At 43.1% G+C, this 142,481-nt stretch overlaps 8 protein-coding genes across 31 annotated transcripts in view; 3 read left to right on the forward strand and 5 right to left on the reverse strand.

Moving 5' to 3' along the window:
• Window positions 1–13,403: 13,403 nt before the first annotated feature.
• LOC122786053 (retinoic acid receptor RXR-beta-A) lies at window positions 13,404–35,524 on the forward strand. Of its 6 annotated transcripts, XR_006362395.1 has the most exons (14): window positions 13,404–13,677; window positions 14,458–14,606; window positions 15,963–16,198; window positions 16,421–16,574; window positions 16,742–16,921; window positions 19,323–19,343; window positions 21,323–21,483; window positions 21,951–22,080; window positions 23,255–23,387; window positions 26,154–26,189; window positions 28,368–28,459; window positions 28,596–28,701; window positions 29,531–33,977; window positions 34,029–35,524. XR_006362395.1 is itself a non-coding variant. In XM_044052066.1 (13 exons), the coding sequence occupies exons 2-13, from the start codon at window positions 14,591–14,593 to the stop codon at window positions 29,676–29,678; spliced, it is 1,413 nt and encodes a 470-aa protein (XP_043908001.1). In that variant the 5' UTR covers window positions 13,404–13,677; window positions 14,458–14,590; the 3' UTR covers window positions 29,679–35,524. The 6 variants fall into 6 exon arrangements, 5 of the variants coding, with proteins under 5 accessions (XP_043908001.1, XP_043908004.1, XP_043908003.1 ...); XM_044052066.1 differs by having other exon boundaries at window positions 29,531–35,524; XM_044052067.1 differs by lacking the exon at window positions 13,404–13,677 and adding an exon at window positions 13,730–14,345 and having other exon boundaries at window positions 29,531–35,524.
• Window positions 35,525–41,125: 5,601 nt separating this feature from the next.
• Window positions 41,126–52,331, reverse strand: LOC122786794 (signal-induced proliferation-associated 1-like protein 3). Its single transcript, XM_044053292.1, has 11 exons — window positions 52,083–52,331; window positions 51,365–51,547; window positions 50,816–50,940; window positions 50,193–50,308; window positions 49,661–50,100; window positions 47,810–48,034; window positions 47,285–47,447; window positions 47,023–47,200; window positions 46,739–46,888; window positions 45,678–45,762; window positions 41,126–41,288 (listed from the first exon to the last, which is right to left on the reverse strand). Exons 1-11 carry the CDS (start codon window positions 52,310–52,312, stop codon window positions 41,126–41,128), a joined length of 2,058 nt encoding a protein of 685 aa, XP_043909227.1. The 5' UTR covers window positions 52,313–52,331.
• A 12,196-nt stretch (window positions 52,332–64,527) lies between these two features.
• mindy1 (MINDY lysine 48 deubiquitinase 1) lies at window positions 64,528–68,888 on the forward strand. 7 transcript variants are annotated; one of them, XM_044053052.1, is made up of 12 exons: window positions 64,528–64,546; window positions 65,433–65,960; window positions 66,091–66,297; window positions 66,366–66,577; window positions 66,700–66,757; window positions 66,840–66,904; window positions 67,009–67,167; window positions 67,311–67,413; window positions 67,502–67,644; window positions 67,803–67,991; window positions 68,060–68,203; window positions 68,552–68,888. In XM_044053052.1, the coding sequence occupies exons 2-12, from the start codon at window positions 65,612–65,614 to the stop codon at window positions 68,615–68,617; spliced, it is 1,695 nt and encodes a 564-aa protein (XP_043908987.1). In that variant the 5' UTR covers window positions 64,528–64,546; window positions 65,433–65,611; the 3' UTR covers window positions 68,618–68,888. The 7 variants fall into 7 exon arrangements, with proteins under 7 accessions (XP_043908987.1, XP_043908985.1, XP_043908984.1 ...); XM_044053050.1 differs by lacking the exon at window positions 64,528–64,546 and adding an exon at window positions 64,877–65,073; XM_044053049.1 differs by lacking the exon at window positions 64,528–64,546 and adding an exon at window positions 64,877–65,030.
• Window positions 68,889–69,886: 998 nt separating this feature from the next.
• Window positions 69,887–98,149, reverse strand: LOC122786613 (phosphatidylinositol 4-kinase beta-like). 8 transcript variants are annotated; one of them, XM_044053038.1, is made up of 16 exons: window positions 96,526–98,149; window positions 95,538–95,999; window positions 91,034–91,527; window positions 88,628–89,044; window positions 85,900–86,127; window positions 85,565–85,825; window positions 85,367–85,470; window positions 85,188–85,292; window positions 79,720–79,843; window positions 79,423–79,536; window positions 72,781–72,932; window positions 72,559–72,691; window positions 72,463–72,518; window positions 71,112–71,129; window positions 70,932–71,007; window positions 70,834–70,865 (listed from the first exon to the last, which is right to left on the reverse strand). In XM_044053038.1, the coding sequence occupies exons 2-15, from the start codon at window positions 95,983–95,985 to the stop codon at window positions 70,974–70,976; spliced, it is 2,688 nt and encodes an 895-aa protein (XP_043908973.1). In that variant the 5' UTR covers window positions 95,986–95,999; window positions 96,526–98,149; the 3' UTR covers window positions 70,834–70,865; window positions 70,932–70,973. The 8 variants fall into 8 exon arrangements, with proteins under 8 accessions (XP_043908971.1, XP_043908975.1, XP_043908973.1 ...); XM_044053036.1 differs by lacking the exons at window positions 70,932–71,007; window positions 71,112–71,129; window positions 72,463–72,518 and adding an exon at window positions 69,887–70,706 and having other exon boundaries at window positions 70,787–70,907; XM_044053037.1 differs by lacking the exons at window positions 71,112–71,129; window positions 72,463–72,518 and having other exon boundaries at window positions 70,932–71,049.
• A 325-nt stretch (window positions 98,150–98,474) lies between these two features.
• Window positions 98,475–104,430, reverse strand: rfx5 (regulatory factor X, 5). 4 transcript variants are annotated; one of them, XM_044053045.1, is made up of 11 exons: window positions 104,320–104,430; window positions 103,152–103,291; window positions 103,039–103,072; window positions 102,740–102,822; window positions 102,543–102,665; window positions 102,333–102,449; window positions 101,605–101,683; window positions 101,120–101,318; window positions 100,437–100,516; window positions 100,216–100,365; window positions 98,475–99,575 (listed from the first exon to the last, which is right to left on the reverse strand). In XM_044053045.1, exons 2-11 carry the CDS (start codon window positions 103,256–103,258, stop codon window positions 98,562–98,564), a joined length of 1,986 nt encoding a protein of 661 aa, XP_043908980.1. In that variant the 5' UTR covers window positions 103,259–103,291; window positions 104,320–104,430; the 3' UTR covers window positions 98,475–98,561. The 4 variants fall into 4 exon arrangements, with proteins under 4 accessions (XP_043908980.1, XP_043908983.1, XP_043908981.1 ...); XM_044053048.1 differs by lacking the exon at window positions 104,320–104,430 and adding an exon at window positions 104,000–104,303; XM_044053046.1 differs by lacking the exon at window positions 104,320–104,430 and adding an exon at window positions 103,853–104,303.
• Window positions 104,431–106,843: 2,413 nt separating this feature from the next.
• On the reverse strand, window positions 106,844–109,531 carry psmb4 (proteasome 20S subunit beta 4). Its single transcript, XM_044052088.1, has 8 exons — window positions 109,382–109,531; window positions 108,495–108,621; window positions 108,341–108,420; window positions 108,040–108,186; window positions 107,597–107,678; window positions 107,355–107,471; window positions 107,038–107,126; window positions 106,844–106,931 (listed from the first exon to the last, which is right to left on the reverse strand). The coding sequence occupies exons 1-8, from the start codon at window positions 109,507–109,509 to the stop codon at window positions 106,919–106,921; spliced, it is 783 nt and encodes a 260-aa protein (XP_043908023.1). The 5' UTR covers window positions 109,510–109,531; the 3' UTR covers window positions 106,844–106,918.
• A 4,050-nt stretch (window positions 109,532–113,581) lies between these two features.
• LOC122786636 lies at window positions 113,582–116,402 on the reverse strand. Its single transcript, XM_044053085.1, has 6 exons — window positions 116,263–116,402; window positions 115,626–115,771; window positions 115,364–115,428; window positions 114,388–114,555; window positions 114,212–114,319; window positions 113,582–113,735 (listed from the first exon to the last, which is right to left on the reverse strand). Exons 1-6 carry the CDS (start codon window positions 116,380–116,382, stop codon window positions 113,695–113,697), a joined length of 648 nt encoding a protein of 215 aa, XP_043909020.1. The 5' UTR covers window positions 116,383–116,402; the 3' UTR covers window positions 113,582–113,694.
• Window positions 116,403–130,578: 14,176 nt separating this feature from the next.
• LOC122786513 (semaphorin-6D-like) overlaps window positions 130,579–142,481 on the forward strand; it is an 18,017-nt gene continuing 6,114 nt past the window's right edge. For 2 of the 3 annotated variants that reach the window (XM_044052874.1, XM_044052875.1), the window contains exons 1-16: window positions 130,579–130,822; window positions 136,417–136,609; window positions 136,715–136,826; window positions 136,912–136,981; window positions 137,074–137,130; window positions 138,294–138,395; window positions 138,476–138,566; window positions 138,657–138,779; window positions 140,212–140,300; window positions 140,380–140,469; window positions 140,555–140,682; window positions 141,086–141,217; window positions 141,291–141,446; window positions 141,796–141,969; window positions 142,082–142,222; window positions 142,382–142,459. In XM_044052874.1, coding sequence (XP_043908809.1) covers window positions 136,456–136,609; window positions 136,715–136,826; window positions 136,912–136,981; window positions 137,074–137,130; window positions 138,294–138,395; window positions 138,476–138,566; window positions 138,657–138,779; window positions 140,212–140,300; window positions 140,380–140,469; window positions 140,555–140,682; window positions 141,086–141,217; window positions 141,291–141,446; window positions 141,796–141,969; window positions 142,082–142,222; window positions 142,382–142,459 — 1,697 coding nt within the window. In that variant the 5' untranslated portion in view covers window positions 130,579–130,822; window positions 136,417–136,455. The remainder of the gene's footprint in view (window positions 130,823–136,416; window positions 136,610–136,714; window positions 136,827–136,911; window positions 136,982–137,073; window positions 137,131–138,293; window positions 138,396–138,475; window positions 138,567–138,656; window positions 138,780–140,211; window positions 140,301–140,379; window positions 140,470–140,554; window positions 140,683–141,085; window positions 141,218–141,290; window positions 141,447–141,795; window positions 141,970–142,081; window positions 142,223–142,381; window positions 142,460–142,481) is intronic. The other variant, XM_044052876.1, reaches the window with a different exon arrangement.

Here is a 142,481-nt window from a genome sequence, read left to right on the forward strand (position 1 = left end):
GGCTGCCAGCAGGAACACAAGGAGAAACAGATATGAAAAAAAACTTTAACATAAGTCTTATCTAATAAAAATCTATCTCCAGAACATGTTTATGTCTTTATCTCACTGTTAGACAGACTTTTACAACAGGAAAGTTTGTAACCACTCATTCTCCAACACCAAAGTGCAAAGTGCATACAGATAATCAGTGATTTTAGCTCATGGGAACACGGGAGCTGCCTCACGTGGTCAGTTTCTCAGTTTGTGTCACTGAGGTAAATCTGAATGAAGGATTTCAAAACAATGAAGTCACAAAATAGCACATCTGAATAATGTCAAGTAAGTGTAGATTATATTGTGCTTTTCCTCATGTTCCTGCTGGCAGCCATGTTTTCAGTGAGCTATAAAACCTGAACTATCCTTTTAGTTAAACTGAATACAAAAATGAAGTTTCTGAGTTTGATCAGGTCAGAATGTGTTAGCTTTATGAAGCTAATTTTATTTTCTGAGCTCTGTCCTGTGTTTGAGTTGGTGTCAAAGTTTCAAACCGACTGGAGATAGTTATATTGCGTGTGTTTTGTTTGTTTTTTTCTTTCGCTTAAGGACTAACCTTCACTCCAAACACCAAAAACAACAAATGTTTTTCCCTCCATTCCACAGAATGTCTTCATGGGAAAGACAGATGTCAGACACACTCCCAGACAGACAGACACACATTCGAATCAATCAATATCCTTGTCATTGAGTAAAGTCTACTTCAAGTTCACACGTTTTCTGAGGCGTCTGCAGCCGGCTGCTCATTTTGTCCAGGGGAACTGCGCTGACCCCTGAGCCACTGCCAGGGATTGTCCTGATGCAAATCAGGAGGGGGAACCAATTCATCGTTGCACAATTCGATTAGACATCTGCATATTGAGCATCTGCACCCCAAGAAAATCTGCCAATACTTTCCCTCCCTCCCCCTGCTGCCCTCACATTCTCTGGCCCCCCACAGGGGTAGCGCCCCACGACCCTGGGGGTGGCCTCTGTCCCTGTTCCTCACCCGTCTCCCCCAACTCTCTCCCTCTCTTGTCCCCTCCTGACCTTGTCAGGCCCAGCGACAATACCTGACCCCGCCCCAAAGACGGAAAGATTGGAGTTCAAGGTAAATGTCCCTTTTCTGTGCGTCCGTCTGCAGGCGGCCCTTCCTGGCCCCTGTCCGGCCCTTGTCCAATAATCACATGCACCCCTCTTTTTAAAAAAAGAAAAAGAAAATTTCCCACACGCATTCACAGAGAGAGAAAAAGACATGACTCCACAGCTTTTCCTTTGAGATCATTCCTGACCACAGACTCTCAATTTGCCACTTGCACCATGAGCTTGAGCTGTAACACACGCAACATGAAGCTGAGAGGCAATGATGACCACATGTCCACTCCATCTAAACCATCACTTCTTGTATACATATGTATATACAGTATATATATATATATATATATATATGTATATATATATACATATATATATGAACATTTTAAACCAACATTTAGCCACAACAATTAAGCGTTTAAGCAGAATGTTATATCTCCATGTCCTGTTTATTTTGAACATCTGTTGTGTCCTTTTAAACTTCTTCATGGCCTCATTGCTTTATAAGATTACTGAAACCAGGTGCCTATTTATTATGGTTAATACTGTGGCTGATCAGTGGAAGTGTGTCTGACCAGAACATTTCAATCAATAAAAACAACAGGAAGTAAACACAGTGACTGATGATTGGGTGAAAAAAATCCCTTCACAGAACAATACCAAAATATAAAAAATGTACAATTTTATTGATATGAATGTGATGAAATAACAAAATGGATAAAACAGCAAAAAGTTTAAAAGGATCAATGGAGCCTTAAGTCATGGAGGAATGGAGGAAGGAAAAAAAAAACGTTTCCAGAAAAGTAATGTTATAAAGTACAGTTTTTGAACGTTTTTGAAGTTGTTTACCTGTGGTTTTATACTGTGTTATTTATCTTATTTTATTGCTGTATATTTTTAGCTTCTGATATTGATGTTTATGCATGGTGCCATTATTTATTATTTCTGTATGGTGCACCACTTTTCATGGTCCCTGTTGCTCCCCTGTTACAACATGTTGTGCATTGTCAGGATGTCAAGATGGTAGCAAGTTAATCCTATACTATCCATCAAAGAACACATAAGGGTTTGTTATGAGCTTCAGTTCCCTTACATTTCTTATCCAAACAAAGTCAAAAGTGGACACTGTACACAGTGGTGTCTCTAGTAAGTCACCTGGCAAGTGTGAAACCTGTCAAGTTAACTGTTTGAGGGATATGCGATTATCAGACAGACATGTCTTGCATTTCTTATTCAAACTATAAGTCTTCTTCTTCTGATAATAACAAAATTCTTCATAACAGTTCAAAGTCGACACTGCACACGCTGGTTTGTTCTTCAAGTGTGTAGTACCATGGGCGCCGTGACAACCTGCATGCCATGTGAGACGTGGTGGAAGCGGCTCGTTTAGCGATATACAGGTATGTCTCACATTTCACATACAAACGCCCCCCAGCGTCAGCACTGCACACACTGGTGCTCTTAGTTCACCAAGTTTGAACCGTTGGACAGTTGTGCAATTAAAAAGACAGGCAGACACGTTCACCCCTCGGTGTGTCTCGCAGGGTCCGAGAGTTCACAGCAGGTCCGGTCGCTTGAATACCACAGCGACAAATAGGGCCATGATTGAAAGGGACCACCAGAGGCATTTATATTGAGCTGAAATTCTTGGACCGTGCAAGTTTTCATTTATCAAGAAAGAAAGTGGGAAGTTCAAAGACGATCAGATAGTGTCACAGTTCCGACCATAAATGATGCCAACTACCAATCAGCGTCCAGCAAACAAAGGTCACGAAGCTGAATTGGCAAAAGGGCACCACCAGGAGTGGAGTCTGCAGCACGAGAAGCCTCACCTATACAGACTGAAACTCTTTCTGTGTGAAGAAGTTACCACATCCAGATATTATTGTTAAATTAAACTAAAAACATGTTCCCTGTGTTCTGTGTGCTCCATGTGTGCGTGTGACACTGATCACTTTGAACCTTGTTTCTCTCTTTTTTTGGCAGGAAGTGCGCTCTCAGTCATAAAACTGCTTTTGGTCACTTTCCCAGAGTGCACTGGGAGGAGCGGGGAGGACAGAGAATCTCTGTGTCACCTCGCCATGGCACGGGATGTGAGGACATCGCCGGGAATGTCAATAATCGCTGGAACCACCTGAATTTCAAGTCGAGAGCAATTTAAATGTAAATCACAGCTTCTTTTGGATTTCAAAATAAAGCGCTGACACTGACAAAGATGATGCCCCTCTGTATTACTTCCATCTTTTATCTAACGTCACCATTATTAAAGTTAACATCATCATTTATAATGTTTGTAACTACCTGTGGTACAGCCTGTAGTTACTGTCGTTAGGAAACTAATACCTGATATTACTTTAGAAAATCCGTTTTGTATTATTGTGATGTAACCTCCTTATTTCCATACAATTATTATCAAGCAGGAATGAGATGGAGTTACCATATTAATACCTTGCTATTAAGAAATCATTATCATACAATCAACCAATACATTGTCCTTGTGTGAATGGGTGAATGAGCCAAAATGGTGAAAGTCAAACAAATGCATGAAACTACAGATATGCTAACAGGACTTTAATTTCTGCTGAAATTTTATTTAAATTTAATGATTTGATAGTTAATATAAACTTCTTGGGTAAATTAGAAATAAATAAACTATTTGCACTGGGATGGAGGTTTACAGTTAAATCACAGCCATTTTTATTGATTTATAAGGAGGAAAGAGCGAGTTGATTTCTTTCTTAGAGAAAACTGATTAAGTTGTCAAAACCGCTGTCTGTCCATTTCTATCTGCTGTGGAACTCGAGGCTCAGCGTTCTCCCGGTGAGGTATATTTGTAGCTACAACATAATGTTCAAAGGCCTTTGTCCCTCATCCTATAGCAGTGATCTGTGTCTCGGGGCTCGTGGACAAAAGGTGTCAAAAGGAGCGTTGGACTTGGTCTGCCATGTTCTCCTGAGGCTTCTCCTAATCCTATTACTGCGTCCTGAGGAGGAGCACGAATCCTGCACTGCCTTCATCCCAGCAGCAGCTATTAAAGCCCATGCATGGGGGTCCTGCATGTTTACTCTGTGTGTGTGTGTGTGTGTGTGTGTGTGTGTAATTGCATTGTCAGCGACTTCTTATCCATGTTGTCATAATGTGTTATCCAGTGATGCGGCTCGTCTTTCTCAGTTTGCTATGGAGCAGGTGGACATTTCAATTTCCCGCTGCCGTGATGCAGCTTCACCCGACACATCTTTAAATGTGGACGATATTTAAAGGTTTAATGGTCCACAATGATCTTGTGCACAAATGAAACATCTCTTGTGGCTGACGTTATAGCTTTGTTTGTTTAATTTTGATAACATCTTTGGACATATCTGGGAAGTTCAGGTCATATTGTTTGTATTTTAATCATTTTCTTAAAATCAGACATGGTTTAAATTGGCCTACATTAAAAATCAGTTGTCGCAACATCTGAAGAAGAAGAAGTTAGTGTGTAACTTCTAAATATAAACAAATGTTAAATTTAACATTTGTTTATATTTAGAATTCTATTGCGTATGTGTCACATTTCTACCAATATTTCTTGTAGTCCTGTTGTTGTGTTCCATTTACATTGGAACTCGGAAGTTGGGACTGAGCATAAGAGCAGAGTTAAAGAATGTAGCTGACACAATTCAGATTCTTTGTGTAAAAGCTTTTCTCAAACCCAAAACTTCCGAGAATGAACAAAAACATGGGTTTCAAAAAAAAAGAAGCAAAGCTTCAGCAACTTTAACTTGTCACAAAAAGTTCAAAATATTTCAACGGCTCCAACACAATAAATTACTTATAGGATGTTTCAGTCTGTCAGACAAAAAAGAAAAAGGAAAATCTGACCAAAAGTCCAGATGGCGAGATCATGTTTGAGGATACATTCTCTTACTTTGCTTCAAGATTCATCCGTTGCACTTGTGTCATATTTGTTTCACAGTAAATCAGTCGTGCACATTGTTCTGTTTTATTTTTAAACGCATTGTGTTTTGCAAAATACCACGTTGAGCGTTACCGACTGGTATTGCTAACAATGGCTAGCCCGAGATACGTTTACGACTCCTCAACTGGAACGAGGTGACGTTCTGATGTTAATGGAACAAAGCTTTAATACCACTCCACTCTGACTAACATGCATGTATTATAAAATTCCAGCTTTACTCAGCCTAACACTATGTTTATACGTTTTTTCAAATGTCATGTAAACCTCGTACTGAGGTCTAACTGCAAACCACTAAAATAAAAGATGACATGTGCACAAACAGCAGCTGAAGCAAAACGTTTGATTGAGAATTTCAAGTTTATAGAAGAACAGTTTGTTTTAACGATTCATTTATTGATCAAATGAGCAGAATGAAATGTCATCACACAGCCTCTTTGTTTTCTCAGGGTGCCCCTTATGAGACTAAAGTGCTGGCTGTGGCCACACAGACAGACTCGCACGTTCACATCCTCTCAATGGTCGCAATTGCGTGTACTTTGACCAAAGTCAATTGCCTGTCAAATGCGATGTGCGATGAGACACCAGTGGGTATCAGGCGTAAAGCTGGGGAGCCTCCCAAAGCCTCACAGCCTCCTCACTCCCCTTCACCCTGGACAAACTCCCCTCAGTTTTTTTTCATCTCAGTTCAATGTTAATGTCCAGTGTCCACTCTGCCGATGTCCCCCTTTCTCCATCTCTCCCTCCCCAACGCAAACCCGGAGAAGAAAAGGCAAAAAGGAGAAAGAAAAGCAAACCTTCCCTCCTTCTTTTCTCACCCTGGCCTCCTCTTGTGTGCTGTCCAGCTGGCTGTGACCCTTGACCCCCTGACCCTCACTCCTGACCCCTGGACCCGTTCCCACGCCACGCCTTTTTGTGTCCACCTCACCATGGCAACACCTTGGTGGCTGCTGCTGCCACGGTAACAGATGGACAGGGGCCTGGAAATAACTTCATTCAGCCCCGCCTGCAGGGTTGAGCACCATGGACAATCTGCCCGGCCCCCCTTCTCCCCCTCCCCCTCCCCCTTATCCTCCCATCCCCTGTCTCACAGAGAGAGAGAGAGAGAGAGAGAGAGCATCCCCAAACCTAACTCTGACACCTCTTGTGCCACGTTCCATTACAAAAATCCTCTTGGATTCATTCCCACAGCAGGGGCTTCTGGGTATCAGGGCCTGATAGAGTCATTAACACGCAGATCCCAGATTGGCCCTGGCATTTACATGGTGTATACATGGCAATGAGAAATGAGGATGAGAATTTCTGTTGTAGGCAGAGTGCACAGAGAGACACCCCAAAGTGACCCACGCATCCCATTTCACAGTGTCCATATATTAAAGGCTCAGGGTGTAGGAGCACTAACTTCATCACTGTGCTGTAAGTATCTCTCTGTGTCTTTTATTAGCTCTATTGTTTTCTCACATCCTCTGATGAGAAAAGAGTGTGTGTGTGTGTGTGTGTGTGTGTGTTGGGAAGACACAGAGCTGAGCAGCAGGGGATCTGTTTGCTAACTCAGAGACAAATGACCAACTGAATAGCGTCACCGACGAGCTCAATAAGGTGCAGCAGGAAAATGAACTGCAACAGTTTTGCTGCTAATCAGTAGCTAACCTCTAAACAAGGTTGTGTGTGTTTTGTCCCCCTTCTTTTAGGGGGAGACAGTGAATGGATCACAGAGGGAACAGTGTAATTACTGGTGTTGAATGGGGTGCTCACACCGTGAAGAGGAAGAGAAGGAGTTTTTACACACAAGGAGCGCTCTGATCCTTGCCTCGTCTCCTCGCACACTCCCCGATGAGTGCAAACAAACAAGTAAACAAACAAAATGGCGGCCACCGAGGCAGAGGCCTCACATGGACGCCGGCAAAATAAGTGGAATATAGCGGCATTCACACCCACACACATAAAAAAAGGCTTCTGGTTTGAAAAGTGGACTATAGGAAGTAAAAATAGATTTCACTTCTCATTTCATTCCTCTTATATAAAAGCATCCACAGTCAGAAGTGTCTCAAAGACACAAAAGTACCTCATTCCTTGCACAATCATTGCTATCAGTTTGCACTGTTGACTGTATGCACGGTACCTTCCTGCGTTCCAGTATGTTCTACAGTTACCAAGAGTGTTGTTGAGATGAACTGTAGAATTTAGTGGAGACTGTGCACAACCTGACAACTTTATCAATCGCTGTATTATTTTGAGATTTTGTTTGATATTTGATTTCAGATTTTATTTGAAATGCCTAAAATGAGAGTGTGTGTAGTTTCAGCTCAGAAGTTAGAAGAAGGTGGAGTCAGAGGACTGACCACTGAGGCGAAGTCTCTCATTCAGTTTTTGAGATTTCGTATCCCCTCCGTCTAAACTTGCATTCATCACAGTCCCACTATCTTCCCCTCTATTTTTCCTCACCCCCTCACTTCTGCCTCCCCTCATGTGTCCAACACGAACCCCCCATCCTATCCTGTCTCCCCTTTACTCTCCCCCCCCTCTCTGCCTCTCGCCCAGTTCATTGTACCAAAGGAGATTTTCTCCATTGAGGCCCAGTCTCTTAGGTAACCCCAGCACTGCATGAAATGAGGAGAGGGAGAGAGTAAGAGACAAGGAATAGAAAAGAGAGAGAGAGAGAGGGCGGGGAAATTGAGATAGAGAGAGACGGGTGAAGGAAATGTAAAGGAGGAGGGAGGGAGGTCCGGACAGAGAGGGTTGAAGAGGGAGAGGGAGAAGGACGCGGGATCAGAGGAGGCAGAGGCACAGAGAGTGAAAGATGGAGAAGTGGGACAAGTGCGGTCAGACATCAATGGAGCCAGAGCTCGACCCACGGCTGAGGGAGGAAGGACGGGAGGCGAGGACGACTGTGACTGCACATGTGAGGATGAAATTCTCTGTTGCTGACATTAACTTAAGCTTCTTCACTAAATCTGGATGCAGGTTTTAGGCCCTGAATGGTTCAAAAGCTGGGACACACTGAGATTTTGTCTTTTTGATGTACTTTTTAAAGTTTTTTTTCTTTCTTTTCTGATGTTCACTGGTGTGTATTTAGTTTTAACACCTTTTTATCACTTTTCAACAGGAAGTGTCTTTTTTGAAATGTGGCTCATGAACCTGTGTGGTTCTTCATGGCAGTTGCAGGCAGATGAGTTTAGGCCTTCAGGTTTGGACTGTTCATCAGCAACTGTGTTGTGTTTAGTTTAATTAGATGACAAGCGTTTAACATTAATTTGTATTAATTGTATTAATTTAGTAAACTTTATTACAAAAACGTGTTACTAAAGCGAAGTTGTTTTATCAGCTTTCATGTCATTTACTTTCAGGTTTGAAGCTTTTCAGTTCACTGAGTCTCAGGAAATAAACAAGTATTTTCATTTCCATGATCAGAAATCATTTAAAGTGGAACATGTAAAGGCCTTTCTCAAGTTCTGGACTTTTGGGAATGGATTTTGTGGCTCTGTGACTTAACTGCAAACTTTGCTCTGAACAGAGACTTTGACTGTAAGGAAGGAACTCTCTCTCAAAAAAAAAAACAAAAAAAACCCTGCCATCCTTTGTGGCCATGCTGCTCTGCACCTCAATGGTGGGCACACAGCACATGGGGTTCCCATGAATAGGCCAGGCCTCACCAAAGACCACATCATTTGGATACAGACGGGCTCCCACAGAAAGAGAAAAACGCCTCACGGAGCGAATCAGATAAAGAGAAAATGTTGCGTACGGCAAATCAGATTAGAGCGAGTCACAGCTTTACTTTTTTTTGTTGGGGGGGGGGCGTTCAAGGTTTTTTTTTTTGCCCCACCTCCTCCTCCTGCCTCCAACTCAGTTAAATTTACTGCCGTTGCTGCTCATGAGTGTGATAATAATGCGCTCTACTGCTGCGCTGAGTTATCATCTCAGGCTTTTGTCTTCTTTGATCCGTGTGACCGTTGGGGGGGACCCACTTCTTCTATTGTAGGGGGTCACATCACTGGCTCCCTTTGGACTGTGCTGCCCCTGGGTGGTGACCCCTTCGTTCATCATGGTGTCACCCACACAGAGGACAGGCATGAGTTAGAGCTTTCTTTCCCTTTCTCCTCTCTTTTCTTTTTCTCTTTGCCTTCCCGCTCATTCCTCTCCTCTCCTCTCCTCTGACCACACTTTCCCTCTCGTCCGTCCATATGTGCTGACCTGACGAATACGTTGGGGGTCAAACGTCTTCATGACACAGAGATTCAGCAGGTAGAGGCAGTGATATTTGGAGTGTGTGAACGTACCTGTGACAAAAGAGAAGCACGGAGGTACGGAGCTGATTGTCCAAACGCAATTCTTGTGTGTGCCTTTGTGAAAGCAGGAGTTGTGGATGGACATCACGCCCCTGACCTCTGAAAAGCAGCGATGGATAGAACTCTGTGGACGAGAGTGAAACTCACTGGCTTTGTGGGTGAATGAGTGAGACACACTGAAAGACAAACATTGAGGCAGATATTGAAAAGGGGAGAGTGTGTGTTTATGTAAATTTAAAACCCTGCAAGAACCTTTTGACATTTTTGGGACATTCCATTTTATTTTTTAATCCACCAAACAATTCCAGATTCATCTCATCATGTATGGACCTCTCTGTTCAAAAAAACTTGATGAAAAATGAAAAACAGTTTCAGCTCTTTGGGTCAATTTCGAAATTAATCGTTTCTTTACAGTCCAGTCACAGTTTGGACTCAGTCACATGCTGGTGAATAACTAATATCATCACTGGTTTGAAAAAGAGATGGCAAGTGGACAGCAGCCATTGGGAAGAAAAAATAAATCAACATTGTAAACTGGTTGAATGTGACAATATAATCCAAATACCACTCAATCCATTATTTGTTTTCTTTTTTGCTCAGGTGCACAGCCTAATGCAGGCCAGGCTCTGAAGATCAGGGAGCGTCCCATTTTGGAGAGTGTGTCCGTGGAGCAGAAAAGCCTGAAAAGCTCTCACCATGTTAAGTACAGTTGAATGTGTCCGGTTCACACTTCAGCACTGGTGTCTAAAGAGGGCCTTGCTAAATTTGCACTGTGAGAGTGACAGAAAGGGAGAATGAATGAATGAGTGTGTGTGTGTGTGTGTGTATATATACTTGTGCTCTGCATGTTTGCCCCTGTGAATTTGTCTCTGTGTGTGTTTTCCTGTGATTGACAAAGTTCAGGGGGCCAGACCTGGAGACAGAAAAGGAAAAAATGAGAGAAAGCAGAGAATTTGAATGCAGAGGAGAGAGAGAGAGAGAGAGAGAGAGAGAGAGAGATGGTGAGCTCGATGGAAAAGAAGGCAAAGATCTCACAGAGAGACAGGACGGAGAAGTGGCCTAAATTGGTGAGATTTATAGATCGTAGCTGCAGGAAGCGACAGTGTCTGGGAAATATGTATTGAGAAAGAGAAAGAGTGAGGGAGAGAGAGAGAGCTGGAGAGGGCGGGAGGGAGGGAGATCAAGAGCGAGGCTGCATTAATATGCTAATGGCCTGAGTGAATGCACAACAGGCCCACTGACCAGGCTAATCACTGGTGGACACACACACACACACACACTGAGGCTAATCCCTCACGCAGCACTCACTCACACACACCCACACCCACATGCAGGAGCATGTGCACATGCAGTGCAGGTTAAAAAATATTTGGACAGTAACATAGTTTGAGTTCATTTGATTTCACAAGTGTTAAGGACGTTTTATGAAAAAGATAACGATCCCAAACATGCAAGTGGCAATACACCAAAAACAGGCAAAGCATCATCGAGGATGCAGGGAAAAATAAGTATATGTTGACATCTCTGTGTTGGAAAATGACCTTGTTTTAAATCCATGTAACATTTTTGTGTATTTTCTCTCCATTTGAGTGAAAGTTGATGAAAAATTGCAGCTTTTTATGAATGCAACTCATTTAATCTAATACTTTAAATCCATTGTGCAGGAACACACTGAAAACACATGAGGGATAATACGTGTTTTCTGTAATATGTGTAACAGTTGATATTTTGGTCCTATTTTGGTTTTGTAGGGAAACAATGGCAGACACTGCCAAATAAAAAAAAAATAAACTTTGACAATCAGTATTGTTGTTTTTTCCTTGAGCTTCTGGTGCATTTGAACTTCAAAAATAAAAATAATAATAAAAAAAAAACACCTGAACCCTGCTGTAATTTTATGACCCAGTTGAATCTGCAGGTTCACTTTTGAGATAGTGAAAATATTTCCTTGTGTGTAAATTAATTAAATGTAAAAAGTTTAACACTATTTTTTAAAGATGTCAGTGTCTTTTTTACAAAGCACATTACTTAAGTTTTAACTATAAAGTGATAAATTCAACCTGCATCGTTTAAAATGAATCCAATAACTAAACATATAAAACAAAAATTGTATACATGCATCTCACACAAAGATGGAAATATTTAATTTGAAAATTAAATATAGTTGATTTGTTGCAAATCATTTGTTGTAAATTCATCAATGCAAAATATATATTACACAAAACAATTTTAGATTGGGGTCAATTTTGTAATGCCATTTTTGACCACATGAGGGAGACATAGTATCAAATCAAATCATGATAGACACTTCCTCTTGAGAAAAATTAAAGCTGAAAGTCAGTCATCATCTAACCGCTTTATCCTCCACCAGAGGGTCGCGGGGGGTGCTGTGCCAATCTCAGCTACATCGGGCGATAGGCGGGGTACACCCTGGACAGTTCGCCAGTCCATCGCAGGGCCACACACAGCTAGAGACAAACAACCATTCACGCTCACACTCACACGGTCAATTTAGAGTGTCCAATTTACCTAATCCCCACATTGCATGTTTTTGGACTGTGGGAGGAAGCCGGAGAACCCGGAGAGAACCCACGCACACACAGGGAGAACATGCAAACTCCATGCAGAAAGGCCCTTGTTCCAACCGGGGCTCGAACCCGGGTCTTCTCGCTGCAAGGCGAGAGTGCTAACCACTACACCACCGTGTGGCCCCTAAAGCTGAAAGTAGTTTATTCAAATTAATTATGTAAGTTTGGATGAATGTTTTATACTACTAATAATAATAACAATAATACTACTACTACTAATAATAATAATGATACTTATAATAATAATAATAATAATAATAATTATAATAATAATAATAATAATAATAATAATAACAATAATACTAAGGGCCTTCACTGGATGATGTGTGATGCCTTTCACTCAGGGAAGTGAACGTTGAGGAAGATCTAATCTATTGCATGTCTGCATAGCAAAAGACCAGCACTTCATGTGAACACTATGTGGCGCTGCAACTATTAATCGGTATTGAAATGTGGTCAAACAGAGTCAATTTTGTGGCAGATTGTTCAATTTACTGTATAACCGAGGTATCACGACTTCATGTTCCATGGTGAAATGAAATAACAGTTCATGTTCACTACATAGCATCATCAGCGTCTGGAGGCCAAAAGACAAAACCAAATTACATTCTCCAAAAATGTAATAGAAACTTTATCATCGTTAGATGAAGAAACATCATTACCCCTAAAACGAAAGTGGCACACTTTAAATTATTGACTGACATTGACACCTTTAAATATATAAAAGGTGTACACACACTTATATGTATGTATATATATACATATATATATGTATATATATACACATATATACGTGTGTGTGTGTTAAACTGAATGGATAACATTAATTGGCACTTATTGTGTTTTATTTTGTTTTCTTTTGTCATTGTCCGCTATTTTTGTTTCATACTTTGTAAGTATGGACTTTTGACATTAGATTTGAAATGTCTGAATCTGCTTTTCTTGTAAACTTATAACATTTCTGCCCACATTTTACACTTTAAGGTGGCTTTAAGTGGTTTTACTATGGTCATCTATATAGCATTTAACTGTTAATATGTGTTATTATTAGTAGTAGTATTAGTGTAGTGTGGCAGTACAGGTACTAAGATGTGAAACGGCATGACAGAATATTAAATGTACAACTTGTAGGCTGGAATAAATAAAGTATTTGAATGTATACAAATGACCACAGTAATGTGGCAGCTGATGATATATGTTCAGTGATGTTAAGAATTGCACGTTTTCAATGAGTAAGAAAAAGGCTATTATCATCTCAAGCATGAACAACATGTGAATAACATGTGATTCTGAGGTGAAGGGTGAGTTGATAATATCTGCGCTGAGTGTTTTTTTTTTCCAGCGCAGCAGGGTCACCGAAGCTCCAGTGTCCGCCAGTAACCTCTGCACACACACACACACGCACGCACGCGCGCGCGCGCGCTGGGATGAACTGCTCTTGACCTCCTGACCCCCCTCGCACTGGATGTGTCTGTCTTCCTCGATGACATGTTAAGGCACAACATGACCACACACAACCGTCTCCTGCCTCCAGGCCCCGGGCAGCGTCGCTCTGCAGTGACTCGGGGCCAATATTGAAGTGTAAAGAGAGCACTGAGCCAAATCCTCCACCATCATCATGTTTTCATCCTTGCAGGGGGAGGGAGGGTTGACTACGAGGCAAAGTGGGGGGAGACACACACATACACGGGGCCTAGTCGCCACATCTTTTCATGCGAAGAAGCTGTGCCTTCAAACCGTTAGTATCCTTTATTTGTCTGCTCCAGATACGCTGTTTAATCTTCCAGCCTGTTTATGACCAGGATCATGTGCCAGAGAGGGTAACCAAGGACAAACTGGTTTACGGTCGGTTGTCTGGTTCTCCTCCGGTGCAGTCGCGCTAACTAGCTTGCTACCCATGCTAGATGTAGCTCAGTTAGCGTAATCATTAGCTGTAGCTAGGTTCACCAGCTTCAACCAGGCGTTGCTTGGTTTCCGCAAAATTAGACTCCGGGTTGCATAATGCGTTCAGCGATCTGTTGAGATTTATTTAACAGTATAATTTATATTTCGCGAGTGTTACTTCCACACACTACCAGGCCTCACGGTTGGCACATACGCCTGAAGAGCTAGTTGGTTGCTAACGTTAGTTTGCACTAGCGGTGGTTTATTGCCATATGGCTGGGCTCCATCTACGCTCTGGAACGGGAGGTTTTCTTTTACCCAGTTCATCCAGTATATCATAAACAGTGTTTATTATTAACAACATTTTTATGTGTCATTTGGCATGTCTTCGGTCTGTGCTGCTTCACACCAAGACACTCCTGGCATTAGCCGGGCAGTTTTGCAGTCTTATTGTAACATTACATGAAATGCCCAAAACTGCACCCAGTACTTCAATATCACTGTTGACATCGAGACAGACGGGTAACGGGCCTTGATACGGGCTGACGTTTGTTCGCTTTCTTGGACATTATGTTGTCATAAATTGCCATGTTTGTAACATACACGTTTTCTCACACTTGTGCTGGAATTTCAGAGCCGTTTTTGGTTTCCCAAAACGACTCCGGCCCGGGCCTCAGTCCGCGGTCTAGAGTTTGAGAGCGGGCTGCTTGAGGCGGAAGCACGTCGGTCTGTAACTACCAGCCGGTCTCTGTGCCCCAGTCACCACCATGGGAGACAGTAGAGGTGAGGAAAATAACTGCCTTTTTATGCTTCAGCTTTGCAACAATTTGGGTGCTTCACATTGGGATTAACGACAACCTCACACTGTTCTTACATGTTTGTTATGATGTCTGTTGTGGAATCAGACCTGAAAGATAATGCATATTACTAAGTATAGGCCTTGTTCATAACTGCTGGAAAAAAAGTCGTATTTTTTGCATTCCCTGATTTATCCAGCTGTACAAGCATTGCCTGTGAAAGAGAAGTAATACAGTTAAGCAATTATTTCATTAAATTGTGGATTAGTATAGCCTTTTAAAACATCTTGATGGACTGGCTCAATTTGCCCTCCAGTTACAAGTCTAGCACCAGTTTCCCACTCCCCTGTTTCTCAAAGGTTAAAAAAATGTTTTAAAGAAAAACCCTGAATCAAGATCACCACCCAAATGTCTTACTTTCCTCTCTAGCCCATAATCTGCATCTGCAGACATGTCATCTAAGTCCCTCCTTTCGTTTTTGAGTTATGCTGCCCTCAGACAAACACGTCTAAAACAACCTCCTCCATGGTGGAGATAATAATTGAAATCAAGTCCATCAAGTTCCATGTGACTCTGTAAACTGTTCATCTTTTCTGAAATCCACTTAATATCATGATAGCTTATAGCAGTTTATAGCCTTAACAATGAGTTCATGTAAAGATAAAAAAGATAAATGAACCATCTGGCATAATAAAAAGCAGTGTTGGGATGGTAAAGCATTGCATCACAGCTGTTAGTTCTCCTGCACAGAGGGAGAAATAAATTGGCTTTTTCCTGCATTTGTCTTTAATTGTATATTTTTTCAATAATACTGACCCTGGATTCCTTCGAAATTAAATCAAATAATAAAAAGGCTGAGAAATTTACGGATCAGTCATCACATGACATGCTGTTCTTAGTTGTACCCTAGGATGTTAACAGTAAATCAAAAAAATCTACTTTCAACACATTGTGCAATGAGGATGTGTAAACAATGATGATGCACATTGTTTCCCATTGTTACTGTGAATGTGGTGCTTGCCACAGCCCAGTTTGTCTAATTCATCCCACATTAGTTTCATATTGAACTCATAAGTTTGTCTTTTTCACATGTTTTTCATACATCGATGTGGATGTGGAAGCTGTCAACTTTTACCACTGATTAGTTTTTTTTATATATTCTTCTGTCAGAACATCCTTAGCGTGTGCGTGTGTGTGTGTGTGTGTGTGTGTGTGTGTGCGTGCGTGCGTGCGCGCGCTCACTCCAGGTTCACTGGCTTAACATAATAAGGATTTAGTCCTCACTGACGGTATCTGAGTTTTTCTTTAACTAATATTGTTTTTTTCTGCTATTTCTGATCAGATTCCCGCAGCCCAGACAGTTCGTCTGTCTCCTCCCCTCCATCAGGCCAACGCTCACCCCCACTGGTCCCCTCAGCTGCAGCTTCCATGACCTCCCTTCCTCCCACCACCACAACCGGCATCAGCAGTCCAATCAGCAACATCGGCTCCCCCTTCTCTGTCATCAGCTCCTCTATGGGCTCACCTTGCCTCCCTGGCACACCCTCGGTGGGGTATGGCCCAATTAGCAGCCCACAGGTAAGAGACATCTTTTGTTAGTCAGGTTTATTTTCTGAACATACTCTTCTTTTTCATTTCAGTTTCATGATCAAAAGACTGTGCAGGTTTTACCATAGGAACAATATCTTTCACTGCATTCACTAACTTATAGTAGAATTCTAACAAGTAACAATCATGAAATGCACCCATGCATCTCATTTGTTCTCACAGTGTTCACCATCATTTCTGCTCTTCTTTCAGATCAACTCAACAGTGTCCATGTCGGGGCTCCACGCAGTGAGCAGCTCTGATGATGTAAAACCGCCACTGGGTTTGAAGCAGCTGTCATCCCACAGTCCAGGACCGATGCTCTCGCAGAAACGACTTTGCGCCATCTGCGGAGACAGATCCTCTGGTGAATATAGACCTTTTTGTCTGTGCCTTGTCTTTTAATTGAAATTTCAAGCTCAAGCCACTGAGTTTTGAGTTACACATAGTACAAATACAAAGTTGACAAAGAATTTTGTCATCAATCTTGTCACCATAATTTGCCTCTTTCCTTCCCCTCCTTATAACTTGCAGGTAAACACTATGGTGTCTACAGCTGTGAGGGCTGCAAAGGCTTCTTCAAACGAACTGTGCGTAAAGATCTGACTTACACATGTCGGGACAATAAAGACTGTATGGTGGATAAGAGACAGAGGAACCGTTGCCAGTACTGTCGCTACCAGAAGTGCCTGGCAATGGGCATGAAGAGAGAAGGTGAGTCATCAGGGAACAGCACACACTATACACCACTTGTTCTATGCTTTCTGCCCATGACCGTTATAAATAAGGCCACCTGTGAGTCATGACACCTTTTTTACATTCTATTTTAAGTTTTAAATACAATTTTGTTTTAGTTTGATAAACTATTTGAGGGTAAGTTTCTGGCTGTCAGACAGCTCTTCCAAAAAAAGATTGGGGTACACTAGCAGAGAAACTGGTTTGTCAGAACTTTGTGAAACACATCAGTGCTGATGATTGATAGGCTTGTATGTGCTTGTCTGAAAAAAAAAACTTTTCCTCTGGCTTATTTTTATTAGGGAGTGAAATGATAACACTTCTCTTGGGGCCAATGCTGTTTGATCAGCGCACAAATTTGGAAACAAAATTTTGGAATCAAAATTGCTTCCTGATCCATTTGAGAAATCTTAAGCACAAAAGCAGAACACACAACTATATTTTTTTTTTTTACTTTTAACAGCCCATAGTATCTTATAATCTATGCTCACTCACTCATGTTGTCATTAAAAAATCTATTTGCTGTTGTTGTATATCTGAGGTAAATTTGGTTTCAGTGTTGTGAAACAAAAAACATTAAAAAGTACAAGGGATTGAGTTGCTCTATAACACATCCTTTGCAAAGAAACAGGTGCTGAAAAGGTGCTAGACTGTCTCCATTCTGTTATTTTTTTGTTTGTTTTGTTTTGTGTTTTTTGGTGATTCATGTTAATTATCACAAACCAGTTGGAAACGACTAGTGCAGCAGAGGGAAGGTGGAGGTGCAACATTACGGTGTCTTTAGGTGGACAACAGCTGTCAGTCAATATGTTCCATGATTGCGATCAATGGAAAATCCAATCCAACAGTAGAACTGTTGAACTGTTTGAAAAGAAACATCCTAACTCCAGGTGACATTTCTATTATTGTCATATAACTGGGAATTGGAGTTTACTAACTGTGATCGCACCAATGCACTAGTAGGGACTTTGAATACATTGGAAACCTGGAAGATTCTGTGTCAGTGCAGTGTAATACTGCAGTGATTAATCAATTATTACAGCATTTATTGTTTGAGGTTTTTCTTTTTATAATTAAAACAAGTTCTCTGATCTTTCAATCTCTTAAATGTCAATATTGTCGGCTGTCTTTGCTCCATATATCAAAAAAGAATTTGTAGACAAAGTAAGACATTTGTGAACATCCTCATTTTGAAGTTTGAGAAACAAAAATCAACATTTTCCAACATTATTGGACCAAACATATACTCAATTAATCTAGAAAGTGACAGCACATCATCGGTTATAGCCATGTTACACTGCTTGTTGATTTTGGTGGCAGATGGCAGCAATACACCTCGGTATACAGTCTGTCAGAAATTATTAGAAGAAAGAACCTTGTGCATTAACGTAGGATCAAAGATGTAATTCTGCATAGAGTCGTGTTGCTGACGAGATAATTGTAAACCAATCATAAAAATGAAATGGACAAACCTTAAAGGAGTATACTGTGCAGGATTTCCTGTTTATAAACACATTATTTAAGTTGGCTCAGAGAAGGAGAGCGAGAAGTAAAGGTTGAGCATGATAAAGAGTGAATGAAGGGAGAGGGCGAGTGATTTTGGAGAAACGCGTGGATATTTATGTTTGTTTCACCTTCACACCACCTCGCAATCCTTTCAGGAAGTTGCTGCGCTACTGGATTTTATGCAAAGGCAGCCAAATTGCTTATGTGTGTACGTGTACCCTGTGTGTGTGCGCGCATGTGTGTGTACACATGCTGTGTCAGAGCAGAGATAAGAGATGCAGACAGTGATGAAACCCAGCTGCTACATTTTACAGTCCCATGTTCACATTCTAAACTCTGTCATTGGCTGGGAGTGACAAACCTACTTCCCAGAAGTGGGTTGTGGGAAAGATAAATTCACCACCATACATTTCTAGTCCTGATTTAGTGTGTGTTTCATAATAACGCTGAACTATGTTCAGAAAAATAATCCTGCATAGTATTCCTTTAAGAGCAGTCATGAAAATCACATTATCTAAGCTAGTTAGTTTGGGATTACCTGTTGCTAAATCTCTGAGGGTTTAATGGTGTAGGTGAGAGATAAATAGTCTTGGATTAAATTAGGCCTAATTGCCTTAATCAATAGCTGATCATACTCGTTTTCTTCCTGGTTACGCATTATGATTACTGTTGTTTTCATAATTTTGTCACTGATTGTTAACTTAATGCAGATGAAACCTCATTCAGGGATATGGGTCAAGTTAACTTCAGGGAATAGGAGGATAGAGGGGGGAGATGGGGGTGGGTATGCCTCATCAACACTAACCCCCTTTCCCCCTCTCTTCCCCTTTTTGTTTCCTCTCGTTCTCTCTCTCCCCCCTCCCTCCTTCTGTAGTGGCCACGATGAACGACAGATGTAAGGAGAAGAGGGAGGGAGGGGTGTATGTCTGTGTCTGTATGAGTGAGCTAGAAGCAGGGACATATTACATTGAATATCAAGAAGGAGGATCTAGCTAACGTGCTTAGTTTCTCACGTGAATCATTTCCCAATATTTGCTTAATATCTTTGTAGATCGAGGGAAGGTTTGCTGAACACACACCCACGCACACTTCTCACATTAATTCACTGTGCCACAGAGATGGTGCACCTCTTTATTTTCCTTGTTAAAGCCGACTGATGGCTTTACTAGTGAAAGGATGTCCACTCAAGTTTCCACACAGATCATTTTTTAACCCTTTTGTGATGTCCACAGTCGCTTTTCATCACAAGGCCACTTTACGAAATTGTTAGCATCGTCTATACTAATATGAGTGAGTTTATGAGAAATTTTTATCAAATCGGCTTTTTATCCACACGGAACTGGTGTTTCCGGAGCCCTGAAACACTATTTTTGGAAATTAGGTCTGGGGGAAGAAATGCCACTCTTGCGCAACTTTGTAAATAACTGGGGAATCATAGCCCCAATTCTCTTGCTCTTGCATTCCATTCCATTGCCATCGGTATCTTCGTCGTCCTCTTATTTTTCTCGTGTTTGAAGTAACTTAATGATAACGTTTTTCTTTCTTTAGTCGCCCTGGCCTGGTTTAATTTGGTTCTGTGATTGTATACATTGTAGTGTATACGCGTTCAAATAAAGTTTTATTGAAAAAACATGCATGCTCCATCGCTTCTCCATTACATACAGGTCTGGCATGTATACTATGCCATTGAGAGTAATTTTGAGGGGTTTGAAGACATTTCTTGATCGCCTTGATGTGCACAGAAAACTTAAAAAATGAAAAAGAAAATGGTTGTATGGGGAAAGTTCTGTGTGGATAAGACCTTAATCACTGTCAACCCTTTGTTTTCTGTTTTATTAAATACAAATACAGTGTTGAGAGCACATTACTAGTTATATCACATTAATTTAAATCATAGCACTTAAATCATCAAAACTGTGTGGAAAAAATATTAGTGTTTCTCTTGATGATCTTCATTGAAGAGTTTTCAATTTTCAGAGTTTCAATCTTAATTTGAACTAATCAAGGACATCACATATGGGACACATAGACAAAATGTTTATTATGGTTTTAAGAATTCTATTCATATGTGTTTGGACAGAGACATTTTTGTTGTATGCTGCAGCTGTCAGCTTGGATATTTGGTGAAAAATCCAACCCAAGGGCAAGGAAGGAAGGAAGGAAATCAGTGATGCTAAACATGCAGCCAAAGTTTGTCCCAGCAGTGGGATGTTCTTGATTGACCCAAGCCAGTCATATGACCTCAGTCTACTGTTTTGTGGGTGGAGGACTTGACAAGATCTGTGTCCTCAAACTTAAGAAAATGATAACACAGTTAACTTAAATTGTGGAATGGGTTAAAAGAAATCATAAAAAATGTAATGATGGGGTTTCATGTTGGTGACAAATGTATGTGAACGAAATGTCTCCTTTTAGAAAAACATTGTCATGTCTCATCTCCTGTGCCTGACAGTTGTATGAAAGACAGTATGAGAGACTTTGAATTTATCATGAATTGTACATATTTGTCTCTTTGCTTTCCCCACTGTTTTATACAATAATTTGGGCTTGTTCTTTTCTCTTCATTCTTTCTGCAAATCTGTGCACTGTTTCTTCTTGGTCACCCATTCTCTCCATTCTGTGGTCTTTTGGAACATACTCCCTCCTTTCACTGTCTAATTTGTTCTTCCTGCTATTGCCTTTATTTGTGTTTTCTGTTTTCTACCATGTCCCATCTGACCAAATTATCTTGTGCCCCTGTCATTGTCCACCCCTTTTCTGTTGCACCTCTCCTTCCCATCCACAATTCCTCCTGTCTGCTCTCCACACTCTTTCTCTTCTTTCTTGTCCTTTTATTGTTTTCGTCTGTGTTCCCTCTTCTGCCCCATCCTGCAGCTGTCCAAGAGGAGCGCCAGAGGAACAGGGAGCGAGACGGTGAGGTGGAGTCAACCAGTGCAGTGAATGAGGAGATGCCCGTGGAGAAGATTTTGGAAGCAGAAATGGCTGTAGAGCAGAAGACCGAGCTTCATGCAGATGGGAGTTCAGGTGGCAGCTCTGTGAGTAGTCTGGACAGTGAAAGAGACCTGCAAACTCTTTGTTACTGAGATGATAGCCTGCCAGGCCCCTCACTTTTTATTAATAATATATTAATTCAATATTATTTAGAACGTGTGACGGTAAAGTTAACCTTCTTGAAATGTAGTGGCTATTTCGGTAGTATCCCTTAGAATCCAGCAGAGGGCGCACACAAGGTTTCCTACCATATGGTACAACAGTGTCATCCACAGCAGTGCCATCATCTTAGATCCTCTCTCTGCAGATCGCAAGCATGATGTGCACCGAATACCTGCTAATAATCTAACCTAACACTTTTTAATCTGGCCTTCTTTCGAATTAGTCATCATAAATTAATTTGAACTTCATTTTTGTAAAAAAAAAAAAAGGTTTTATAGCCTATTGGTATCATAAATATGCTTCTTTGAGTAGTTATTTGATAACATAATTAATAATAATCTTTACACAGCCCAACGATCCAGTTACCAACATCTGTCAGGCAGCAGACAAACAGCTCTTCACCCTGGTGGAATGGGCCAAGAGGATTCCTCACTTCTCTGAGCTTCCTCTGGATGACCAGGTCATCTTGCTACGTGCAGGTAAGCTCAGTTCAACTCTAGAAGGTTCAGTGAAGCAGCATTGATTCAACTGAGAGGTTGTGGCTTCTTTGTTGCTTGTGACTACAGTGAAACCTCTGCCAACACAAGGCTGTGGTTCCATTTCTCATACTTGAGAAAAATGCAATAGCAAAGTTTAATGCATACTCTAAATATTTATTTTGTTTTTTTTATGACACTGCCTTCACAGTTTCAACAGTTCACAATCAGCCTTAAATAGCTCATAATCCTCCAGTGCAGTGTTGAAGGTGCACAAAACATTAGCTGCTGTGAGACAAAGGCTGTTACTGTAGCACAAACTAGTTTTTAGTTATTCCATCACTCTGATGTGTCAAATAAAATTAAACATTATTTGTTCACATAAACTGGTGAAGTTTCTTCAGCGGTATCTTAGACAGTGTAGTAGTCAGTCATATCTATGTGTTTTGTATAGCAGTTATATATTTGGGTTTACAATCCAAAATGACCTGTAGGGTCTAAAATGTACATTTCATGTCTGCACTCCACTGCAATGACAGACTTATTATTATATTATTAAAATGAATGTGTAAACTTAATACGGCAGCAAAACACTAAACCCTATAATCAAAATTATTATATCAGATACCAACTCTACCTCTAGTTTCAGGCTCAGTTGGTACTTATTATTTACATGTGATTCATACACATTGTTATAAAGTAGTTGTCAGTTTGTGGCCTCTCATAAATCTGTCCTTCTGTTGCTGTGTTGTTTTGAGAATGTTATTTACTTTTCTTCAGATGGGACAGTTGTTTCCTGACGTACCCACCACCACTGGATGATTGCTGGTGATTTGTTTCCACATGTCATTCACCTCTTTAGAGCTCTCCCTGTGTTTATTGTTGTGCTGAAATTGATATGGTAGCGCTTGGCTATCATTTGCACCATGCCCATATATTTCCTTTTAGAACAGCTGTTAAATCTGTGAAGCTCGGCACAGGGATGCAGGGATAAAATTCCACGTCTCCTTCACAGTGTAAACCTCCAGCCTCAGACCAAACCTTTTAAATCAGTATGTGTAAATGGTCCTCAGGTGTTAATGATAACAGAATAATCACAATAGGCCATTAAAAAAGAAAACGCTGCACAGGACATTTTTTCTATTTCATAAATGCTGAGATGTCAACTCTTCAACAGGCTGGAATGAACTCTTGATTGCATCGTTCTCCCATCGCTCCATCTCAGTGAAGGATGGCATTCTCCTGGCCACCGGCCTGCATGTCCACAGGAACAGTGCTCACAGTGCTGGTGTAGGAGCCATCTTTGACAGGTAACACTGCTGATTTTCAGGAGTTTGGATGGGGAATCCAGCTGGAAAAGAAAAGAAAAAAATCTGTGTTCTCGAGAGTTTAAGTATGATGTGATTTGTATAAGGCTTTTTACTTGACTTTTTATATCCTACCTAAAATCAAAAAGATCCGCTTCTGCACAGTGTTAGCTTAAATCATGAAAGGACATCTGAAATCCACAACCTCCTTTTTAAACAACCAGGTACTTCCACATCAAATTTTAAAAGTAGAGGACTAAATAACAAGTGACTGGGGGAAGGATGTAGGGTATTGTGTCTTTATCTTTGGCTGGCTGACGCTGCTGTGCTCTACGTTGGCTGTGATTGGCTGAGAGACTTTGCTGCTTTAGTGCTGCCTCTAGGATGAGGGTGCATGTCAGAGAAGCTGTTTGGCTCATGCTTTGCCCATAGACATGCATGTGCACACACTCACTGGCATAGCACCTCCTGCAGCAGTGAATAATGAGATTATGGCTGGCTGATGTATAACTAACACTATAATATAAAAAAGGAAGGAAAATTATTTATTTCAGTCTTATATTTTCTTAAGCAACTTTTTGTGTTTACATGAAGATACTTGCAGTCTTCACATAAATCGCACTGTTTTATCATGATACATTGTTTAGATTTATTTATTTATTGAAACATTAGATTTACTTACTCTGTAAGTAAGACCAGAAAAGATCTGTAGGTTTACTGTATGAATGTACAGAGTCACATTCCTAAATTCTACATTTTAAAATGAAAACATGAATGAAGTATAAATATCCTACCTTCTGCATCAACCATCTGTTATTTCATAAAAGTCCAGTTTGTAGGATGTGATAGCATCTAGCTATAAAATTGATATCTTGTGTGGGAGAAGCTTTCAGGTTAAACAACACACAGTCCTCCCTGAGGCCAGAGTTAACTTTGTCCTCTCTGGGCTACTGTAGGAAAACATTGTGGTTCAATATGGTGGACTTTGTTGAAGAGGATGCCATCCCGATAGATATTAAGCTGCGTTTTTACTGAAGCGGTACGGTGCAGTTGGTGAATGGTAACCTGGTCTGGTTTGCATTCCCACCACTAGGCTTTTAGGCTGGATGGTGATAACTGCGTCAAATATGTGAATAGTGACATACCAGCACTACACACTGTATCCTGCCAATAACAACTGAGATGAATGTGACACAGTAAACACTGGTGCATTCATTAAAAAAGAAAAAGAAACAGTAACAGCCTTGAATCCTCTTTATTTTAATACACAGTATATTTGCAAATGGCCTGTCTGCCTGGAAGAATCATTTCTCCGCTATGCTTGGTACCTCAAAGAAGTGGGATGGTACTGATGTTATTTTGGTACACCTTTTGACAATATAAACACAAACAATTACATAAAAAAAGAACAGGACAGATCAACACATCAATGAAAAAGAAAAACATTGTTATATATCTAATATCTAATTTCTGCCAATAGAGTCCTACAGACTGGATCTTTTTAGTACATGTTTTTGACGGATCACAACAAAACAGTAATGATAACACTACATACATTCGTACATACATCATTAATAAATGCTGGTTAATGTCCTAACATAATGTTATCAGCACATTACTTGCTTTAGAGAGACATTTTGTTCATCATCACCTGCTTTACTCAAACTAAATTACTTCATATTTCAATCACCTTCACAAATGCATCACAACGTGTCAATTCACTGTTAATTACACAGTAGTTACATTGTTATTAAGGGTTCAAAACATGCTAACTGAGCTTGTGGCAAATGGCTCAATGACTTCCCTCTGAGATTTCTTTCTCTCTGTAAGCAGCAGGCTTCTGTCTGAGCTTGGCATCGGCATCTGTTTTGAAGCTCATATCTTGTTAGGGAAGCAGGAAGCAGATGAGGAAATATCCAAACAGCATCATTTCCTTATAACACTGTAGTTGAATTAGAGAGGGGCAGAAGTGCAAAACAACATAAAGCAGATAACAAGAAAATGCAACTTTCCAACAGACAAACACAGTACTTTGTTTGAAAACACCAATGTTGTACAAACTGGAAAAGGTTGGTTCCCAATATTTTTGTCATTCTAAAGAATGACACTCTGTATTTTCTGGAAGGAGTTGTGGCGTACAGTGTGGTTAACTGTATACACACTACAATTGTAGTTGACACTGGCTTCAGTGTCAAGAATGACAAAAATAATTGGCTCTTTCCTTCATCTTTCTGATGTTTTTTGAAATTTTGTGTTTTCGGTTTCCATGTGTTTGGTTACTTCTGCTTTTTTCTGTTTTAATGTTGTATTTTGCACTTTGAGAATCTGCTTTTCACACAGTGAGTTTCTTTAGTTGCTTCTCATGATGTTTAGCTATGAGCAGCTGTTAAAAGTTCAGGATGGAAACATTTTCACTTATTATTACACTTACTAAAGCTTCATGTGTACCAACGGTGTTCTGTTGTTACGCATTTATCATATCCTCCTTTCTGCTCATTTTAGTAAATTTGAAGTATAGTGATGCCTTATAAATATATCAGTTGTTTATCAGAGATCCACATTCATCATTGTCAGTGTCTGGTAGCAGGAACAATAATAAGCAGCCGTCATTTACACTAAGAGCTTATCCATATATCTGAACGTAGCACCGCTGATTTCCAGTATGTGAAATCATTTGTAAGCACCGTCTCTCAGGATTCAGAAATTAAATGCAATAACAATGTAACTGTGTAATGACATTGTAATAACACATTGTGATTGAATACACAGGGCGCACAATGCTGAGGTTGGGGCCATATTTGACAGGTAATTACGCCTCTACACAAACACTTTTCTTAAACCCCTCCTCCTGAGTCAACATTGAAACTGAACGTCGATGCTATTTCCGCAGCTTTGCACAAGCCAGCCGTTTTTTGCTAAAATACTTAAAAAAAAGATTTCTGGACAACACTTGTTTAGAGTTGTTTGAGTGAATCACCCAGTGAAGTGTAGGGGTTCGATATTGATGTATTGCAGCACCATTCAAAGCCTCTCTCGATGGTCTGCAGGAAACTCTTTATCCCTTCCTCATTAATGATGCCTTCAAACTCAATCTTTTTTTTTTTCTTGTTTTTTTGTTCAGTTTCGCCTGACCATAATGACAAAATCAAAATGTGTGGGCTTACTCTGTGTAGCCAAGCTAGATTTCCTATTTCATCAATGGTGGGATGCGGTTGTTTGACCAGTACAGTATTACTCCAGTTTTTAGGGTTTTTATCATATTATGTTCAGCCTCAATTTTGGCTCTAATGCAGCAGAGAGCCTCTCTCCATCACTTCAACCACTCCACTAAACATGAATTCAGCTGGGTTTGTGTAAAACTTCATTTTGGCAATCCACTATTGAGCAGTGTAATTAAAATCAGTCCATGTCAATAAAAACACATGTCCATTTTAGGGAATTCCAATGAAAGATGATGGAAGTGCAAAATAAGTGCCCTGAATGGCCATAAAAGTTTTTACCCTCCTTGTCCTCTTCGGTCTTTCACATAATTTTCCAAGTTCTGTTTCTACAATATAAATGCAGTGTTGAGTATTTTATCAAATATTTTAAATTATGTTAAGATTTTTTTCTCTTTATGACAGTAAATATGTGGTAAATTGCAGATTATGTATGGTCAGAGTTAAGATTTGCATCCATGAGTCATGAAGAAGGTTTATCCACTCCTCAATAACTAAAGGTTCACATGTTTCATGTCTGTCTGTCGTACACATTTTGGGATCCAGAGCCTCACACAGGTCCTCATGTCTTCAGTGTCTAACAGGACGTTACATATCTGTTCTACGCGAGGATGTGCATCGTCATGGCAGATTGTCCTTATGTGTTGGCTGTTATGGATCTACATCTCTCTTTATTGTAGAAATACTGTAAACAGACTCGTTAGCAATGAATTTGATTACAGTAGCAGGTGTAAGTTTAAGGATTTTGACCACACCCATGGTCAAGTTTGTATGGTTTGCAGTGTTTACTATGCTAAAGAGGAATTAGTTGTTACTTGTTTTTACAGTACTTTATTCACATGAGAATGTATTGGCCCTTTTCCACTATGGTCCCGCCTAGCCACGGCACGGCACGACATGATTTAGGTTGCATCTCCACTACAAAAAAAGTACCTACTCAACGTGGGTGGAGTCATCACTGCACAGGCTTTAGTTGTGACTTCACTAGAATCAGTTAATTAAAAATATTTGTTCACAGTCTGACACAGTCACTAGTCTGAAATACAGCGGCAGCATTCGTGATGCCGGTCACGATCAGCAGTGCTGTCGCTAAATTGTTGGAGATTATCAACATTATTAGGATTGTTAAGAAATCATTTCCTGTGACGGCACCGGCAGTCTGGCAATGTCACACATAGTAGGAATGCTAGTCACCATAGCAGGAACTAAAAAAAGTACCTGGTACCAGGTACTATGCTAGTGGAAATGCATCTTAACCGTGCCGTGGTTAGGCGAGGTGAGCAGAGCCGGTGGTAACACGCCATATGTCTAATATATGTGCTTGGGACCATTTTTTCTTATCTATCATTCTCTAACCTTTTAGTTTTCAGCTTTTTGCATTCACTTGTCTCAACATTTCATATTAACATCCATATATTTGCAGAGACAGTTTTATTTATTTATTTATTATATTTATTATATTTATTATATATATATATATATATATATATATATATATATATATATGTATATATACACATATACATATATGTGTATATATATATATATATAATAAGTTTGCTGTTCTGTCCCTTTCTAACCAGTGTTGATTTCTTTAGGGGTAATTTCTCCTGCTGAACCGGAAGGACATAAAGTCCTTACTTTGACCTTTAACCACTAAATAACTGTGATTATGGAGCTGCATCCGTCTCTGTTGTTCCTACTCTCTCCTCCCACTTCTCACCACTTTCCTGTCCTCCAACTTGGACTCCTGTCTTTTACACAGGGTTTTGACAGAGCTTGTAAGTAAAATGAGAGACATGCAAATGGACAAGACAGAGCTGGGCTGCCTTCGCGCCATCATCCTTTTCAACCCAGGTACAGAGACAGATGGAACATGGAAAATCATGTTGATATTATGGAAGATGCCATTAAGGACTTCAGATTAAACTTTGACTAATTATTGTAAACATGTGAAATGTAAATTATTTCATTTTTTTTTTTTTACGTCAAGATGCCAAGGGCTTGTCCAACCCCAGTGAGGTGGAGCTCCTGAGGGAGAGGGTGTATGCATCTCTGGAGGCTTACTGCAAGCAGAAATACCCCGATCAGCAGGGCAGGTGAGCTATAATGCTGTTGCTTTTAAGAGCTCCTGATCTACACATCTGCCTTTAGCACATTACTCCAGTTTTAAAGTCTTTACACTGGCTTTCAGTAAGTTATAGAATATACTAAAAGGTTCTGCTGCTAGTCTACAAATTACTAAATGGTTCCAGTCCAGAAAGCATTAATGGCGTATTAAAAGAATACACCATAGGGCTTCGAAGTCTGCTGACTCAGGTCAGATAGCCGAGCCCAGAGTTCAAATCAATATTGTGAAGCAGCATTTAATCGTTATGCTGCACACAAATGGAACTGAAATCAGCACCAAATGTGAATATTTTAAAATCCAGGTTAAAAACTAAAGAGCTAAATGGAACTCAGCCATCATTAACTTGATCATTTACTCATGTGATTTTCTTCTGTTACCTGTTAAATATTTAATATTATACATCCCATGTCCTCTCTCTGTTTATAGTAAGGCTAGTAAGATGTGACAGATTATTTGTTGGTACACAGCTTGTGTACCAGCTTGAATTGTTTTTTTTATATATGTTGAACTTTTTCTCAGCATCTAGACTATTAAATTTAAATTACGTTTTGCCTCATGCTTGTTCACAGTATTAGATGCAGGCAACAATGTATTATTATATTTTGGGTTTCTTGCTCCATATCATTAAAACTGAATAATGGTGGTTTGTGGATAAAAAGACATTAGGGAATGTCGTAATCTTGAAGTTTGGGAAACCTGTTCAACTTTTTTCTGGACTAAACAAACTAAATTCCAATTACATTCAGCTATATGAGTTGACAGATCTACAGTCAATTCTCTCCTCTTCTTTCTATCAGGTTTGCAAAGCTCCTCCTCCGTCTCCCAGCACTGCGCTCCATTGGTCTAAAGTGTCTGGAGCACCTGTTCTTCTTCAAACTGATTGGGGACACACCCATTGACACCTTCCTGATGGAGATGCTGGAGGCTCCTCACCAGCTCACCTAGAGGAGCCAGGTTCATTTCAGTTCAAGATCCAGTTGACACCAGGATTTTCCAGCACATTGCACCGTGCTAGGTCGTTGGCTCTTCATGTTGGGCCTCACTTAACTGCGGCACCTGCTGGTTTAAACAACCAGCTGCGCGCACACACACACATTCATCATCACAGGCTAATTCTCTTCACACATGCAGGTATTTACTTGCATGCATGAATAGATTTGCAACATTGCTAAAAGATAGATAAAAAATGAACAATATGCTAAAAGAAACCTCAAAACACACACACAGTTTTTTTCACCATCTTTTCCCATATACTGGTTTTAATCACAGGGGTTATGATTCAATGAATATATGCCCTCTTCATTACACACACAGTAAATGTCTTAATTTGAATTTAGTTTTCAGTTTTCACATCGTCCTCTCACAGCGGGTTTTGCTTCTGCATAATTGGTCCTACATTGCCCGTTTTCACCTGGGTTACTTAGTTACACTGCTAGCTTCACCTCTGTATGTTATATAATTTCTAACCAGCCAGGTTAGTTATTCACGTTTGGTTTAAGCTTGAAAATCAGGTGCATAATTTCAATCAACTGTCCGCCGTCAAACAGAATCTCTCCTTATTGGTCAGGAGGTGTCCTGTACTGGACAGGCAGACATACCCACTCAGTGACTTCATCCAGTCTCATAAACATTGATATATTTTATGCTTTTTATCGAATTTTCATGATGAAACTTGTTTGAGTTTCTATTTTGAAGTACTGTACTCATGAAATGAGAGCTTTTTTTCTAAGGCATTGAAATCCAGGAAAAGGGGGCGGGAGCACTTAGTTGACAGACTTAGTCCCTCCCACCCTGATGCGCACAGTGGGCTTTGTAAGACAAGAAGAATGACTTGAATTTTTTTTTTCTCTTGATTTTATCCTTTATCTCTACTTCAACAGTTGTTAGGCATTTAAACAGCTTGAGCCTCACAGGAAGTAGAGCTTCATGCAAAACAAAAAAAGTATTTTTATTTCTCTCCTTTTATCTCGTCTCCTCCCGTCCTCCCTTTGCTGATGGTCATTGATGCACTTTTGTGAGTTGTAACTGTGTAAATGTTCCCGTTTCCCCCAAAATGACCATCTTTTCTCAGACGCGTAAGACGACCTTGAAGGTACTATGTGTAGGGTTTTCTTATTTTTGCATCATTTTCAAGTCAGACCTGAAGATTTGTTGTTTGTTTAACTTAATACACAATAGCATAAACAGAAACATCCACCAAAATGGTTGGTATGCTGTTCCCAAAAAACGTTATTGTTGAAAATCTCTTGCTGTATTTATCTGTCAACCATGGTAAGATAGTAATATGATGGCTGTAATTGGTCAGCCTGTATTTTAGTCATGCAGCAGTTAAAGTGTCCTTGAACCAGATGTTTGACCTTGTAAATACAGTAAGAAGCTACAGTCTGTCCTCTCTGTAGAATTTTGTAGAAAAGCTAAATAAACGAAACATTTAACCAGGAGCCTGAAGCAAATTGCAAAGACAGACTGAAACGACCCGATTGTGGCGTTAACATTATTTAATTTCCCCTGGTGACCTGTGTTTCAGTGGGTTTTGCAGGGTCGGATCATTTGCTGTGATTGGTAAACAGCATCAAAAACATTTTTATTACAGTAATGAAAGAAATAATGGAAATCCTACACATACTACCTGCAGCTTTGAAAACTTTACTCAGTGTGTATCGGCTCAGTGCTTGCAACATTTGTACAGTAGATGTAAATAATAAAAAAATAAAAATAACACCACGGGAGTTGTGCAGAAACAAAGACCTGTTCACATTAGTGAAGGGGAAGATTTAAAAGCTCTATTTTCTGCTGTTGAATCCTCCACCATTATTTTGTTATTGAGCCCAGGGCCAAACCACACCTCGCTGCAGTGTTTGGGTGGACTTCTGAAGATGTTTCCCCTCATTCATGTCGCCTGATTGGCTGGATTTCATTGACAATGGCACTTGACATTTACTGTGATTGAAATTTTGTGGGCGCCTGAATCTGAGCGTTGCAGTGAGAAGTGAAAATGCAGCTAGCACATGATCAGGAGACATAAAGCAAACAAAGTAATTATTCCCGATAATAAATATTCTTTATAATGAACAAAACCATCTGCAGATGCTCGACATGGAGCAATACTGGAGTACGCAAAGATTGTTTCACCATTGCAGTTAGACAGGTATTTAAAAGAGTATTTCCTCATGAGTCACCATATTAAATAGAAATTAGAAACGCTGATTTTGCAGTATCATTCTACAGGGAAGAGGCACAGCTGTCCTCGTAACAGGTGCTAAAATAACTAATATGGTCTTTTAGTTTAAGACTTTTACATCAATGCAAACATAGTATGCAAGTACACAGACAAATCAGACAGCCATTGTCCACTCTTGGAACAGGTCTGCCTAAAATGTCGAACTCCCTCTTTGATTTTTTCCCCCGTATTTTTTTGTTCTTTTATGACCCCTTAATTGCAGACTCCCTGCTATGAAACTCGGAACACCAGCTGTGTGCTCGTACAGTCTGGCTGTGGCTTCACTACCAGACTCAGCCATGAACCTTTTGTATTTGAGTGGAGACAATGGAAGTAGCTGTTGAAATGTTGGGGTACAGCAGCTGCTTTGACTAGAATGAGCTTCCTGTCCTGCAGATAGTCCAAATAGTTCTTCTCAGAGAGGATCCTTGGTCTCCCCCATGTAATGTGGATTTGGAGGCTGACCTGTAAAACAGGGTTTTTTTTCTTTAACGTGTCAATGAGTTGGTCTAACCTTTCAGTGGTGGTTCTAGCCGACTCAGTGTAGTTGCTCCAGTCTGTTAATTTCCTTCATGCAGAGAACAGTCAGCTTTCCCTGGTACATCATCACTGCCTCAAAGAAAAGCTTATGACGTGCCAGCTCTCCACTTCTGTATACAATGTAGTGTCAGTGCTTTATTTCTTGTAGTCTGAGGTTTGAGACTTGAGTGAAAAGTATTGTATGGCACTCTTTGTGAGCTGGATCAGAGCTCATCTATTGTATGACAATCGGGTCAGATAATGAGCTGTTTTCCCTGCTTCCCTGAGAGTTGACTGACACAAGATCTTGTGTTTGATTGGCTGACACCACAACTTTCTCTGCTGGATTTTATTTTTGGAGTTTCCTCTGTTGAAAGTTAGAGCCTGCTTTGTACCTGAGGGTGATGATGATGATGGGTGGGGTTCTGGAGCGTCCACCTGTGACATAAAAATACACAGCTGACTGAGTTAGTCCGAGTTCATCAAAAAGTTAAAATATGCAACCAGTGTATTTGTCTTGTGGTTGTCATGTAATATGTGCATTGTGTTTCCGACATTCATAAATTCAGTCGGCAGAAGTTGAAATGAACTGGCAGTGAAATTATTTGTCATCCCTTAATTTAACAACATATTGAAGTTATGCGCTTCCTATATTTCTCTATATTTTGCTCAGAGCTTAGGCCATTTGGAGAAAGAACATGAAGCTGAACAGCTTCTGTGTGATGATGAGCCACTGTGAGCTTTGATGTGCTTTAGCAAGAGCTGGTGGTTGGCATTTTTATTGTTTTGACATTTTGTGTGTGGCCACATGTGTATGGAATTTATCTGTAGCTAAGCCCCAGCCTCAGCTGTGATGTGCTGGTAAATTGATTAGTTGAGCAACATAATGAAAGGATGCAGAGAAGAGGAGTCTGGCTGGAGAGGTGACAACAACCCAGCCTCCTCTCCTTCGTGTTGCCCACTGCTTTACTTCAGACATAACAAATGCTTCTGCACTCACACATGTGAGACTGACTTTGTGAAAGAAATTGAATTGTAAAATCAAGCTTTGATTTGACTTTGTTGGACTGTTTGAGAAGGATTTGAAGCTTTAGTGGAATAAGCATTAGAGAGCTGTAAGGAGGGGATCCACTGCAGTGTGTCCCCCCTTGCTTACTTTACTTGACGGCAGAGCAGCGACGATCTGCGGTTGCCGTGGGAGACCGCCAGATTGCACCGCACCGCCCACAAATGTTTGCAACCATGTGCACTCAAGGCAGACGCATGCTGTGACCTTCTGACTGTGTAGCAGTATTGTTGTCGCCATCTTTGTTACATTTTGAAATTACTCACTTTTTTGAAAATAAAGTTGTTGATGCTTTTTTGAGATGGGTTGCAGGCTGTGACTGAAGAACTGATCATCATGTATAGATTAGATATCAGGGTGGCTTTTTTTTTTACCTATCGAAACAGGCCCATCCCACCATTGTCAATGAGGCGCAGCCTCGACCCCACCACCTTCACTGGTTTGTTCATCACTGCCAAGCTGTTTGTGGATGTGGCTGTTTTCAGTGTAGGGCCACTCAGTCCCCACTGCTTGTTTGTCATGTATGTTTGTTATTATTGTGCCGCACACTCAACAGTGTGTGCTAACCTTGGCCTGTGTAGTGAATACTAAAGAGGGGCCCTAATAAGAATGGAATGATGGCTTGTGTGGAGAGGCAACGACTGGTCACAGGAGAGAAAAGTGGACCAGTGTGTCCCTCTCTGGGTGCTCAAGCTGTGCATTTGGTGCTTTTATGGGGTCTTAACATCTGCTCTAGTTTTCATGACATGGGGAAATGCAAATAAGGAATGATTTAAGAGGGACTAGTTTAGCATAGTCCCAAACCTGCTCTTCTTCAGTGGGATTTGTGCTTCTGCAACAGACAGGTGTGTGTGGACAGTCGCTGTATACTATCCTCAGTTTTTGGCCGGGGCCACACTGGATGCAAAAACAGAGCTTCTGCATCGCATAATTTCCTCCTTTTCATTTACTGTACACATATTAAGAGACTAAATAAACCAAACCTTCAGATTATGCATGTTGTGATTTGGCGCTGTACAAATAAAATTGAATTGAATCGAAAACTACCCAGGTGAGATGAGTCTCACTGTTATGAGAATAGAATTACCTCAAGTACTTCACAGCAGAAAAGACCATAATCCTGATATTTCATCAGAGTTTTCACTTTTGCAGCTTTATACTGATCTGTGACTGTTCTAGTCAAAACGTTTAGTTTAATACAAAGTCTTTAGAGTATTTAAAAATATAATTTACGACGGGTTTTTTTTTTAAAGTTGAACTCAGTGTAAATCCTAGTATACAAGCTCCCTGTGTGAAAACCAAAGCTGTGTGTGCCACAGCAGATCAGTGGCTCTGCACATGCGTCCAGTCAATCCCCCGGCCTCAGATCCTGAGATTGAGGCTCCAAATGTAGAGACACAGGTCAAAGGTAAAGAGAGTCCCCACAAGTGTGTTTTGCAGTTGACACTTCTGAACAGGCTCTGGTTACACAGGATGAGTCAGACTGGAGGGATTTCCGTCCTCAGGAGGACGAGGAGGTTGTAGATGTGGTTTTTAACAGTTGCAGTATTTTGGTAGGTAGGTCACAGAGCGAGAGATGGAGGGAATGAAAGAAGGGCAGGGACTGTAAGAACTCTGATCAGGTGTTCATTCATCGACTGAGAAGGAAAACAGAAAAATATTTTCCAGTCGATCTAGAATCTTCCTTAATTGTCGACTCCTCACCTTTAAACTTCACATGGTCCCTCTTCTCCAACTACACTATTTATCTTTTGTTTATTACAAAGTATTAAACAAATACCAGAAATTGTAAAATCAGAATGGAACCTGTCACTCTTATTTTAAATTTTTTTCTCTCTTTCTCTTGTATCTGTTCTTTGTATCCCATTCATTGTGTGCTTTGGGGAATGAAAGAGGAAAAAAAATATGAATAATTTTTTCAGTCATTAATTCTGAATCTTGTTTCTGTTTGTTGTATCATGTCCGAGTAAAGGTTTTAATACATTATGTCAAGTGTGTTTGATTTTATTTAAAAAAAAGAAAGAAAACTTCAATATATGTCATTAAAAAAAAGATGTTATAAATTGAATCAAATGTGAATGTAGTTGATGCTAACCTACAGTGGCTTCGAACACCAGTGTGAGCTACTTGTCGTTCATTTCTTTCTATGCATTGGAATGTTCCAACTGGGCCCCCACTCTGTCCTGGAGAGGTGATGGTACGCTCCTCAGTCCAGCAGGACCTCAGGGCCTCGGGTGACTGCTGGCACCGCACTTCCACCTGTCAACCCACAGAGGGAGCACTGACCTCTTGTCCTCATCCAACTTTCTTCTGCTCCACAGCTTCTGCTCCACCCACCCTCTTTTCCTCCTCATCATCGTCTACCTCCCTGCCTTCATCAGGTGATGAGGAAATTGCTCTCTTTCCCTCTCCTGCCCACTTTTTCCACTTTGACCAATTAGGAAGCAGCAGAGCTGGGATCAGAACATTTGTACTGGTAAATTTAACACTGCACCTGGGGTTCTTTTCTCTCCACCGCATATTTACAGTTGACAAACATGGAAATGTGTATTTGCAGCCATCGACTCATTGGCTGTCCTCTTCCATCTCCTCCATTTGTCTCTTTTTCTTTCATTCCTCATTTCATGACTCATCTTACTGCTTGAGACCTGAAATGATTCCCCAAACTTCCCCACAACAAAGTAGCTTCAGTTACTGCTAGTTAAATTTTGTCTCAGGCCTCTTAATTTAGGGTATTTAAATTATTTATAGCCTGATGACAAATGAAAAATGGTGTGGTCTGTAGCTATTTATGAAGTTACAGTTTCAGGCCATACAACTGATTTATCAGAGTAAGCTGGTGTAATAATTATTTCAGTATTAACATGTTAATATTTCGCTATTTGCTGTGCTTTAAACAATTTATCTAGTTTTGAGAGGGATGTGCATAGATTCATGATGACGTAGCAGCTGTTGGAGTACTAGTGTGTTTTTCCTCTGTGGCTGATGTGTGGTTGCCCTTGTATAAAATCACCCGGAATTGGTCTTTTTATTTTTGTCTTTTATTGGCCTGGTTCATTAAACGGCACAGAGTTTAGGATTGTTCACACACACCAGGGGAGAGTGTTGTGGTGAATGTTCCCCTGGCTCAAATGAGCTTGATGGAGCTCATTTGACAAACTTGATGCAGTCTGTCACTTTCCATGTTGCAGATTTCTCTGAGCCAAGTGTGCCACTGTGGGAGCTGCCACTGTAGTACCGGCAGCAGCCAGCAGAGGGAGCCGACACAAAGAGTTCTCTGTTCAGGACCACAGTACATCTATGTCAGCAGCAGCATCACACTTACAGGAGAAGTAAGTTGTCCGTTTTAAATCAGGAGAATAGGTACTACATTAAAGAAGGATGAGTTCCTCTCTGTTTAAAATTCCTCCCTTTTCCATCCTTTTGCTTTTGCTGCCTCACTTTTACCTCATAATTTCTTCTCACCTCCTCGTCCTTGCACTAATGTTCACCTTTGCTGTCAACCTTTCAAATGAATTTTTTTCTCAGTAGCATTTCATTCCTGCCCCCCTCCATCCCCAGTCTCCGTCAGGCCCTCATTTTTGTCTTCTCCTTCTCCCCCCTCTCTCGTGTTCCTCACCCATCCAGCACTGCAGAAAGACACCTTTATACCTGAGGTCAAATTCCTTTTAACTTCTGCCTCCAAAAATGTTCATTTTCATCAGGGGAATGTTGTTGCTGTGCACTAAATATGCAAGCCATGTTTGAAGTCACTGGCCAGCAGTGCTTTGGCAGATCTTGAGTGGGAGAAATACCCCACACGTCGCACTCCAACACACACACACCTGTGGAGGACAGCGCTTTATTGAATATGAGTGCAAGGCAAGATGTCAGGTGTGTTTGCTACTCACTGTTATTTTCTGTTCTCGCAGTCTCATCCACCCACACACTAAAATAAATATTATAATGTCCCTCTGAACTTCAGAGTTGCATAATTTACCTAGATCTTGCCCTGAAGAACTTTTTAAAAAAACAAGTAATATTTCAGTCTTTTTTTTCTCCCTGCAGACTTTTACTATCATAAATGGATCCACTGTGCCTTTAAATTATATTTGAGTCATGTTACTATGAAATAAAGATCTTATGTCTCTTTATAAACCACTCACTATCCGGCACCAGTACTCATTGACAAAATCAGGGATAATAAAAAGTCCTTTATTTACCTCAGTGACTCTAAAAAGTAAATCCTTCTCTCTTGTCATTAGTTGCTGTTATATTTTGCTGAGCTTGCCAATGCTTCTTGGCACGATTATATTCATGTAATATACCAACAAGCATTTCACACAAACACACTTCAAAATCCAGAACTGTCCCTTTAACTTGAAAGGCTCTTGGTAAAATCGGCTAGGATGAATTGTTATTTTTAGCCTAATCTTTCTCAACTTTTTGCTTCATGTCCATATTTTTTTTTTTTATGGCATAAATAAAACAGCGAACTCCCTGCCACATATTTTCCATGTCTGTGAGGCCCAGACGTTTGAGATGGGGGGGAAAAAAAACTGTGTGACAACATTTAGCAATGTTAAATTACTGGTCAGCCACTGTCCCTGTGTTCTCTCAGCTGTAATAATACACTAGGCTCTGGGTATATACAGACCAAATGTGAGCCAGGCTACACTTAGATGACTGAGAGCACCTCCTATGCACAGCTATATCTGGGTGAACTGAGAACGGGTCTCACTGAGTATATAATTCTGCATATGGGGGCGGTTGCTCTTGCTTTCTAATCAAGAGGTATTGTGGGTAGAAAATATGGCTCAGAAAATTTCCTGACAGAAACGTTTTCAGAAAGAAGATCTCATGGTGCCACTGGAAATATTAAGAAATTATCCCATCATGAAAACACCTAAACTTGAATTTTATGATGGATTTGATTTGTTTTTCAGGTTTTCAAGGAAAACCAGGTTTAAGCCTTTTAACAATAAATGATTTACCAGCTGAAGTCTGGGATGTCTTAAGAATATAGTCAGGGCTTTATCTCACAGCCTTTTGAGACATCTACGCACCAAAGTCCGTACAGAAAACCATTTTTTAAGCTGTTGTAGACACAGGAGATGCTGGTCTACTGATGTCCCGTTTGTGTCACCGAGGTTAATTTGAACAAAGATTTTAAAAGCTGAGGTCCCAAAATAACATCTTTGAACTTACTGTTGGAGGCAGCAGTTGCTCAACAACTCATCTGTGCCATGATGTAAAATCACTGATTTTCTGTGTGGGCTTTGGTGTGGGAGAGTAAATGGTTTACAAAGTGAGACAGTGGATAAAGTGGCAAACATAATTCTCTTAAGATGGCATACACTACATATGGTGTAGGCTTTATTACAGGAACCTTTTATTTAATTGCATAAGTCATTTTTTCCTGATGTCCCCACTCGCAGGAACTGTTTTCACTGAGAGTGTACCTGTCTGTCTCCTGAGGGTTTAGACGCAGGGGGTGCACACAGCATCATCAGCAAAAACTAATCTGTCCTTTTTTGTGTAAAGGCCTAAATCTGTTTCCACAAACTTATGTGGTGCAACACAGGAACTCTCTCTTCTGTACACATAATGTACAGAGGAGCTGACATGTATGTCGTGGTAAGATTGCAAAGTGCCACCTCCTAATCGTCCTGTCCTGAGGAGAAAGACTGGGTGTCTCTCCTTCTGTGTGTGGGAGGACTAACAAGTTCTTGTCTCTGTGCCAGAGGAGAACGTGAGAGGCACGAAATGTGTCAGCGACGGGAAACTGGCAGACTGGGAGGAACAAGGGAGAGTAGATGAGAGGACAGACGAAGGGAAGAGGGAGGGTCGTGTTTTCATTCTGCTGCATCACAATTATTTATCCCACTGCCTTGGAATGCTGCGTGTTTTGTTTGAATGCCGCTACAGTTCTTTGATGCGTCCTCAGACTGGAGTGACCTACTGATCATAAACAATTGTGTTTTTTTTCCTGACCTCATTAACTGACACTTTCAGCTTCTGTTGTCTGGAAATCAACACTGTCTTTGCTTTTTGATCTTTTGAGCCTTCGTCTGTGGGATGGGTGGTTCACACAGCCACACTGGGTCTTCCTCAACAAGACCCCCTTTGAATCATGATATTGAATTATTTAGTAACTTTCACTTTTTTCTTACACTCGCACGTGTGACACCTGCCGACTGATGCTGATCGTCTGCGCTGGTTTGACTCCGGTGTAACCTGGCCCTGCAAGTTCAGAAAACATACATTTTCCACTGCAGACAATTTAGTTCCAACTCGAATCAAATTTGATAATTGGAAATGATAATTGTAGCATGTCCCCCATGGAAATCTGAGGTTTTTTTTTTTCATCTGTTCACTCACAAATTTAAAAGACAGAGTTAAATAAAATTTTCTGGCCATGCAGGTTTTGGACCAAGGAAGAAATGATTACATTTTTGCAGGAAAACGCATGCAGATCACAAATTAACTGTGGAAGACGGGGGTGAATTGATAGGAGAGGAAGTCTCCTTCATCCAGGTATGTACCTGCAGACATGCACTGCATAGTACCTCACTTGTGTTGTGTGAACAAACATATACACTCAAAATGAACAATACAAGTGTAGAAGTTAAGTTGTCTGTTGACCAGCAATGTTTTTTCCACCTCTTCTTTTGTGATCCTGAGGTGTTTCCTGGTCAAATGGGATTTGTTTTTCCTCCATCAAGTTCTTGGTCAACCAGATTGTCATCCCAAGAAAACTTCCAGTGGAATTCATACAGAAGTTTTCCTGATAAGATATCTGATGTGGCTTCTTCTGAACTAGAAGTAGCAGCAACAGCTCAGCTCCATCTGGATGTCCAAAGTCCCCACAGAGGAGGACAAGAGATGAAAGAAAGAATATAACCAGGTTTGCGTAGGTGTTTTCTAACTCCAGAAGATGGCAGTAATACAACATTATGGATGCAAGCTGTCATGTAACACCATAGAAGAAGAAAGTCCTCGCCATGTCTGAAAGAATGAGCCCAACCAACCATTAAAGAATATTCATTTATGGCCAGAACTCATGACCATAAGTGACCACAGTTCTTCTGATTGTGACAGAACAACGTGTGTTCTGTGAAAAAGACCATACAAGCCCAAAATTAGTTTAATTCAGTGGATCTGCCTAAGTAAGACTTTCTTTCACCATTTCATAAATGTATGGAAAAATCTCTGGAACAAAATGACCACAAGTCAAATTGATTACAATTGTTGAATTTATCTGACAGTGTTGTCAACTGATTTTCATGTTGAGTGAAGATTTCGGCTGTACATTTCATTTTCAAGCAGGAAAACCACTTTCTACGCTGCATGTCTTTCATATCCTTCAACTTGTTTCTTATTCCATCACTCAGCCCAGTTCTCCACCAATTCCCAGGTGTCTCCTTCTCCATCATGTCCTCCATTCACTGAGGTCTCGTTCTTCATCTTTTCTCATCGCTCCACGTTTCTCTCTGCTCTGCTACTGTACCCAGTGAGAGGGCCATGGTCTCAGCAGCTTCCTGTCTCACAAAAGACCCCTCTGTTTCCCCCCTCTGTGTTTCCTCCACTGCCACCCCACCTCCTTCCTCAACACCCCTGTGGTACATTCCCTCCCTCTCCCCTGGTGCATTCCTCACTGACCTCGGCCAGCTGAGGAGTCCCTCTGTCCACCAGCTCTGTGAGAGTGGAGCCTTCACTGACCTGTGGAAGCAGATGCCTCGTCTGGTTCGTCAGGGACGTACACGTTGAGCTACAGGACACAGAACAACACAGTATACTATGAACAAAAATATTTCTGGTGATATTTGAGCATGGATGTACAGTACACTGGAGAATTGAGGGCTGAATGTAAAGAATTTGCACGTTAATATTGCTGTTAATAGGCGTCAGTTTAACAACACTAACCTCTGACTTCATGTTGAGCTCACATTCATAAATAAGTCCAATGTACCAGTTTCTAGTCAGAAACCACCTGTAAATAGATGTTTTGGAAAATAAATGTTCAGTGGATGATGTTGAACAATTCGTTCCGATGCTTCAGAGTGCGTAAAGTGAAGAAATTAGGGTTAAATCAGTTTTTTGTCTAGTATTGATCAATCATTCCATAATAAAAATAATTTAATTTAAACTCAAGTTCACAGAGAGGGAACTAGATGCCTTTTCAATGGCAAACAGGGCAGAGAGAGGAGTGCAGAAACAAAAACTCTAAATGTTCTCTCAGCGATGGAGTCAAGTGACAGACTTTAAAAGTTAATTCCTTCACATGTCTTAAACTGAATTTCTCTGTATTCTTCATATTTAATTCACCCCTGTGTTTATTGCCAATCTCATTCTTCTGTTACCTGTCTATGTGTTGCTATTATCTAACTGATTGATGTTGATCAGTAACTGCATCCACAGTCTAAAAAAAGCAGTTGAGCAGATGGTGTGAAAACCGTCTCTTCATCCAGTTCCTCCTCACTTCTTTGTACGGGTCAGCTGGTCGAGGTCGAGCAAGGTGTCACTCTTATGGTAAAATGACCCACCTGACCTTCCCCTCGACCTCAAAGCATCCCTCGGACCAGTCTGGGTTACAGTCAGGCTTTGTTTCCCTCCAGCTGAATACTTTTAATGCTTCACATACTTGCTGCTTCTCCTCTTTCATCACACCACACATGCCGTTTCTCACTCATCTTTCTTGAAATGCTCCCTGATCCTCATGGAGTTGATGAGCTCTTCAGTTGTGTTTCAAAAATACTTGCGTCTCTCTTTTTCTTAAATGAAACAGTTTCTGAAAAGGAGGAGAACGAGATTGTTGTCATAACTGCTTGTCAGCCTGACTTAAAGCGACACTATGCAACCTTTGTTTACCTTTTTTGATGGGTCACTGACTTGTAACAGGGAGAATGGAGCCTCTTCCATTCCCACTCTGCACCTGCCTTAACCTCTGTCCTTAGAACTAGGAGATGTGAAAAGAAATCTGGATGAAAACTAGCACGTAGACACTGATTTTAGCCACTTAACAAAAGGCTCAACATTAAACCACATGTTCTTGTCTTTCTCTCACAGATGAAGGGATTTTCTGACAGGAAAGTGATGACTGTGTGAACTGCTCAGACCAAAGTCCAGAGAGAAAATTAGTGATTTCACATCACAGCACACAGGAGCTGTTGATCCACTGCTGCCTCCTTCAGTAAGTTCAAATGTGTTATTTTCAGACTTTGGTGTGTGAAATCTTTTGTTCAAATTAACCTCAGTGACACAAACGGTCTACACGGGACAGCAGGAGACCAGCAGCTCCTGTGTTTGTACAAGTGTTCCAAGTTTTTCATTTTGTTTCCACTTTGCAAGATGGAAATCCGACTTTCAACTACAACTGGATCACACCATGTTGCTTAGAAAAAACTGTAATATCCCTTAAAGCCTCTATGAAGGAGTCAACTGATGCTGACTGTCCACAGATTTCACCTCTGAAAGGAGAAATGAGGGATTAAGAGAGGGGCAGTATAACATGGGATATTTTGCCAAAACATGGTTTAATTCCTGTGACCTTCATTTTCCATTTTTTAAACCTTTACACATTTGTTGTTGTAAAGAAAAGTGTGACTGAAGGCTACTGTGCTGCGCTGACAGCTGTTCTGTTGAGGTGACTTCATTTGTGGAAAAAGCTGCAACTCTAAAGACACAAATATGTAAGTCACTCAGGTCCCACCCTGTGTTTTAGTCAGTGGGTCAATTAGACATCCCTCCATCCATCCCTCCATGGATCCATCGTTTCCCTCCCTGCCTGTTTTTTTTTTTTCCTCTGGAATCTCCATGTGTAAATACCTTTTGATCCCTTCTCTCTCCCTCCTTCCCTCACCGAAGTCCACTCTCCATCTTTATCAATGGCCCTCATTCATTCCTTCTTTGCTTCTGCATGCCTGTGTACCCCCTCTTTCTATTCATTCCTGTGATTTTTTTAGTTTTTGCCTGTACCTTTCCACAGCCCTCCCCTCCCCTCCCCTCCCCTCCCCTCTCCTTCTCTCCTCTGTCTAGCAGCAGCAACAGCAGCGGTTTCCTCAGCCCTCTATGCCTTTTCTATCGCTCTCCTCCATCTTTGACTGTGTTGCATTTAGATGTAGAAGTTAAGATGTGGTTATTTCAGGTTCAGGCAGTATTCAGCAGAACTTATGAGAAAGTATTCCAATTACTCACCAGAACTTTAATTACCATTACAATTTTATTATTTGTTAAAAATGTACTAAACTGTTACATTTACATTTCCACCAAACGCATACCACATTAACAGTTAATTATTTTAGTGTGATATCATCAGTTTAATAAATTGAATGGGATCATACTAACAGAAGGACAGACTTACAGATAAAGCCATGCTGATGAAAATAGAACCTTCATGATGGAGGTAATAATAATAACAAATAAGGACAGACAGACAGACTGCAGATTATATTTTTTATTTTTACTGTTTTCTTCTGTTTGTATTGTGTATATTTTGTATTTATATTGGTATTCATTCAGTGCATAATTTGACAGAGCTCGTAATACTTCGATCAATAAACTGTTTCTGATTCTGAACAACAATATAAAATACATGAAGCAGGAAAACAAGCTAAAGTTTTCAAAGTGCTGAAGAGACTAAAATATAAATGATAATGATGCTGAAGCCTATTTTAGTGCACATAGATTTTCAATGGCACCATTGCCATTTTATGTAAAGGTTCAGAATTCAGTATTAACATACAAGACACAACACCGCTGTGGTTATACTGTGAATGGTTGTTGAATGGATATTGATATTTTCATCTACATTTTTACTGCATGGTTCAGTGTAGCCTTTCTTTTACCCTCATTCTGGTTCTTGCTATGTCACCAGTCTTTGTAATAGCCTTTTATTATTGCAGCCATTATGTTCCATCTGGGCAAATTACCTTCTAACAGTGAGTAATTGTGCTAAATTGAGCAAATCTTGGAGCTCACCTACAGCCATATTTAACTCGGAGAGGTTAGGAAGCTGCCTCCAAACTCTCAGGAAATAATTGCTAAAGCGTTGAACGCCAGTCAGGAAACATGTGCGCACACAAGAAAATGCTGAGGATGACAGAGAAGAGAACACACACTCTGCATATTCTTTCTTGGTTTAGTTAATCAGATATCAAAAGACAAGTATACGTATGCGTAGCGCGCGCTCAAACACACACACACATGCTGTTACCCATCAGTAGGCACACAAACTTGAGAGTTAGTGAACACTCACCCCACACAGAAAAACACACCCACTTCTGTGTACCCTTGCTGTACCTCCACCCTCCCTCACTCTGCCCCTTTGTCACCCCTCCTCCTCCTCCTCCTCCTCTCCTGCCTATTTCGAGATATGTGGTTAACTGGGTGTGTTCGGTGGCTAGATTGAAAATCACACAACCATTCTCTGTCTGAAGCCCCTGTTGTTTTTTCTACCTGGTTTTGCACACCTCCGGCGGCTCCACTGAGCAGATTCTTCACACATGGATTCACACATTAGCTTTGACCCCATTGTTAGTGCAGAGACAATCAGTCCACTCCCTTTTCCGCTTCCTCCCAGTCCATCCCTCGCTCTGATCTATTTCTGTTGTGTTGTGGCTAGCAGGGTGTGTGTGTGTGTGTGCGCGTTTGCAGCCCAGCCCAGTAAAGTACAGACTTTTCAGGGAAGTCAGCAATATAATATGGCCGCTTTATAGTAATTACAAGGTTCTTCTTTTGGAAATAGCACTCGGAGAGCGCTGCCCACAGGCAACTAACTGAGTCCGTCTCCAAGAGCTAATGCCATCCCTCCTGCTTCCATTGACCCACATGTTTCCACAGTTGACCACTGTATCAGCTGGATACCAGTCACGCTTTGACATTACACCCAGTTGAGATTCCAGAGCCGTCTGACCGGACTGAGATCCAGCTCCCAGTTTGGTGGGTGGCCATGTCTGATGGAGCTGTCCCACAGGGAAACCTTGTGGTCTCTGGCCTCGTAAAGCCCTTAAATTATTGCCCACTAAATTAAAATGTTGTAATATTTAAAATATGGCTGGTATTGAAAGTTGATTGTATAATTGGAGGGTTCACATCAACCTGTAACACACATGTGGGCGAATGGAAGCACCTGTCTGCTGTTTCTGTCAGGTTATCTCACCCTGTCACATGGGCCTCGTGCCGCTCGTCTGATTTTTGTCCACCCTGTGGCTCAGTCAGTGAGAACAGGGAAACTGCCCTTTGTGCTGAAACAGAGAGAGACACACGATCCCACATTCATGAGACTTTTCCTCGTGTCCCCTCGAGATGTGACACAGTTACAGCTGAACAGGTGTTAGACCAGGCAGCAGGTAAGGCTTGGATCAAGTGTTCACTGTAGTCGAGTGTATTTGTGACAGTCTGTGTAGCAGCAGAGGACACGGGGGGACAGTGGAGACACAGATTTGGGTACGAGGTGAATACAAAGACGCCTTTCTTTCTTTCCCAGGAGTGTCGAGTGACACTGTGAAACCAGTTAACCCCAAACTGACGATAAGTTCAGTATTAAAACTTCAAATTTTTATCATAACACAGACGAGTGCAGGTTTGTGTCTAAACTAGTGAACCATCATACATGACTGAATCAATGGTGGTTATTAGAAGTGGTTTTGCATGTGCAGCTGATGTTAATTACGCCCCAAAAATGCACCGTCTTAACTGAGTTCAGATCAGGAATCTGTAGTCCAAACTATGAGAGCAAATACACAACCAAAACAACACTGGTGTACGATGCCTGCATACAACCTAAAAATATCAAAAGAGCAACTTCTTTTTCTCTAATATTTCCTTCTTGGCATTTAGAGGTCTTTTTTTTTACCTAGGAGTCTGCTTTGAGATTTTTCGATGACTCATCTTGTACTCAGGAGTAAACTAAGTTGCATTCAATGAAGTGGTGCATGAGTCAGTGCTCTGCTCCAACATGAAGTACCATTCAGATGCATTGACTCCATCGCAGGGATGAGCTGCATCAGTTCACTCCTCATTCTCTTCCTCAGAAACATCACTCTCACGTCAATCTCCGGCATGTACCAGTGACAGTGTGTTGTAGCTACAGTGGCACTAATGGCTAATTCAAAACCACTCGCAGAAATATGTGAATATACTGAAGCTACTGACGCTCAGAGAGCCACGTCATGAGGACTTTAACAACAAATGGAAACCCTGAAGTGTCTCTAGCCTCACCTTCATAGGCTTTAGCAGCACTGACCAGGCTGGACCACTCCAGTCCACAGGCTGTGTCAGGAAGAGGCATCAGTCCAGGATCGAGCCTCCTCAGTGGGGGAACTTTGTCCCTGACTTCAGTGAGAGACAGCTCGGACGCAGACAGAGGCGCTGGGGACAGTTGAGGACAAGAGTTGCAGTCTGTGAACAAACCTCATGAAAGAGGGAGAGGCTACATGCTTAGAACGTTATGACAGCGACACGTACACTGTGACAATTCAAAATATAGGACCAGTAACACACACCCTTCTTGCTCTGCAAGTGGTTGGAAGAGTTGGAGCCGTGTCTGCGTGTGGGCAGAGTGCAGGTGAACAGTACATCAGTCGCGGTCATTTGGTTCTCGGAGTTGGCGAAGCTGGCGTCTCTGCGTCCACTGCACAGCGACTCGTCTGAAAATGTGCGCTGCAAAGCTCGTCTGGGAGACTTCAGGGGGAACAAGGCGACCGAGGTCAGAGCCGTGTGCGCATGTTCATGACAGCCCAGCTGATCCACAGGTGTCATACTCACTGGATCTCTTTGTGGCATCTCTCCCGGGTTGTCCATGATGATCAGTTTCTTCAGGTCGTCTTCGATGGTGCTCTTATACGTCCGCCGCGGAGAGCGCAGGTCCCTCAGTGAGGCTCGGAGTCGAGGTTGTCCAAACACGTTCTTTGAATTTGTATCCACCTGCCTGGAGACACAGGACAAATACATGAGCATCGAGTACACAAGGGATAACAACAACAACATTCAACAATATCCAGTCCAATCAAGTAAAAAAGTGAAATTACTGGAGCATCATATTATCATCAGTGATGCCAAACTGTAGTTCATGGCTGCAGCAAACAGTTCACATGTGTGCTGCACACTGATCCGTTTATCACTGACTTATCATATATTGTTTCTCCCACTAAAGATGTAACGTTGTCACGTTTTAGCAGCACTTAAGTGAGACAGTTGTGTGCTTGGTTAACCCATTTCATAACCTGGAAACCAACAATTAAGGTAAGGTTTTTTTGTGATAAGTGTTTTCAGCTCTTTGTTTCCACCTACTTCTTGCTGTTGCTGCTTAAAGAGGCAGATGCTGTGGTTGTGTTCGACGGGCTGCCGTCTTCAGTCTGCCAGGCGGTTTGTCTGCCCTTCCCGTATAAGGCCTTGGGGGCGGAGCTTGACAGAGGAATGGAGCTTAACTGAGCCGAAGTGGGCGTCGCTGTCGCAGCTCGGACATGTCTTGCTTTCTCCGCCGTTGGAGTTTTGTAACCCTGCGGTGTGTAGGCCCTGAACAGGACACACAGATATATACATACATACATGTAAATAACGCATCAACATCATCAACGGTATCCTCCGGTAAACTCCCTCTTCTTCAGCCAGGTAACTTCTGCCGAAGTTTCCCTCATTCATTTGAACAGTGCCACCACGAGGAAACATGAAGTAGCATCCCTGCCAGTTTAGAGCACCGGAATTTGCTCATATCATTTATCACATTGGAAGGACGATGATATATCACCAAATCTATACTTTGACATATCTGTGTTGTATCAGTACTTCATATTTCACTTAACTCTTATTTTTGATCGATGAAGCTACAAGTGAGCCTCTTGAAATCGGAGTTACGACCTTTTGCAACGCCAAGACAAAAATTCTGTGAAGGCAATGAGTCACAGTTGTGAAAGATTCTCTGCCAAATACGACTTTGTGCAGCGAGTTTATTTATTTATTCTTGCAGAACCTTTACTCCCTTTCATTGATAAAGTGACAGAGGAAGACGGAATGGGCAATTAAAGTCCAGGAAGAGGTGTCCATTCAGTAGGCTATATACACAACACATACTGTGTTACTGCCGACATTTCCAATCTGTGTGGACAACTAAGACAAACGGCACAAGAGTTATGAACTACTGCTAATACGAGCTACTATTTCAGCTACCATTCAGCAAAAATGACTTTGACTAACTGGACCTAACCTTCACCGCTGCAAAGCTAATTAACAACAGTGAGTGCAACAACCATTTTTTCATTTTCATTGTGATTAGTAGACATGAGACAAGTGCTACTGTCCATCATAACGGCTTGTTGATGAAGCTGAAGGAAGACGCTAAAGTACAGCTGTATTTGCTTACACTTGTCAGTTGGTGCGAGCTTATCACCACAGAAGCCCGTCGGGAAAAAAATATATATAACTGACACCTGAGCAGACAGACACCCAACATGATGAAATCTAAAAAAAAAAACAACTCGGTACAGAAACACATAATTACATCATGTCCTCAAATATAACTAGTGATGAATCATCGCTGTCTTGTCTCATGTCCATCGCATCCCAGACACAGACTGCAGCAGCTTCAGAGTCATACCAGCCACTCTGGGTTTTAACAAAGAGTATTTAAGACCTAGTGTATAAAAATAAAGTCAATTAGGCAGAAATTAACTGTTAACTGTAAATGCTACACTGTGAGGGACATTCAGCTAAAAGAAAAGGCATGCTCAACAATAAATGTTGCCAATTCTTACACACTGTACCTTTAAAGTGGTGGAAGTATATGTGTGTGTGTGTGCGTAGGATTAATGACTTCCCATTTATGATGTGGGTTGGCAGCATCGGGTCGCTGAGACCTCGTGATGACCTGTATTTTTCATTCACATTAGGCTTCTCTAATCCTCCATGTTCATGGATTTCCATCTATCATCTTCTAATTGTAGTTGTCTATGGTCTGATGCTGATACATAGCAGCCACATGGTGGATCAGTCACTAAAGACGGGCCTGGGAAACGCACTAAACTGGAAAATACACAATAAAAGCTGGCACACATCTGGGATAGATCTGCCCTTTACTGAGGTGAATTTTGATCTCATGTGAGCTTCAGAAAAAGTGCTGTAAAAGATAGTGAGGTGGTCTCTTACCTGGGTTTGAAAGCATCCATTTTTTCAGCACTGGACCCAGGAGGTGGGAATGTCCTTGTCCGGTACCCTTTGTTCTGATTTGCTTCGGCCGGTATGATGGGTGAAGACTCTCGTCTCCTTGCTTCTCCCCCGCCGCTGCTCCGTCCCACAGATAACTCCTGCACGCCACTGTAGGTCGCAGAGCAGTGTAAGGGCTTGAGAGCCTGGTTGTTGGACATGTTTGCATGGCGGGAGTTGGTGTAGTGGGTCGAGGCGTCAATGCCGCTGTCGTTGGACCCTCCCTTGTTGAGAAGGTCGGGGTCAGCATCAGATGGGTCACCCCCGCCTCCTCCTCGCTCTCCTCCAGCTCCTCCATCAAACCATCGCTCATCGCTGTGGCTGCTGGAGGCGTTACTGGACAGAGTGTTACTGCTGGAGTGACTAGAGTACTGAGTCTCACCCTGCAGAGGACACAAGGACGACCGTCAGACCAGAGAATAATGAGGCAGAGAAGAGGACACATTAACAACATGAGACAGGTTGAAAGTCAGACCTTTGAGTGTCTGTTTGGAGAGTCTTTCCCTGGGACATCTTGTCTGGGTATTCTCCTCTGTCCCACGCCAACACCTGGTCCCCGTGACGACGATGCTGGGACATGCCAGAGGGGTTCTGGACAGGAAACACACACAGACAGTCACAGGATGAAATCAAATTACACTGAACCACCAAGTTGTGAAGGAAGATTAAAAACTTATGTCACATTTGAATATATAATTAGACAGATTATCCTGATTAAAAGAGAACCAACAGCTTGGCCACATGTTATCTCGTTTATGGGAGCAACTCATTGTTACACTAAATTATTAGCCAAATAATGGGTCCTCTTAGCTTTAAAGAGTATTTAAAGTAAGTCTAGACACCCAACGTAACTGTTGTGACTAATTCTTAAAGCTCTGATTGTGTTTCCATCATGTGTTGGTGACCAAAAATAGAGGTAAAATGTATATATGTACTGTTGCTATAACAGAAGTGAGCTGTGAAACCTAAACCGGGACCTGGGAGCTGTTAAAACACTGAAATGCTGAGAGAAACAAATTAAATATGTAATGTTCATATTAAAAACGTGGGATTGCAGTAGCTCTACGGTAGTTTTAGAGATTGCTGAAGGGAATAAACCTGTTTTGCAGCGCTCCATGGTGCTCTCTTGGCTGGTGAAGCCTGAAGAAGACTCCCCACTGGAGTTGATGTCCACGCTGAGGTGGGGCTCATAAGGCAGCAGGGGGCGCTGTCCTGTTCCAAATCTACAGAGACAGATCACAGACGGTTGAAGTGATTGATGGTTACTTTCATACATTCATGCCCATGTCTGTAGGCAATGGCTTATTCACAGCATAGGATATCCCACCACGACAATTTTAAATACACAAATATTTGGATTTTTCAGTTTCTGTTTTGTATCCTGATGGCAGTTGAATAAAACTGGCTCCTCTTGTCAGGCGAGATCTTATCAGCCTCCACACTGTGAGGAAGAGCCACCCACACAACAGATCCTTCCTCTAGGAGACAGTGTGTTCTTACACATCTAACTGCAAACCTGAACACACAACATTATTCATCCTTCACTCTTCTGAACCCGTGTATACCACCTTGAGCACGCAGAAAAACAGTCAAAGGACCGATGGAGGAGAGTTCAGAGAACAATGAACCGCACACACATGAACACACCTGTCGGGGGAGTGTTTATAGCGTACGAAAGGTCCCGGTGTGATTCCAGGCACGCCCATCGCGGAGAGGCCGACAAGGCCAGAGGAGGGCGAGGAGAAGCTGGCTGAGGGGTTTCTGTAGGGTAGCCCTCTATCGCCCCCTGCAGGAGACAGAGTGTAATGGTTCTCTGGGTAGCTCACTGGCCTGGAGGACACATGGAGAGAGAGTGGTGGTTAACCAAGGATTACAGAATAAAAACAAACACCACAGAAGGGTGTGGGGTATGAGTAACTGCAACTGAAACAACAGAAGCAAATCTTCATTTACCAAAAAACAAAAAATGATCCAGTTAAAACATGTCGGGATCCGAGTCTGGATAGTATTTAACTTTGGGTTGTGTGTGGTGAACAAGTGAGAAAACAAAAGTAAAACATTCTTAACCATGAAGCTATTTCAATATTTCATTTAGACGGACACCAGATTAGAAACTAGAAAACTCTAGTACAAAACTTTTACATATGTTGTAAAAAAAACAGCTCGCCAGACAAAGGCAACAGCAACATTGTGCTTGTTAAAGCATGACAGCTGGTTACAGTGTGCCTGAAAACACAAAGAAGTGTCCTTGCAATGCACTGCTGAATAAACCTGGAAGTTTAGCAGTTTATATCACAATAAGTGGAGGAAAAAAAAGAATAAAGAATAAATAAATAAATACAACTTTGAAGCATCCGAGTCTCACCTCTTAGAGTTGAGGTGCTGTGGCTCTCTGTAAGGAACTGGCATTAAGGTTTTGTGTGAGCGGGGCAGTGGAGGTGGAGGGGGTCCCATGGGGGCCCAGCGCTGAGAGTTCGGTGCACTTTGGAGCCCTGAAGGAATAGGTGGGCTGTCCCATCTCCACGTTGGACGAGGAGAGGGTCGGTAGCCCGCTGCCAGAGGCTCTGGCTCTGACTTCTGCTCGATGGTCTTCATCTCATACTCCTCTGTGCAGCCCCTGGGGAGACAGCAACCAATGCAACAAGTGAGTTGGTGAGGTCACTGTGAACAAGTTGCCGAGCATAAGTTCCTGAAAGCTTTTAAAAATATCGCTCGGTGTACGAGATAGGGGGCGCCAAAGTTGGTGTTCATTCATATTTTTCACAACAAAAGGTGAAACTCTTACAACCCGTAAAACTTGTCCTCCTGAGGAGCCCGTTGAATGTACATGCACGGAACTTGGTACTCACGCGTTCCTTAGGTCCAGACGGTCAAAAAAGTCAGCGTAGCCGAAGCTCTAAAACGAACAGGAAAGCCGCCATCTTGGATTGAAAGTACAATTTTTGCAGATTTTGGCCATTTCACACCAATGGTATGTGAACGCACTTGTCATAGAGCTTTCATGGGATCACCTTCAAACTTGCTGAGGTCACTGTGAACAAGTTGAGGATCCAAAGGTATCAAAATCTTTTCATCAAGTATCATGGCGAACAAGAAGAAGGGCGGCAAAGTTGGCGAAAATCACGATTCCTCGCAACACACAACAATCTCTCATAACTTTGCCATGGAAGGTCAGATATTAACCAAACTAGTGACAATCGATGATGGGCCCTTGCTAAAGATGTCTATGCAAAAACTGTAAATTTTGAAAACATCGCCTCCTGGTGGTGGCAAACGCTATGAAGTCTGGTATTTCGCAACACACAACAAACTCTTATAACTTTGCGATTGAAGGTCAGATCTTAACCAAACTTGTGATGATAGATGATGGGCTTTTGCTAAAGATGCCTAAGCAAAAACTGTAAATTTTGGAAACAGCGCCACCTGGTGGTAACAGAAAGTACAAGTTCACAATTTCCTTTATAACTTTAACAAATTTCCTTGTATCAAACTCAAAATTTGGGAAAACATTCAAAACACATGGTAGATGATGCGTGCCTAATATGATAACAAATTGTTCAACAGTGTTGCAATGACAACACTGCAAAGTCAGATATTTGCGACAAAAACAAACTGCTACCACTTTGCGAATGCTATTCCAATCTGAACCAAACTTGCTAGGATTGATGATAGTCAATCCCTGAAGATGCCTATATGAAAATATTCATTTTCAAAAACAGTGCCCCCTGTTGACGGCAGACAATATGACGTCTGGTATTTCGCTACAACAACAAACTCTTATAACTTTGAGATGGAAGGTCAGATCTTAACCAAACTCGTGACGATCGATGATGGGATCTTGCTGAAGATGCTTGTGCAAAAACTGTACATTTTGAAAACAGCGCCTTCTGGTGGTAACATAAAATACAAGTTCACAATTTCCCTTATAACTTTAACAAATTCCATTGTATCATACTCAAAATGAATGAAAACATGTAAAACACATGGTAGATGATGCTTGCTGAATATGATAACAAATCGTTCAACGGCGTTGACATAAGAACACTGCACAGGATCTACTCTACTGAGTGGTTCGTCAGTGCAGTAACCTTTGTTCGCCACATGATGGAGGCATTTGCATACAAATCTATCAAATCTAACATTTACAGTTTCTCATGCTGCTCTAATTGGGATTGCTGTATTCACTTGAAACTTGATATGTGAGACCTCAAACCCGCCCGGAACATGTCTGTAAAGCAGTAATGCCAAAGTCAAATACACGGGGGCCAAAATAAAAAAAACAAGTGGAGGGTTAAATTTTTATTAAAACTTGCAATTACTGCACATATTGAACCAATACCAATACCAATACCATAGCCTATATTGCACTTAATCATAAAATTAAATTAAATTAAATTAAATTAAATTAAATTAAATTAAATTAAATTAAATTAAATAGGAAAAAGAGGAAGTCTGCCATTTTAAACAGGAAGTGCCCTCTAACTTAACACATGGACGCTGAAAATAGTCCAAGCTGAAAATAACTACTACCGCAAGCAATGAATGAACGGAAGATGAGCTAGAGGACTCGCACGGCGAGGTGGGCGCAGGGAGACCCGCGAGCCGTCAAGCTCGAACCCGTTGATTACCGCTTGCGGTACTAGTTCTTCTTCTTCTTCTTCTTCTTCCTCTTCACCAAAGTAAATCGCGTTTTAGAGGCCCTGAACATGCCCCAAAACTCACCAATTTTTGCAAGCGCATCAGACCTGGTGTAAATTTACGTTTATTAGTGTTTCGGGGAATGTGCGTTAAAAAATGAAAGTGGGCGGGGCAAATAACTGCTCCACCCCCTAAAACTTGTGGGCCTGAGGAGCACGTTTAATGTACATGCATGAAATTTGATACACGCGTTCCTTAGGTCGGGACGGTCAAAAAAGTCAGCGTAGCCTATGCTCTAAAACGAACAGGAAAGCCGCCATCTTGGATTGAAAATTCATTTTTTGCCGATTTTGGCCATTTCGCACCATCGGTATTTGAACGAACTTGTCCTAGAGCTTACATGGGATCACATTCAAACTTGGTGAGGTCACTTTGGACAAGTTGAGGATCTAAAGTTGCTAAAAACTTTTTAATAAGTATCATGGTGTACGAGAAAGGGGCCGGCAAAGTTGGTGAAAATTTTTATTTTTCGCCACAGGCAACAAAACTCTTATAACTTTGCGATAGAAGGTCACTTCCCAACCAAATTACCTAGGGTTGATGATGGACCATTACTGAAGAAGTCTGTGGAAAAACTGTAATTTTTTAGCACAGCGCCTCCTTGTGGTAACAGAAAATACAACAAATACACAATTTCGGTAATAACTTTTACATAGTTGATTGTATCAAACTCAAAATTTGTGACAACATTTAAAACACATGAAAGATGATGCGTGCTTATTATGATAACAAATGGTTCAACGGTGTGCCATAGCAACACTGCAAAGTCAGATATTTGTGACAAAAAAACAAACTGCTACAACTTTGCGAATCTGAGTCCAATCTGAACCAAACTTGCTAGGATTGATGATAGTCCGGCCCTGAAGACACCTATATGAAAATATTCACTTTCAAAAACAGCGCCCCCTTGTGACAGCAGACACTATGACACCTGACATTTGAATGAACTTGTCCTAGAGTTTTTGTGCGATCACCTTGAAAATAGGTGAGATCACTGTGAACAAGTTGCCGAGCATAAGTTACTGAAAGCTTTTTAAAATGTCGCTCGGTGTACGAGATAGGGGGCGCCAAAGTTGGTGTTCATTCATATTTTTCACAACAAAAGGCAAAACTCTTACAACCCGTAAAACTTGTCCTCCTGAGGAGCACGTTGAATGTACATGCACAAAACTTGGTACTCACGCGTTCGTTAGGTCCAGACGGTCAAAAAAGTCAGCGTAGCCGAACCTCTAAAACGAACAGGAAAGCCGCCATTTTGGATTGAAAGTACATTTTTTGCAGATTTTGGCCATTTCGCACCAATGGTATGTGAACGCACTTGTCATAGAGCTTTAAAGGGATCACCTTCAAACTGGGTGAGGTCACTGTGAATAAGTTGAGGATCTAAAGTTATTAAAAGTTTTTTAAAATGTTACATGGTTTTTGAGATAGGGGGCGCCAAAGTTGGCGTTCATTCATATTTTTCACAACAAAAGGTAAAACTCTTATAACCCCTAAAACTTGTCCTCCTGAGGAGCACGTTTAATGTACATGCACTAAACTTGGTACTCACGCGTTCCTTAGGTCAGGACGGTCAAAAAATTCAAAGCAGCCTATGCTCTAAAACGAACGGGAAAGCCGCCATCTTGGATTGAAAGTACATTTTTTGCAGATTTTGGCCATTTCGCACCAATGGTATGTGAACGCACTTGTCATAGAGCTTTCATGGGATCACCTTGAAACTTTGTGAGGTTACTGTGAACAAGTTGAGGATCCAAAGGTATCAAAATCTTTTCATTAAGTATCACGGCGAACAAGAAGAAGGTCAGGAAAGTTGGCGAAAATCACGATTCCTCGCAACACACAACAATCTCTTATAACTTTGCCATGGAAGGTCAGATATTAACTAAACAAGTGACAATCGATGATGGGCCCTGGCTAAAGATGTCTATGCAAAAACTGTACATTTTGAAAACAGCGCCTTCTGGTGGTAACAGAAAATACAATTTCACAATTTCCCTTATAACTTTAACAAATGTCATTGTATCATACTCCAAATGAATGAAAACATGTAAAACACATGGTAGATGATGCTTGCTGAATATGATAACAAATCGTTCAACGGTTTTGCCTGGCAAAAATGCAAAGGATTCCCTCAACTGAGTGTTTTGTTCATGCAGTAACCATTGTTCGCCACATGATGGAGGCATTTGCCTACAAATCTATCAAATCTAACATTTACAGTTTCTCATGCTGCTCTAATTGGGATTGTTGTATCCACTTGAAACTTGATACATGAGACCTCAGACCCGTCCGGAACATGTCTGTAAAGCAGTAATGCCAAAATCAAATACACGGGGGGCCAAAATAAAAAAAATGGTACAGGTGGAGGGTTAAATATTTATTAAAACTTGCAATTACTGCACATATTGAACCAATACCAATACAAAAGCCTATATTGCTCTCAATCATTAAATTAATTTAAATTAAATTAAATTAAATTAAATGAAGCAAAATATAAATAAAATCAGTTGCAATATTTTCTTAAGGCGCTTTCAGTAACAAATTGAAAACATTTTTCCTTCTTCTTTTTAACAGGTAAACAGCAAAATGTTATTTTCCTTCAAAGCTCAATGGCAAGATAAATGCAAAAATGAAACAGCATGTTACAAAACAAATCAGTGTGCTGCTCTGATCCTCACCAATGTTTGTCTTTTATAATAAAATTAGAAGTTAATGCAAACTTGAAAAGTGCAAAACAGTTGCAAGTTTCATAGTGCCTTCTTAAGTTATATTCTTTCATAACGACACACTGTCTCCACACACAAGACACACAGGCTTTCCTTTTACTTCGGTGAACATTCTTCTGCCTCCCACCTGTCTTGAAAACCCTGTTTTCACCGTCTACTTTTCTATTTGTCTATTTGGGGGAGAGGGAGATGAAAAATGACAGCAATGTTTAGTCCTCCACTGTGACTGTGATGCTGTTCATGAATGATGACACGGGAGCGCACTCGCAGTGCATCTTGGGATTTGTAGTATTATGGTGCTGAGGGCACATAATAGTGCAAGCCGGTTTTAATAGTAATTCAAAATCATCCCGCGGGCAGACATAACTCATTCACGGGCCTTGATTCTGACATATGTGCTGTAAAGGATAACCTCCCTACAAGAAGTAAAACTCCCGAAACAGGAAGTCAAGTCTAACATTTTCCAATCTTCACAAAACTTGATATGTGAGTCAAAGGAACGTCCCTGAACACGTTTACGGACACACCTTTCACCAAACAGGAAGTCGGCCATTTAAACAGGAAGTGCCATCTAACTTAGCACATGGACGCTGAAAATAGTCTAAGCTGAAAATTACTACTGCCGCAAGCGGTGAATGAACGGAAGATGAGCTAGACGACTCGCACGACGAGGTGGGCGCAGGGAGACCCGCGAGCCGTCAAGCTCGAACCCGTTGATTACCGCTTGCGGTACTAGTTATTATTATTCTTATTATTCCCCCAAATGAATCGCATTTTTGAGGCCTTTCCCATACCCCAAAACTCACAGATTTTTGTGACCGCATCAATCCTGGTGTAAATTTACGTCTGAAAAAGGTTAGGGGAATGTGCGTCGAAAATTGAATGTGGGAGGGGCCAATAAGTGCGGCGCCACCTGTCCAAATTCACCATGACCAATACAAATATCGCACATGCACGAAATTCGGTACACATGTGTAGTGGGTCAGGATGAAGAAAAAATTACATTATGACCATGATCCAAACCCAACAGGAAGTCCGCCATCTTGGGTTGATTGGCGATTTTTTGGCGATTTTGGCGAATTCGCAGCAATGGTATTTGAACTAACTCCTCCTAGAGTTTTCGTGCGATCACCTTCAAACTTGGTGAGGTCCCTGTGGACCAGTTGAGGAGCTCACGGTATCAAAAGTTTTTTCAAATGTCGCATGGCGCGCAAGATAGGGGGCGGCAAAGTTCGTGATGATTCTGATGTTTCGCATCAGAAAAACAAAACTCTTATAACTTTGCGATGGAAGGTCCGATCCGAACCAAACTTGCTATGATTGATGATGGGCCATGGCTGAAGACGTCTATGAAAAAACGGTGAAGTTTGAAAACAGCGCCTCCTTGTGGTGAAAGAAAATACACAAAAAAACTTTTTTTTACGATTTCGGGAATAACTTTTACACAGATAATCGTACCGCACTCAAAATTGGTGACAACAGTCAAAACACATGGTAGATGATGCGTGATCAATATGACGACAAATCGTTTAACGGTGTTGCCATGGCAACGACGCAAAGTCGGATTTTTGGGACAAAAAATCAAACTGCTACAACTTCGCAAATCCTGGTCCAATCTGAACCAAACTTGCTAGGATTGATGACAGTCCGGCCCTAAAGACGTCTATATGAAAATATTCAATTTCGAAAACAGCGCCCCCTGGTGCCAGCAGACAATATGACAGCTTGTATTTCAATTATCTCCTCCTAGAGCTTTTGTGCGATCACCTTCAAACTTGGTGAGATCAATGTGGACGAGTTGAGCATCAAAAGTTATCAAAAGCTTTTTAAAATATTGTATGGCGTAGGAGATAGGGGGCGCCAAAGTTGGAGATAATAATAATTTTTCACAACAGACAATGAAACTCTTATAACTTTGCGATGGAAGGTCTGATCCCCACCAAACTTGCTATAGTTGATGATGGTTAGTTGCTGAAGACGACTGTGTTGCTGAAACGGTACATTTTGAAAACAGCGCCTCCTGGTGGTGGTAGAAAATTCTAAAAACACAAACTGTTACAACTTTGCCAATCCTGGTCCGATCTGAACCAAACTTGCAAGGATTGATGACAGTCCGGCCCTGAACACGTCTATATGAAAATATTCATTTTCAAATACAGCGCCCCCTGGTGACAGCAGACAGAATTACATTTATAGTTTTTGATGCTGCTCCAACAGGGATTGTTGTATCCACTTGAAACTTAGTAAGTGGGACCCCAGACCCTTCCTCAACATGTCCGTAAAAGGTCACCTCCCTACAGGAAGTGGAACGCCCGAAACAGGAAGTAAAGTCTTACATTGTCCGATTGACACAAAACTAGATATGTGAGTTACGGGACCTTCCCTGAACATGTTTTCAGAGACGAACAGGAAGTTGGCCATTTTAAACAGGAAGTGCCCGCTAACTTTGCCGTACGTTGTCCAATTTGCACGAAACCTTATATGTCACACCAGGGACCTGTCCTGAGCATGTCTGCAAAAGATGACCTCCCAACAGGAAGTGGAATGCCCGAAACAGTAAGTAAACTCTAAGATTGTCCGATCTGCACAAAACTAGATATGTAAGACAAGGGAACTTCCCTGAACACGTTTACGGACGCGCATTTGACCGAACAGGAAGTCGGCCATATTAAACAGGAAGTGCCCTATAACTTTGCCATACGTTGCCGATCCCCCCCGAAATTTGGATCGACATGTGCGGGGACGCTGCTGAAAATAACTAGTACTGAAAATAACTAGTAATGAAAATAACTAGTACCGCGCGCGGTGAATGAACGGGTGAGAGCGCGAGGCGCGCGGGGAGCCGTGGCACACGGCGACTCGCGCGGGTCGGCTTGAACCCATTCAGAACCGCGCGCGGTACTAGTGTATGTTATGATTTGGCGCTATACAAATAACATTGAATTTAATTTAATTTAATTGAACATACAGAAAAGGAGAGATAGAGAAAAAGAGTGAGAGAGAGAAAGGTAAAAAAAACTGTGTGGCTCTACTGTCTCTGCTTGTCCGAATGCCTTAATTACCTCTTGGTAACGTCCCTAAACTCCCTTCGTGTGGGATCGTTAAAAGATCTAAACAAGTTCTAATACAGTCCAATCAATTACAAATGAATATTTACATACTTTAAATCTAAAGAATCGTATGTTTACCCTTTTGATTACTGTAAATATTTTAATTACGTAATAATCAATGAACTGTGTAATTTAACAACTTAAACATCAACAAAATGCTTTTAGGCTCCTACAGTTAAGGTAAAGTGCACTAGTTTGGGAGGTATATATATATAAATATATAAATAAATATCACATATTGCACATGGTGGTCTGGATAAACAGATTTATGAAGTTGCATATGGCTGTTCAGGATGGTTATTGCTTTGGGGAAGAAACTATTTCTCAATCTGTTTGTACGAGACTTAATGCATCTGTAACGCCTTCCTGAGGGCAGCAGATCAAACAGATCAGAGCCAGGGTGGGAGCTGTCCTTACTGATTGCCTTGGCTCTATTGAGTCAGTGGGAGATGTAGATGTCCATCAGGGATAGGAGAGGGCAGCCAGCGATCTTTTGAGCTGCCTTCACAATCTTCTGCAGCCTCACCCTGTCTGCAGTAGGTCAGCAGGCTCTCAATAGATGAACAGGAGAAGGCCAGCAGCAGGTTGGAATTAAGATTATGCTTCCTGAGGACTCTCAGGAAGTGTAGGTGCTGCTGAGCCTTCTTGATGAGATTAGTGACATGGTCCGACCAGGAGGTGTCAGCAGAGATGAAGACGCTAAGGAATCTAAAGGTGTGGACCCTCTCCACCTGTTCGTTGTTGATGTAGAGGGGGGCTGTGTCGGCACTGTGCTTCCTGGAGTCGATGATGATCTCTCAGGTTTTCTTGGTGTTCAGAGAGAGGTTGTTCTCTGAGCTTCAGGACCTCCTCTCTGTAGGCAGCCTTGTCACCTCTGGAGATGAGTCCGACCACCATAGTGTTGTCCGCAAACTTGATGATCGTGTTGCTATTGTGGGCCGGGCTAGAGTCGTGAGTGTAGAGGCAGTACAGGAGGGGGCTCAGCACACAGCCCTGCGGGGAGCCGATGCTCACAGTCTGGGGTCGGTTGGAGTGTGACCAGTTTACCGGTGAGTCTGTCAGGGATTATTGTGTTGAAGGCATGGGCAGATGAGAGCTGCTGAGATGTTTCAAACCGAGCAAAGAAGCTGTTAAGCTCCTCCGCCAGTGTCACACTCCGGTCTGCTGTTGGTGCCTCACAACCTCTGTAGTTGGTGATATCCTGTATTCCCCACCATACCTCCTGTGTGTTGTTGCTGGACAGATGGGACTCTATACACAACCTATAGTCCGCTTTAGCTCTCTTAATTCCTCTCCTCAGGTCAGCTTGAGCAGCACTGTACAGTGCTCTATCCCCTGACCTGAAGGCAGCGTTGTGAGCCCTGAGGAGTGTGTGGACCTGGTTAGTCATCCAGGGTTTCTGGTTAGGAAAAACCTGGATGGTTTTGAAAGTTACTTGAAACAGATATCTGTTGTTTACTCCCGATATCCAGAAGCGACTAGCGAGTGTATTGGGTGTTCGCAGTACAGTTATTGCACATTACACTCACAGTAACTGCAGTACAGTTAGTGCATATAAAGAAGAAGGAAAGAGCACTGAAGTGAAGAGCCGTAAGCCGCTGCAGCCATTCGACTAAAAGTGTGAAGTGAGTTTGTAAAGTGAGTTTGTTAAGTCAGTTTGTTAAGTCAGTTTGTAAAGTGAGTTTGTTAAGTGAGTTTGTAAAGTGAGTTTGTTAAGTTAAAGTGAGTTTGTTAAGTGAGTTTGTAAAGTGAGTTTGTAAGTGAGTTTGTAAAGTGAGTTTGTTTGTTTGTAAGTGAGTTTGTTTGAGTTTGTAAAGTGAGTTTGTTAAGTCAGTTTGTTACGCCAGTTTGTAATGTGAGTTTGTTAAGTCAGTTTGTTAAGTCAGTTTGTAAAGTGAGTTTGTAAAGTGAGTTTGTAAAGTGAGTTTGTAAAGTGAGTTTGTTAAGTCAGTTTGTTCAGTTTGTAAAGTGAGTTTGTTAAGTCAGTTTGTTAAGTCAGTTTGTTAAGTGAGTTTGTAAAGTGAGTTTGTTAAGTGAGTTTGTTAAGTCAGTTTGTAAAGTGAGTTTGTTGTCAGTTTGTAAAGTGAGTTTGTTAAGTCAGTTTGTAGTTTAAGTGAGTTTGTAAAGTGAGTTTGTTAAGTCAGTTTGTTAAGTCAGTTTGTAAAGTGAGTTTGTTAAGTCAGTTTGTAAAGTGAGTTTGTTAAGTGAGTTTGTAAAGTGAGTTTGTAAAGTGAGTTTGTTAAGTGAAGTGAGTTTGTTAAGTGAGTTTAAGTGAGTTTGTAAAGTGAGTTTGTTTTGTAAAGTCGAGTTTGTTAAGTGAGTAAGTCAGTTTGTAAAGTGAGTTTGTTAAGTGAGTTTGTAAAGTGAGTTTCAGTGAGTTTGTTAAGTCAGTTTGTTAAGTGAGTTTGTAAGTTTGAGTGAGTTTGTTAAGTCAGTTTGTAAAGTGAGTTTGTTAAGTCAGTTTGTAAAGTGAGTTTGTTAAGTCAGTTTGTGAAGTGAGTTTGTTAAGTCAGTTTGTGTGAGTTTGTTAAGTCAGTTTGTAAAGTGAGTTTGTAAAGTCAATTTGTAAAGTGAGTTTGTTAAGTCAGTTTGTAAAGTGAGTTTGTAAAGTGAGTTTGTTAAGTCAGTTTGTTCAGTTTGTTAAGTGAGTCTGTAAAGTCCGTTTGTAAAGTGAGTTTGTTAAGTCAGTTTGTAAAGTCAGTTTGTAAAGTCCGTTTGTAAAGTCAGTTTGTTAAGTCAGTTTGTAAAGTCAGTTTGTAAGTCAGTTTGTTAAGTGAGTTTGTAAAGTGAGTTTGTTAAGTGAGTTTGTAAAGTGAGTTTGTTAAGTGAGTTTGTAAAGTGAGTTTGTGAGTTTGTTGTTAAGTCAGTTTGTTAAGTCAGTTTGTAGTGAGTTTGTTAAGTGAGTTTGTTAAGTAAGTAGTTTGTTAAGTCAGTTTGTTAAAGTGAGTTTGTGAGTTTGTGAGTGAGTTTGTAAAGTGAGTTTGTAAAGTGAGTTTGTTAAGTCAGTTTGTACAGTGAGTTTGTTAAAGTTTGTTAAGTGAGTTTGTAAAGTGAGTTTGTTAAGTGAGTTTGTTAAGTCAGTTTGTTGAGTCAGTTTGTAAAGTGAGTTTGTTAAGTCAGTTTGTAAAGTGAGTTTGTTAAGTCAGTTTGTAAAGTGAGTTTGTTAAGTCAGTTTGTTAAGTCAGTTTGTGTGAGTTTGTTAAGTCAGTTTGTAAAGTGAGTTTGTTTTTGTAAAGTGAGTTTGTAAAGTGAGTTTGTTAAGTTTGTTTGTAAAGTCAGTTTGTTAAGTGAGTTTGTAAAGTGAGTTTGTAAAGTGAGTTTGTTAAGTCAGTTTGTTAAGTCAGTTTGTAAAGTCAGTTTGTTAAGTGAGTTTGTAAAGTCAGTTTGTAAAGTCAGTTTGTTAAGTGAGTTTGTAAAGTCAGTTTGTTGTCACATGTCAATGTCACATGAAGAACTTGTTTCTCACATTCACACATACACACACACACAGTCAGACACACACTCACTCACACAGACAGACACACACACACTCACACACAGACACATTCACATACTATGTAGAGAAAATAAAAACTTACAGTGTAAAGAGTTCTCTGTCAGGGAGTCGACGGGAAACTCTGAAACACAGGTGAGTGAGACAGGTGAGACAGTTACAGGACAAACGGCGGATAACTCTGGGAAACCTGATGACATCACACACACAGGCTTTTATGAGTGGACTCTGATATCTCTCTCTTGCTCTCTCTCTCTCTCTCTCTTGTTAGTGGAGGCGTGGTGTGTTGACACGATGAGGGCCCGGCCCTGTTTCCATGGCAACAGTGACTGTTGGTGGTGGTGCTGCAGCATGTTTGTACGTGTTCAGAAGATTGCAAAACTAAATGATTTATTATTTACCTGGAGTTTGTGCTGAGAAGTTAAGACAACGACAGGTGACAAACAAGAATAAATAAACGTTTTAGAAATAAAAATGTTTGTCCTCTTCTTTAGTGACATTAAAGAGTCAAAATATATCTTTTAAATCTATGGGTTTTTTTTCAAGCGATTCTGCTGAGTCACTGTTTGTTTTTCTGTGAAACGATCAGCTAATTCATTCAGGTGGTTAATTTACTGATTGAGTCAAACTTATCAAGTGTCAGTCGACATCAGACACACTTCTTCTTGTCTGACCTTTCAAAATAAAACACCAGCCGTGCAGCTTGAGATGTAATGTGTTCAGCTGGTTTTATGTGCACCGCCCGCCCCAGCAGAGACAAATGTATCGCAACAGGCGGCCACAGGGACAGAGAGGGATGGTAAACTGCGTGTTTACTCTTCATTTGAAGTTTGTTTTGGAGTCAAAGCCACGCGAACTCCTGAAAAACAACCACTTTTCTTTCGAAAAGGGTTTCGATTTCTTCAGAAAACCATTCGTTTTTACTGTTGTTGACGCATAAACTGTTGTTTATTTCATCAACGTCTTTCCTGGCGTCTTCTAACGACGTGGCGGAAAAGGCTGACGCCGATGATGACGTGCTGACGGTGACGTCACTTTGAGTTCACTTTGTTAAACCGCGGCCCAAGTCAAGTAGGTCTAACTGCGGTTGCTAGGTGGCTAACTGCTAACCGGTTGGGCGGATGTGACGGAATGACGTCGTGTTGCGCGCGGTGGGCGGGGCCTTCAACGGTAGCGGATGAAAACATGTTCACCGTCAGCACCGTCGTTGAGAAGCTGCGTATTTAACGACTCGAGTTGAGTCTTTAACCCGGACTTTAGTGTCGAGTTCCCCGCAGGAATCGGTGAGTGTGCGCGGAGCACAGTTAGCTCCAGTGTTAGCTTAGGGTGAGTAGCTGTGGAGCTCAAGGAGGAGACGAAGGTTTTAACTTTGACCCGCCTCGACTCTCACTTACTTCCTGTTTATGTGCGTATGTGTGCGCGCGCGCGGGTGTGTGTTTTAAGTTAATTATGTTGTTATTTTAATAGTTGTTCAAATTTAAGTCAGATTTGTTGTTTTATATGGTGAGTTGTCTGTTCAGAGGACGTGTGTTGTCTCTTCATAGGACGTCTGTTGACTCTAAAGAGGACATCAGTTGTCTCTTTTGAGGATGTCTGTTGTCGTGTTTGTTTCTCAGGTCTTCTGTGATTGGACACTGCAGACGGCATTGTGTTGGACTCATGTGCGTTTGTTTTTCGTACCTCAGCAGGTGGTGAACTCACAGATTCTGGTCACATGGTGGCGATGTTGAGGCTGCAGTGGAGCCCCGCCTCCTCCTCTGTCACGCCCATTTCTCAGATCAACGTTTGAGCCTCTGGACACTGACTCCTCCCCCTCGCTGCACAGTTGATAGTGAAGTTACCACACGTTATTTTTCTAGCATCGATGGCTGATCAGCTGATAATGTCAGACTCGCTGGCAGACACGCCCACTCTCATCACAGATACACCCACTCTCACCACAGACACACCCACTCTCAACACAGAAAAGCCCACTCTTATCACAGACACGCCCACACACACTACAGACACGCCCACTCTCATCACAGAGACGGCCTCTAAAGAATGGACTGGAACTAATGCAGAGGAAGAGCAGGGACACATGCCGGGGTCAGAGGTCAATCCTCGGCCAACAACAGTCCTGAAAGAGGAGGAGGCCACACCCCCACCACCAACGTCAGAGAACGGGACCACAATGGCCGAAGAATCTCTGTCTGACAGCGGACCCCGTGAAGGTGAAATCATCAGCTCATACTGACCTCTGACCTCCTTGATCTAATGTCTATAGTATAGATTATTGGTCAGGCCACACCCCCAGGTCTACAGCAGGATGTGTGTCCTGATATTGTGTCCCTGTGTTTGCAGGTGTGGACGCGGAGGACAGTTTGTCTGGAGAGGGTGGGGCGGGTTCAGATGAGCAGGGGGCGGAGTGTATGGACTCGCCCTCTGTCTTCATCACCAGTCTGGAAGAGGACAGCAGGTCCTTGTCCCTCCCTGCTCTGGCTGAGGATGCCTGTGTGTCCACTGATGTCCACCATGTGAAGGACAGTGAGACATGTCAGTTGCACCCTGGTGGTGAGATTTTATTCTGCAGATTTCTGAATTAAAAAGTGTGTTTGTGACTGTAGTCATCTCCTCAGGTGGCGCTGTCCGTGCAGCGCCTCCTTCAGCAGCTTCAGCCCCTCCTCCAGCTGCTGGAGCTGCTGCTGCAGTGCCTCCTGTTGCCGGGCAGGTGTATTACCTGGTGAAATGGATCAACTGGAAGGAGAAGAAGACGCCCATCATCACGCAGAGTGAGAATGGACCCTGCCCCCTGCTGGCCATCATGAACACACTGTTTCTACGTTGGAAGGTGACACACACACACACGCACGCACGCACGCACGCACATACACAGAACAGAAAGAGATTAAAAACACAACAGAGACTTTGAGATTAAATTAATCCAGTGAATCTGTGTGTGTGTGTGCTCAGGCGAAACTTCCTGCTCAGACTGATGTCGTCACCACTGAAGACCTGATGACTCACCTGGGTGAGTTCACAGCTGTGGTGCATTTAAGTTGCCTCGTAATTCACAATATTTAACAACTGTGTGTGTGTGTCTATGTGTGTAGGAGAGTGTGTTTTAGCTGTCACACCCAGAGAGAAAGCTGATGGGATGGAGCTAAACTTCCAACAGGTAAACACGCACGCACACACACACACAGACTGCAGTGATGAATAGTCGATTACAACTGAAAAGTGTGCATATGTGCGTGTGTGTGTGCGTGTGTGTGTGTGTAGAACATGAGTGATGTCATGGCCGTCCTCCCGAAACTGTCCACAGGTTTGGACGTGAATGTTGGTTTCAGTGGTGTCACAGACTTTGAATACACACCTGAGTGTATCGTGTTTGACCTGCTGGACATTCCACTGTACCACGGCTGGCTCGTCGACCCACAGGTGTGTACAGGTGTGTGTGTGTCTGTGTGAGTGAATGAGGCACAACATCATTTAACCTTTAAGGGTTAGGGAATGTCTGAGTGTCCTCACTGAGACTGAATGTGTGTGTGTGTGTGTGTGTCTGTCTGTCTGTGTGTGGTCAGAGTCCAGAGATGACCGCTGCTGTGGGCAAACTGAGTTACAATCAGCTGGTGGAGAAAATCATCGAATACAAACACTCAACTGACAGCAGCCGAGTCAGTGAAGGTAAAACGCACACACACACACACTGTGCACGGGTTTGACGAATCATTGCTTAAAGTGAACCTCTCTGTCTTTTTGTGTGTGTGTGCAGGTCTGTTAGCAGAGCAGTTTCTGGAGTCGACAGCGACTCAGTTGTCATATCACGGTCTGTGTGAACTCAACATGGCGGCGAAAGAAGGAGAAATCTCTGTGTTCTTTAGAAACAACCACTTCAGTACCATGATCAAACACAAGGTGGAGACACACACTCACACACGTCTCAATGCTTTGTCCCTGATCAATAAAGATTCATTGAATATAGAGAGAGAGACACATCCCTGCAGCTCCCTGTTCAAAACAAACTTTATTCACAGTCACCTGTACCTGTTGTTAATAAAGTTTGTTTTGAACAGGGTCACCTGTACCTGTTGGTGACAGATCAGGGTTTCCTCCAGGAGGGGGCGCTGGTGTGGGAGTCTCTTCACAACGTCGAGGGCGATGGAAACTTCTGCGACTCTGACTTCAGACTGTGTCATCAACGAGCTCCGCCCACCTCCACTCTTCCACCGTGTGGTCAGGAGCAGCAGAAACAGATCGACCAGGTGAGACGGGTCATGTGACGGTGACGCCACCTGCTGGTCTGTCACAACTGACAGTGTGATTGTTTTAGGATTACCTGGTGGCAGTGTCTCTACAGCAGCAGGGCGGCGCTACAGCACCACTCAGTGACCTAGAGTTAGCTCGACAACTGCAACAGGAAGAATATCATCAACAACAACAACAACAACAGGGACCAGTGCAGACACCAACACAGGTAACACCCAAGCCAAAATCCGAGCTACCACCGAGCCAACACCCAAGCTATCACCTAGCCAACACCGAGCTATCACCTAGCCAACACCCGAGCTATCACCTAGCCAACACCGAGCTAACTAGCCAACACCCGAAGGCTATCACCTAGCCAACACCGAGCTATCACCTAGCAACACCTAGAACACCTAGCTATCACCTAGACTATCACCCGAGCTATCACCTAGCCAACACCCGAGCTATCACCTAGCCAACACCCGAGCTAACACCCGAGCCAATTCCTCAGCTAACACCCGAGCTAACTCCTGAGCTAACATGCTCAACATGATCGTGTGACTGTTTGTTGTTGCAGGTCAGAGGTCAAGGGTCTCAGCAAAGCAGGAGAAGAGACAAAGACTCAGACTGTGTCGTCTTATAGACTCTTCATGATCTTCATCACTTCCTGTCATGTGACTTAAATGTTTTACATAAACACTGACATTAAAGGGTTCAGAGGCGCCCCCTGCTGCTGAGACAAGGAGAAACTGATTTTATCCATAACAAGTTTAAGTCTTTGATATCTGCGTCACTTGATCACGTCTTTATCTCATTGTTACACAGGAAACTGAGGTCTGTAAAGCACACCCACTCTCCCATGCCAAAGTCCAGAGAGAAAATCAGTGATTTCAGGAGTTGTTGATCCTCCATCACTAAGTTCAAATGTCTTATTTTGACCTCAGTGACACAAAATGACCACAGGAGGCAGCAGAGGAGCAGCAGCTCCTGTGTTTGTTTGAACTATCCCTTTAATGTAACTGAAGCTTTTTTTTTTATTTAAAAACAAATAAAAAATCTCCCTGAGTTTTTAAACGTGATGATGCGGTCACTGCCTCAGTAACACCTGGTTGCCATGGTGATTGTCACATTTCCTGTGATGTATGAAAGAGACATAAATGATGTAAATGTGAATAAATCTGAATTAAATCATTAGACTCAATGATGTTTGATTTCTCTGTAATTTAATCTTTGTGTATGTGTGTCAGTGTGAACTCTGTCTAACATAATAAATATATGGTTGTTTTCATTTAAATATACTGAGTGTGCACTTTGTTTACCATGACAGCATATTTAGATTCAAGATTCAAGATTTCTTTGTCATACCAACACACATTAAGACATGAGGTCAGAACGAAATTTCAGTCTCCAGAACCCGGTCAGCCCAACAATAAAAAGAAAACCAACAGTTTAAACATAAAAAATATAAAATCTAAAAAAGATTTAAAACTTTAAACCCTCTGGAGGTAAGGTGCTGTCTGATTATAAGAGTTACGAATAGAGTAATGTAATTGAATTTAAATAACTGTGTTTTTAATTTATAATGACCTTTGACCTCTGACCACCTCAATCAAGCCACAGGTTTACGCCCCCTGCTGGTCTGAGGTAGAAACAGTCAGGTTTACGCCCCCTGCTGGTCTAAGGTGGAAAGTCGTTGAAATAATAACCTGGAGACCAATCTTCCTGCAGATGTGAGCAATGACCAGCAGGTGGAGCCAGAGCGTAACGTTCATGACTGAAACGAAGACTGTGGTGGAGGTCAACAGGTGGAGTTGACCAGGTGGGTGGGGCCACAGACACAGGAAGTCGAGCTCATAGAAAACAGGAAGTAACACGGGGCAGAACACTACAAAATAACAGGAAGTACAAAGTGTAGTTTCTATTTTTTATTCATGATGAAAAGTTGAGTTTGACACAGAATAAAGATGTCGCTTTGTTACTGAAATGCTTCAGTGAAATCAAAGTATTTAGTGTCAAAATAAAAGCACTTATGAACAAACAAATGATATTGACCACGTAAAATCTTTCCTTTTATTAAAAACTTTGAAACATGTCGTTTACATTCAGTCAAAAGAAGAAAGAAGCCATTTTAGTTACGTAGCAACATGCTAACATTTAGCATAAAGATGAATTTTTTCTGTCGTTAAAACAAAAAATCTGATTAAGTTTTGTCAGTTAATGCTAACTGACAAGCTAGTTAGCATTAGTTGTGTCAGTTAATGCTAACAAATCTAATCTAGTAACAATCAATTTAGTTTGTCTGTTAAAAAACGTGAAACTTTATGATAAAAATGAAAATAAACCGGAATCTAAAAATGTTTGTAAAGGTTTAAAACAAATGATTGAAAAAAAAATGTGACCAGCTGATCAGTTTATCTTCACTGATGATGATGATGAAGATCACTGTCTGTTGCTCAGATGAACTCTTTGTGCTTCTTCAGGTCAAATGTGACTGTGACAGGGTGAATGTGTGTTTCCCTGTGGTCACTGTGACAGGGTGAACGTGTGTGGTCACATGATGCCGTTGGTGACGTACTGGAAGGAGTCGTACAGTTTGGTGGTGATGGAGCGCATGGATCCATCCACCAGCTGCTCCACCAGCAGCTGCAGCTGCTCCTCCGTCAGACTCATGTGGAAACGCTCCTTCAGGCCACGGATGGTACTGCTGCCATGGAAACACGGCAGGTGTGACCCTGCAGACAGGAAGTGACATCGTCATGAGGATAGGGCGCGTGTGTGTGTGTGTGTGTGTGTGTGCGTGTGTGTGTGTGACCTTGCTGCATGATCTCCACAATCTGCAGAACCTTCTCCATGTGTTTCCTGGCGGCGATTAAACCCTGAAGCATCAGCATCTTATAGTAGAGGAACATGTCTCCATCCAGACCTCCCATCACCTACACACACACACACACACACACCTTATAGTAGAGGAACATGTCTCCATCCAGACCTCCCATCACCTACACACACACACACACACACACACACACACACCTTATAGTAGAGGAACATGTCTCCATCCAGACCTCCCATCACCTACACACACACACATGTTCCACACCTCACACACACACACACACACACACACACACACACACACACACACACACACACACCTTCACACACCTTCACACCATCTCACACCCCATCCTCCTCAATAGACTCTCCTCCATTGGCCTCTCCCACACTCCCCTCAGCTGGTTCCACTCTTACCTCACAGGCCGCACTCAGTTTGTACAGCTCAAATCTTTCACTTCAAAACCTTCCCCAGTCACTACAGGTGTGCCCCAGGGATCTGTCCTGGGGCCCCTTCTCTTCATCATCTATCTCCTCCCCCTCGGCCACATCCTCCGTAAATTCAATATCCAGTTCCACTGCTTCGCGGATGACACCCAGCTCTACTTTTCTTGCAAACCAAATTCCACACTACCACCCCCCTCCCTCACCTCTTGTCTCTCTGAGCTAAAAACCTGGTTCACCTCAAACTTCCTTAAATTAAACTGCAATAAAACTGAACTCCTCCTCCTCGGCACTAAATCCACCCTATCTAAAGTTAACAGCTTCTCCCTCACCATTGACAGCTCCTCAGTTTCCCCCTCCCCTCAGGTAAAGAGTCTGGGTGTCATCCTCGACAGCACACTCTCTTTTCACTCACACATCAACATCACTACCCGCACCGCTTATTTCCATCTCCGCAACATCAACAGACTCCGCCCCTCCCTCACCCCCCACTCCACAGCCGTCCTGTTCACAGTCTCGTCACCTCCCGTCTTGACTACTGTAATTCTCTCCTCTATGGCCTCCCCCAAAAGTATCTCCATAAACTGCAACTGGTCCAAAACTCAGCCGCCCGTATCATCACAAAGACCCCCTCACACCACCACATCACCCCCGTCCTCCAGCACCTCCACTGGCTCCCTGTCAAACACCGCATCAACTACAAACTCCTCCTGTACACATACATGGCCATCCACAACCTTGCCCCTCCTTACCTGTCTGATCTCCTGCACATCATCATCCCCACTCGTTCCCTCAGATCCTCCTCCTCCATCCACCTCTCTGTGCCCCCTGCCCGCCTCAGCACTATGGGGGGGCAGAGCCTTCAGCCACTCTGCTCCCCAGCTCTGGAACTCACTACCACCTGACCTCCGTAACTGCGACTCTCTCCACCTCTTTAAATCACAACTGAAAACTCACCTGTTCCTGACCGCCTACTCCCTCTAACCCCCCCCTGCTATCACCACCACTCCCCCTAAGTTATTGTGTTGATTTTATGTGCTCCTTTTTTGTTTTGTTTTTTTACGAAATTGTGTGATTTTAATTTTATCGTGTTGTAAAGTGTCCTTGAGTGACCTGAAAGGGAATTTTAAATTAAATGTATTATTATTATTATTATTATTATTATTATAGTAGAGGAAAGTGTCTCCATCCAGACCTCCCATCACCTACACACACACACACACCTTATAGTAGAGGAACATGTCTCCATACAGACCTCCCATCACCTACACACACACGCACGCACACATGCGTGCACACACTTACGTGCACAAACTCTGGCGTGAGTTTAAACGCTGACGTTTCAAAGCCGAGGTTTCGTGGAGAACTTGAGAGGATGAATCCAAAGTCGATGTGGATGATGTGACCTTCAGAGTCCAGAAGAATGTTCCCGTTGTGTCTACACACACACACACACCCCCACACAGCAGCTCCGTACGTTAGCCTAGCTTAGCTTGATAATGATGGTGTATGAGCAGAGAGTCTCACCTGTCCTTCACCTGCAGCAGGTAACAGATGAGACTGTAGCCAGCACAGCTCTGCACGAAGTTCTTCTGAGCACTGAGGAACGCTTCAGTGGTGACGCTGCCGAACTCCTGCAGGAAGAAGTCCAGCAGAGACAGCTGACTCTGTTTACGCACCTGTCACAACAACAACAACAACGTCAGTCCAGGGGGGTATTCCATCAACGTAGCTAAGAATTGCCAGACTTAGGTGTAAGCTTGAAGCTTGAATAAGCTCCACCTCCCAATCTAGCTCCAAGCCGTTCCATCAAGTGAAATCAGCAGGTTCCACCTGACGCTTAGTCAAGCCTCAACTGTTAAGTCTCAACTTGTGCACGCCCACAGGGAAAATAAAAAGCCCATTCTAGTTGAGCTCGGAAACTGTGAAAAATGCCGAAAAGAAAGGGAAACGAGCGTGCAGAGATGTTCTCCGCAGCGGAGCAAACCCTCCTCATGGAGGTATATGAGGATTACAGCCACATAATCTGAAAGAAGGGCAATACCGCGGCAATCAATAAAGCGAGGGATGTGGCGTGGCAGAATATTGGTGACAGGCTGAATGTGTAAGTGACAAAGAAAATGAAGTATTTCAGCATCATCAAGGGACAAAATATATGTAGACAATAATCTACCAATTGATTTCTTTATGGTTTTTGTTTTAAACTAATCAATTATGTGGATCTATTAATGCAACCAAACCCTAAAATGAAAAGGAAAAGACAACCCTAATAAGTAACATTCATATGAACATAATTAAAATAGCATTATTGTTTCACTGCAATTTATGTGAAATTCTCCATATTTGATCATTTGGCAGCCCTAGTAGTTATGTTAGAACGTGATATTCATCACATTTATCAACTGAATGTCATGCAAATCGATGAGATAGCTTTCATTTATTTCCTGCATGTCCAATTGTATAGAATTGATATCATTTTCATTTAAGCCTGTCATTTTTACATGCTGTATTTGTGCTACTTCTGTATTTTGTCCCACATGCTATATGTTGAATTGTTGTGTTTTCATTTTATTTTATGTAAAGCACTTTGAATCACCTTGTGCTAAAATGTACTATATAAAGTTGCCTTGCCTACATTTTTGATAATAATAGGCTACATTTAATCAAAGTATTTTACATGACTCACATTTATCATACAATTGATGGTAGATTATTACATGAAGAAATGCAATGTTGGTTATCATTCTATAGGAAATAATCATATGACAGATCTATTGATTATTTATCTAGAATCATTTTAGCAAATCAAGCAATTCAATGGAGACGAGGAACCCTATTACAGTAAGTGAATGCAGGTGACAGCAAATCAATCATCTATCTCCTATCAATCTGAGGCCCTAACCCTTGTTTCATCAAATGAATGATGATCTCTTTAAATTTTCTTTTATTATATTTTTTATGTTTTACATATTATTTTATCATTCCATGACAGTTGTGTGTGTCTCTGTTTCTGTCTATTGGACATTCTTTGATCATAGATGGTGCTAAGCTTCACTTTTAGCCTGCTACAGACCAGGTTTGCCCGGCAGAATAAGTTACCATGGTTACCATGATTACTTGGGTGGCATTCACATTAGCCACCTTGGTGGAACAGGGTTGAGGCTCAGATTGATGGAACGGAAACCTGAGCCACAGTTATGGCTTAGCCATGGTTGGCTCTCTCTCTGTGTCAGTGGTGACACAGAGAGAGAGCAGCACCACTGATCCACCGCTGATCGCTGCATAAACTGCTGCTGTATGTGACTATCAGACTGAGTCTGTGCTCCGGTCATGGAGGACGTACTGAACAAATATGTTTAATTAGGACGTGTCAGAATGGTCAGTTATGACCTCTATGTGACCTTTTCTTAACAATGTGTGTGTTTGTACGTCGCTGACTAAATACGGCGACTGCTGGCCGCAGTCTGATGTGAAGTGGTGTGAACACACGAACACACGTTTGCTGACTTTATCCGGCACATTAGCTTCATATATAAAATCCTCTGTAAAACACTGTGCTCCACTGTGCAGCCATCAACAGCACACTTGTCCCTCCGCGTTGACATAATACCGCTCTCCCTCCCTCGCCTGCACTCTCGCAGGGACAAGGTGGAGCTAAGGTGGAGCTCTCCAAGTAAACTTACTGGTGGGCGGTAACATTCACGGTGAAATGCGCATGCTGCCGTCATAAGTGCAGGGAATTCAACATGGAGTGTTTTATGGCCTATACTTACACTAAGGGGGACCACGAAAACATGACTGAGTATTCTTTTTCCACACTTTGGCGACTGGTAGGGCCTCCAGAGTCCCAAATATAAGTATTAAAATGGTTAAAAAGTTGATTTTGCATAATATGTCCCCTTTAAAATCTCTCTGTTCCAGTGACAGTGTGTTTAATCCATGCCTGATCACCAGAGCTCCTCGTCACAGCCACAGATTCCACAAGTTTTTCGATCCTCTTAGTGAGCGACGCTTTCTTTTGTAAGTTTTCTTGTCATAGCCTTTCAGCTGATACCTTAGTTAAGATTTATAGCCCTTTTGTTTTCCTCCTTTCTGTTTGTACATTTTCACAGCCTTTTTAGCAACTCCAATCACTAGGATTGTGACTTACCTTTTATTAGTTAGATTGATTAGATCCAATCATTTAGATTGCGTTTTGTTTTTGACCTCATTCTTGGTTAGCTAAAGATCGCCAATCAATAGGATTGTGCTTTTGAGTTTGAGTTTGGAGAGTTTTCGGTTTTTGAGTTTTAGGTGATAACCATTGTCTGAGTTTGTTTCCTCTTCGGAGTGATTTTTTGTTCCTCATCCATAGTTCCACAACGTTTCTTTTGAAGAGCGTTGTGTTCTCCATTTGTTATAGTTTTTCATAGCCTCGCTTTTGTTTTCCCTCAGTAAAGAGGATCTGTCTTGTGTTTTGTTAACGAGTGCCAATAAAGACCATTAAAGGGCCTCTGCGTCTGAGTCCTCTCTGAACCATCTTGTCAATCGAGGCGTAGTTGTGGGGGACAGGGGTTGTGGTTTGGCGGGCTTGAGATTTCGTCGCTGCTTTTTGCAGATGATGTGGTCCTCATGGCTTCGTCGGCCTGTGATCTTCAGCGCTCACTGGATCGGTTCGTGGCCGAGTGTGAAGCGGTCGGGATGAGGATCAGCACCTCTAAGTCTGAGGCCATGGCTCTTAGCAGGAAACCGGTGGATTGCCTTCTCCGGGTAGGGAATGACTCCTTGCCCCAGGTGAAGGAGTTCAAGTATCTCGGGGGCTTGTTCACGAGTGAGGGGACGAGGGAGCGGGAGATGGGCCGGAGAATCAGAGAGCGGCTGGTGCGGTACTGCATTCGCTTTACCGCACGGTTGTGACGAGTGAATTACACTGTATGTTAGGACTGCAGCATCTATCATCAGTCATGATGAATGAGTGAATTACACTGTATGTTAGCACTGCAGCATCTATCATCAGTCATGATGAATGAGTGAATTACACTGTATGTTAGCACTGCAGCATCTATCATCAGTCATGATGAATGAGTGAATTACACTGTATGTTAGGACTGCAGCATCTATCATCAGTAATGATGAATGAGTGAATTACACTGTATGTTAGCACTGCAGCATCTATCATCAGTCATGATGAATGAGTGAATTACACTTGATTTAGCACTGCAGCATCTATTTACGCACCTGTCACAACAACAACAACAGCATCAGCCCAGCAGAGACAGCTGACTCTGTTTAAGCACCTGTCACAACAACAACAACGTCAGTCCAGCAGAGACAGCTGACTCTGTTTACGCACCTGTCACAACAACAACAACGTCAGTCCAGCAGAGACAGCTGACTCTGTTTACGCACCAGTCACAACAACAACGGTAGTGTCAGTCCTGGGGGGTATTGCACAAAACTAGAATAAAGAAATCCAGGATAATTGAGCAAGTGCGGCTTGAACTAGTCTGCTCGGCGCATCCTGGCTTAATTGGTTGCATGTTTGCCAAACCAGGATGAAAAGGCGCGGCTATGTTAAGCCAGGTGAAGATAGATGGGATAAGTGCGTGTTCATGGCATACTTAAATTACATTGTATTGAAATCACAGGCTTGGTATGTCCCGTGAAATCTTAATTCAAGTTCTCTCAATACATGTATGTATATGGCAGGGGGAAGGCACATCTGCAGCTGCAGAATTCACTTCTGCAAATTAGGAGACTGTGTCACTGGACTCCAGAAGGCTTGAGATATGTCAATTTTATGTAAATATCCTGCTTATTTAGTCCATAAAGTATATGAAGTCAGTGATGTGGTGCAAATAGAAAACATGTGCAAAAGGACCCAGATGCTGCACAGTCTCCTAAGCAGCCTGGTAACATTGTGAGTGTTGGCCAAAGTAAATCTACATTATGCACAAATCCTGCTGCGCTAATTGACATTTGGAGAGACAGATAGAGCTGGCAGATGTTAAAATCACACTCAAGAAGAGAAAGCTCTAAGAAATGGAGCTGGATCTTGAGATTAAATGCCGGACACTCAGGAAACCAGACCTGGAAATCCAGAAACTAGAAAGAGAAGTGAGTATTTCAGTGCACACAGTAACCATAACTGCAATACAGTGTTTTAATCTTTGTGATGAATGTAAAGTAGAATGTAAAACAGAAGACGCTTTCATGCCTAAATGCTCGTCTGAGGATTAGGGCTTCCTCATCCAGTGCATCCTCCAAAAAAGGACAAGCCAATATATAGAGGGAACAGGTGAATGGGAGTTGGACCTATATATAATATATTGCCCTCATCACAGATTTCATTGAAAACACAACTTCATCAGCTGTGTTTTGTAATCTCAATTACTGCATTAAAACACATATTTATGAAACCTCTGACGGCAATTTGACAAGCAGCCTTCATTAGCATAGCAATATAACACTTGGTCGGAGTAATAATACTACCACTTGAATCAATATAAAAAGACTGTTGCAATTACAAACAGCCAACAGATTTAAATGAAATGAGAAATGACTATATATGTAATATTTTAATACAGGATAATGAAAATGATGCAACATACCTAGAAAGACCATGGAAATGCTGTAAAACACATTAATTCCTCACGGGATTGACGGTGGAAATACAGGTGAATCACTAGGATTAATCTTAGCCTGGCTGTTAGCCTGAGGAGCAGGCTAGCTGCCGAGAATAAATCACCATAGTAACTTGGCCGGGTTAAGTTTGAGCTGCAGTCAGGCAGAGACAGCTGACTCTGTTTATGCACCTGTCACAACAACGACAGCATCAGTCCAGCAGAGACAGCTGACTATTTACGCACCTGTCACAACGACAGCATCAGTCCAGCAGAGATAGCTGACTCTGTTGACGCACCTGTCACAACAACAACAACGTCAGTCAGGCAGAGACAGCTGACTCTGTTTATGCACCCGTCACAACAACAACGACAGCATCAGTCCAGCAGCTGACTCTATTTACGAGTCACAACGCATCAGTCCAGCAGAGACAGCTGACTCTATTTACGCATGTCACAACGACAGCATCAGTCCAGCAGAGACAGCTGTCACTCAGCATCAGTCCAGCAGAGACAGCTGACTCTATTTACGCACCTGTCACAACAACGACAGCATCAGTCCAGCAGAGACAGCTGACTCTGTTTACGCACCTGTCACAACAACAACGTCAGTCAGGCAGAGACAGCTGACTCTGTTTACGCACCAGTCACAACAACAACGTCAGTCAGGCAGAGACAGCTGACTCTATTTACGCACCTGACAATTGTAATGAACACATGAATTACACTGTCTGTTCATTTCGTCACAACAACAACTATATGATGAATGAGTGAATTACACTGTATGTTAGCACTGCAGCATCTATCATCAGTAATGAAGTTATCAGTAACTTCATGAACTCATTTAATTCACGTGGTCATCACATGTATGAAAGACAGTGTAATTCATGTGTCCATCACATTTATCACTAACTTTATGAACAGACAGAGTAATTCATGTGTTCATCACATTTGTCAGTAACTTCATGAACCAATTTAATTCATGCGTTCATCACATTTATCAGTAACTTTATGAACTGATTTAATTCACGTGTTCATCACATGTATGAACAGTGTAATTCATGTGTTCATCACATTTATCAGTAACTTCATGAACTCATTTAATTCTTGTCTTCATCACATTTGAACAGATTCATGTGTTCATCAGGTCTCAGACCGACATCAGTATGAATCCACACAGCAGGTCGCTAATACATCGACAATAAGTTTGAAAATAAATCCTGAGCGACGAATAAATAACTAAAACCTGTTTTGTCGTAATATTTAAAGAAATGTAAAAGTAACTCCCTCATCGCCTTCATTTATTCACATTTCTCATAAAGTTTTCACATCGTACGGTTCCCTGACAGTAGCCGTCACATGACCGCGCTTTGCTGTGCTCGTACACAGCTGTGACATCACTCTGGGAAATAAGATGTTTCTGGGCTTTTTATGGCCTTTAGGAAGGTTTTACAAATGTTAAACTCTAAAAAATATAGAATATAAAGATCTATATATGTATGACCACATGAGTATTTGATGTTGCAGTACCACAAGTGACCACCATGACAAAAGTGTGTGTAAATACCTGGTGCAGGGACACAGCGTTGAGCACAGGTTCGATCATTCCACTGTCTGATGACATCACCAGAATCTTATATGGTTTGATCCACAGAGGAAGTCTCTCCTGCTGCCAGATCCACTGATACAGCAGGGTATCAATCAATCAATCAATGAATGAATGAATGAATGAATGAATGAATGAATGAATGAATGAATGAATGAATTAATTAATGAATTAATTAATTAATTGAGCAGTTCAAACTGATAAAATGAAATAAACAATAATGTGTGTGTGTGTATGTGAGAGAGAGTGGGTGTGTACCTGCAGCTGTCTCAGCACCTGATAGGCCAGCAGCTCCTGCCTCAGGTCATCTCCACACTTAACGATGACTGACAGTAACTTCCAGTTGATCATGTGACCGTACGGAGAAGCTTCTCTGATTCGTCTGTTAACACACAAGAGTTAATATTAACAAGCCCTAACTTAACTAAAGGTTAACCTAAACTAACCTTATGTTACATGCCCAGCAGGGGCATTAGGTTTGTTTTCTTGTTCTCTTCTCTCCTCTCTCCCTCCCCTATCCTTCCACCAGGTGCTGATCATGATGAGCTGCACCTGAGAGGACATGAGGCCACCGCCTTAACTTCTTCCATGGCCAATCACCTCACATGCCCCAGCCCAAAAGCATGGGCCTGATTAAAAGTAAGTTTCCAGATATTGAGATCTCACAAACTGCCAGTGACCCTGATCCCTGCTTTAAGCCTTTCATTTTGGAAGGCTCTGTTTCAGTTACAGGAGATCCGAAAGACCAGCAGCCAGTAAAAATGCTGCGTGACACAGGGGGCTCTCAGTCCATTATTAGAGAAGGCATATTGCCTTTGTCCCATGAAACATCCTGTCACTCAAGTGCCATCATCCAGTGGGTTGGGATGAGATTCATACCTGTCCCTTTACATCGTATACACATTTGTTCTTCCTTGATCAGTGGATTCATTAAAGTCGCAGTGCGTCCTGCTTTGCCAATTCATGGTGTTATTGATATTATTGTGGGTAATGACTTAGCTGGGGGCAAGGTTATGCCCGTCCCTGAGGTACTGGACAGTCCTGATTTAACTTTAGAGTCAGCGAGCATCACACACCCACTTTCTGAGGTTTTTCCTGCTTGTACGGTAACAAGAGCTCAGTCAAAGAAATATGGCATTGACAGTTTCCTGATGTGGTGACTGAGTCCAACCATCAACCTGACGCCCAGCAAGGAGACATGAGAACGTCCCTCCCTGGTCCAGGGGTTGGAAACTTGCCAGCTACTAGGGAAGAGTTCATCACGGCCCAACAAGTTGATGTCACGCTCTTAAAATGTCACTCAACAGTTGTCGGCCAGGAAGAAACTAAGCAGAAGAAAATAGTCTATGTCCTTGATAATGGCCTGCTGATGCACCGCTGGACTGGTGGTGTCTCAGAGAGTGAGGATTGGGGTGGGATTTATCAGGTTGTTGTGCCTACAGTTTTTTGTTCCCAGGTATTGTCCTTAGCTAATGACCACCCATGGTCAGGACACCTGGAGGTCACAAAGACCTATAACCGAGTCCTTAAACATTTCTTTTGGCCAGGACTTAAATCTGATGGTTGGTAAACCAAATCAGGTAATTCCCCCTGCTCCTCTCTGTCCCCTTCCAGTAACAGGTGAACCATTTAATTGGGTTATTAGATTGATATTAGATTGTGTGGGGCCACTACCAAAAACTAAAGCTGGGAATCAGTTTCTTTTTTACCGTCATGTGTGCTTCCACCAGGTTCCCAGAAGTTGTACCCCTGTGGAAAATTACAGCTCCAGTGATTACCAAAGCCCTGGTAAAGTTGTTTTTTTTCACTATTTGGTCTGCCAAAAGTGGTTCAAACGGACCAAGGTACACATTTTAAATCCAATCTGTTTGCTCAGGCCCTGAAATCCTTAGGTGTTAAACACATAACATCTAGCCCTTACCACCCTGAAAGCCAGGGGGCACTTGAGCGATTCCATCAGACTATGAAATCCATGTTGAGGAAGCACTATTTTGACTCCCAGAAGGATTGGGATTATGGTGTTCCCCTAGTTTTGTTTGCAGCCCGTGAAGCAGTACAGGAGTCACTTGGGACTCTGGAGGGCCTACCAGTCGCCAAAGTGTGGGAAAAGAACACTCAGTCATGTTTTCGTGGTCCCCCTTAGTGTAAGTATAGGCGATAAAACACTCCATGTTGAATTCCCAGCGCTTATGACGACAGCATGCGCATTTCACCGCGAATGTTACCGCCCCACCAGTAAGTTTACTTGGAGAGCTCCACCTTAGCTCCACCTTGTCCCTGCAAGAGTGCAGGCGAGGGAGGAAGAGCGGCATTATGTCAAGGCAGAGGGACAAGTGTGTTGTTGGTGGCTGCACAGTGGAGCACACAAACTTCCAGCCTCAGAGGATTTTATATATGAAGCTAATGTGCCGGATAAAGTCAGCAAACGTGTGTTCGCACCACTTCACATCAGACTGCGGCCAGCGGGCGCCATGTTTAGTCAGCGACTTACAAACACACACATTGTTAAGAAAAGGTCTCATAGAGCTCATAACTGACCATTCCGACACGTCCTAATTACATTACATTACATTACATTACATGTCATTTAGCAGACGCTTTTATCCAAAGCGACTTACAATGGAATTGAGTACAATCAGTCAGGGGTGGGAATCGAACTTACGACAATGAAGTCTTTCGCATACAGGGTATCGGTCTTAACCACTGAGCCACTCCACCCCCCTAATTAAAAATATTTATTCAGCACGTCCTCCATGACCAGAGCACAGACTCAGTCTGATACAGTCACATATAGCAGCAGTTTATGCAGCTCGCTGGTGGCGATCAGTGGTGCTGTCCCTAAGTGTTTTAACTGATTTACAGTTGGACAGTTTTCGGCTCAATCATTATGTAGGACGTCTCTTCCTGTGACGGCACTCTCGCCGTTTTCTGCGCACGCTGCCATATAGTCAGAGAACTAGTGGAGGGAGGGGGAGACGAATAGAGCTGTAAAGCGCTGTAAAGAGGACAAATCAGAAACCCCCTGGAAGAAGTGGGTGTGTGTTTGCCTGTGTCTCATTTGCATATAAAGGGACCATGCACGAAAACTGAGCAGGGAACTATTTTAATGGGGGAAATAGGGTATAATATGTCCCCTTTAAGTCCAGCTGAACTAGTGTTTGGATGTGAGATTAGGGGTCCTTTAAAGGTCCTTAAGGAGCATTTTATCAGCCCAGAATTAAAGGAAAAAAGCATTCCTGAGTATGTGGCCAAGCTCAAAGAGCGCCTTCAGCTGGCTTGCTCTTTGGCTAGGAATGCGCTGACCTCTTCCCAAAGGAAGATGAAGAAACGTCATGACCAGAGAGCAGTTGCTTGCCTGTTTCAACCCCGAGACAAGGTATTGATTCTTTTACCTGTACCTGGTTCTGCTCTCTCACATAAATTTTCAGGTCCTTATGTAGTGGAGAGCAAACTGAGTGATACAAACTACATCATCAAAACCCCTGACCACTGGCGGCAGACCAGAGTATGTCATGTCAACATGATGAAACTGTACCGCCCAAGAGAGGATGAAAAGGGGCCACCTACAACCCAAACATTTTCACCTATGGCTTCACTCTCTGAGGTGACGACTTCCGCTGCTGCTGATGGCCTGGTGATGCGTAACGCTACACCACAGGGGGCGAGACTTAGCAACACTGAGGTATTGTCTGATTTGCCTCACTATTTGTCTCATCTCCATGGTGACCAGAGTATTGACATCGCCAAACTCATACATCGCCAAACTCATACATGACTTTCCAAGCCTTTTCAGTGATATTCCCTCCCAGACCGGTCATCACACATGACATCATTCTGACTAACCCTATACCAATCAAACAGCGGGCCTATCGGGTTAGTCCAGCTAAGAGAGAGATGATGAAAAGGGAGGTTGACTATTTGTTGCTGAATGGATTTGCAGTACCGAGTTGTAGTTCTCCTTGTGTCCTAGATGTCAAGTCTGATGGAAGTCTGAGATTCTGTACTGACTTCCGAAAGGTAAACTCAATTACTGTCCCTGATGCACATTCTTTACCTCGTAAACCGTCAACTTGTGCATTGATGAGATTGGACCTGCGAGGTATGTTAGCAAACTCGACATGTTAAAGGGATACTGGCAAGTTCCTTTAACCCCCCAGGCTTCTGAAATTTCAGCCTTTGCAACCCCTGACAGCTTCCTCCAATACACAGTTATGCCTTTCGGACTATGCAATGCTCCTACTACCTTCCAGAGGCTAGTAAGTAAGGTTTTAGGAGATGTTTCAAACTGTAAGGCTTATTTAGATGACATTGTGGTGTATTCGAATGACTGGGCTAGTCACATAACCACACTGAGGGAGGTTTTTTGGGGCTTATCTGCCACATCTCTTACACTGAACCTTGCCAAATGTGAGTTTGGGAAAGGAACTGTTCTCCATCTGGGTCAGCAGAATGGTCAAGAAAAATTGTGTCCAGCAAAAAAACACCGCCATTTCAGAGTTGCTCTCCAGTTCTGTCTGCCCCAGATTTCACCTCCCCCTTTAAGCTGGAAGTAGATGCCTGTGCAGTTGGTGCTGGGAAAGTGCTTCTGCAAGAGGATGACCAGGGCATCGACCACCCCCGTGAGTTACTTTTCTCGCAAGTTTGAAAAACACCAACTTAAGTATTCCACTATTGAGAAAGAAAATCTTGCACTTGTGTTTGCTCTGCAGCATTTCGAAGTTTACCTAGGGTCAAGTGAAAAGCCTATCAAGGTTTTTACAGGTCATAACCCCCTAGTATTCCTTCATCGCATGTACAACCATAACCATCGTCTTATGCGTTGGTCACTTATTGTTCATAATTACAATCTGGAAATCAGCCATAAGAAGGGATCTGAAAATATTATTGCTGACGCACTGTCACGTGCAGCATAGTTAGTAGGGTTGTAGATTTTGTTGTTTCGTTCCAAACAAGGTATTTGGACTTGTATGGGTGGGGGTGTTACATGCCCAGCAGGGGCATTAGGTTTGTTTTCTTGTTCTCTCCTCCCTCCCTCCCCTATCCTTCCACCAGGTGCTGCTCATGATGAGCTGCACCTGAGAGGACATGAGGCCACCGCCTTAACTTCTACCATGGCCAATCACCTGACTGGAGGCTCAATAAAAGGGAGCCTGCTGAGGAGCTCACTCTCTCTCATGACAGAATTGCTGGCAGACAACAATGATGGTAAATGGTGTGTGGTGGGGAAGGGAGTTAGTTTAGTTTGGGGTACCCTGTACATGTCAGCACGTAGCCAACACTGTGTCTATATACACTAGGTTAGTGGTGGAGCGTTGCCATCCATGTAACAGTTTTGACAGTTATTTTGAACTCTTGTTTTTAGAGAGGACAGGGTTTTTGTTTGATAACAAAGGTTTAGTATAGGACTGGTTTTGTTTTATTGATTTCATTTATTTGGCACTCCACCTCCCTCCTTCCCCCCCCCGCCTTGTGTAAACCAGGCTGTTGTGTTCAAGTTAATCAATATTAAACATTATTTTTTAAACCGTCAACTTTGCCCTGATATAAATCCTTGGTTTGTCGTGTTGCTGTTCTGTTTCTCCAACAACAACTTAGGAACGTAACACTTAACAAACAAGAGCACACGGTTAAATATTAACAAGCCTAACCTAACTAAAGGTGAACCTAAACACACATGAGCACACAGTTAATATAGCCTAACTTAACAGCAGCAGGTTAACGGTCACCTGACTTTCTCCTCCCATGGTTCTTTGAGGGCGACAGCAGATGGATCTTCAGGATCTTTTCTGAACGCAGTCGAAGTTTGAGCGAGATTTTCTGACAGACGCCGTCTAAACAAGCACAGGTCAGAGGTCAGAGGTCAGGGAGTGTGAGTGAGTGTGTGTGTGTGTGTGTGTCTGTGCACCTGATGTCTCCTGCAGCAACAAACATTGTCTCTTTACTCTCCAAACTCGTGATGCTGTCGACTGAAAACTGACTGATGTTGTCACTGCTGCTGTGAGCTTCAACCTACACACACACGCACACACATATACACACGCACACATACACACACGGTTACTGTCATGGTTACACTCTCAGCCACGCCTCCTCACTGTCTCACCTCCACCTGCAGCTCTCCAATGTCGTCGGTCGCCCATGCGTCATCATCGTTGTCATAGTTGTGGACGGTGGACAAACTTCCTGTCCTGTTCTCTGACGTCAGCCCGTCAGAAAACAGGACATTAACGCCGTTTGCGGCGCAACAGTTCAGGTTTTCCGCGCCGCTCTCAGAGCGGATCCTGGTCTCCGGGATCCGGTTTGGGACGTGTGACGTCTCAAAGCTGTCACACTCCAGAACCTCCACATAGATGATGTACGGTGCCTGGGGAGTAGAAGAGGGCGGGGTTAGAGTGTGCATTGGGCGCATGGGGGGTGGCGAACGCAGCGTGGCGTTACCTTGTCTTTGGAGTTGAGAACCACGGCCTGTGTGTGAGGGATGCGGCACACGTGGTGCTGGTTCTGGGCGGTGGGCAGCCACACTCGAGCCGGCAGTTTGTGGTTGAGCAGAGACAGTTCAGAGATGAGTCGCTGCGTCTTCTGCTCTTTGGTCGCTAATGTCGCCAAACGCTTCCCGATGCACAACAGAGACTTCACAAACTCACGCTGCGGGCGGAGACGCTCGGGCTGGCGGGGGAGGAGCCACCACACACACAATGGGCTCAGCTGATATTCATTCATTCATTCATCCATTCGTCGTTCACATGACAGTCACAGAGTCACAGGGTCACAGGTCACATCGTCACAGGGTCTGTGAAAAGCGAGGGTCTCATTTTCCCAGGACCTACCGTTTAGCCCTGAGTTTGCCCACATATCGTCACACGTACCCTGATAGCCACACTACATTCCCCATCATGCAACACATAGCAGCAGTAGCCGCGGCAGCGTTTCCAAGCCGAGTTTAGTATCACGTTTGATCAACATGTTCGGGTAAGCTACCTGCTACAAACAACCATAACACACGTCTGTTCAAGCAACTTCATTTATTTACTTAACATAGCGAAAAGTGAGGTACCCACTGGTTCAGTTACATATTCCATTTAGTTAACAATACGTTCTCTAGTTTACCAAATACAACACTCAAGAGTCGACTGCCAGTCTCCCAGGTCCGTTCACAAATTGGTCTGTGTGGAAACACGAGCCACATTGGAGCCCGATCTTTATTTTGTCCCAGGACAGTGTAATTGGGGTTTGCTAATGGCGGGGAGGTGAGTTGATGTGAATAATTCTTTGTGTCATTATTATTGCTGATGTGATGTATGTATACTCTACAGCCTCCTTCAGAAAACCCTCCAGGGCCAAGAGCGTGAGGCCTATAAGTAGGAGCAGAGATGGCGTAGTGTCCAGGTGCAGCTGAACAATGTCCGAGATGAACTGGAAGAAGAGCGAAGGTGTGGCGGTGATGGCAATCGACTTCTAGAGGAATCTGAGGAATGTGTCAGCAAAGTGCAGACAGTCCCAGTTCATGTCAATGGCAAAGCTACTGTGGCTCTTCTAGATACAGGCAGCACACAGACCTTAGTTCAGCCCCATCTGATAGACAGGTCAGAGAAGCTGAGGAAAAAGCATATCAGGGTGTGTTAACGGGGATGAGCATGTGTATCCTCTGACCGAGATATCAAGCCAGGTTCTCTTGCTGTTGCCGACGACAGAGAACAAGCTTCTGGCCCACTGGCAGGGGCCATATCGGATTGCACGTCAATTGGGGCTAGTGACCTACGAGCTGGAGATGCCAGGGAGGCTTAAGATCAGGCAGGCCTTCCACATCAATCTCCTCAAGGAGTGGCACGAGCGGGAGTTGCCGCTCAGTCACCAGCTGATGGTACGAGCTGTGGGGGAGGATGAAAACTTTCCGGAGCAGTTCTTTCATACGCAAATCCCCACCACTAAGCCCGACCTCTCTCACCTGACTGGTCAGCAGGCGCAGGAGCTACGGGCCATCATCCCAGAGGGGTTGTTCTCAGATCAGCCGGAGTGCACATCAGTGGTGGAGCATGACTTCCAACTCAAGGACTCCACGCCAGTGAGACAGCCGATGTACCGTATCCCTGAGTGCTTGTTACCGGCACTCCAGGAGGAGTTGGAGGCACTGATACAGCTGGGGGTCATCGAGAGGTCCAACAGTAGCTACAGTGGGGTATTGGCAGGTTCCATTGGCTGAAGGAGTAAAGCCTTACACTGCCTAAGGATCTGACCCGGAAGTCGGGGTCCACAGGAGTCAGGTGGGAGGAGGTGCATTTCTCTGTGAACCAGTGTTGCAGAGTCCAGACTTTGAGAGCCAGTTCACGGTGCAGACAGATGCATCAAGAGTGGGACTGGGGGCTGTTCTTCTCCAGGGAGAGGCTGAAGAGCAGAAGACTGTGGCTTACATAAGCCGTAAGCTCTTCCCCCGGGAAACCAGGTACTCCATGGTGGAACTTGAGTGCCTGGCGGTGAAATGGGCTCTAGAGACTTTTAAATATTACCTGTTGGGAAGAGACTTTTTACTTGAGACTGATCATAGGGCATTGCAATGGTTGAGGAAAATGAAAGAATGCACGCATTACATGGTGGTTTTTGTCTTTGCAGCCATTCAGGTTAAGTACAGGGCAGGGAAACTGAACCCGGTTGCAGACTTCCTGTCTCGTCACCGTAGTGACAAGCCTTCAGAGGGGGGAGGAAATGTGAAAAGCGAGGGTCTCGTTTTCCCAGAACCTACCGCTTAGCCCTGAGTTTGCCCACATAGCGTTACACATACCCTGATAGCCCATACCCTGATTCTAAATGACTAAGGGTCACACGTCACAGAGTCACACGTCACAGAGTCACACGTCACAGAGTCACACGTCACAGAGTCACAATGTCACAGGGTCACAGAGTCAAAAGGTCACAGGTCATAGCGTCACAGAGTCACAGATTCACAGGGTCACAGCATCACAGCATCACAGGGTCACAGGTCATAGAGTCACAGCGTCACAGCGTCACAGGGTCACAGGGTGATAGAGTCACAGGTCCATGCTGGAGCCAATCACAGCTGACAGAGGTGACTCTGAACAGGTCATCCGTTCACACTCACATATTCATATTCAGTCACATTCACACTCTCACATTCACTAACTCCGCCTCCTTGTTACATACACACACTCACCTTGTCGTGAACCGCCTCCACCTTCGGGTTACTCCCTGTTCTCCGGAGGACGCCACCACTCCCACCGCCTACCGCGGTGGCCTCGGACTTGGATCTCTGATGAGTTTGTCTCGACGAGGAGACAAAGACCTCCATGTCCGTCGTCACAGGGACACCCGTGAAGACAGAGTTGGAGGCGGAGCTGGAGGCATCTTTGTGGCTGCTGTTGTGTCTGCGGTGGTGGCGGCAGTGGGCCGGCGATGGCGGCGGGCTGGCAGATGCCGCGTCGGACAGTTTGAGTTCATCGGACAGGATGAGTTTTCGTAGTTTGGTGCCTCTGGAGTGACGCTGCGTTGAGATGTTCATGTCGGACGAGTAAGCGCCCAACAACCACGCCGACAGCAGTGAGAAGGTGATGCTCCGCCCACAACGGTAGAGCTGAGGATGACGATGGTCAAAAGTTCAAAGAGTAGGCTAATCACTGATCAATACAATTATTTCAATCATCATCCATTCAATCTTCATATTAAACCCTTTTTCACCAGCAGGGGGCTTACTAGTGATGTCATTCAAAGTTTCTGAGGTTGCTACACTTCAGGATCTACATACAACACATTCACCCATTCACAATCACTGATCAGCAGCTAAAGCAGAAGCTACAATAGCAGCTAAAGCAGCAGTTAAAGGGGACATATTATGCAAAATCAACTTTTTAACCATTGTAATACTTATATTTGGGACTCTGGAGGCCCGACCAGTCGCCAAAATGTGGAAAAAGAATACTCAGTCATGTTTTCGTGGTCCCCCTTAGTGTAAGTAGAGGTGATAAAACACTCCATGTTGAATTCCCTGCACTTATGACGGCAGCATGCGCATTTCACTGCGAATGTTACCGCCCCACCAGTAAGTTTACTTGGAGAGCTCCATCTTAGCTCCACCTTGTCCCTGCAAGAATGCAGGCGAGGGAGGAAGAGCGGTATTATGTCAACGCGGAGGGACAAGTGTGCTGTTGGTGGCTGCACAGTGGAGCACAGTGTTTTACAGAGGATTTTATATATGAAGCTAATGTGCCGGATAAAGTCAGCAAACGTGTGTTTGTGTGTTCGCATCACTTCACATCAGACTGCGGCCAGCGGTCGCCGTATTTAGTCAGCGACCGCATTTCACCGACGTAAAAACACACACATTGTTAAGAAAAGGTCACATAGAGCTCATAACTGACCATTCTGACACGTCCTAATTAAAAATATTTGTTCAGTACGTCCTCCATGACTGGAGCACAGACTCAGTCTGATAAAGTCACATACAGCCGCTGGCGATCAACGGTGCTGCACTCTCTGTGAAAATCAGTTAAAAAGACATAGGGACAGCACCGCTGATCGCCAGCTCCGGAGCATACAGTCACCGGTCTGATACAGTCACATACAGCGGCAGTTTGTTCAGCCCACCGTGCGCCGCTGGCGATCAACGGTGGCAATCAGTGGTGCTGTCCCTAAGTGTTTTTAACTGATTTACAGTTCGACAGTGTTCGGCTTGATCCTTATGTAGGACGTCTCTTCCTGTGACGGCACTCTCACTGTTTTCTGCGCACACTGCCATGTTGATATTGTCAGAGAACTAGTGGAGGGAGGGGGAGAGAAATGGAGCTGAGCGAGTGAACGCTGTAAAGAGGACAAATCAGAAACCCCCTGGAAGAAGTGGGTGTGTGTTTGCCTGTGTCTCATTTGCATATAAAGGGACCATGCACAAAACCGAGCGTTCTGAAAGGGGCGGGTTTAGCAGGGTTATTGAACTGCTATGGTGCTTCATCTTTATGGTATTTTGACCAAAGCATGTCACTGACATGTTCATTAGGACACCAGGGAAATATTTTAATGGGGGAAATAGGGTACAATATGTCCACTTTAAAGTAGCAGCCACAGTAGCAGCCACAGTAGCAGCTAAAGAAGCAGCTACAGTAGCAGATAAAGTAGCAGCTATAGTAGCAGCTAAAGAAGCAGCTACAATAGCAGATAAAGTAGCAGCTACAGCAGCAGCTAAAGAAGCAGCTACAGTAGCAGCCACAGTAGCAGCTAAAGTAGCAGCTACAGCAGCAGCTAAAGAAGCAGCTACAGTAGCAGATAAAGTAGCAGCTATAGTAGCAGCTATAGTAGCAGCTACAGCAGCAGCTAAAGAAGCAGCTACAGTAGCAGATAAAGTAGCAGCTACAGTAGCAGATAAAGTAGCAGCTACAGCAGCAGCTAAAGAAGCAGCTACAGTAGCAGCTAAAGTAGCAGCCACAGTAGCAGCCACAGTAGCAGCTAAAGTAGCAGCTACAGTAGCAGCTAAAGTAGCAGCTACAGTAACAGCTACAGTAGCAGCTAAAGTAGCAGCTAAAGTAGCAGCTACAGAACCCACCCTGCTGGTGAAGAAGACACATTGTCTCACCAGGTAGGGTCTGATGGCGTCGCCCACCTCCGAGTCCATGTGCACGTACATGCTGAGCAGCTGCGGCAGGTAAAAGTCCACGTCGTTGTCAGGAAAACTGAAAAGTCTGTTTCCGATGTACGCCTGCACGCCCGGCTCCTTCGACTTGTACAGGTAGGAGATTGCCATGGAAACGTCAAACAACTTGGACTCAAAGAGGCGGAGCAGCCATGACTGTTTTGATGATGACGCGATCGCTGGTGGCAGTGAGGAAGGTGGTGTTTGTGCTGAGGGAGGCAGGACTTGCTGGGATGCCCCTCCTTGTTTTTGTTCCTCTTCTTCCTTGTCCTGCTCTTTGATGGAGCTGGAGCCTGAACCGAGGAACCAAGGAGCTTCACAGCACTCGCTCAATTGAACGTTTTGTCGTTGGTGATGTTGGGGCTTGTTGTCGCTGTACAGCTGGACTTGGAGCAGAACTTCCTGACAAGCCTTCAGAGCAACTTCAGCATCAATGACTGCAGAAACACAGGAAGATGTTTAAAGGTTTAAGGAAAACAACTCTTATTGTCTTACAAACCTTTCAACAGTCAGAAGGTTTAACAATCAGAAGGTTTAACAATCAGAAGGTTTAACAGGCAGAAGGTTTAACAGAGGGTTTAACAGTCAGAAGATTTAACAGGCAAAAGGTTTAACAGGCAGAAGGTTTAACAGGGGGTTTAACAGAAAGTTTTAGACAAAGTTTAACAGTCAGAAGGTTTAACAGAGGATTTAACAGTCAGAAGGTTTAATAGTCAGAAGATTTAACAGAAGGTTGAGTAGAAGCTTTAATAGTAAGAAGGTTTAACTGTGTGAAAAGCGAGGGTCTCGTTTTCCCAGAGCCTACCATCTACCCCGGAGCCTGCGACATATAGCAGCTTTGTCCACGGGCGGCATTTCCAAGCCGAGTTTTGTAGCACGTTTGATCAACATATTAAGCGAAGCTAACGGCTACAAACAACCACAACGTGTGTCGGTTCAAGCAACTGCATTTATTTACTTAACACAGCGCACAGTGAGTTATCCACTGGTTCAGTTACATATTCCATTTAGTTAACAATACTTTCTCTAGTTTACCAAACGCAACACCACACTCACGAGTCGACTGCCGGTCTCTCAGGTCCGTCCGTAAATTGGTCCGGGTGGAAACGCGAGGTTTAACAGTCAGAAGGTTTAACAGTCAAAAGGTTTAACAGGCAGAAGGTTTAACAGCCAGAAGGTTTAACAGCCAGAAGGTTTAACAGTCAGAAGGTTTAACGGTCAGAAGGTTTAACAGTCAGACGACCTGCTTTCCTATCACTCTCTTCTCTCCACCTTCACTGCCTCTATCTCTGCAGCCAAACAATCTTTCTATCAGACTAAAATTCAATCCTCCTTCTCTAACCCCAAAAAACTTTTCTCTATCTTCTCTAACCTCCTTGATCCCCCCACCCCTCCTCCTTCCTCCCTTCTACCAATTCACTTTGTCAACGACTTCACAAAAAAAGTAGATGACATTCGCTCTTCTTTCTCAACCCCACCTCCTGATCTCACCACTCTACCAACCACAAATTCAGCTCCTTCTCTATCCTCTTTCTCCCCTCTATCTCAGGATCAAGTTCTTTTCCTAATAATCTCTGCCCGCCCCACCTCCTGCACCCTTGACCCTATCCCCGCTCATCCTCTTGGACCTTTCTGCAGTGTTTGACACAGTTAACCACCAGATCCTTACTTCCTCCCTTCAAGAACTAGGTGTCTCAGGCTCTGCACTTACCCTACTCTTGTCCTATCTTCAAAACCGAACATACAGAGTAACCTGGAGAGGATCTGTGTCGGAACCCTGTCCTCTAGCTACTGGGGTCCCTCAGGGTTCTGTTTTGGGCCCTCTCCTCTTCTCTCTATACACCAACTCTCTTGGTTCAGTTATTCGCTCTCATGGTTTTTCCTATCACAGCTACGCCGATGACACCCAACTCATTCTCTCTTTTCCCAGCTCCGACACACAGGTAGCAGAACGGATCTCCGCTTGTCTGACCGACATCTCTCAGTGGATGTCTGACCATCACCTGAAACTCAATCTTGACAAGGCTGAGTTTCTTTTTCTCCCAGGAAAGGGCTCTCCCACCACAGATCTAACCATCACCCTCGACAACTCTGTGGTAACCCCTTCTCATACTGAAGGAACCTGGGTGTGACACTTGATGACCATCTCTCCCTCACTGCCAACATTGCTGCAACAGCTCGATCTTGCAGATACATGTTGCACAACATCAGAAGGATACGGCCTCTTCTAACCCAGAAGGCGGCACAGGTTCTGGTCCAGGCTCTTGTCATCTCACGCTTGGATTACTGCAACTCCCTCCTGGCTGGTCTTCCTGCATGCGCCATACGACCTCTGCAACTCATCCAGAATGCAGCAGCTCGACTGGTCTTCAACTTACCAAAATTCTCCCACACTACACCGCTCCTCCACTCCCTTCACTGGCTTCCTGTAGCTGCTCGCATCCGCTTCAAGACTCTAGTGCTTGCGTTCCATGCTACAAACGGATCCGGTCCAGCCTACATCAAGGACATGATCAAAACCTACACCCCAGCCAGCCCACTCCGCTCTGCATCGGCAAACCGGCTCGCTGCCCCCTCACTGAGAGGATCGCAGAGGCATTCGCAGAACTCGAGACTGTTCACTGTCCTAGCTCCCAATTGCAGGAACGAGCTCCCCATCAACATCCGGACAGCGGAAAGCCTCCACATCTTCCGCCGCCGACTAAAAACACATTTCTTCCGACTCTACCTCGACTAAGACGACAACGACAAAAAAAACTAAAAAAAACTTATACATCGCATCTATGACTAGCACTTCATAGTTTGATCTACTTGAAGCTCTTACTTACTTCTAACTCTTATTTGTACCCAAATGTTTAAATGCACTTTTGTAAGTCGCTTTAGATAAAAGCGTCTGCTAAATGACATGTAATGTAAAAGGTTTAACAGTCAGAAGGTTTAACAGTTAGAAGGTTTAGCAGTCAGAAGGTTTAACGGGCAGACGGTTTAACGGGCAGAATGTTTAACGGGCAGAAGGTTTAACAGTCAGAAGGTTTAACAGGCAGAAGGTTTAACAGTCAGAGGGTTTTACAGGCAGAAGGTTTAACAGTCAGAAGAGGTTTAACAGTCAGAAGGTTTAACAGGCAGAAGGTTTAACAGAAGCTTTAACAGTCAGAAGGTTTAACAGTCAGAGGGTTTAACCGGTAGAAGGTTTAACAGTCAGAAGGTTTAACAGGCAGAAGGTTTAACAGGCAGAAGGTTTAACAGAAGCTTTAACAGTCAGAAGGTTTAACAGTCAGAGGGTTTAACAGGCGGAAGGTTTAAAGGAGACATATTATACCCTATTTCCCCCATTATAATAGTTCCCTGGTGTCCTAATGAACATGTCAGTGACATGCTTTGGTCAAAATACCATAAGGATGAAGCACCATAGCAGTTCAATAACCCTGCTAAACCCGCCCCTTTCAGAACGCTCGGTTCCCTTTATATGCAAATGAGACACAGGCAAACACACACCCACTTCTTCCAGGGGGTTTCTGATTTGTCCTCTTTACAGCGCTCACTCACTCAGCTCCTGTTGCCTCCACTCAATTCCTCTCCCCCTCCCTTCACTAGTTCTCTGACAATATCAACATGGCAGCGTGAGCAGAAAACAGCGAGAGTGTCGTCACAGGAAGAGACCTCCGACACATGGATACTTAGGGACAGCACCACTGATCCACCGCTGATCGCTGCATAAACTGCTGCTGTATGTGACTGTATCAGACTGAGTCTGTGCTCCAGTCATGGAGGACGTACTGAACAAATATGTTTAATTAGGACGTGTCAGAATGGTCAGTTATGACCTCTATGTGACCTTTTCTTAACAATGTGTGTGTTTGTACGTCGCTGACTAAATACGGCGACTGCTGGCCGCAGTCTGATGCAAAGTGGTGTGAACACACAAACACACGTCTGCTGACTTTATCCAGCACATTAGCTTCATCCTCTGTAAAACACTGTGCTCCACTGTGCAGCCATCAACAGCACACTTGTCCCTCCGTGTTGACATAATCCCGCTCTTCCTCCCTCGCCTGCACTCTCGCAGGGACAAGGTGGAGCTAAGGTGGAGCTCTCCAAGTAAACTTACTGGTGGGCGGTAACATTCGTGGTGAAATGCGCATGCTGCCGTCATAAGCGCAGGGAATTCAACATTGCATGTTTTATCGCCTATAATTACAGTAAGGGGGACCACGAAAACATGACTGAGTATTCTTTTTCCACACTTTGGCGACTGGTAGGGCCTCCAGAGTCCCAAATATAAGTATTAAAATGGTTAAAAAGTTGATTTTGCATAATATGTCCCCTTTAATAGAAGCTTTAACAGGCAGAAGGTTCAACTGTCAGAAGGTGTAACAGGCAGAAGGTTTGTAACCATGACAACATTTATGTGACATACACTACAGGGACCGCGCCCCCTCCTGGTTACCTTGGTCACCACCCAGGTTCGTCTGCATGACGTCCTCTGTGAGGACGTGGGCCACTGGACTCTGGGTTTGTGGGTCAGCGCTGCTCGCAACATCATCATCATCATCATCAGAGACAGCAGCAGCATCACTACTGCTGCTGCTGCTGCTGCTCCTGCCGCTCAGGCTGGAGCTGCGTGGGCTGGCACTCAGTGAGGATGGCTGCTCGTCCTGAGTGGGCAGAGGCAACTGCAGGTGAAGGCGGGGTTGACGACAGAGGTGACAGTGGTGATGGTGGTGGTGGGCGGGGCACTCAGAAGAGTTTTCAGAGCAGGAGGAGGCACTAGAGGGGGAGGAGGGACATGAGAAGGTGGTGGGGGAGGAGGCAGTGGTAGGGGGCGGGGCAGAGTGGGAGGAGCTAAAATTAAACGGTAACAGAGTCGGGGACAGGGAGACCTCGGTGTCGGCCATTTTGAAGAGATGAACTGAAAGAGATGTAGAAAAAATACATGTGAAAAAAATGAAGTCCACTTCATGAAGTTATGAAGTCATGAAGGTTATGAAGTAATGAAATTATGAAGTCATGAAGTCATGTTGTTATGAAGTCACGAAGTCATGAACGTCTAAAATTCCTCAGTTACCGAACCAAACCACACCTATTTTAGACCGAGTGGGTGTGTCCTGCAGAAGGGGTGTGCCCTGCCAAACATTAGGAGGAGAAGCAAGGAAAAACGAGGCTGAACTTAAAAAACGTGTGATGTAAATACTGTATAATGACGTCACGATGACGTGTATTAGGCAGCAGTGACCGCTCCTTGAGTTAAAAACAAACCGGGTCAGGAGCAGCAGAGCCGGGAGGAGTTCGGCCCACAGACACCGGGTGTTGTGGTGGAAAGTCCCGGGGTCTGTGGGCCGGACTCGGCCCAGCTCTGCTGCTCCTGATGCAGCAAACCCGGATCAGAAGTCACTGAATCCCGCGACGTAAAGAGCGATAAAGAAGAAAAAACATACCGAGGAGCTGCCGCGGGCTCAGCCGCTGTAAACGCTCCCACAATCGGCCTTTAATCCACGTTTCGTGCCGGAAATGTTCGTGTTGATTTCACGCTTTTTAATCCGGGTTTAGTCCTGGTTTCAGTCGGACCCAGCCTCCATCTGCAACATCCGTTAAATCAGCCGCAGGCGGAACGAGCATTTCCGGTGACATTTCACAATAAAGGCCTAGAAGGACACATCAGCTGGGTCTGATGTTCTGATGACTGCGATGGGATGTGAAGTTACGTTTACGTTCACATTATTTTTATTACTATCACGTGGTGACGGTGGTACAAAAAGGCACACAGCTGATGTCAGAGCTTTAAAGTTTTGAGTCAGTGATGTCACTTCCTTTATTCATCAGTCAGAGGAAAACACACGTACAGTAAAGGTGCATTTCAAAAAGAAAGGACAAAGGTTTGTTTTATCTTTCATACGTGAACCAACATCGACCTCTGACCTTTGACAACACAATTCAAGAACAAAGTGCAAAAGAGGAAAAAAGGAAAACAACAAAAGCAGCAGGCAAAAACATGCAGGAAACAGACGTCGTCATAGCAACAGCATCATCATAATATTAATAAAGGTGAAGACGACCATGACAGCACAACTGTTGACAATAAAGTGTTATACAAAGACTGAAGCTTTGCAGTCATGTGACTTCTGACGACATAATGATCCGAAAACGTTTTTACGTTTAAGTTTCATCGCATGTTAAAAAACAAATATATATATATATATATATATATATATATAAATGAACAAACAGGAAGTGACATCAGAGGACGATCCATGAAGGTCAACTCTACCCGAATCCCGATCCTTAACTCTTTGATTATCTGACCCGTTTCTGGTTTTGTTTCCACAGTGAATGACTGAACTACCTGCACCTGCTCACCGGCGCCCTCTGTCTTTCAAACAGTTACATTGTTACATACAAACCATAAAAAACAGACATTTCTGTTTGGAACAGAATAATGAGGGGGCGGGGCTTAACATTTCCAGGGTTTTAGCTTCAATCATAGCAGCTAGCATGTAAGCTAAGCTACACTCAGTTCATAGCAAAGTGCTAAAACTAATTTTCCCATCATGCAACAGTTCAGTTTCCACACACACACACGTACAGCGAACTCACTGCGATAAATGTAAAAACTTTTTTTTTCCACAGGAAGAAACAGTGAGGACTGACGGCGATGCCCAGTCCTGTGGTTTGTAGCACCAATGAAGAAGACCACACACTCATATGATGTTACATCACCAGACTCCGCCTCCTCCAGGACCTTCTCATAGTTCATAGTAAAGTGCAACAGTGACACACATATTTATACAAGTTAGCAGGTGGTCTAACTTGCTGGCTCACTTCCTGTCCCGCCCCCTCACACATCGTTGTTCACTGACAATACTATGAACCATTCTTTATGCAAAGCTAAGCTAACAGATGGTGGGTGGAGCTTCAGTTGAGATGATGATGTAATATCTAAAAACTGTTGGAACTTTTACTTTGAAAGGACTTGATGAAAACCGTTGCCGTTTTTTCAGACTCAACGTCAAAATTTGAATAATAAATTCACTCACTCACACATACATTCATTCACTCACTCACATACATACACTCACACACTGACACATTCACTCACACACACACTGACACATTCACTCACTCACACAAACACTGACACATTCACTCACACTGACACATTCTCACCCACACACTGACACATTCACTCACTCACTCACACACAGTGCCACATTCTCTCACTGACACATTCACTCACTCACACACTGACACATTCACTCACTCACACAAACACTGACACATTCACTCACTCACACACTGACACATTCACTCACTCACACACACACTGCCACATTCTCCACTGACACATTCACTCACTCACATTGCCACATTCACTCACTCACACATACACTGACACATTCACTCACTCACACACAAACAACACATCCAGCAGTGAGTCAGAGGAGTGTTGAGGGGGGCGGGGCAGTGTTGATGGGAGCTACTGTGTGTCTCTCTCTCGCCCACCCTCCTGCTCCTCCTCACTCCTGGGCACGGTGGTGGAGGGGGTGGAGCTGGGCGTCGGTGTGATCTCCACCTCCCCCTGCTCCTCTTGAAGCTTGGGTAAGTGTAGAAGGAGGGGAGGGGGCAGGTGGGCTGTAGGCGGGGCTACGGTGGCGGTGTTGTTGCCTGGTCGCGGAGCTTTCTGGATCACCTCAACCATCGGCGTCCGCCCCGCCGTCAGCTCCCAGCTGGGATTGGCTGAAGTCTGCAGGAGCAGCAACGGCCGAGTGTGGCGGTCCGGCTCGGCGCCGCCTGGCTGACACTGTACCACCACGCTGCGGTGCTCCGCCGCCGTCGCAGGCAGCTGACTCAGAACCAGCTCTAGCACGGGCTGTGAGGAAGAGGAAGACGACGCCTTCTGGATGACACCGCCACCCACGGGTGTGATGATGGGATAATGGGTGGTAGGAGCAGGAGGCGGGGCCTGAGGAGGAAGAGCAGCAGGAGGAGGAGGAGGAGGTGGGGGCAGAGGTGGCACGTCCTCCGGCCGAGGTTTTCTTGGTCGACCACGTTTCCGTTTGATGGGAGGAGCGTTGGCAGCAGACACAGAGGACACGCCTGCTGAACTCCCTGATGCCACGGCCTCCAGGGGGCGCTTGCTGATGTTTCCTCTGGCCCTTTGGACCACGGAGGTTGGCGCAACAGAGGCGTGTTGCTGCTGTGGAGGCGGCGCCACCTTCTCCCTGTCATAGGACAAGCAGCTCTGAGGCAGGATCATCAAGGGCATGGGCCCACCCTGCTGCTGTGGCAGCGTCGCCATAGCAATGACCTTGACTCCTCCCCCACTGGCGGCAGCAGCAGGGGCTGGACCTCCGGGTCCAGACGCCCCCCCGACACCAGAGGCGTCTTTGGGTGCAAGCGACGGTGGTGAGGAGCGGACAGAGAGCTGCGTCTTATCAGGAATGGAGCTGCGAGGGAGAATTCTGGGTAACTGCTTGATGAAGGCTTCCACCTGCATGACATCACACAGCAGAGTCATGACATCAGAGAGCATCAATGACATCACAGAGCATCAATGACATCACAGAGCATCAATGACATCACACAGCATTAATGACATCACAGAACAGCCATGACATCACAGAACAGAGTCATGACATCACAGAGCATCTATGACATCAGAGCATCTATAACATGATAGAACAGCCATGACATCACAGAACAGAGTCATTACGTCACAGAGTCATTACGTCACAGAGCACATCACTGAACAGAGTCATGACATCAGAGCATCTATGACATCACAGAACAGAGTCATTACGTCACAGAGCATCTATGACATCAGAGCATCTATGACATCCCAGAGCATCAGTGACATCAGAGCATCTATGACATCACAGAACAGCCATGACATCACAGAACAAAGTCATTACATCACAGAACAAAGTCATTACATCACAGAGCATCTATGACATCACAGAGCATCAGTGACATCACAGAGCATCTATGACATCAGAGCATCTATGACATCACAGAACAGCCATGATATCACAGAACAGAGTCATTACATCACAGAGCATCTATGACATCACAGAGGACCAATGACGTCACAGATCGACCTCAGGTGAGGGCTCATGGAGGCGTTCACCTACCGCAGGGCGCAGAGAGGAAGAGGAGGAAGAGGAAGGAGGAGGCGGAGCTTCCAGGGAGGACGGCTTGGTGCTGGTAGCCAATCCTGATTTGTCTCCAGGCAGCAGCGTCTTCAGTGAAGACGAGGAGGACAAGGCATCTCTGATGTCCTTCTGAGGACAGACAGGAAGTGGTGAGTGTCAGAGGGAGGGACTGAGCGTGCTCAGTAAAAACATGTGAGAACCTTGTGATCCAACGCTGTGTCCGACTCTTTGGAGGCTACCGGAGTTTTCTTTATGACCCTGTGAGGTTTGGCTGGACCTCCTGCAGATGACACACAGACACACACACACACACAAACAAAAACATGTGTTTCATCTGGGCCTGGTTTCATATGTATATACAGTAAGTGTGTGTGTGTGTGTGTATGTGTGTTACCTGCCATCGAGTGTGTGTTACCTGCCATTGTGTGTGTGTGTGTGTTACCTGCCAGTGTGTGTGTACGTGTTACCTGCCAGTGTGTGTGTGTGTATGTGTGTTACCTGCCATCGTGTGCATGTGTGTTACCTGCCATTGTGTGTGTGTGTTACCTGCCAGCATGTGTGTGTTACCTGCCAGTGTGTGTGTGTGTGTATGTGTGTTACCTGCCATCGTGCCCATTGTGTGTGTGTGTGTGTACCTGCCAGTGTGTGTGTATGTGTATTACCTGCCATCGCAGTGTGTTACCTGCCATTGTGTGTGTGTGTACCTGCCAGCGTGTGTGTGTTACCTGCCATGTGTGTGTTGTGTGTGTGTTACCTGCCATTGTGTGCGTGTTACCTGCCATTGTGTGTGCGTGTGTGTTACCTGCAAGCGTGTGTGTGTGTATGTGTGTTACCTGCCATCGTGTGTGCATGTGTGTTACCTGCCATTGTGTGTGTGTGTTACCTGCCAGCGTGGCTGACGTCACCAGCTCGGCCTGGCTGCACCGAGGGTTGACAATGTGCTCCTGGATCAGGTAACGAGCGATCTCCACCACTGTGTCAAACGAGCGCTTCAGGATCTTCTGCGCCCAATCACAGATCAGCTCACACGCCGCCTCCGTCACTTCCTGTTTGTACGTCTGGACCAGCTCAGTCAGCTCAGCCTGAGGAGGAAGGAGGGAGTAGTTGTCATGGAGACCAAAACATGTGTGTGTACGGGGTCGTTCTTCAGGTCCAGGTTGGGCAGCAGAGTGTGTGTGTGTGTGTGTACTGGGTCATTCTTCAGGTCCAGGTTGGGCAGCAGAGTGTGTGTGTGTGTGTGTACCGGGTCATTCTTCAGGTCCACGCTGGGCAGCAGCAGAGTGTGTGTGTGTGTACCGGGTCATTCTTCAGGTCCAGGTTTGGCAGCAGAGTGTCTGTGTGTGTGTGTGTGTGTGTGTGTGTGTGTACCGGGTCGTTCTTTAGGTCCAGGTTGGGCAACAGAGGCATGTTGAGCACCGTCTTCCTCCTGATGCCACTGTAACAGTACGTATGAGTCTCACAGGTTAAAGAACAGAACTAGGAACCATGTCAATACTATTCTAACGCTGAGGCTTAAAGTGACCACAGGAACTGCTGGTCCTCTGCTGCCTCATGTGGTAACTTTGTGTCACTGAACTAAGTCTATATTAAATAGCTTAAATGCCGAAGTGACAAAATAAAACATTTGAACTTAGTGATGGGGAGGCAGCAGTGGACCAACAACTCCTGAAAATTACTGATTTTCTCTACGGACTGTGTGAACACAGCATGAACACAGAGTGAACCCAGAGTGACCACAGTGTGAACACAGAGTGAACACAGAGTGAACACATGCTGGGAACACAGTGTGAATCCAGAGTGAACACAGTGTGAACACAGAGTGAACCCAGATTGAACCCAGTATGAACACAGAGTGAAAACATGCTGGGAACACAGTGGGAACCCAGCGTGAACACAAAGTGAACCCAGTGTGAACACAGAGTGAGCCCAGTGTGAACACGGAGTGAACCCAGTGTGAACTCAGAGTGAACCCAGTGTGAACCCAGCGTGAATCCAAAGTGAACCCAGTGTGAACAGTGTGAATACAGAGTGAACACAGAGTGAACACAGAGTGAACACAGAGTGAACACAGAGTGACCTCTGGTTATTCAGGATATTTGGACTGCCCTCTGCCTCCGAGCCGCCGTGCCTTGATGTTGGGGAAAATGTCTCTGATGATCTTCCCAAAGTTGGCAGCGCTCAGAGGCCGATGCTGCAGGTTCTCACAGTATCTCCTGCAAGACAGCAAGAATGACAAGGGGAGGAGTCAGAGTCACATGACCTCACACTTGAGAAAGTGCGAGTGTGGAGTTGGTGTGTTTTCTGACTTGTACGTCTCGTAGACATCCTGTTTGGGCAGACACGTGTCTGAATGCTCCTCCAGGTGAGAGCGGATCCAGGTACAGGTGTGAAGCTGGTCAGTGGTGTTGAACGAGCCAGAGTCACCCACGCTGCAAACAGACACACAGAGGTCAAAGGTAAACTGTTTAACTGCCACATTACAATGAGTTGACCTCTGACTGACCTCTTGTCTCCACAGCTGGGTCCTGAAGGTAGCTGGAGGTACAGGTAGAGCTTATCGTTGTCAGAGAAACGCTGTACGTCCTGCTGTGAACGCAGGGAACAACAAGCCACAAGTTTCATTATCAGGCTTAAATTAAGCTAAAGTTAAACCTGGATTGTAACTAGAGCTAAACCTGCAGGTGTATGGGTTATGACGTGGCTGAAGTTATACATTAAGTTACAATGTAATAAAATCACAGTGTGTTTCTCTCAAGTTCTTTGTGTATACAGTTGTTCACATGCATGTGTGTGTGTCCTCACCAGGATCTGATCCACTTTGGTCTGAACGCTCTTCCTGTGAGACACAGAAGAGGAGCATGAACACAGTGGAACAGTGGAGGACACTGGGTTAGGGTTAGAGTTTGTCCACTTACGAGATGTCGTTTTTCAGTTTCTGCAGCAGCATGCTGGGCTCACTGTCTCCCTCACCCGCCTCCAAACCACCCTCCCCCCGCTGCTGTTGGCTCTGCTCCTCCGTCATCTGAAGCAACTAACCGGCACTGAGACGCATGATCTGAGACACGTCAGACAAACACAGACCCATGATTATCGTGGAAAAAGACAGAATCATGACTCTAAATATTATTGTCAATTAAACAGGTTTAAACCTGGGAACTCTAATGGGCAGAGCCTATTGTCCACAATCTACCATCATTGATTTGTTGAAACAGTCATAAAAACACTGCTAATGTATTAAAAACTTAATGAGATTAGTAGAAACGATGTTAAAGAAATATTTTTTTATAACAGAAAACATGTTTTAAATATGACTTGAAGGTGCAGCTCCCTCTTGTGGTACTTTAACGTAAATCACTAGGACTGTAGATGATTCACCAACATGAAATGTTGACATTTTTCAAATTTCAACATTATCTTGATAATTTATATTTTTTTGTTGACGTTTTACACCTGAGCATGTGTGGGGACACAAACTCACACACACGCTCACAAACACACACACACACGCACATACTTACACACACACACACGCAAACTCACAAACGCACTCATACAGACACAGACACACACACTCACACATGCACGCGCGCGCAAACATACACACACACACGCTCACAGCCCGCCGCCGGCCTCCTTCCCGCCTCTGGCCGCTAACGTTAGCGGTAGCAGCAGACGTCCTCGGCCGGACAGACGCGTCCTCGGCCGGGCAGTGAACGGATGTGCCGGTGTCTGACATATTAGCGTCCAGCTAACGGAGCCTCACCGCCGCTGGTTAACTTCAGCTCACCGCGTCACCGCGACACGTCAGCTGGCTTTTAATCAGACGGAGCTAACACCGTTGTTAACCGGAGTAATGCGACGGTAACGGGGAAAGAGTAGTAAGATGCTCGCGCTCACACACCGCTAGCTAGTAGCTAACATTATGGTTTAGCATGAAGTGAAAGAGCCCTTTAACGAGCTTTAAGACGCGGTTTATAAACACGGGATCGTTCCCGCAAACAGTCAATTAATTATGTCATTAATGTTAGAAATGTTGACTGAGGCCAGACGGAGAAATTATTTTAAAAAAGAAAAAGAAAGTACCTGAGCCAAGATACAGCAAAAATCCCCAGTCAGATGTTTTTGTGATTGGACGACGGTGGCAGGTCTGCCTGACGACAAAGACCACGTCCATTCTGATTGGCGCGGACATATTAATCTACCCAGAGACCAACAGCGACTTGAGTCTCATTGGTCTAACGCAATCATTTCTTTAACAAGGATTATTGCGATTGGGCGTGTTTTCCTGATCTGCCCAGTTACAGAACAGATAGATTAAAGACATCTGCATAGCAACAGACGCCCGTTTTTTAACGGTTTATTTCACGAGCTAATGTTTGAAACTGTCAAATATGAGTGCAAGTCAGTCTCATGTATGGTTTAGTTACTTTAATCACCTTTATTCATGGAGAGCTGTTTCTATTCAGGGATCACACGTTTGTTTGTGTGTCCTCGAACACCTGAGGCTCCTGCTCAACATCAGAGCTTCTGTTCCTGGCAGTTTGTCTCAGTGCTTCCATCATCGTCATCATCACTGGGACCAGTGGGACAAAGTTACCTTCACTCTTCACTTGATCTTCTCTTCCAGGCATCAAGTGTCACATATACATATATACACATATACATATATATACACATATACATATATATATACACATATACATATATATACACATATACATATATATATACACATATACATACAGTTGTGCTCATAAGTTTACATACCCTGAGAGAATTTATGATTTCTTGGCCATTCTTCAGAGAATATGAATGATAACACAAAAACCTTTCTTCCACTCATGGTTAATGGTTGGGTGAAGCTATTTATTGCCAAACAAATGTGTTTACTCTTTTTAAATCAAAATGACAAAAGAAAGTACCCAAATGACCCTGATCAAAAGTTTACATACCCCAGTTGTTAATACCGTGTATTGCCCCCTTTAACATCAATGATAGCTTGAAGTCTTTTGTGGTAGTTGTGGATAAGGTTCTTTATTTTCTCAGATGGCAAAGCTGCCCATTCTTCTTGGCAAAAAGCCTCCAGTTCCTGTAAGTTCTTGGGCTGTCTTGCATGAACTGCACGTTTGAGATCTCAATGATATTGAGGTCAGGAGATTGAGATGGCCACTCCAGAACCTTCACTTTGTTCTGCTGTAGCCAATGACAGGTCAACTTGGCCTTGTGTTTTGGATCATTGTCATGTTGGAATGTCCAAAAACGTCCTATGCGCAGCTTCCAGGCTGATGAGTGCAAATTTTCCTTCAGTATTTTCTGATAACATGCTGCATTCATCTTGCCATCAATTTTGGACAAGTTTCCTGTGCCTTTGTAGCTCACACATCCCTATAACATCCATGATCCACCTCCGTGTTTGACAGTAGGAATGGTGTTCCTTTCATCATAGGCCTTGTTGACTCCTCTCCAAATGTAATGTTTATTGTTGTGGCCAAAAAGTTACATTTTGGTCTCATCACTCCAAATTACTTTGTTCCAGAAGTTTTGAGGCTTGTCTCTCTGCTGTTTGGCGTAATGTAAGCGGGCTACTTTGTGACATTTGCGCAGAAATGGCTTTCTTCTGGCGACTCGACCATGCAGCCCATTTTTCTTCAAGTGCCTCCTTATTGTGCATCTTGAAACAGCCACACCACAATTTTTCAGAGAGTCCTGTATTTCAGCTGAAGTTATTTGTGGATTTTTCTTTGCATCTCGAACAATTTTCCTGGCAGTTGTGGCTGAAATCTTTGCTGGTCTACCGGTTTGGTTTCAACAGAATCCCTCATTTTCCACTTCTTAATCAGCGTTTGAACACTGCTGATTGGCATTCTCAATTCCTTGGATATCTTTCTATACCCCTTTTCTGTTTTATGCCGTTCAATTACCTTTTCTCGCAGATCCTTTGACAATTCCTTTGCTTTCCCCATGACTAAAAATCCAGAAACATGGATGAAAGATGCAATGGTCTGTCAGAAGCCCAGAAACTCACTGACCTTTTATACACACACACTAATTACAACCAAACAGGTCACAGGAAAGGATGGGAACCTTGATTAACCATTCAAACCTGTTTGTGTCAACGTTTGTGCATGTTATCAGGTCAAAGTCACTGGGGTATGTAAACTTTTGATCAGAGTCATTTGGGTACTTTCTTTTGTCATTTTGATTTAAAAAGAGTAAACACAGTTGTTTGGCAATAAATAGCTTCACCCAACCATTAACCATGAGTGGAAGAAAGGTTTTTGTGTTATCATTCATATTCTCTGAAGAATGGCCAAGAAATCATAAATTCTCCCAGGGTATGTAAACTTATGAGCACAACTGTATATATACATATATACACATACATACATATACACACACACACATATACACACACATATATACACACACACATATACACACACATATACACACACATATACACATACATACATATACACACACACACATACATATATATACATACATATACACATATAAATATATATGTTGTAAAAACTGCAGAAACTAATGTACTCACTGTATTGTTATTTGAGATTCAGATTAAAAACAAATAAAAGCAGGAAAAGAGATTTTTTTGTTTTATTTTCATTGTACAAAAACAGACAGTGAACGAGTGAATATGAGAGGATGCAGCTGGTCTTCATTCAAAGCCACTGAAGAGACAAAACAAAGAAAGACGAGTGAAGACACTGCAGTCATCTGATCTGAGATCTGATTCATCACTAAACACACGTTTATCATGTTGACCTTTGACCTCACCTGACCATGCGAGCAATGTCCCAGTTGGTTTCAGATGACAGCGGGCCGATAATCTCCACGCCCTTTTCTGTTACTATGGCGATCTCATGCTGAAATAAACATGACATCACTCATTCGTCTCGTTTCAACAAATGGACAAAAACAGATGTCACTGAGATTAAAGGTTTCAACAAGTTACATTGGCTTTGTTGAATTTCCATCAAAGGAGAGATAAGGAAGATCTCCCCCTGGAGGCCTGCTGTAGCAAAACATGCTGTCTACTGCTAGGTGCTGTCACACCTACTGATGATGACCACACCTACTGATGATGAACTCACCCTGTTGTAGGAGCGAGCGTCTCTGTAGTAGAGTACTTTGAGACAGCGCTCCACCAGGTCCAGTGCCTCCTGCTGGCTGATCTCCACCTTGTTCTCCACCACCTCTCTCATCAGAGGCTGCGCGCGCACACACACACACACACACACACACAAGAAGTGAATACGCAGCTCCTTGCATACGTTTGGCATCATTGGAAACATTGTTTTCAAAAGTCCAGAGTGAAACAGGAGGCGTCTCTCACCTGAGCCAGGTACGCTCCAAAACCAGTGGCCACTGTGGGAGCCTCATAGGCCACGCCCAGTTTGTCCACATACCCGAGGAAACTAGAAAACAAAGTATGGCGTCAGATTTAGTGGTAATAGAACAAAGCGTTTCTACAGTTTCATGGTATAAGTGAAGAGCGTTTGCTATGGTTGTTCAAATAATGAAATCTTCAGAGAAGAGACAACAGCGATGAGGGGCATGCACCCTCTGATCTGTTCATGAGATCATAGATTTAACCTTTGACGCATGAATATTCATCCTTAATCTAATATAGTTGACTTTAGTGAGGACAAAACACTCAACAACATTAAGCAAACAATGTGACAGAATTGGCTCAATCAACAGTTTATGTTTGACATGAAAGGACACAGTAGCAAAGATGGCCGACATGTGACTGATCATGTGCTCATGGTCTCTCACCCCTCTCCGTTGTAGAAGCCTCCGATGACCACAGTGTTCCACAGTGGGTTCATTCTGCTGCGGCGGTTATACATCACTCTGGTCAACCATGAGTGCAGGGCCTTTGGACTGTAGCTGTGACCGTCACCTAGCAACTCCTCATCAATCCTGACACACACACACAGACACAGACACACAGACACAGACACACACACACACACACACACAGACAGACAGAGAGAGAGAGAAAACAAGTGATCAGTGACGAAGCAGCAGCGGGTTCATGTATGTGTGTGTGTGTGTGTGTGTGTTTGATTCTTACACCATCTGTTGGATGACATGTTTCAGGTGCTGGTAGTCAGCATAGTCTCCTGAAGCTCCCAGGATGGTGCTGTTGTTCACCTGAAACACAAACACACTCAGTCACATGGTCACAGGTCAGCTGATGTCCAGATGATTGCAATGACGAGTGTCACCTTCATGAGGCGAGAGATGTTCCTAAAGCGAGCCAGAGAACCATACGAGCCCAACATGTCTGCAGCAATGATCACACCACCGCTAAACTTCACCCCGAGGACCGACGTCCCCGTCACCATTGGTGTCCTGCACACAGAGACAGAGAGGACAGACACGCAGAGAGACAGGACAGACACACAGAGAGGACAGACACACAGAGAGACAGAGAGGACAGAAACGCAGAGAGAGAAGGACAGGCAGGCAGACAAAGAGACTATTAGAACACAAGTACTTAAATTAACTTTCTGATTCATATCAATATAATCTGCTGATTATTAACTCTAAACGTGTCTTCACTAAATCACCTGAGGATTTATTTATTAATTTATTATTATTTTTGCTTCGTAAGCATGAATTGGTGGAGTCTGTTTCCACAAACCTCTAACAGAAGGAGCTCATGTTGAAAGTGAAAGTCATTCATTCTGTCTCATTCTTCCTTATCACAATAACTTGAATGTGCCGTTTTCTCTTTATTAAACACTCACTGTCTCTTTTCTGTTGCTAATACTGTTTCGCTTCTCATTTCTGTTCTGAATTTAATTCCACGTCATGTTTTAAAACAGAGATTACATTTAGACAAAATCTTCAAAATTAAAGTGTTTGGATTCACATGTAGCTGGCTAACAGCTAGTCTGCACACTTACAGCTTCATGTTCACGACTTAACTTTGATTTTCATCACTAATTAAATTATTTTAATCCAGAAGATTTTGTTCTAAATTAAAATATTTAAGCCCCAGTTAGCTTAGCCTCCGCTAGCTTAGCCTCAGTGGGATGATACAGCACAAACCGCGACATGTTCGGGTTAAAGTCACACAGAACCGCGGTGCTGGTTCGGGTTCACTCACAGTGTGTGTCTGATCGGAGCACAGGCGGGGACTGGTCCGCTGCTGCTACTGCCGCCGGGGAACAGAGAATAAAGCTGACCGGGCCTCGGTCCATCTTCCCACAGACTCATCTTCACTCCAAACTCCATCTTTAACTGCAACAGGAAGTGACGACACAACAGAGTTTTTCTTTTTTTCTCGCTTCACCGATCAGACGTCACAGGGTGGAGCTCTGCTGCCACCTGCTGTTGGGAGGGTAGATGGGATTCACTGCTTGGCCGTTTCTCAATATCAAAGTATGCAAGGATATACTTGGATATAAGCAGTATACCAAGATACCAAGAGTCTGCTCCAATCTCTGCAGTAGAATATCATGATCAATGGTGTCAAATGCAGCACTAAGATCTAACAGGACAAGTAAAGAAACTAGACCATTATCTGAGTTACTAACTTTAACTAGTGCTGTTTCTGTGCTATGGTTTAATCTAAAACCTGACTGAAAATCTTCAAACAGGCCATTAATGCGCAGATATTCACATCATTGATTAGCAACTGCCTTTTCTAAGATTTTAGAAACAAAGGGAAGATTAGATATCGCTTTTTTTTAGAAGGGGTTTAATGACTGCTACTTTAAACGTTTGGGGCACATATCCAGTTAATAAGGATAGATTAATTTGAGTTAATATAGAGCTGTTAATTAAAGGAAACACATCTTTAAACAGTTTGGTGGGGATAGGATCTAACTGACAGGTTGATGGCTTAGATGATGAAACTAATGATGTTAACTCAGGGAGATCTATAGTGGAGAAACTGTCTAACTGTGCACCTGGTGCTTCTAAAGCTCTTGTGCTAGAAGATGAGTCAGTCCCAAATGTGAGTAAATGATGATCAGTAAGGAGAGGGTTTTGAGGAACTATGTTTAAGTTATCAATATCAATACCATAAGTTAAAACAAGGTCGAGGGTGTGATTAAGGCAATGAGTTGGTTCATTAACGTGTTGAATAAAACCTATTGATTCCAACAGCGAGTTAAATGCGCAGCTAAGACTATCACGGTCAACATCTACATGGATGTTGAAATCCCCTACAGTTATGATTTGATCTGTTTTAAGCACCAACTCAGATAAGAACTCAGAGAACTCTGATAGGAACTCTGAATAAGGTGCAGGTGGATGATAAACTGTGACTATCATCATTGGTTTCTGTGATTTACAACTAGGATAAGATAGATTAAGAATAAGGCTTTCGAACGATGAATATCCTAGTTTGGGTTTGGGATTGATTAATAATCTAGTATTAAAAATGGCTGCTACTCCTCCTCCTCGGCCTGAGCTTCTAGGAATATGGGTATTAGCATGAGTGGGTGGAGTTGATTCATTTAGACTGACGTAATCGTCTTCATGTAACCAAGTTTCAGTTACACAGAATAAATCAATACAATTGTCAGAAATTAGATAATTTATTAGAAAAGATTTTGAGGAGAGAGACCTTATATTTAATAGTCCACATTTAAAAGTGGTATTATTTGACTCTATTTTATTGTTGGTATTAATCTTTATTAAGTTAGAATGTCTAACTCCTCTTCTGTTTGTTATTGATTTATTTACTTTATTTACTTTAGTTTTTACTTTAGTTTTTACTTTAGTAGGTCGAGGGACAGACACAGTCTCTATGGGGTTTTTAATAGGTGACTGCTCGAAAAGAAGCACAGAGAAGCATGAAAGACTGCAACTCTGTGTCCTGGTCTCAACTCTGGATTATCATGGGTTTCTAATAAAATGCCCTAAGCTGCTAGAGATAACACAGGTGTATAGTTATATAGTATAAACATATATAAAGAGAGAGATAACACTGGTGTATAGTTATATAGTATACATATATATAGAGAGAGAGATAACACAGGTGTATAGTTATAGTATAAACATATATATATATAAAGAGAGATAACACTGGTGTATAGTTATATAGTATAAATATACATAGAGAGTGAGATAACAATGGTGTATAGTTATATAGTATAAATAAATATATAGAGAGAGAGAGATAACACTGGTGTATAGTTATATAGTATAAATATATATAGAGAGAGATAACACAGGTGTAAAGTTATGTAGTATCAATATATATATATAGAGAGAGAGAGATAACACTGGTGTATAGTTATATAGTATAAATATATAGAGAGAGAGATAACACAGGTGTTAAGTCATGTAGTATGAATATATATATATAGAGAGAGATAACACTGGTGTATAGTTATACAGTATAAATATATATATATATAGAGAGAGATAACACTGGTGTATAGTTATATAGTATAAATATATATATATAGAGAGAGAAACACTGGTGTATAGTTATATAGTATAAATATATATATAGAGAGAGAGATAACACAGGTGTATAGTTATATAGTATGAATATATATAGAGAGAGAGAGAGAGATAACACAGGTGTATAGTTATATAGTATAAATACTGTCAAACATGGAGGACACACAATGTCAAACATGGACGGCACACACAGTCAAACATGGAGGACCCTGTCAAACATGGAAGACACACAACGTCAAACATGGAGGACACAGTCAAACATGGAGGACACACACTGTCAAACATGGAGGACACCCAAACATGGACACAGTCAAACATGGAGGACACAGTCAAACATGGAGGACACACACTGTCAAACATGGAGGACACAGTCAAACATGGACACACACGCCAAACATGGACGGCACACACAGTCAAACATGGAGGACACTGTCAAACATGGAGGACACACTGTCCAACATGGAGGACACAGACAAACATGGAGGACACACACATAATCAATATCATCACCGTTATCATCATCACCATCACCATCACCATCATCTTCATCATCATTACCATCATATTCTTCATCATCATCATCACATCACCATCTTCATTATCATCATCATCATCATCATCATCATCATCATCATCATCATCATCTTCACCATCATCATCATCATCATTATCATTATCTTCATCATCATCACAATCATCATCATCATCATAACCATCATCAGCATCAGCATCATCATCATCATCAGCATCAGCATCAGCATCAGCATCAGCATCAGCATCATCATCACATCACCATCGTCAGCACCATCTTCATCACTCACAATGGGCCGTCACTGTGTTTCCATCGATGGTGAGGTTGTTCTGTGCGCTGAAATATTTTATTACACAATTCTTTGATTAAGTGGATATAATAATTTTTTTTGTATAGTTATATAGTATAAATATATATATATATGGAGAGAGATAACACTGGAGTATAGTTATATAGTATAAATATATATGGAGAGAGAGATAACACTGGTGTATAGTTATATAGCGTAAATATATTTATAGAGAGAGATAACGCTGGTGTATAGTTATATAGTATAAATATATATAGAGAGAGATATATAGAGAGATAAATATAACACTGGTATAGTATATATAAATATGTATATAGAGAGAGATAACACTGGTGTATATCTATATAGTATAAATATATATATAGAGAGAGATAACACTGGTGTATAGTTATATAGTATAAATATATATAGAGAGAGATAACACTGGTGTATAGTTATATAGTATAAATATATATATAGAGAGAGATAACACTGGTGTATAGTTATATAGTATAAATATATATAGAGAGAGATAAAACTGGTGTATAGTTATATAGTATAAATATATATAGAGAGAGAAATAACACTGGTGTATAGTTATATAGTATAAATATATATAGAGAGAGAGATAACACTGGTGTATAGTTATATAGCGTAAATATGTATATAGAGAGAGATAACACTGGTGTATATTTATATAGTATAAATATATATAGAGAGAGAGAAATAACACTGGTGTATAGTTATATAGTATAAATATATATATAGAGAGAAATAACACTGGTGTATAGTTATAGTATAAATATATATATAGAGAGAGATAACACTGGTGTATAGTTATATAGTATAAATATATATAGAGAGAGAGATAACACTGGTGTATAGTTATATAGTATAAATATATATATATAGAGAGAGATAACACTGGTGTATAGTTATATAGTATAAATATATATAGAGAGAGATAAAACTGGTGTATAGTTATATAGTATAAATATATAGAGAGAGAGAGATAACACTGGTGTATAGTTATATAGTTCAAAAATAAAATATCATAACAGTTGAGACTCATTGATATTTTCATTTTATTTTCATTTGTCAATCATCAGAGTGGTCAGGTGACATCACTGCAGTCGGCGCCACCCCCTCCATCACAAGCCCCCACAGGTCACATGACACTTCAAAAGACAATGGAGACAACCTTGTCCTTTGCACAGAAACCTTGGACAAGAAAAACACCTCATCAGCAAGGACACTGTCAAACATGGAGGACACAGTATAACATGGAGGACACTGTCAAACATGGAGGACACACTGTCAAACATGGAGGACACTGTCAAACATGGAGGACACTGTCAAACATGGACACACAATGTCAAACATGGACGGCACACACAGTCAAACATGGAGGACCCTGTCAAACATGGAGGACACAGTATAACATGGAGGACACCGTCAAACATGGACGACACACAACGTCAAACATGGACGGCACACACAGTCAAACATGGAGGACACTGTCAAACATGGAGGACACATTGTCCAACATGGAGGACACAGTCAAACATGGAGGACACACACTGTCAAACATGGAGGACACGCAATGTCAACCATGGAGGACACTGTAAAACATGGAGGACACACAGTCAAACATGGAGGACACAGTCAAACATGGAGGACACAAACACTGTCCACACCTTTGTTAGAGTCGTAGATGAAGACAGGTTCATGGTCGAAGCCGAGACACTTTGCTTGTTTTTTGAAATGTTCCAAGTCTGAGTCGTTTGCTGCTGTTGTCTCTCGTCCTGAAAAAATTGAGTGGAGTTAAATTGTGTGACAAAAAGTGTCTCCAGTCAAGTTTTGTGTTTCCTACCCATCAGATAAAGAGAGTGGATGGCACCCTCTTCCTGTTTAGTAGTGGTAGTGATGTTAAAGAAGTTCAGGAGGACGTCGATGTCTCCAGTGATGGTGGAGTTAGCGCTGAAGGCGACAACGCTGTCGCTGCTTGGCAACACATGGAACAGTGTGGTGATGTTAGCATCTGAGGACAGAGACATCATCTTCATCATCATCATCATCATCATCATCATCATCATCATCATCTTCATCATCTTCATCTTCATCACCATCATCTTCATCATCATCATCATCACCACCATCATATTCATCATCACCATCATCAATATCATCACAGTCATCATCATCATCATCATCACCATCATCTTCATCTTCATCTTCATCTTCATCTTCATCTTCATCTTCATCATCATATTCATCACTATCATATTCTTCATCATCATCATCACATCACCATCTTCATCATCATCATCTTCACCATCATCATCATTATCATTATCTTCATCATCACAATCATCATCATCATCATCATAACCATCAGGTTATGATGATGATGATCATAACCTCATCATCACAATCATCATCATCATCATCATAACCATCAGGTTATGATGATGATGATGGTGATTCGTCATCATCATCATTATCATCTTCATCACCATCATCTTCATCATCATCATCATCACCACCCTCATATTCATCATCATCAATATCATCACAGTCATCATCATCATCACAATCATCATCATCATCATCACCATCATCTTCATCTTCATCACCAACATATTCTTCATCATCATCATCATCATCATCACCATCTTCATCATCACAATCATCATCATCTTCACCATCATCATCATTATCATTATCTTCATCATCATCATCATCACAATCATCATCATAACCATCAGCATCATCATCATCATCCTTATCATCATCATCATCATCATCATCATCATCACATCACCATCATCACCATCTTCATCACTCACAATGGGCCGTCACTGTGTTTCCATCGATGGTGAGGTTGTTCTGTGCGCTGAAACATTTTCCATTTCTGAGGAAACACAGAGTCAGCTGATAAAAGACACGCGCACACACACACTTCAGTTTCCTGTTGTCTGTCTCACAATGAGATAAAGACATGATCATATGATGCAGATTTTATTACACAATTCTTTAATTAAGTGGATATAATCAGTTTTTCACACATGTTCACTGGCAGCAGGGGGCGCTCATAGTCACATGACTCACATGTTGTTCTCCTCAAACATCTCCAGCATGTTGGTGTCAGAGGTCGAGGAGGTGATGTTCAGCCACGAGCTCTCTGTCTTCTTTAGGATCTCCACAAACAGTTTATCATCAGAGTAACCGACGAGTGTGTTCAACCTGCCCAACAACTACACACACACACACACACACACACACACATGCAAACACATGCACACACACATGTTGGACATTCATGACTTGAGGGGACATTGCATTGACTCATTCATTTCCTGGAGACTTACTCTTACCTTAATCACAATTACTAGTGGCCTAATCCTAATCCTAACCCTGACCTCAACCTAACCTTAAAACATATCTTCACCTTAAAATGTAGTCATTTACGTTGTGTGGACTTGATTTTTGTCCCGACAAGGAAGACAAGTCCCCATAAAGTGACTGTGTAAACAGTTTTAGGTCCCCACAACATTAGTAATACCCGCACACAAACACAAACACAAACACACACACACACTTGTATACATAAGTATACTTGTATTGTGTATATTTGTATACTTGTGTATACTTGTATACTTGTCCCGAAACTTCACTCAGTAAAAACATGATTGAATAAATAAATATGCTGATGACACACATCAGCTGACCTCAGCAGAGTGGTTACCGTGGCGTGGCCGTGCAGAGACACGGGCGTCAGTAGCGGTTGACATTCCTCATGCGTCAGTGCCGAGCAGCTGACAAACAAAGCCACGAACAGGAAGTGAGAGACGAATCTGGGGTTCATGACGAGGACGTGAAGAAGAAACCAGCACTGAGCTTCACAGAGATGCTCGAACTTTATATGCTTTCCAGACCACGCCCCCTGTCCACACACAAGACCACAGCCCCTAGCATTAAGCAACAGCTCAAAGTTCAAAAGTTGACCTTCAACATCTGCTAAGTTTGTCTTTCAGTCAGTGTTTGCTCCGTCAATCACATCTGACCTTTGACCTTTAAAGAGCCAACATCCATGTCTGACTTTAGATGCAACTGGATCATCAACAAGCTCCTGACGACAATCAGGAAGTCTACAGTCATAGCAGGAAGTCTACAGTCACAGCAGGAAGTCTATAGTCAGGGCAGGAGGTCTGCAGTCAGAACAGGAAGTCAACAGTCAGAAAAGGAAGTCTACAGTCATATCAGGAAGTCTACAGTCAGAACAGGAAGTCTATTGTCAGAGCAGGAAGTCTTGAGTCAGAACAGGAAGTCTATCGTCAGAGCAGGAAGTCTTCAGTCAGAACAGGAAGTCTACAGTCATAACAGGAAGTCTACAGTCAGAGCAGGAGGTCTATCGTCAGAGCAGGAAGTCTTCAGTCAGAACAGGAAGTCTATCGTCAGAGCAGGAAGTCTTCAGTCAGAACAGGAGTCATAACCTACAGTCAGAGCAGGAGGTGTATCAGAGCAGGAAGTCATCAGTCAGAACAGGAAGTCTACAGTCACAGCAGGAAGTCTATCGTCAGAGCAGGAAGTCTACAGTGAGAACAGAAAGACCAGTCAGAACAGGAAGGCTACAGTCATGGCAGGAAGTCTACAGTCAGAACAGGAAGGCTACAGTCATAGCAGGAAGTCTACAGTCAGAACAGGAAGTCTACAGTCAGAACAGGAAGTCTACAGTCATAGCAGGATGTTAACAGTCAGAACAGGAAGTCTACAGTCATAGCAGGAAGTTTACAGTCAGAACAGGAACAGTCAGAACAGGACAGTCAGAACAGGAAGTCTACAGTCATAGCAGGTAGTCTACAGTCAGAACAGGAAGTCTACAGTCAGAACAGGAAGTCATCATAGCAGGAAGTTTACAGTCAGAACAGGAAGTCTACAGTCAGAGCAGGAAGTGTACAGTCACAGCAAGAAGTCTATAGTCAGAGCAGGAAGTCTTCAGTCAGAACAGGAAGTCTACAGTCAGATCAGGAAGTCTACAGTCAGAACAGGAAGTCTACAGTCATAGCAGGAAGTTTACAGTCAGAACAGGATGTCTACAGTCATAGCAGGAAGTTTACAGTCAGAGCAGGAAGTCTACAGTCACAGCAGGAAGTCTATAGTCACAGCAGGAAGTCTGCAGTGAGAACAGGAAGTCTACAGTCATAGGTAGTCACAGTCAGAACAGGAAGTCTACAGTCAGAACAGGAAGTCTACAGTCATAGCAGGAAGTTTACAGTGTCTTCAGTCAACAGGAAGTCTACAGTCAGAACAGGAAGTCTCAGTCAGAACAGGAAGTCTTCAGTCAGAAGTCAGTCAGAACAGGAAGTCTACAGTCAGAACAGGAGAAGTCTACAGTCAGCAGGAAGACAGTCAGGAACAGGAACAGTCAGGAAGTCTACAGTCAGAACAGGAAGGCTACAGTCATAGCAGGAAGTCTACAGTCATAGCAGGATGTTAACAGTCAAGTCTACAGTCATAGCAGGATGTTAACAGTCAGAACAGGAAGTCTACAGTCATAGCAGGAAGTTTACAGTCAGAACAGGAAGTCTACAGTCAGAGCAGGAAGTCTACAGTCAGAACAGGAAGTCTACAGTCATAGCAGGTAGTCTACAGTCAGAACAGGAAGTCTACAGTCAGAACAGGAAGTCTACAGTCATAGCAGGAAGTTTACAGTCAGAACAGGAAGTCTACAGTCAGAACAGGAAGTCTACAGTCAGAACAGGAAGTCTACAGTCATAGCAGGACAGTCAGAAGTCAGTCAACAGGAAGTCTACAGTCATAGCAGAAAGTCTACAGTCACAGCAGGAAGTCTATAGTCAGAGAAGGAAGTCTGCAGTGAGAACAGGAAGTCGACAGTCAGAAGAGGAAGTCGACAGACAGAGCAGGAAGACTACAGTCAAAGCAGGAAGTCTATCATCAGAGCAGGAAGTCTGCAGTCATAGCAGGAAGTCTACAGTCAGAACAGGAGGTCTACAGTCACAGCAGGAAGTCTACAGTCACAGCAGGAAGTCTATAGTCAGAGCAGGAAGTCTGCAGTGAGAACAGGAAGTCGACAGTCAGAACAGGAAGTCTACAGAGAGAGCAGGAAGACTACAGTCACAGCAGGAAGTCTATCATCAAAGCAAGAAGTCTGCAGTGAGAACAGGAAGTCTGCAGTCAGAACAGGAAGTCGACAGTCAGAACAGGAAGTCTACAGTCATAACAGGAAGTCTACAGTCAGAGCAGGAGGTCTATCGTCAGAGCAGGAAGTCATCAGTCAGAACAGGAAGTCTACAGTCACAGCAGGACGTGTATCTTCAGAGCAGGAAGTCTACAGTGAGAACAGAAAGACCAGTCAGAACAGGAAGGCTACAGTCATAGCAGGAAGTCTACAGTCAGAACAGGAAGGCTAATAATAATAATGGTGACGATAAGCGTAGCCTCGAAAACTGGATCTTGATCCTGCAACCTGCATGATGAGAATACAGAGTGAGAGAGAGGGAAGGAAGGAAAGACACAAACTAGGGAGAGAAAGAGACAAGGTTAATGACATATAAAAAGTCATAATCATATCCTGAGTGTGAGAGAGTGAATGTGCGTGTACCACAGGAAAATCCCCCAGCAGTTTAGTTCTATAGCAGCATAACTGCATAACTCTCTGTATTTAAAGTTAAACTTAAAACTTTCCTTTTTGATAAAGCTTATAGTTAGAGCTGGTTCAGGGAAACCTAAACCATCTCTTAGTTATGCTGCTATAGAACTAAACTGCTGGGGGATTTTCCTGTGGTACACGCACATTCACTCTCTCACACTCAGCATTTGATTATGACTTTTTATATGTCATTAACCTTGTCTCTTTCTCTCCCTAGTTTGTGTCTTTCCTTCCTTCCCTCTCTCTCTCTCTGTATTCTCATCATGCAGGTTGCAGGATCAAGATCCAGTTTCCAAGGCTACGCTCATCGTCACCATTATTATTATTTTGTAATTAAAAAGTCGATATCAGTAACTGTATAAACTTGTAACCTGATACAGTTGTTGTGTATCTGCTGCTGGTCTCCCTCTCTCTCTTCTGTCTCTCCCTCATCTCCCTCTTGTCCTTTCTCTCCCCCCATTTTCTGTCCCCCACCTCTCCACTGTCCCCCATTTTCCTTTCACCCCAACCGGTCGAGGCAGATGACCGCACATCTCTGAGCCTGGTTCTGTCAGAGATTTCTTCTTCTGTTAAGAGGGAGTTTTTTCTCTCCACTGATGCCTAGTGTTTGCTCATTGTGTGAACTGTTGTGTTTCTCTGCTCTTCTTGATGTTGTCTATGTACAGACCTGAGATAATGTATGTTATGATTTGGTGCTATACAAATAAAATTGAATTGAATTGAATTGAATTGAATTGAATTGAATTGAATTGAATTGAATAACTAAGAGCTGGTCCAGGTTTCCCTGAACCAGCTCTAACTATAAGCTTTATCAAAAAGGAAAGTTTTAAGTTTAACTTTAAACACAGAGAGAGGCTCCGCCTCACAAACTATCATTGGGAGCTGGTTCCACAGGAGAGGAGGAGCCTGGTAACTGAAGGCTCTGCCTCCCATTCTGCTCTTACAGACTCTGGGAACCACAAGTAAACCTGTATTTTGTGACCTAAGTGGTCTATTAGGGTGATAGGATAAGACTAGGTCTTTCAGGTATGAAGGGGCGTGACCATTAAGTGCTTTGTACGTGAGGAGGGGGATTTTAAATTGAGTTCTAAACTGTGGGTGGAGCCAGTGTAGAGAAGCTAACACTGGGGTTATATGGTCTCTCTTTCTAGTTCCTGTCAGAACTCGTGCTGCAGCATTTTGAATGAACTGAAGGATTCCAACAGACTTGTTAGAACATCCTGATAATAAGGAGTTACAGTAATCTAATCTAGATTAACAAAAGCATGAACTAGTTTTTCAGCATCCTGTAAAGACAGAATGTTTCTAATTTTCATAATGTTCCGCAGGTGGAAGAAGGCTGTTCTGGAAATGAGTTTTATGTGTGAATCAAAAGACATTTCCTGGTCAAAAGTAACTTCAAGGTTCCTCACAGTGGAACTGGAAGCCATGGTGATGTCATCTAAAGGATGGTCTCCTTCTTGTAGTTGGAGTCAGAGCTGAAGCGTTGGACGTCCACACCGCGGCCCAGCCCCTGTAACACCTGGGCCTGAGTGAAGTCATTCAGGCAGATCATTCCCTGTGGTTCTGTGTGGAGATATCAAAGGTGCAGAGTCAGAGCATAAAGTCTACAGTGACAGCAGGAAGTCTACAATCAGAGCAGGAAGTCTACAGTCAGAGCCAGAAGTCAGAGCAGGAAGTCTACAGTGACAGCAGGAAGTCTACAGTCAGAGCTACAGTCAGAGAAGTCAGAGCAGGAAGTCTACAGCCAAAGCAGGAAGTCTACAGTCAGAGCAGGAAGGCTACAGTCAGAGCCAGAAGTCAGAGCAGGAAGTCTACAGTCAAAGCAGGAAGTCTACAGTCAGAGCAGGAAGTCAGTGCAGGAAGTCTACAGTCAGAGCAGTCCAGTCAGAGCAGGAAGTCTCCAGTCAGAGCAGGAAGTCTACAGTCAGTGCAGGAAGTCTACAGTCAGAGCAGGAAGTCTACAGTCAGTGCAGGAAGTCTACAGTCAGAGCAGGAAGTCTCCAGTTAGAGCAGGAAGTCAGTGCAGGAAGTCTACAGTCAGAGCAGGAAGTCTCCAGTTAGAGCAGGAAGTCAGTGCAGGAAGTCTACAGTCAGAGCAGGAAGTCTGCTGACAGAGAAAAAAATAAACTTTTTTGTTTGTGACAAAGAAAAAATATTTAAGTGTTGACATCATGGACAAACAAAGACATTTAGTCTCTTTACAGTGGACAAAAAGAACAGAAGACACTTCTCTCTGTCCATTTCTGTCACTCTGTCACATTTCAAAGTCAGTCCAGTGACCCTGGTGCATTGCAGGTAACACAGCTGAGTGACTGACCTCAGGTTTAATGTCCTCTTCATGGAAGACAAACAGTTTGTTTAAACAGCAGCTTGAGGACAAACAATCAAGAGCAGGGACAAAACAAGTCCCTTTGAAGGATTATCAACAGACATTGTTCTGAGGGTCAGAGTGAGGGAGACAAAGGAGGACAAAGATGAAGGAGGACAAAGACGAAAGAGGACGAAATCAAAGGAGGATAAAGATGAAGGAGGACGAAGACAAAGGAAGACCAAGATGAAGGAGGACAAAGATGAAAGAGGACAAAGATGAAGGAGGACAAAGACAAAGGAAGACAAAGACGAAGGAAGACAAAGACAGAGGAGGACAAAGATGGAGGAGCGCCCCCTGCTGTCGTTACACTAACTTTTTGTGTGTGTGTGTGTGTGTGCATGCATGTGCACGCGTGCGTGACAGAGACACAAAGAGACACACAGAGACACAAAGAGGCACACAGAGACACAAAGAGGCACACACAGACACAAAGAGACACAAAGAGACACAAAGAGACACACAGAGACACAAAGAGATTTTTTTTTTTTAAAGACTCAGAGCATGTTATCCATTACATTTTTGGCTCTGGAGGAGAAAAAAACTCAGGATTTGACCGAAAACTAAATCATCATCTTTCACAGAACATAAAACTCCCTTCTCCCCCCACACTTGCAAAAAATCCACCGAATTATTTGTTAATAGATAAAAAGTAAAATCAGTTTTCAGTCTGGTCTTCAGCATCCACGTCCACACTGTTCTCCACTCTACTTCTCCTGGTTATGTAGACGGCCATCTTTGATAACTGACAGTGAGTTTTCTTTTTCCTGTCATATTTGTAACCGAGAATAAAAACAGTGAGAAAACGTTTCATTAAACAAAGAAAAAACCTGAAACAGAAAGTGAAACAGAGAACTTAATCTGACACACTGTAAAAAACAGTGAGTGAACAGAATCAGAATCAGAATAGCCTTTATTGTCGTTATTTTGTGGACAACGAAATTTGGGTGCCACTCCCTTGGTGCAAAATACAAATATATAAATAACAATTTTAAAAGAGAAAATAGAATATTAACAATAAAATAAGAATAAGAAGTGTTTAAATTTTTCCAGAAAACTATGACTATGTATAAATTAACATGAGATAACCAAATATAGCAGCAAGACCGGTGTAAAAACAGAATAAAGAAGGCACTTTAAAAGAGAGAAGTGATTGTCCTGTGTTTGTGTAAACAAAGTGACTGAAGCATCAGTTATTGCACTTTCCAGTGGTGTTACCCTATGAATGTTTATGCTTTTGTTTATTTATTTAGTTCTGTGATGGCTCTGGGAAAGAAGCTATCCCTGAGCCTGTTAGTCCTGGTTCTGTGGGATCTGTACCGCCTGCCCGAGGGTAACAGGTGGATCAGGTGGTTAGCTGGGTGGAAGGAGTCCTTGATGATGTTTCCAGCTCTGCTTCGGTAGCGAGAGCTGGCAATAGTCTCCAGGTTAGGCAGAGAGCACCCCGTGATCCTCTGGGCTGTGTTTATAATCCTCTGTAGCGCTCTCCTGTCTGTTGCAGAGCACCCTGCGAACCACGCTGTAATGCAGTACGTCAGGATGCTCTCAATGGTGGCGTTGTAGAAGGTTACAAGCAGCCTCTCCTCCAGGTTGTTTCTCCTGAGCACTCTAAGGAAGTGGAGACGCTGCTGGACCTTCTTTACCACCGCCGTGGTGTTGACAGTCCAGGAGAGGTCTTCAGATATCTGCACGCCCAGAAACCTGATGGAGTGGACTCTTTCCACTAAGTCCCCATTTATGTGCAGTGGGGTCGGGGCCGCTCTGCCCTTTCTGAAGTCCAGTATTATTTCTTTTGTTTTAGTGGTGTTCAGTTTGAGGTTATTAACTGAACACCACGCTGTTAGTCTGTTGACCTCATCTCTGTAGTCAGACTCGTCACCATCTGAAATGAGCCCGACTACGGTGGTATCATCCGCAAACTCGGGTCGGGGAGCAGTCGTGTGTGTAGAGAGTGAAGAGGAGGGGGCTCAATACACATCCTTGTGGGGAGCTGGTGCTGAGTGTGATGGTGCTGGAGAGGTGTGGACCAAGTCTGACTGACTGAGGACGATCTGACAGGAAGTCCTTAATCCAAAGGCAGAAAGGACATGAATCAGTGACATTTGGATTAACAACAGAGATAAAAGCATTTACAGCCACCGCACCATGGAGAAGCCTCCACTGTGGGTCTCCAGCTTTCTTAGTTAGCGGTGGCTTATACAGAGCCTTCCACTCAGGCTTCTGACCTGTTGTGAGGGACAGGTGAGTCCTCCAAGCAGTGTCCACTGTCCCTGAGCTTGCTCTGCAGTAATGCTTTTAAAACCAAGTAATACATCGTCCTCCCCGTCATGTTCCACAAACCATTACATTACATTACATGTCATTTAGCAGACGCTTTTATCCAAAGCGACTTACAAAAGTGCATTTAAACATTTGGGTACATATAAGAGCTAGAAGTAAGTAAGAGCTTCAAGTAGAACAAACTATGAAGTGCTAGTCATAAGTGCGATGTACAAGTTTTTTTTTTTTTGTCGTCTTAGTCGAGGTAGAGTCGGAAGAAATGTGTTTTTAGTTGGCGTCGGAAGATGTGGAGGCTTTCAGCTGTCCGGATGTCGATGGGGAGATCGTTCCACCATTTAGGAGCGAGGACAGTGAACAGTCTCGAGTTCTGCGAGTGCCTCTGCGATCCTCTCAGTGAGGGGGCAGCGAGCCGGTTTGTCGATGCAGAACGGAGTGGGCGGGCTGGGGTGTAGGTTTTGATCATGTCCTGGATGTGGGCTGGACCGGATCCGTTTGTAGCATGGAACGCAAGCACTAGAGTCTTGAAGCGGATGCGAGCAGCTACAGGAAGCCAGTGAAGGGAGCGGAGGAGGGGTGTAGTGTGGGAGAATTTTGGTAAGTTGAAGACCAGTCGAGCTGCTGCATTCTGGATGAGTTGCAGAGGTCGTATGGCGCATGCAGGAAGACCAGCCAGGAGGGAGTTGCAGTAATCCAAGCGTGAGATGACGAGAGCCAGGACCAGAACCTGTGCCGCCTTCTGGGTTAGAAGAGGCCGAATCCTTCGGATGTTGTGCAACATGTATCTGCAAGATCTAGCTGTTGCAGCAATGTTGGCAGTGAGGGAGAGATGGTCGTCAAGTGTCACACCCAGGTTCCTTGCGGTGTGAGAAGGAGTTACCACAGAGTTGTCGAGGGTGATGGTTAGATCTGTGGTGGGAGAGCCCTTTCCTGGGAGAAAAAGAAATTCAGTCTTGTCGAGATTGAGTTTCAGGTGATGGTCAGACATCCACTGAGAAATGTCAGTCAGACAAGCGGTGATCCGTTCTGCTACCTGTGTGTTGGAGCTGGGAAAAGAGAGAATGAGTTGGGTGTCATCGGCGTAGCTGTGATAGGAAAAACCATGAGAGCGAATAATCGAACCAAGAGAGTTGGTGTATAGAGAAAAGAGGAGAGGGCCCAAGACAGAACCCTGAGGGACCCCAGTAGCTAGAGGACAGGGTTCCGACACAGATCCTCTCCAGGTTACTCTGTATGTTCGGTTTTGAAGATAGGACCAGAGTAGGGTAAGTGCAGAGCCTGAGACACCTAGTTCTTGAAGGGAGGAAGTAAGGATCTGGTGGTTAACTGTGTCAAACGCTGCAGAAAGGTCCAAGAGGATGAGCACAGAGGAGAGAGAGGCAGCCCTGGCAGTGTGGAGTTGCTCAGTGACAGCAAGAAGTGCAGTTTCGGTCGAGTGACCTGCTTTAAAACCAGACTGAAGAGGATCAAGAAGGTTGTTCCGGTGAAGGTAGGAGGAGAGTTGATTAAAGATAGCGCGCTCCAGAGTTTTGGAGAGAAAAGGAAGAAGAGAGACAGGTCTGTAGTTATTTACTTAAGACGGGTCAAGGGTGGGTTTTTTAAGGAGGGGGGTCACTCTGGCCTCTTTAAGAGAGTCCGGAAAGCAGCCAGATGATAGAGATGTGTTAATGAGGTGGGTGAGGAAAGGAAGAAGATCAGAAGCAATTGACTGAAGAAGGTGAGAGGAGATAGGGTCAAGGGGGCAGGAGGTGGGACGGGCAGAGGTTATTAGGGAAAGAACTTGATCCTGATATAGAGGGGAGAAAGAGGATAGAGAAGGAGCTGAATGTGTGGTTGGTAGAGTGGTGAGATCAGGAGGTGGGGTTGAGAAAGAAGAGCGAATGTCATCTACCTTTTTTGTGAAGTAGTTGACAAAGTGAATTGGTAGAAGGGAGGAAGGAGGAGGGGGGATCAAGGAGGTTAGAGAAGATAGAGAAAAGTTGTTGAATTTTAGTCTGATAGAAAGATTGTTTGGCTGCAGAGATAGAGGCAGTGAAGGTGGAGAGAAGAGAGTGATAGGAAAGCAGGTCATCAGGGTGTTTTGATTTCCTCCATTTTCTTTCTGCTGCCCGTATCGTGGCTCTCTCAGCACGCACTGAGTCCGACAACCACGGGGCTGGGGAGGACTTACGAACCCGCCGGGAAGTAAGAGGACAGAGAGAGTCAAGAGAGGAGGACAGAGTAGAGAGGAAGGTGTCTGTGGCAGAGTTGGGATGCATGAGGAACCATAATCAATAAAATCATTCACTTCAAAATATAAAACCAGAGTCACTTTCAAGAACAGGAGTGATGTTCATGTTGGGGAAAGAGTCAGTGGGATCAGGCTGAGCTGAGCCGTCACAATAGTTTGTTAAAAGAGTCAGTTCAGAGTCAGTCAGCTGCTGTTTCCAGTCTTTTAGCAGGAGACCACTCACCCTGACTGACCTGGTCCCCAAACACTGGGCCAGAGCAGCAGCATTGTCTAGGCGAGGTCAGCACTCCTGAACCACACGGCCCAAGGTCAGGACCCTGGCATTGCGCAGTTTCTGGAGTAGGGACAGTCCTGCAATGCAGAGGAACCGTGTCACTGGAGTCACTGGAGACAGAAAAGAGAGCTGGCCAGATGTACGAGTCTGTGGCCCCCCTCCTCTTTGGGGAGAAAGAGGACGCTCTGGGGGACCTAGTGCAGATGGTCCCAGAAGAAGTCCACCAGAGCGGCCTGTACTCTGGACAGCAGCCTCTCCTATGAAGGACATCTTGAGTAAAATCCATCTCCACCTCTTAAGACGACCTTCCACTTGTTCAATAAAAAGGTCCCAGTTCTGGGAGGTGGAAGCTGCATCTCCAAGATGGACACCAAGATACTTAAGTCCTCCCCTTCTCCACACTAAGCCCACGGGTAAAACCAGCTTCTGCTCTAGCCCCGCCCCCACTGCCACAGTTTCACTTTTCTCCCAGTTAATTCTCGCGGAGGAGAGTTTCCCGAAGTCAGCGGCAGTTTGGGTGAGACTATCGATGTCATCCTGAGTCCTCACAGACAGAAAGATGTCATCAGCGTATGCTGACAATTTGAAACAGCCCTCACAGCCAGGAAAGGACAGACCAGACCAGACAGACAAGACCTCAGCTTCTGGAGAAAAGGGCCAGAGCGTAGAGCATGCCCAACATTGAGCAGCCCTGTCTAACACCTCTCTGAACCTTAAAAGGAGGGCTTAGTCTACCATTGACTTTCAGCACACTCAATGTCACTGTACAAGACCCTGATCTTAGCTATGAAACCTGAGCTGAAGCCAAAAGCCTGCAGCAAACTCTGAGCGTAATGAACTGGAGAGGTCCAAAATGTCCCGAATTAGAGTAATGTTGTCAGATATCAACCTGCAGGGCACACAGTAGGTCTGGTCCACATGAATGACCTGGTGCATCACCTTCCTGAGTCTCATGGCCAGCACCTTAGAGAGCAGTTTGTAGTCGGTGCACAGCAGAGACACTGGACGCCAGTTCTTAAGCTCCTGCAGGTCTCCTTTCTTTGGGAGGAGGGTGAGGACAGCCCTCCTGCAGCTCAGAGGCAGCCGTCCCTTGCTCAGACTGTCCTGCAGGACACACAGAAGATCCTAAAACTCCGCAGGGAGACCGTCTATGCTGGGAGCCTTCCCGCTCTGCAGAGTCTGTAGCGCCTCCTGTAGCTCCGGGGCGGAAAGTTGTGCCTCGAAACCCTCTCTGTAGTCCTCGGTCACTTGTGGCAGCCCTTCGAGGAATGACAGTGCCACCTCTGGTTCCTCCCGAAGCCCTGCTGTGTACAGATTGTGATAAAAACCCACAGCACTCTGCCAAATGTCTGCGTCCTCCTGCAGTAGTAGTCCACTGTCAGACCTCAGCGAGTGCATGAGTCTCTTCTGTCCACTCTTCCGCTCCAACCCAAAGAAAAAATGGGAAGGAGCATCCATCTCAGCGACGTTCTGGAAACGTGACCGAACCAGGGCACCATGGGCGTGAGAACCCAGCAGGTCGGACAGAGCTGAGCGTTTGAGTTTGAGAACTTCAATATGTTCTCGGTCTCCTGTGGAGTCTGCTCGGTTTTGTAGTTCCACCACTTCTCTCTCCAGATCTCTCATAGACCTGGTCATGTCTCTAGTGACACTGAGAGTGTACTGCAAGCAAAGCTGTTTGATCTGAACCTTTCCCACGTCCCACCACTGCTGCAGAGAACTGTACTCGGACTTAGTCTGACCAAAAATATTTGAGTGACTCTTTAAAACCATTATCGGTCAACAGTGTGGTGTTAAAGTGCCAGTACGCACTTCTACATTTCACATTCTTCATAAAAACCACACACTGCACCAGGGAGTGATTGGAGAACCCGACAGGGCTGATCACACTGCTCTTAAAAACATTCAAATGATGCTCGTAACAGTAAAACCTATCAAGTCTTGCTAAAGACAGTGTGTTACCTCTAGAGTGAAGCCAGGTGTACTGACGCTGGCTCCTGTGGAAACATCTCCACACATCACACAACTCAAAGGTTTCCATCATTTTACTGATGGCGTTTTTAGAAGCAGTGTGAGGTTCCCCGTGGTTCCTGTCTAAGACAGGGTTCTCTGTGCAGTTAAAAACAAGAACTCCTCACTGCAACACTTGTGAAGTGTTTGGTTCAGTGTTTCTATAAAAACCAGTCTCTCCAGAGCAATAACTGGAGCATAAACATTTATAAAAAACAGTTTCATCTTCTCAAACTCAGCAGTTACTTTTAAAAGTCGGCCTGGAACGACCTCGTCGACAGTGAAGTTAAAAGGTGTGAATTCTCTGGAGAAGAGAATCCTGACCCCCCCACTGTTACTGTCCCTGTGACTTAAAACCAGCTCCCCATTCCACTCCTTTCTCCAGTCACACTCATTATCAGAGGTGCTGTGTGTCTCCTGAATAAAAGTGACATTCAGTTGTTTAGTTTGGATCAAATTAAAAAGTGCAGCTCTCTTTGTGTCCTGACAGTTTGATGTCACACATGATTAAAAAAGAGCTGCAAACAAACAAAAACACACTCACCAAACTAAAGAAAGGAAAAATAAACACACTCATCCATTATCCTCCTTCTCTCGCTGGAGTCCAACTTTTGTTAAAAATGTCTTCAGCCGAAAGACCTCTGTTTCAATAAAAGCAGGATGACCGAGGTCTCCTTTGTCCTTCATCAGAGACCTGACTGACTGACTGAAGAGACGCAGATCAGGGAAGAACTCCTCAATGTTCACTCCCTTCTCTCCTTTTGTGTCAGCTAAAAACTTTCTGACACAAGAGAAGGAGGAATCACTGTGTGTCTCCCAGTATGTCCTCCAGTGTGTCTCCCAGTGTGTCCTCCTGTGTGTCTTCCTGTGTGTCCAGTGTGTCACCCTGTGTGTCCTCCAGTGTGTCTCCCAGTGTGTCCTCCTGTGTTTCTTCCCTGTGTGTCTCCCCTGTGTGTCCTCCTGTGTGTCTCCCAGTGTGTACCCCTGTGTGTCTTCCTGTGTGTCTCCCAGTGTGTCCCTGTGTGTCTCCCAGTGTGTGTGTCTCCCAGTGTGTACTCCTGTGTGTCTCCCAGTATGTCCTCCTGTGTGTCTCCCAGTGTGTCTCCCAGTGTGTGTGTCTCCAGTGTGTCCTCCTGTGTGTCTCCCAGTATGTCCTCCTGTGTGTCTCCCAGTGTGTCTCCCAGTGTGTCCTCCTGTGTGTCTCCCAGTGTGTCCTCCAGTGTGTCTCCCAGTGTGTCCTCCAGTGTGTCTCCCAGTGTGTCCTCCTGTGTGTCTCCCTGTGTGTCCTCCAGTGTGTCACCCAGTGTGTGTGTCACCTGTGTGTCCTCCTGTGTGTGTGTCCTCCTGTGTCACCCATTGTGTCACCCAGTGTGTCCTCCAGTGTGTCACCCTGTGTGTCTTCCAGTGTGTCTTCCTGTGTGTTTTCCTGTGTGTCCTCCAATGTGTCACCCTGTGTGTCACAAAGACACAAAGAGACATAAAGAGACACAAGTAGGCACACAGAGACATAATGAGACACAAAGAGACACAAAGAGACACACAGACATAAAGAGACACAGAGACAAAAGAGACACACAGAGACACATAGAGACACACAGAAACATAAAGAGATACAAAGAGACACACAGAGACACATAGAGATACACAGAGACACACAGAGACATAAAGAGACACACAGAGACACATAGAGACACACAGAAACATAAAGAGACACAAAGAGACACAAAAAGACATAAAGAGACACATAGAGAGACAGAGACACACACAGAGACACGAAAAGACATAAAGAGACACATAGAAACACACAGACACATAAAGAGACACAAAGAGACCCACAGAGGAGTCTGGTGGATTTAGAGACAGCTGCTGAAAACCATGTTCACTGGTATTTCACTTCAGTGTCTCAGAGTCTCTGTGTCCTCTTGTCTTTTTTAAAAGAAACACACACTTTTATATATAAATGATTTATATCATTATATCATTTTCATAAATATGTGTTATTCATGTAGAAAATATTTTAATCTAATATAATAATAATTTTTAAACATTAAATAATGTTTAATGATGAAATGTAAATGTTGTTTATAATAGATTTACACATTTTTATTTGAATTTTATGTGAATAAAAAAAATCATATCAGCGACTTTAAATTAAAGAGGGCAGGGCCCTCGCCCTGTGATTGGCTGTTGGGCTATATTATGCTAATAAAGAGGGCGTGGTCTGCAGCGGGCTCAGCTTCATTGTGTCGTTACGGAGGACTCTAATGTCCCCGCCTGTCCCCGCCTGTGTCCGTGTCGCCGGCTCCTCACGGTGGATTTTTAACCAGGATTTTTCCCGCCGGTCCGATTCCGTTTCGTTCAGTGTTGACGGTGGATTATCAATGTGTTTGTGAGCGACCGAGACACAGCACGAGACAGAGCCGCGAGCATCGGCCTGTCCCCTGTCCTCAACCCGGTGTCCGTGGAACTAGAGGTGTGTATGTGTGTGTTAATGTATGTGTGCGTGTTTATTTCTGTGTGCGTGTTTGTTTCTGTGTGCGTGTGTTGCTGTCCGTGTGTCCGTGTGTGTGTGCGTGTGTGTGTCTGTGTCACAAAATGAAGACATAAGACTTCATTTTTAAACATTGATGTGTGAAGTGATTTAAACTAATTATGTGATGATCGATTTGTCATTGGAATGATTTGATCCAAAAAACGTAAACTTGATTCAATATTCAAACACATGAGGTAGATGATATGACATATATGAGATAGATGATATGACATGTATGAGATAGATGATATGACATGTATGAGATAGATGATATGACATGTATGAGGTAGATCATGATGATATGACATATATGAGATAGATGATATGACATGTATGAGATAGATGATATGACATGTATGAGGTCGATGATATGACATATATAGATGATATGACATGTATGAGATAGATGATATGACATGTATGAGGTAGATGATATGACATATATGAGATAGATGATATGACATGTATGAGATAGATGATATGACATGTATGAGGTCGATGATATGACATATATGAGGTAGATGATATGACATGTATGAGATAGATGATATGACATGTATGAGGTAGATGATATGACATGTATGAGATAGATGATATGACATGTGAGGTCGATGATATGACATATATGAGGTAGATGATATGACATATATGAGGTAGATGATATGACATATATGAGATAGATGATATGACATGTATGAGATAGATGATATGACATGATATGATATGACATATATGAGGTAGATGATATGACATGTATGAGATAGATGATATGACATATATGAGGTCGATGATATGACATATATGAGATAGATGATATGACATGTATGAGATAGATACTATGACATGTATGAGGTCCATGATATGACATACATGAGATAGATGATATGACATATATGAGATAGATGATATGACATGTATGAGGTCGATGATATGACATATATGAGGTTGATGATATGACATAGATGAGGTAGATGATATGACATACATGAGATAGATGATATGACATATATGAGATAGATGATATGACATGTATGAGGTCGATGATATGACATATATGAGGTTGATGATATGACATATATGAGGTAGATGATATGACATATATGAGATAGATGATATGACATGTATGAGATAGATGATATGACATGTATGAGGTCGATGATATGACATATATGAGGTAGGTGATATGACATGTATGAGATAGATGATATGACATATATGAGGTCGATGATATGACATATATGAGATAGATGATATGACATATATGAGATAGATGATATGACATGTATGAGGTCGATGATATGACATATATGAGGTTGATGATATGACATAGATGAGGTAGATGATATGACATACATGAGATAGATGATATGACATATATGAGATAGATGATATGACATGTATGAGGTCGATGATATGACATATATGAGGTTGATGATATGACATAGATGGGGTATATTACATACATGTGGTAGAATATATGACCTATGTGAGCTAGATGAGAGGACATAGATCAGGTAGAAGATATGACAAAGATGAGGTAGATGATGTGACATAGATGAGGTAGAATATATGACATATGTGAGGTAGATGACATAGATGAGGAAGATGATATGACATAGATGAGGTAGATTATATGACATAGATGAGGTAGATGATATGACATAGCTGAGGTAGATGATATGACATAGATGAGGTAGATGATATGACATATATATGGTAGATGGTATGACATAGATGAGGTAGATGATATGCCATATATGAGGTAGATGGTATGACGTAGATGAGATAGATGATATGACATGTATGAGGTCGATGATATGACATGTATGAGGTAGATGGTATGACATAGATGATGTAGATTAGGTGACAGATGAGGTAGGGTTGCACAGATGATGTAGATTATGTGACATAGATGAGGTAGAAGATATGACATAGGTGAGGTAGATGACATTGATGAGGTAAATGATGTGACATATGTGAGGTAGATGACATAGATGAGGAAGATGAGAGGACATAGATCAGGTAGAAGATATGACATAGATGAGGTAGATTACATAAATGAGATAGATGACATAAATGTACTAGGTGATATAGATGAGGTAGGAGGTAGACCATGATTGTAAACTGTCAGCTGTTTGACAGTGGGAAAGAACTTTAGTCTAAATGTCCTTCTGTGTTCTCTGACCTGAGAGTTAGAAGTGTGAACAGTCCGTTCTGGGTGTGGACAGTGTTGGACGGTGTTGGACGGTGTTGGATGGTGCTGGACGGTGCTGGACGGTGTTGGACATGTTACTTACCTCAAAAACTAAATACATACATGTTCTTTATCTTGGATCCTGGACCTTGGATCTTGGATCTTGGATTTTAGATCTTAGATCTTAGACCTTGGACCTTCATCTTTGATCTTGATCTTGGATCTTGAATCTTGGATCTTAAACCTTGATCTTGGATTTTGAGTAGTTTTCTAGTTTTTACGCTGTAATAATGTAGCCTCTTCAAACTGATGCTCACAGTAAATATGTTTTTTCGCTGCATTTATAAAAGTGAAGTAAAATGTTGGAACATAACCTGGTACTAGGTTACTAGATAGTACTGGTGTTACACTGGTGTACTGGTACTAGTTTAGCACTGGTTTTAAAGTTGTACCTCAGAGGATTCAGGTTTTCATTTTGTGTCAGCTTTGAACCTTCAGTCTGTTTCTCTACGTGTGACCTAATTTCTGAGACATTAAGGCTGAAGGGGTTAATCTCCTGTATGGGTGTGTGTGTGTGTGTGTGTGAGTGAGGGGGCGGGGTCTGTCTGTGGGTCTTTGTTTTAAATCCTCCTAAAACCTCCTGACTTCCACCCCATCATGAGTGTGTGTGTGTGTTGTGTGTTATAATCACTGTCCTTGTGAGGACCAGTTGTCCTCATGAGACCAAGACCGGGTCCTCATGAGACCAAAACCGGGTCCTCATGAGACCAAAACCTGGTCCCCATGAGACCAAAACCTGGTCCCCATGAGACCAAAACCTTATTAGACAGAACCGCATTTCTGAGGAACTGGTTAAGTTTAGAGATTTGAGTTGTGGTTTGGTTCAGGTTTGTCATTAACTAGTTAAGGTTAGGTTGAGTGATGCTGTGTGAAACTTTGCGTGGGACAAGCTATGCGTGGGACAAACTTTGTGTGGGACAAACTTTGCGTGGGACAAACTTTGTGTGGGACAAACTTTGTGTGGGACAAATTTTGTGTGAGACAAACTTTGTGTGGGACAAACTTTGCATGGGACAAACTTTGCATGCCTGTCCCATGTCCTCAACCCGGTGTCCGTGGAGCCAGAGGTGTGTATGTGTGTGTTAATGTATGTGTGCGTGTTTGTTTCTGTGTGCGTGTGTGTGTCTGTGTCACTTTAAGACTTAATTTTTAAACATTAATGTTTGAACTGATTTAAACTAATTGTGAATGATTGATCTGTCATTGGAATCATTTGATCCAAAAAACGTAAACTTCATTCAATATTCAAACACACGAGGTAGATGATATGACATAGATGAGATAGATGATATGACATGTATGAGGTAGATGATATGACATATATGAGATAGATGATATGACATATATGAGATAGATGATATGACATGTATGAGATAGATACTATGACATGTATGAGGTCGATGATATGACATACATGAGATAGATGATATGACATATATGAGATAGATGATATGACATAGATGAGGTAGATGATATGTCATATATGAGGTAGATGATATGCCATATATGAGGTAAATGATATGACATGTATGAGATAGACGATATGACATGTATGAGGTAGATGATGTGACATACATGAGGTAGATGATAAGACATAGATGAGGTAGATTACATAAATGAGGTAGATGATATGGCATAGATGAGGTAGATTACATAAATGAGGTAAAAGATATGACATAGACGATGTAGATGATATGACATAGGTGAGGTAGATGATACAACATAGTTAAGGAGGATTACATAACTGAGGTAGAAGATATGACAAAGGTGAGGTAGATTACATAAATGAGATAGATGACATAAATGTGCTAGGTGACATAGATGAGGTAGGAGGTAGACCATGATTGTAAACTGTCAGCTGTTTGACAGTGGGAAAGAACTTTAGTCTTAATGTCCTTCTGTGTTCTCTGACCTGAGAACTCTCAGGTCAGAGAACACAGAAGTGTGAACAGTCCATGCTGGGTGTGGACAGTGTTGGATGGTGTTGGGCGGTATTGGGCGGTGTTGGACGGTGTTGGACGGTGTTGAATGGTGCTGGACAGTCTTGGACATGTTACTAAAAAAGTAATTAGTTATAGTTACTGGTTAAAGTAACTGGTTCCCAGAGAAACTGCAGGAGATCCAGTGTGTGAATGTAGTGTTAAGCAGCTTTGAGTTTCATCAAGACCTCAAAAACTAAATACACAAAAAAGTGTTCTGATCTTGGATCCTGGATCCTGGACCTTGGACCTTGGACCTTGGTCTTGGATCTTGATCTTGATCTTGATCTTGAATCTTGGATCTTGGACCTTGATCTTGGACCTTGGATTTTGAGTAGTTCTAGTTTTTATGCTGTAATAATGTAGCCTCTTCAAACTGATGCTCACAGTAAATATGTTTTTTCACTGCATTTAAGTAAAATGTTGGAACACAACCTGGAACTAGGTTACTAGATAGTACTGGTGTTACACTGGTGTACTGGTACTAGTTTAGCACTGGTTTTAAAGTTGTACCTCAGAGGATTCAGGTTTTCCTTTTGTGTCAGCTTTGAATCTTCAGGTTAATCTCCTGTATGTATGTGTGTGTGTGTGAGTGAGGGGACGGGGTCTGTCCATGGGTCTTTGTTCTAAATCCCCCTAAAACCTCCTGACTTCCACCCTATCATGAGTGTGTGTGTGTGTGTGTGTGTGTTGTCTGTTATAATCACTGTCCTTGTCAGGACCAGTTGTCCTCATGAGACCAAAACCTGGTCCCCATGAGACCAAAACCTGGTCCCCATGAGACCAAAACCTTATTAAACAGAACCTCATTTCTGAGGAACTGGTTAAGTTTAGAGATTTGAATTGTGGTTAGGTTCAGGTTAGTCATTAACTAGTTAAGGTTAGGTTGAGTGATGCTGTGTGAAACTTTGCGTGAGACAAACTTTGTGTGGGACAAACTTTGCGTGGGACGAACTTTGCATATGGGACAAACTTTGTGTGGGACAAATTTTGTGTGAGACAAACTTTGTGTGGGACAAATTTGTGTGAGACAATGGGACAAACTTTTGTGGGACAAACTTTTCGGGGAGACCTAACTTGCATGGGACCAACTTTGCGTGAGACAAACTTTGTGTGGGACGAACTTTGTGTGGGACGAACTTTGTGGGACAAACTGCGTGGGACAAACTTTGTGTGAGACAAACTTTGCATGGGACAAACTTTAATCACATCTTTACTTTGGCAAAGTTTGTGATGTCATCACAAGGAAACTTTTCGGTGTGAACTTGCATTGACCCTCACATCTGTGTGTGACCTCATAGTCGACCTCCACCATGACCCTCTGATACCATCACAACCCTATGAAAAAAATGGTCTTCGTTGATTGGCTGTTACCACGGCAACAGTGGCCACCACTTATGCTACTACTTGTATTCACTGTCCATTTCCTGTCTGAGGCCTTGACCACGCCCTTCCCCAAAGACCTGGAGCCAATCAGCATAGTCTCCTCTCAGTGTGAGTACAGTCTTGAACCATGACAGTGATGATGACATCATCACTGTCATGCTACATTGTGGACAGATGCTTATGATGCGTTTACTGACCCTCATGTGTCTTCAGACTCATATCACTTTTCAGGTTTTCATGGTCTCCATGACAACGACACTCAGCGCCTCGGCCTTGACTTCCAGACCATGATGCGCATCAACCATGTGCTGTTCATCGCTGCGAGGTTCACGCACGCACACACACGCAGACACGCACTCACGCAGACTCTCTCTCTGTAGTGAAGGATTGTGGGAACTCTCTTTTTTCAGAGATCACGTGTTCGCAGTGAATCTGACGACCACAGCAGCGGCACTGGATAATGTCATCGTTCCTCAGCTGGTTAGTGACATCACACCATGACTTGTTAAAAACATGTTCACAGAGTTGATGAAAGTAAAGTGATGATAATTATGTTCGTGTGTGTGTTTCAGACGATGACATGGAAATCTGAAGACGTGAGCAAATGTAAAGTGAGAGGAAAGAACAGTGTGAGTTTAAGTGATTCACACCTGATTCACACACGGTGCACACACAATGCATACACTGTTTACACATGACTCACACGCAGTGCATACATTATTCACACCTGATTCACACACGGTGCATACACTATTTACACATGATTCACACACGGTGTATACACTATTCACACCTGATTCACACACAATTCATACGTGATTCACAAACAATTCACACATGACTCATACGTGATTCACATGTGATTCACACCTGATTCACATGTGATTCACACCTGATTCACCCATAATTCATACGTGATTCATGAGATGAGATTCAACTTTATTGTCATTATTTAAATACAAGTTTCGGGTAACGAAATGAGGTTTGCATCTCACCAGAAGTGGGGGTGTAGTGGCTCAGTGGTTAAGACCAGTACCCTGTGTGCAAAAGACATCATGGTTGCTCGTTCAACTCCACCCCTGGCTGATTGTACTCAATTCCCTTGTAAGTCGCTTTGTATAAAAGCGTCTCCTAAATGACATGTAATGTAAAAGTGCAACAAGCAGAAAGTGCAAGAATATGTATATACTGTATTATTCAATTGTTGGGTATATATGGATGGGTGGATTAGTGGGATGTTCTATGGATTAATGCTAATTTACAGAATATTTTACAGATTATGGACATATTTTAAAGGTTGATAGCTTTTTGAGGTGGTATGAACATTCTACATAATAAATAATTAAATAAACAAGAAAAGACATTCTTCGGTGGGCAGAGATCGGAAGGGAGGCAGAATACAAAGATCGGGGGGCAGAGTTGCGAAGTCAGTCAGCTCTGGGGAAAAAGCTGTTCTTCAGTCAGCTGGTTCTGTCCCAGAGGCTTCTGAGGCGTCTGCCAGAGGGCAAGGGGATAAACAGTCTATGGGCAGGGTGGGAGGAGTCTTTGAGGATGTTGTGAGTGCGACGCAGACAGTGTTTCCTCTGAAAGTCCTCAATGGCAGGAAGTGGAGTCCTTGTAATGCGCTGTGCGGTTTTGACCACCCTCTGTAGTGCCTTACACTCTGTGACGGAGCAGTTTCCGTACCAGACTGACATATTTAATCATTCTCAGCCTGGATTAGAGCAGTTTAATTGGAGCAGATTAATCCTGGATTAGTTCATTCTACTTTAAACCTTTGTTTACATTTCAGGACGAATGCTACAACTACATCAAAGTTCTGGTTCCCAGAAACGATGAAACACTTTTCACTTGTGGGACCAACGCTTTTAACCCCACCTGCAGGGACTACCAGGTAAACACACACACAGACACACGCACGCACACACACACACACATTAATTTTTTAACCTTGTATGTGACCTTTGACCTCAGATGACCTCATTGGAGCAGCTCGGCGACGACCTCATCGGTCAGGCTCGATGTCCCTTCGAGTCACATCAGTCCAACATTGGACTGTTCACAGGTCAGTTACACTTTACATCCTTAAGGTGGAGCTGTGACTACAGAATGTTACAATTACACATCAATCAACACGTTACATGTTTCTTGTCAGGCGGGGACTTCTACTCCGCCACCACCACAGACTTCCTGGCCAGCGATGCAGTCTTCTACCGAAGTCTGGGAGACAATCATCCAGTCCTCAGGACGTTCAAGTACGACTCTAAGTGGCTGCGAGGTGAGCAGACACTAGAGTTGTTCCAATTCCGATACCGGTATCGGAAATGCCTCTGAGCGCATCGGTATCGGCGAGTACTGGAGTCCATGCACCGATCCAATACCACGTAATTTATTAGAGCTCCGTTATCTCTGACACGTTTTTTCTTCGCAGCTCTTGAAACAGTTGCGTTGTGCTGTTTTAGAGGTGTGAAGAAGAACTGATCACCCGACACCTGTAGACAAGGAGCTAACGTTAGCTCATCATGTCGGTGGTTTGGCAGTATTTACCAGTTAGCTCCGTTACCGTTGTTAGCTGCGTTAGCTCCGTTAGCGCGCCTACAGTCAAACTGGAGCGACCCGTTTATTAAACGAAAAGAGCAGAGAGACAACTAACCAGCGTACCTGTGTCCTGCGTATGTACGCCTCTGTTTTTAAACTTTAGCGTTACTTCAGGGACTCATTTTTGCAATCTGGAAAAATGATGTCACGCGCGTCCTTTCCCGGTCAGTTGTCATGGAAACATGAAGCTCTGCCAGTGCTGTGGTGTTTGGACCAGAGTCAAAACAAACGTACAAGCTGAAAAACGAAATGAGGTCAAAAGCTTATCTAGTCCCGCCCCCATTACCCACAGAATACATATTTTCATCGTACAATACATAATTTTTCTTTTTTATGACATTTTGACAAAAACATGATTCAGCATCAGGTAGCACTCAGAGATGCAGTCTAGCTCTAGACAGTCAATCAGACTCCATGTGTGTCAGCTGTTGTTTAGGTACATTTGCTTCCACTGCCGTCTCCACACAGTGTCTACAGATTTCTGTCTCTGACCTTTGTCATACTTTCCTCCTGGGTCATTCTGTATCGATTAATGGTCGTCTCTACATACTTCTTTTTAACTACACTCCGTTTTGCTGATTTTTTCATCTCCTCATCCAGATTATTCCACTGTCTGACACCCGTGACTGATACGGTAAAAGATTTGATATAATATAATATTTTTTTTTTTATAACACACTGGTATCGGTATCGGTACTCGGTATCGGCCGATACCCACAGCACAAGTATCGGAATCGGTATCGGGAGGGAAAAAATGGTATCGGACCATCTCTAGCAGACACACTGACACACACACACAGATACACACACAGACACGCAGACACACATACACACACAGACACGCACACACACACAGATACACACGCACACACAGACACGCAGACACACACACACAGACAAACACACAGAGACACACATGCACGCACGCCCACAGATACACACTCACAGACACGCACACACAGACACACATTTGTCCCAATTGTCCCAAAGCATGCTGGGAGGTGTAGTAATTCATTAGGAGGAGGTTAAAAGAACAATGCAGTGAACAATGAATTTGTTACAATTTGTCTCCACCCCCATCATCCTGACCCCACACTTTTTTCCTGACACAGAACCTCACTTCCTTCATGCTATTGACTATGGAAGCTTCGTCTACTTCTTCTTCAGAGAGATTGCAGTGGAGTTCACCGTCCTGGGAAAGGTAACAAACTACACCTGAACACACCTGCATGACTGGGTTAAACCCCTCCCTCTCACCTTTGACCCTTGCCCTCTCTCAGGTGGTCTTTTCTCGAGTTGCTCGCGTTTGTAAGAATGATAGCGGCGGTTCGCCCCGAGTTCTGGAGAGATATTGGACATCCTACCTCAAGGTCACCTTACAGTCTTGTTTCCATGGTAACAGCTATAATGAAGAGTCATGTTCACGTGTGTGTGTGTGTGTGTGTGTGTGTTCAGGCTCGTCTCAACTGTTCAGTCCCTGGAGATTCTTTCTTTTACTTCGATGTCCTTCAGTCTGTGACAAACGTGCTGCAGGTGAACGGGAGGCCGGCGCTTGCTGGAGTCTTCACCACCCAAGACAACAGGTAACACTCACCTTAGCGTTAGCTTCATGTTAGCTGAGCATTTCCTTAGAATAACCTGAGCGTTAGCTGTATGTTAACCTCGTGTTAGCTTCATGTTGGCTGAGAGTTTCCTTAGAATAACTGAGCATTAGCTTTATGATAGCTACACAGGAGCTAAATGCTTCTCTTTTAATATAATAATATAACATAATATAACATGTTGCTGAAATGCATTGTGGGTCTGTTGCTGTGCTTGAGCATCAGCCAATCAAATCACATTATGCAAATAATGTAGCACATGTGCTTCTGACAACATTAGCAACTCCGTGCTGCTCATTTGTGAAAGATGCCTCTAGCACCAGACTTTAGCCACATCCACCGACACATATGTGTGAGCCCAGACTAACTGGCTCCACCCCCTCAGTATCCCTGGCTCCGCCGTCTGCTTCTTCTTCATGGACGACATCGAGAACATCTTCAGTGGGACGTTTAAAGAGCAGCAAACCAGTGACTCATCCTGGACACCAGTACCTGACCAAAGGGTTCCCCAACCCAGGTGAGAGCACCATCTACAGCCAGAATCACCTGAGACCAGATTGTTCAATGCAGGACTGTGTGTGTGTTTGTAGACCAGGTGTGTGTGCAGGTGACGGCGCTGCTGCTGACTACATGTCATCAGTTCACTTTCCAGATGAAACACTGACCTTCATCAAGTCGCATCCTCTGATGGACAAAGCTGTTCCGTCTGTGAACGAGCGGCCGTCCTTCATGAGGACGTCCAGCAGGTAACACAGAGGGCAGAGCCACCAGGTGTGGGGTCAAACCTTTCATGCCACACATCATGTGGACTTTGGTAAATTTACAAGTGATTGATCAATCACTAGGCAGCCTGTGGCCAAGGGGAAAGGGAACTTGACTTGTAACCGGAGGGTCGCCGGTTCAAATCCCCACCCGGCCAAAAAGGGCTGGCGTACCCCTGAGCAAGGTACCCAACCCCCAATGCTCCCCGGGCGCCACTCAGTGTGGCAGCCCACTGCTCCTAATTCTAGGATGGGTCAAAATGCAGAGGAATACTTTCCCTAAGGGGATTAATAAAAACTAACTTTAACTACCACTCTGCTTTGTCCCTCCCAGGTCCAAGTTAACCCAGATTGTGGTTGATGTCTCTGCTGGCCCATTCAAAGACCGCATGGTGATGTTCTTGGGCTCAGATGACGGACGAGTCCTGAAAGTCTTGGTGAGCACATATCTCAACAATAGCATCGGAACCAAACTGCTGGAGGACATCGATGTTTACAACCCGTCCAAGTAAGACACTAACCACGAGGTCCATGTTTACAGTCTGTCCAAGTAAGACACTAACCGTGAGGTCCATGTGCTAACACTGGTTTATTTAAACTAATCTACTTCCTGTGTGCAGGTGTAATGTTCAGGGACAGGAGGACAGGGTGGTCCTGGGTCTGGAGCTGGATAAAGACCATCATGCCTTGTTTGTGGCCTTCAGTAGCTGTGTCCTCAGAGTTCCGCTCAGCCGCTGCTCTCATCATGGCGGTTGTAAACAGTAAGACTTCTGCCCACCAAAATAAAAGTCACACAGAGTGACCACACGAGGCAGCAGAGGAGTGGCAGCTCCTGGTGTGTAATGTAGGCTGAGCCCCTGTGTCTCAGCAGCAGGGGGCGCTCTTTCATAATTCTGATGTTGTAAGTCTTTTTGTCTCAGAAGCTGTCTGACCTCTCGTGACCCGTACTGTGTGTGGCTGCGGAGCGGGTGTTGTGCCGACATCACGCAGGGCTTAAAGTAAGCCCTGCCTCCTTTTGTC

Source organism: Solea senegalensis, linkage group LG20 (genome assembly GCF_019176455.1).
Source record: "Solea senegalensis isolate Sse05_10M linkage group LG20, IFAPA_SoseM_1, whole genome shotgun sequence".
Classification (NCBI taxonomy): domain Eukaryota; kingdom Metazoa; phylum Chordata; class Actinopteri; order Pleuronectiformes; family Soleidae; genus Solea; species Solea senegalensis.

Coding starts and splice junctions, on each gene's coding strand:
- LOC122786053 (XM_044052066.1), top strand. Junction 16,922..19,322: donor AATGGGCATGAAGAGAGAAG/GTGAGTCATCAG, acceptor CTCCTTCTGTAG/TGGCCACGATGAACGACAGA. Junction 26,190..28,367: donor GTTGGGGCCATATTTGACAG/GTAATTACGCCT, acceptor TCTTTTACACAG/GGTTTTGACAGAGCTTGTAA.
- psmb4 (XM_044052088.1), bottom strand. CDS start 109,509: ATGGAGTTTGGAGTGAAGATGAGTCTGTGGGAAGATGGACCGAGGCCC. Junction 108,622..109,381: donor GCTCCGATCAGACACACACT/GTGAGTGAACCC, acceptor CTCTGTGTGCAG/GACACCAATGGTGACGGGGA. Junction 107,679..108,039: donor GGCTTCTACAACGGAGAGGG/GTGAGAGACCAT, acceptor TTTGTTTTCTAG/TTTCCTCGGGTATGTGGACA.
- mindy1 (XM_044053052.1), top strand. CDS start 65,612: ATGGCTGATCAGCTGATAATGTCAGACTCGCTGGCAGACACGCCCACT. Junction 65,961..66,090: donor TGACAGCGGACCCCGTGAAG/GTGAAATCATCA, acceptor CTGTGTTTGCAG/GTGTGGACGCGGAGGACAGT. Junction 67,645..67,802: donor GTACCATGATCAAACACAAG/GTGGAGACACAC, acceptor TGTTTTGAACAG/GGTCACCTGTACCTGTTGGT.
- LOC122786794 (XM_044053292.1), bottom strand. CDS start 52,312: ATGAAGACCATCGAGCAGAAGTCAGAGCCAGAGCCTCTGGCAGCGGGC. Junction 51,548..52,082: donor CAGCACCTCAACTCTAAGAG/GTGAGACTCGGA, acceptor TGTGTCCTCCAG/GCCAGTGAGCTACCCAGAGA. Junction 50,101..50,192: donor CTCCAAACAGACACTCAAAG/GTCTGACTTTCA, acceptor TGTCCTCTGCAG/GGTGAGACTCAGTACTCTAG.
- LOC122786613 (XM_044053036.1), bottom strand. CDS start 95,985: ATGGCCGACACCGAGGTCTCCCTGTCCCCGACTCTGTTACCGTTTAAT. Junction 89,045..91,033: donor ACGCCATCAGACCCTACCTG/GTGAGACAATGT, acceptor CGTCATCCTCAG/CTCTACCGTTGTGGGCGGAG. Junction 85,293..85,366: donor GTTGCTGCAGGAGACATCAG/GTGCACAGACAC, acceptor GTGCTTGTTTAG/ACGGCGTCTGTCAGAAAATC.
- LOC122786636 (XM_044053085.1), bottom strand. CDS start 116,382: ATGAACCCCAGATTCGTCTCTCACTTCCTGTTCGTGGCTTTGTTTGTC. Junction 115,429..115,625: donor ATGTTTGAGGAGAACAACAT/GTGAGTCATGTG, acceptor GTGTTTCCTCAG/AAATGGAAAATGTTTCAGCG. Junction 114,556..115,363: donor AAACACAGTGACGGCCCATT/GTGAGTGATGAA, acceptor CTCTGTCCTCAG/ATGCTAACATCACCACACTG.
- rfx5 (XM_044053045.1), bottom strand. CDS start 103,258: ATGACGGAGGAGCAGAGCCAACAGCAGCGGGGGGAGGGTGGTTTGGAG. Junction 101,319..101,604: donor TGGACCTAAAGAACGACCCG/GTACACACACAC, acceptor CTTCCTCCTCAG/GCTGAGCTGACTGAGCTGGT. Junction 100,366..100,436: donor ACACAGCGTTGGATCACAAG/GTTCTCACATGT, acceptor GTCTGTCCTCAG/AAGGACATCAGAGATGCCTT.